At 38.4% G+C, this 144,179-nt stretch overlaps 5 protein-coding genes and 1 long non-coding RNA gene across 9 annotated transcripts in view; 1 reads left to right on the forward strand and 5 right to left on the reverse strand.

Moving 5' to 3' along the window:
- Window positions 1-4,434: 4,434 nt before the first annotated feature.
- Window positions 4,435-111,981, forward strand: LOC124178622. The gene is made up of 6 exons (XM_046562107.1): window positions 4,435-4,535; window positions 8,042-8,370; window positions 9,854-9,997; window positions 40,198-40,281; window positions 73,050-73,114; window positions 111,873-111,981. Exons 1-6 carry the CDS (start codon window positions 4,508-4,510, stop codon window positions 111,928-111,930), a joined length of 708 nt encoding a protein of 235 aa, XP_046418063.1. The 5' UTR covers window positions 4,435-4,507; the 3' UTR covers window positions 111,931-111,981.
- Window positions 9,991-12,471, reverse strand: LOC124178624. The gene is made up of 2 exons (XM_046562110.1): window positions 10,558-12,471; window positions 9,991-10,253 (listed from the first exon to the last, which is right to left on the reverse strand). The coding sequence occupies exons 1-2, from the start codon at window positions 11,027-11,029 to the stop codon at window positions 10,243-10,245; spliced, it is 483 nt and encodes a 160-aa protein (XP_046418066.1). The 5' UTR covers window positions 11,030-12,471; the 3' UTR covers window positions 9,991-10,242.
- Window positions 93,963-102,960, reverse strand: LOC124178627. Of its 4 annotated transcripts, XM_046562114.1 has the most exons (4): window positions 97,851-97,988; window positions 97,341-97,513; window positions 94,178-94,326; window positions 93,963-94,094 (listed from the first exon to the last, which is right to left on the reverse strand). In XM_046562114.1, exons 2-4 carry the CDS (start codon window positions 97,433-97,435, stop codon window positions 94,030-94,032), a joined length of 309 nt encoding a protein of 102 aa, XP_046418070.1. In that variant the 5' UTR covers window positions 97,436-97,513; window positions 97,851-97,988; the 3' UTR covers window positions 93,963-94,029. The 4 variants fall into 4 exon arrangements, 1 of the variants encoding a protein (XP_046418070.1); XR_006869857.1 differs by lacking the exons at window positions 97,341-97,513; window positions 97,851-97,988 and adding an exon at window positions 102,833-102,960; XR_006869859.1 differs by lacking the exons at window positions 97,341-97,513; window positions 97,851-97,988 and adding an exon at window positions 102,842-102,956.
- A 2,669-nt stretch (window positions 111,982-114,650) lies between the features above and the next one.
- On the reverse strand, window positions 114,651-119,131 carry LOC124178220. The gene is made up of 5 exons (XM_046561458.1): window positions 118,960-119,131; window positions 118,300-118,569; window positions 117,864-118,245; window positions 117,519-117,789; window positions 114,651-115,713 (listed from the first exon to the last, which is right to left on the reverse strand). The coding sequence occupies exons 1-5, from the start codon at window positions 119,129-119,131 to the stop codon at window positions 114,709-114,711; spliced, it is 2,100 nt and encodes a 699-aa protein (XP_046417414.1). The 3' UTR covers window positions 114,651-114,708.
- A 16,001-nt stretch (window positions 119,132-135,132) lies between these two features.
- LOC124178628 lies at window positions 135,133-136,501 on the reverse strand. The gene is made up of 2 exons (XR_006869860.1): window positions 135,929-136,501; window positions 135,133-135,456 (listed from the first exon to the last, which is right to left on the reverse strand). It is a non-coding gene; the product is annotated as an uncharacterized LOC124178628 (long non-coding RNA).
- Window positions 136,502-143,880: 7,379 nt separating this feature from the next.
- Window positions 143,881-144,179, reverse strand: part of LOC124178221 — a 4,233-nt gene continuing 3,934 nt past the window's right edge. Inside the window, exon 4 of the mRNA XM_046561459.1 lies at window positions 143,881-144,179. This exon is cut by the window's right edge and continues 727 nt beyond it. Coding sequence (XP_046417415.1) covers window positions 143,881-144,179 — 299 coding nt within the window.

Here is a 144,179-nt window from a genome sequence, read left to right on the forward strand (position 1 = left end):
AATTCACATAATTTCTGGGTCCCAAAACAAACATTTTGAGCCATAGTTTAGAGTGGAGAATTGATTTTTTGTATTTTTTAAATATTTTTTTAGAGGAATAATTTTTCTTATTTTGTATGTATACAAATTGTAAATTTGCTTAATTATTTTTTATATGATTCTACAACCTAAAAAAAGCACTCACCATTTTTTCAGATCTTTTGTCCCAACCATTCTTTTTTAATAAATGTTACAAACATAACATATGTTTTGTATACGTACAAACAAAGAAAACTTATTCCTCCAAAAAAATATTTACAAAATACAAAAGATCAATTCTCCACTCTCAATTATGGCTTCAAATGTTTGTTTTGGGACCTGGAAATTATGTTAATTTTTGTAAAAAAATAAAAAATGGCCTTTTTTTTTTTAGTACCATAAAAGGGTTTATAACATTTTTTTTAAATAATGGTTGGGACGAAAAATCTGAAAAAAATTGTGAGTGCATTTTTAGGTTGCAGAATCATATAAAAAATAATGAAGCAAATTGACGGGGGTCAGGGAAAATGTCCTCTCAGTTGGCATGGAATACTTCATATATAACTGATATAATGTAAAGATAGATGCACTGCTGTAATAATCCATAAAACCAGTGACAGCAAAACCTTCAAAACCGTAAATTTGACTGAAGATGTAAATACCAATTATATGTCATGAATTATGGAGTTTCCTCCGTAACGCCATATTGTAGTCAACGCGCATAAACGTTATGGAGGTAATGCAGATCTCCAATGTGGAGCCATACAGAACCCCATCTCGAAAACATACTAGTAAGCTTAATGACGAAACGATTGTGGGTAAATTAACTCGCAATAAACTCAAAGATGCATACGTGGAAACGCCCAGTAACAGGCAACCAACAAATATAAGAAAAACGTTCTAGAAGCTTCCAAGCCGATTTATATCAATATAAGAATTAATAATTACAGAAGAGAATTATATACAAAAGCACACATGTAAACCTGCTCTAAAACTACGAATTATCAAATTGTTAAATACCATAAATCTGTTAAGATAGTTACAACACAAACACCTAAGAATATTCGCAGCAGCGCGATCATAATAATGTTAAGCAAATAGCAACTATGTCTCATAAACAATCGCTATTGTACTCCAGGTGAATAACGACAGTAATCAATTATAATACATATGCAATTTTACATATCTACACGCTATAAAACTAACAAAACGACAAGTAACCGATATGACAATCTTGATATATGTATAGACTTTGTAACGAACAGGATAGTAAGAATATTTAAGAAGTAAACTACGACTAGAATTCAGCGCATCGTGACCCCGAAAATGTACACGGCACTAACGTACACCACGAAACATGGGTCATCTCTAGCGCATACGCACAGCGATTACCATATTAATCCACAGGGGGGAAGAAGCACGGTAGCCAAGGGGCCAAGGGGGGCTTGCTGCCCCAACACCAAAGCCCACGCAGAATGGAAAATTACAGAGCAACGACCCTGTACCTACACCACCGCACCAGCGCAGCGTTATACCATATGTAAAAGCTTGCAATATAGTAATTCGCTGTGAGCCGCCGCTTGGAGGGGAGCTGCGAATCGATCGCAGCGCGCGGGGTGGCGAGTAGTGAGTTGAGCCAGCGTGTGTTGTGATAGCATTTTGTATGAGAAACAATAGACGGTTTATGGAATTACACTTGTTGTGCTGTTAACTGCAAAAATAACGGTAAAACTAGTGATTGTATATTTTACAAGTTTCCAACTGCATCACATAAAATAGTTCAAAATAGGAAACAGCGTAGTTTCTGTGGTTTTCTATCTATTAAGACCGATGAAGATTTATTAGATATTGCTGGAGTGAACTTCCAGAACTTTAATTTTTTATCATCTAAAACTGTAAACCCACCGGAAAGATCTACAATAACAAGAGAACACAGGCTTTTAATTTTTTTAGTGAAAATAAAAACTGGCCTCACATTTTCAGCCATAGCAATTTTCTTTGGTTTACATCGGTCAACTATCTCCAAGATATTCTTTTCAACTTCACAATATTTGAGTTCGTCAACTGCAAATTCAGTGTTTTGGCCAAGTAGAGCTGCCGTACAGAAGACTATGCCGGAATATTTTAAACCTCAGTACTCTAATACTCGGGTTATCATAGACTGCAGTGAATTCAAGATAGGTGTTCCGTCAAGTGTTGACGACCGTATTTACTGTTACTCTCATTATAAGAAAGGTTTTACAGCAAAAGTACTGATTGGAATCACACCATCTGGGTTCATCTGTTTCAAATCGAAAGTTGCTGGCAGTAGAAAAGGTGATTCCCAATTAACTATTGAATCGAATTTCGTAGATTCATTGGAAGATGGTGATGTGGTTTTAGCAGATAAAGGTTTTTCTCAAATCAGATCTATCATTGATGCAAGTGGTAAACGAGTATTTTTTATTGTGCCACCATTTTTGGAAAAAAATCAGGATTTTCGAAAGAAGAAACAGATCTGACTTACAACATCGCAAGAGTTCGAATTCATGTAGAAAGAATTATGCAACGACTTAAAACATATCAAATTTTGTATAAAATTCCAAAAAATTTGTTCTTTTGCATCGATAATATTATTCATGTTATCTGCGTATTAGTAAATTTACAGCCACCAATCTTTTCTAATAAAACAACAACTATCAAGTAGAATAATAAAAACCTGTATTCGTAAAAGGTAGTGGTTTTCATTGTGTATTTATTAATATTATATTACTACATACTACTGGAGTTTCAACTCGTTATTATTTTCAACTTTTCACTTCACTGTTACAATGGAAATATCACTTATTTGATAATATTTTGCTGATTTCGATATTTATCAGTATGTCTCTAATGTAAATTAACACGCCGGCTGTTTAGCTTTTGAAACCGCTAGGTGGCGGCACGAGCGAGGCCCACAGCGATAAAGAACTAAGATCACAGGCGTGCATGCGGCGAAGATGTCGTGCCCTAATTCTAATTCCCAGAAAAAGGGGGAAGGTGCGCAAAAGTTGACAAAAGCTAAAGAAGGGGATCGTTCTGCGCAACGATCAACACCTATAAAAACGGCGACCGATCATCGGATCGTCCTCTTGGTTTCTACCACTAGATTCGTCATCTTGTTCCGGTACAGTCTCGCGGTAAAATCGTTTTGCCTTTTGCATTTAAACTTTTCGTACAACGTTACTCTGCCCAAAAGTCCAGCGAGCTTTCAGCTCCTTTTTGTCATATTAATTTAAGATCTTACATTAAGTAACTCCGTTATTGTGACTCGAAATATTTAACTTATAAAATAAATCCGAGTTAATCAAACTATTAAAAGATATCCAAATCAGTCATTTCATTAACCCCTCTCACCAATCTGCGCTGCAATTCATCATATCCAGATTATTCTCGAAAGGTAAGCCTATCTAAAATTTTTATCTAACAATTTACTCCTTCCTCGGTTCGTTTGATTAGAGCGATAGAATGGCCGTTGTCCGGTATATTTTAATACTTTATCGGTAATTGGTGATCCAATGACGCGAGTCTAACTGTCGCTGTGTGATCGATTCCAGTGTCTAGCAACCGGAAATTTCCATGAGCTACCGTACTGACGTCACAGTACGTCATATACTCCATGACCGAAGCTAGATGCAACCAATTCCAACCCCATGCCGCAACCACACCACCGGCAATACTTGTGGCCGGTACGGTGATGTGGACAGTTTTGTAAAATTTGTAATTATAATGCAATTGCAATATTTTCGGTTGTGTCTTCTTTATACACTGGTTGTCAAGAAAAAGAACTTTACGATTAGAGCAAAATCGATCTTTATTCCCACCGAGGCGTAATGTATAGCAATTGTGAAAAATGTGAGTTCACTTGAATGTTTACATTCTATACCTTATCAATGTAATATAGTATAATGCTATGAATTCGACATGTGTATTCCGGTACGTATTTCAGACACTTTTGAACGCTTACCGAACCTTACTTTTGCAGAGTTTCAGATGAATTTTTTGGTCTATAGCTGTGGATGCAAATATCGCTGGTAAGTTCTTTCAGATTTTTCTAACCTATGGTTGAGGAAGAAAGGAGTTTTTTTTTAATCAAATATCTCTGTTTTGAATAGTTTCCGTTCATGATTCACACTACATATGAGCATGAGAATTAGACAAAATATTATGTACATCACACAGTGTGAATTGATCATTTTTCCATGTATTTGATCAATGAGAACCTCAAATGCCTTCTGAAAGGTAGAACTGAATCGGATAAATGAGTTGCATCTTGAAGTTGGTAACATCAACAAAATGAAGTATTTTTTTGAATCTTAGATCTTAGCTGGAAAGTTGAGGAGTCTTCAGAATTTATTGATTTATGATTCATGGCTGAAATCTAGGAAAGTATATTCATCTTGCAATTATGAACCCTGTGATGTTTCGGTTACCTTTGGGTCTGTTCTCGTAGCTGCGCTCGAGTGAGAGAATGGAGGAAGGAGTTAGAACTGATATAAGTAAAGTTTATGATTGAATGTATAAATGCTTTATTGAAATAGTGATAAATTCAAATTTGTAGTTAAACAAAGTGGATTGTTTGAATATTGATATTGGAGTTGACTGTTTCTTATTGGAATGATGGAATGGATATTGACCTGTTGGATATAGATTCAAAATATTCTTGATGAGATATGGATTAGACATGTATTTGATGGAAAATAGAATAAAAGTCGCTTGGAAGAAAGAATACGAGTGCAGAAATCATGTGAGAAAGCAGAATAGTAGGGAATAGAATCAGCGGAGTAAGGGTGGTAACGAGTGTCGTAAGGCTGGATGGAAATAGGAGGACAGGATAAAGACTTTAACGGTACTCTATGGAACATAGAAGAGTTAGCAAGTAGAGGCATTTCATGGTCGGAAAAAATGGGAGGGACGTGTGGCGCTACGCCAGACGTAACAATCATAAAACTCATTTTATTTCTAAAATCAACTTTTTGAAACATAATTTTTATTTTATTCTTCATTTGTATTTTCGGTTTTCTTGGCTAGTTCGTATTGTCAGATTAAATTTTTAGGCTAGCTTAATCGATTTACTAGTTAATTAATCTACACATTGACCTCTAGCTAATCAACTAATCACAAAAAACTGTCTGCATCAGTTAAGTCAGTCAGAAAAATGATACGTATATTGTCACGTATCATCAATCTAATAGAATATCCAACTCTTAAATTATATGGAATTTACTGCCGTTTCAGCATATGTTTTACATATTATGTTTTCTGTAACTCCTTTGTCTATCCAATGTTCAGATCATGTAATAAATCTTTTTAAAATACCTGCAAGAAATTATAAAAGTGATAAAATGAATAATTATATTCAAGCTTAGGGGTAAAATGTGAAAAGTTGATCTAAAAATTAATAGAGTTCAGGATTAGTGAATGTTTTTCAAATTTTTGAATATCTCATAGGGATGAGTAAGTGATGGAAAACAGTAATAGTATTCCTCCAAACTGAATATTGTTTTATAAACGTCCAATTTCAAAGAATAATATGACGTGGATTTTATTAGGTGTCAATACGATTTTTCCATGCTGCCTTAGGTTTTTTTTCTACCTTGCAAATTAGTTTTTATAATGAATTGCATTACCTAATTGTAATGGCTGTATGCAATGTGCAATACCCAGATAACAACATGCGTGGGAATTTTGGAGCAAAAAGACAGCTCTGGTTGCAAAGTATTGCCAGCAATATTAGAACAAGGTGTGTCTTCAATTGCTATCAACAGCCAAGCAAATCATTCTGTGCAAAAGCTGTCAGCAAAATATCTGTTATATCAAAAGAACAAACAATTATTACTGTAAATTTGCTGCACAAAAATTATTCCGCGAAAATTTGCGGTAAAAACTCAACGACAATCCTAGCAAGCATAGCAGACTTTTTGCACAGACATGCTTCGTTATCCAGTGAAGTTTCCATTGATTAGTTTCTGTAAAGTAAACGAATTTTAGTTGGCAGTTTCACAGTAAGAAATGGTAAAATTGCAGTTGAATATTGCACTGATCTCTCCATTTGCTGTTGGAATTATTTTCAATTAAGTTGGGATAATCAAAATTTCAGAAATTATTTGCAGAGGAATGAACTGAGTAGAGTCGTAATACTCACAAAAAGAAGGTGCAAATACTGCAATTGGTACATGAACTGAAAGTTTTTTGTAGCCATCTAAATACCACAACACGCAAGGATCTACTAGCAATGCTGCTGATGTCAATGACCATTAGAGGGCTATTCTCACGGATATTCACTGACTTTGGTTGATCTCCGAAAAATCGCTCAGGTGCTTCCAAGTTATTTATTATTACTCTTGAATGCAAGTAACTAATATCCTTTCTCTTTGTTCAATAGTTTCAAGATGCATTCAGATGTGATTTCTAACCATGACTTCCAAGCGTGGCTTTAGTATTGTTCCATTTGAATCGTACGTGTGCAAATAGTTACAGTCTGTTCAAATCTCCTGCAATCATTATTTCGCATTCAGAAAAAACGATGAAGAAAACTTCTCTAATTTTATTTATCAAAATCGAAATAAACTTTAAGCCAAATTTTTGACCCCATGGACGAATTGATTTTTCGATTTCAATGTATTTATCTTACTTTAATATAATTTAGTTTACAGAAATACTACTGCTAAAAGAATGGCACAAGCGTTTTATTACAATATTTTCATCAGTACATTTTGATATTATTAACTCTTCAGAGTTCTGCTTACATATAAGGTTTGATCAAATATTAACCCTTCAATTACATTATTTTTGGTATTCTTAGGTGTACACGCAGATAAGAATTTACATCATGAAACTTTTACGGTTTATAACTTCACTTTCATTAGAACGATATCGACTTCTTTTTTTTTTTTAATTATTTGAATTCAAAAGGGTAAGAAATCTCGTGGAATGTTGCATAGCACTGATAAATATCATTTTATCGGTGAAAACTGCCTTAGAATTAATCCCTTCTTTAAAAAAATCAGTTTATTTTCAATTAGACTGGTATGAATTTGCACCTGTACGTGATTAAGGTTTAAAAATAGAAATGCACATGAGCAGTTATATTCATGATCATCCTTTGGTTCTCAGAGTCATTGGTGTGGTATGTGCCAACTTTATAATTTACAAATATTATACTCTATTTTGGGTATGAAGTCATCGTTATGTTTTGAAGGAAAAGACAATTTATTTATTGTTACACACAAAAAACACCCAGAGGATCCCTGGGGAATGATGGTTTTACTGATAATTTTCATGGAGTTAGTGCGTAATAATTTCACCAGAGATTAAGCTAGACAGTAATTTATTTTAATTGAAAATATATAGTTGGCACTTGGTAGAAAAATAACTCTCTCATTAGTTACACTCACAAAACATAACTTTGGTGACAAGTCATAACCAATAAACATGATGTATCAACAATCAGTCGTATTGACACTACGGATGAAGATGGTATTGTTCTGGAATACATAATCAGCCGATGTTACCTATTGCACCAGTACTGACTCATTTTCATGCATTTAGAAGAATAATACATAAGTCCGATGACAAGATACGGTTCTTATATTGTCAGGCATCAACAGCATTTTATTTTATTTTTTATGTTTCATAGGAAAGTCGTACATGACGTCGGTTCTAGAAAATGTTTCAGATTTTGATATTTGAAAATATGAAGTACTATTTTAGCATGTATAGCGTAGGGTGGTTTAATTATAACAGGCAAGAGGAATAAAATGCAGGCGTCAAGCAAAAACAAATGATTGTCAACAGGATTCGCAAAAATCTATTTTCTACGACCATTTCAAAATATTCTTCGTTAACGTATTCTAGAGAAAATACCTTAGAACTCACCTCAATTATTGACAAATAACCATATTACAGTCAAAATGATAGTTTCTGGAGGCTTAGTGACATAATTTATCATTATTCACTGTATAAGATAATTACTTACAACCAATTTGGAATTTTTTTTGTACAGGTAGAATGGAGATTGGTCACCTAGAAATGGTGACTAAATTTGAGGATCCAACAATAATAATTCAGAACGCGACTGATGTCGTAGGACACAACAGTAATCAAGGTGGCAAATACTTTGTTGTAACTGAGGTTTCAGAAAATCCTGAAAAACTAGCAGTGAGTGCTGGGATGGAGATACTTGACGCTACCGCTGTAATTGATCAACGTAAATCATGGGGTGAAATCTGTAGGATATGCGCTAATACCAATGATTATTTGATCCCAATTTTTGAAGGCGAAGGCCTTGAACAGGACCTTCACAATAAGATACACCGATATTTGCCAATTCAGGTAAATTGAACATCATCCACATTCCTTAATACTTCCTGTAATAATAATTGAGTAATGATCATGTAATATCATTTTCATGTTCGATGTTCGCTAATAGTACTAGAGCCCATGACGAACATTTCTGTCTCATTGCACCACACATAAAACCATGTAGAATCAATAGTTTAGATGAATCTGAGCCCAAAATTACCTTTTCTGAAATTTTGTGTTTTGCATCTGACTTGAGCGCATTTTAAAAAATGTCATGAATAAGTAAATTTGGTTCAATTGATACAAAATAATCAATTTTCCGATAAGACTATTTGCCATACATTTTGGGAGCATTTAAAAAATGTCATAAATTTTTACCAGTCGATATTATTGCAAAATGTGTGAAAACTATTCAACATAATAAAATAAGTTGCCCCGATGCAGAATAAACCGATATAAAACAATTTGAGTCTGGCCCTATTAGACAATTTTTCGATGGTAAAAAAAAAAAAAAATCGTATTTATCCATATTAACATCTCCGCAATAAGTTGCACCTCTCAAATTCTTAGATGTTGATTAAAGAAAAGGTTACCCGAAACCATCGAATTGAAATTGAAGGACTTTTGAAATAAATATTACAAAATAAAACAGGGATGAAGGGTGAGTAAAACATGTTTATTGAAAATAACAGTTTCGTGACTGCTTTTAGTCACTGTCAGACTCATTTTCATTGTTGCAGTCATCAATACGTCCCAAAATATTTTTATCGTTTTTAACATTATAGGCAAGATTCTAAATGATTGAAAACAGTACTTTGGAAATCTCGGCAGCTATACAAAAGATTTAAAGCAAATTTGAAGTTAATTGCAATGATATGAGTCGGCTAAATTTTCTGACATTTTTAGAAATGTGCTCAAGGCAGATGCAAAATGTTTGAAAACAGTATTTATAGTAATAAAATAACAAACCCTATGTACACTTGGGAACAATGAATCTGAGACGACTAATTTTTTATACTAGACATGTTGGCAACGCAGAGAAACCTACAGCGCCACAGTCGGCCGAGTGCGAAACAACCTCAATCTCAATAAACGTAACATAACCCATGACCGTAGGATCTAACCTCAGAATACCACGGGGATAAAGACGTGTTAGATTGACTCATATTCTATTCTAACATGGCCGACTGTGGCGCTGTAGGTTTCTCTGTGTTACCAACATAACTGTCCAGTGTAAAAAATGTGCCATCTCAGATTCATTGTCCCCAAGTGTACATCTTCAATGTCAGACATATCGTGATATGATCTGGCTTTTTTTTTTACATAGCAGAAATCGTCCCTGTGACCTTGCAGGATTTTTGAAGGTTATTACGCCTCAAGTGGGGTCTAGGGTCATCTAAACTATTGATTGTTTATGATTTTGTTCTCGGTGCAATGAGACATGGTTTTGGTCCTGGGCTCTTGCACTATAAAACTGTGTCACAGAACGGTACTATGAAATTATGGATTCTAGGTGTCTGAAGAAGACAATCTGCCTCTACGTCTATGTTACCATTGTGCCGGTATACTTCTGGCATGGCATGAATTAGTCGAGGATTGTTTGGAAGCTGAAAGGACTCTTCTGCAAATGGAAAGTGAATTGAAACAAAAAAATCAGGTTAGTAGGTTTTGTTAAGGCGTCTGGCCACCCTGGCGGACTAAAAAATGCACTTTTTTTTTTAATTCATAAATTCAAAACTATGGGCCGGAATATTTTTATCTTTCAACTTAATATCATAAAGGGTTTCAAGAATAACATTGTGAATTTTTATTTGCAAATATTAAAAAAATGGCGCCGTGATGTTGGTTGTCGCGGAGGTCCTCCACACGATACGCGTGGTCCTTGTCCCACCTGGTACTCGGTTATGGTACATCTGAGAAAAAAAACAAAAAATTTAAGTCATTCTTAAGTAGTGTGACTACAATGTAGCGTAGCCTTTTTTTTTTTTGACCATTAGCAAAATTATGGTGAGCCGAAAAAAAAAATTTTCAAAAAAAATCCTACGTAACATTGTAGATAATGTATCTAAGAATATTCAATTAAAATTTGAAAGCAATCGGACGGATAGTTTCCAAGATCTCGAAGGCACCAGGTCAAAAAATGTAGTTTCGAGATAATCACCAAAGAAAGTAACCGTGCAGTTATTCAGCTGACGGCGCGATTTTGGTGAGTCCTACCTTCAATCAGCGATCCCTGGACCATAGACGACTTCTTCGGTAGCTGATTAAGAGTCTGGACCCTTTTTTGACTATCCCTTCGTGCTATTCTTGCTTCCTTAGAACCATTTTGAGCGCCAGTGTCTGCTGTAGCGCAGCGCTCATCGTCTACTGTAGTGCAATAACTGTAGCTGCGATCTCGGACTGTTAAGTTTAAAACATTCATCATCGGAAGAATACTCTTATACCCATCGTTGAAAGTACTGGTAGCAATGTACGTGGCAATTTGGACGATATTTGCACCGCTGGAATTCGTTTTTGGAGCCATTGACCAGATGACGGAGTTGACGCTTTCATTATTATTCTGCGTGAAGCCTCCTTCGCACCATTCTAACAAATCATCTGCAGTGAGGTCCTCATAAATAGGTCGAATGGTATCTTGGACTATTTGAGCTAGTGCATTCTTATGCTCATATTCGTCTAAAGTACCCATCAATTCTCAGAGGACAATTATCATGCTGCAAATTTTCATTGGTCGAGATTTTATGCATGAATGTCGCCCGAATCGTATTCTTCATTTCATCTTTCAAATGGCAGAATCTTCGAATAGCCAGACCGTAATATACTGTTAGCTCGTTGATTAACTTGTCGGTTAGCTTTCCTTTACCTCCAAGACCGCTTTTTTCTTTTTTACTGTACGAAGTCGTGTGTCAATTCTTTTCTGCACATGACCTATGCATTCTTTTTTCATCACTTTTTCTTTGTATGGATTGGCATTAACGATTCGTTTACACGTTTTTGAATCTCTGTCTCTATTTCTCCATTGACCTTGAAAATATTTCCACTATGCTGGCGACTTCCATTTTTCCAGCCGACCCTTCATGATTGGCGGCACATTCTTCATTATGATCTTCTTTCCACAGCTCGAATTCAATGGTGCCAAGATTTTTACTCCAATACTCACAAGCTTTGCAGTTAGAAGATTGAATTATTACTTCCATCGCTTTTCCTGAGTAGTATCCAATAATCATCGATACGCCATAGTGCGAAGAGAAACCACGTTTGCGCCAAGTTCCATCGCCAGAAACAGTCAACCCTGGACCTTTTTCCATCTCTGCTGGTAATTTTTGTTTTTCTCTCACAGCATTTTCCATCGATATTTTAAACACATTTTCTGCAGCGGTGAGAATTTGTTTGACAACGGTGTCGCAAAACGAGTGATATACGGCTTTCGGTAAATCCATGATGCCACAAAATTTATTGATTCCTTTCTGACCAATTCTCAATAATCTAAACGCGAATACGATTCGTCAATTTATGTCGTACGCCCTGTCATTAATGAGAGGACTTGAATTGACTATGGTTGGTTCACACAAGTCACACGACACCACTAACTTGAAACCGAGTCCACGAATACTCATTTCCGAAAACGTTATGTCACCGTCGCACTTCTTGCACTTCACAATGTGAATAAGCGCAGAAAAAACGGTCACAAATTTGATGATACGGTATCAGAAATTCCCACTAACCAGTACGTCGGTTTCTTTACCGGACTTCAATTTTTTTTGCCGATCGACTCGTACTCGCCTTTTCCGGCTCGATTTCATATCGATTAGCCGGGCGGTGATGACTTTTAACACTGCTCGATCGACTTCTTCGACTCCTCGAACCCTTTTCGTCCACATAATGTCGAGACGCTTGGTTTTCTTCCATTTTTAGTTATATTTTCGTTAGAATATTTTCACGTGCTTCTGCGTTGCACGTCGAATACTAATTGACGCTAGTGAAACTAGAAATACTGGACCTAAATTCCGAAAAGTGTTCTTACACTACTTCAGGTAACACAATAAATCACAATAAACACAATGATTCATCACATAAAAGAACACGATACGACAGCTGCATGAGCTGTTTGACCGCCCGCAGTGGCTCACTCTTCTAACCTCAACCAATTAAAAAAAAAATTTGAGAGTGGCTAGACGCCTCAAGAGTGAACCACTGTGGCCGCCATCTTTGTACTCGACGGCAGAGTTGACTGATGGTCAACATAGGAACTTAGTCGGTCAGGAGCGTCCATATATGCAAATTTTTTCATTTATGGTGTCTGGGGTTCCAAATTGCTGAAATTTTTTTGACAAGAACATGTACAGAACATTAATTCTTTGGTATCAAAGACTGATTTATTTGTAACGATGTAGGTTTTTGATTTTATTTCTGTGTTGTATTCCGGAACAGAAACCTATTTCACGTCTAATCACAGCATGTAATAGTATGATCAATTCCAAATAATAAATCAATTACAAACTTGTTGATCATCCATAGTAATATTTGCTTACGCAGAGATGTCATTATTTGATATAATAACATAGCTTTAGAATGGTCTTTAAAAAGAATAGGATTACCAAATAGATCAGTCAATATTTTGAAATAAAACACAAGTACGCATTTATGTTACTATCGACGTATACAGGATAATTACTTGTCAACTTTTTTATTCCACTTACTATCAGTTACAAAAATTTGCAAAAAATGTTTTCAAAAATAGTTCAACAAAAAGATCATATATAATTAGAGTGGTCCTTAAAAAGTTTATCTGGAAATGATCCCCAGATTGGCTGCAAAAAAAATTAGAAAACTTTTTCGAATATTGGAGAACTAAAATACTCTGCGACGATGATCGATCGCTAACTTCAAGTAATGAATGATGAGTGCAGATTGGGAATAACGACTAATCGATTTGTAATTAAATTATAAATGATTCAACTTTTTTTTTTATCTTCAACATTCAAAGAATTTTTCTGCCAAAGTTTGAATTGTTTCAGGAGTGTCAACGTACAAAGCTATGATATTTTCCTCATTTCCCCACTATGATGGAAATACTGTTTAAACTGCTGATGTAAAGTTCATTATTTGCATAGATTTTTCATCATCAGTGATTATTAGCGGTTCCTGCTCAAATTCGAAACTCAAAATGAATTTATGCTCACAGGCATCTTTTCTAGTTCAACTAGCTTGCTGACATTTGAAAAAAAAAAATTTTTTATTATTTTCAACCGATCCAGGTGCAAACTGGTTCAGATACAAAATTGAACCTTTTAAGGATCACTCTAATGATTATATTAAACAATGTTACATGCGTTGCTTCGTGTACTGTCAAGCTGATGGCCCTCTCAAAGTCAAGCGTGTACCCGACGCATCAATCAACCTTTAGCGTCAGAGTTCCTGTGAAATAAGAGACGATTATTTCGAAAATTGCTTTCCAATATCTCGTATGAGTTGTAATTTGAGAAAATGAGATTTAGAAAATCATGTGCAAGTTACGTAGTATGTCGAGCTATGTCTACTTATCATCCAGAATGATCACGACGATCCGTATACTGACTCCATATCATCTTCGTCATATTTCCATACGTGCACAGTATCACCTTCGGGGTTTTAGTCTTTCCACATCACACCATTTTCGAGGTGTTACCGTACACATTCTGGACTTCTTCAAAATTGTCTTGCAGTATTTGCTTCGTACAATTTTGTACATTTTCAACTCAGTGCTTTCTTGGAGCCCTTGCTGAATTCATCTCATGCCTTTCGAACTTCCAGGCTGTGTTCAAGCTATCAAGCGAATAAGCTGCAGATCTCAATCATATTCGGTATATACCTGGCACAGCAGTCTTTTGAAGACCAAGGTACCTCATCTAAAAAATTAAAAACAAATCTTCATTTCGCTTCCGAGGAAGCAGGGCTGCTATGCGCTCAAGTGTAATATTACGTAGTGCATAAAATTTTTTAGTCAAAACATATAATGTATGCAAATAAACTGTAAGCTAAGCTTTTTTGGTTTTATAGTGTTACTTCAATTCTTATCGTAATTAGGATGGTTAAAAAAATTGCTTGTAGTTGAAATTCGGTAGTTGGATTCTTTTCCATCGCAGCACTCAACTTTGAGTACGACTATGGTGTGTTGAATTGTATAACAGCTCCAGCGCATTAAGCGTTGTAAGAATTTCCGCTTCGGCAATGAATACGCTTCTCTTCTTTGAACTATCTAACAATAACATTGTAGCTTTCGACAGTGTTACTGATGACATTGTACAGCAAACTCTCGGCATGTCATCTAAGTTGTGTAATCGCTTTAAAGATCTTGTCATACGATCCTAGCACAATCCCAACCAGCATAATTTTTTCTGGCTACTTTCGGAATACTACTTTACAATTAATGTTGAATAGATTATTTGTATTTCTAAAATCAAATGTTCTGATTAGATTTATAAACTGTTAAAGTTTCTTGTTTTCTTTATTTTCTTCTTTTTATTTCAGGATAAATATATATTTTACTATCACAATTTACGAAGATAAATAATAGACTGGTTAGTGACTATTCGACTCAGTGTTGCCAGTCCAAAATTTTATTTCGTATTGGACGGTGGCGAGAAAACGTACTAAAACGTAACGAACGAGAAAAGAGGGAAAGATGCACGAAATGTTTACGTATATATAGTTGTGAGTCGATAAGTTATCAGTAAACTTCAGTTTTATCCACTCCCCCGAAGTATTAAATTGTTTTTGTAGCGATTGGTCTTATTTTCTCTTGTTTATTTCTCTGACGGTGTTGCCAGACGGACACGGTCATCACCCCTTAAACCCTAAACGTCTCTCGGTCACCCCTGAAAATCCTTCAAATACCACCCATTCTGCAGATCAAATGAAAAATACTTAAATACAGTTTTTCACAACGCAGTGTTGATATATCAAACAGCCCTGATAAGTCAGTACCATTTTCTAGCATTGATCTTCCCAATGCGCTCGTGGCCGAATGGCGCAAGGCCTCACTCACAACGCGAAGGTTCAGTGTTCGAACCTCTCAATTAACTTTTTTTTTTTATCCATGGGTGAATATAAGTTGGTGATATGAGAAATGAGAACGGTTACAACTCTTTAATTGCTAAAAAAATAATAATTCATTTACATTCAGCATTGTATTTAAAAAAAGGGAAAAAGGGGAAAACTCGGAAGCGACCACTGATTACTGAACTTTCGTTTTTGGAACCAGAAAAAGCTATATCACGTACATATTTATGATCATGCGGTTTGGCGATAAATTTTTTGACAAATAAATAACGAATATTAACAAAACGTGGTTTTTATTACTTCATTTTTTCACATACTTTATTGTCAGTGTCTGTAATGGAAACGTAATGCTTGATGAGACAGAACAGAGCTGGAAAGTTGAAAAACAAGTATTAATATGAAAGAGCTAAAAACGTTTCACCCCAAGTGATAGAAATAGAAACGGGAACAATTATTTTAATTTTGATATCAGTGAGGATTGAGCTCCCACGTGTAACACAAATTATTGCTCAACGCCTCTTTAGCATGGAGAATGCTTTCGCACGTGCCGACATGAAGGCGATTTCGTATTTTACTCTTTATCAAGTTAAGTTGGGAAAAAACTCTTTCAGCTGCCGCCGAAGAATGTGGCAAACCGAGTATCCCCTTAAGGGAGCTTTCCAGTGTGACAGCCCCAAAAATCGCTGTTTTTCGCGATTTTTTTTTTTAAAGAAAAAATAGTCTAATCGGTCTGGTTTTTTTTTGTATATTAATTGGGTATTGAAGAATACAAAACAATTTTTTAAAGATCGATTTATTTATTAATTAATATCTATAAAAATGATGAAACAATTGTTGCAGAAAATGCACTTGGATGTGGTGTCCACGTTGGGGGTCACAATTTTGATCTGAAACAAAAAACACAAAAAGATTATTGATCGGTATATAATTGGCTTTCGTGCTATGGAGGCTTTTTTCTTTTTTTTTTTTTTTTTTTTTGCAAAAATAGCGCCGGTTTGAAAAAAAAGTATCGATTTTAGCATTTTTTTTGGCAGTTTTTTTTACAAAAAAATAGGAAGATGTCAAAAAAAAAAAAAAGCTTCCATAGCACGATAAACAATGACGTTAAGAATATTGTGTAAAAAATTCAACTCGATAGCTTTAAAACTCTGCCCTCCAAGTTGGACACCGTTTTGAAAAATGCTGTTTCGAGAAAAACGCGTTCAAAGATTCAAGTGAGGAAATTTTAGGTAAATCGTTTACTTACGGTCAATCAGCGATGCCAGGTCCATGCAATATCCCTTCTGCTTCTTCGAAAGATCGTGCTCAATGGATTGTTCAGTCCGACGAGCTGTCCTCGCCTCTTTGCTGTCCAGGGACGCCTGGCGGTTTGCTTGGATGATGCGCGCATTCTTGTACTTAGCGGCGAAATCTGCGGCGCTCGGCCCTATCGTGCATCCCATCGTCTCCAAAATTTTTAAAATTGGGTCATAACCTTCATTGAAGGTGCACACAGCACACTGCGTAGCGATTTCTACTATCTGCTTGCCGCAGAATACGTGCTTTGGGTCTAGTTGCGACACACAGTGATTGATTGATTTTCAAGAATTTAGCACTCCAACCGCTTTTTTTTTTGAAAATTGAGTGCGACAAAAAAATAAGTCGCGCGACTAATTCACGGCTAATTAACGCCAAATTATGCAATAGTCCGAATTCACATTTTCGACAATTGGCGAGCCAAGTTCATGTACGTGCAGGTAGGAACGAGACAATAGAAATAACGGTCGCACGGGCAGACGGCCGACGCGGCAGCTGTAGCGCTCCGTTGCCTTCTTCCAAGAAATGCTGTACAGTAACCGAAAAAATCTGAATTTCGGCATGAAAATTTCAGGGAATGTTCGGAAGAGTGTATACTATTCGATAAAGCAAAAAAAAAAATCGATTTTTTGAAAATTTCACACTGGAAAGCTCCCTTAACTAATTTTGTCAAGTTCGGGAACATTGGAATGTCCAATCGAGAGTTCAACTTGAAAATATTAGTCCAAAAATCTTCGATGGGAAGATTTTTTTGGGCTTCCATTTCTTCCAAATCCGACAAAAGTCGCCACTCACTATTCAATTTTTCTATGTCATCCACGAGGTGTGGGAAAAACTTGAGTGCTTGTGTGGCAATACTGCTAATCTCTCCAGATAACACTATGCGCGGATTGAAATAGCTTACAAAAGATAAAACCGGGTCATCGAAATTAAACCTTCGTTTGATCTGTTCCGCGAGCATCACATAAAACCCCAAAGCATGCACTCTGAAGTTGCGCAACTCGTTTTGATCGATATTTTCGTTTGACATTAATATTTCAGCTTTTGCTCCGAAATATATTTTCTCCAATGCAATGAAATTTCGTGGATCAGTGACTTCAATGTTTTTAATCGGAACACGATCCAGGTATTCCTTTTTCACGTAATTCCTCAAAATGTTTCGGAACAAATCGAAAACTCTTCAAAAGAAGATGTAGTTGCGGTTTCTCTGCTTGAAACTCTCGATTCAATCTATTTACACTTTCGAGAATGTAAGAGAGAAAAGTATAATATACTTTGAAAATGGGATTTTTTAATTGATTAAAAATCGCTTGCGTTGCAGGCAAGTCATCTTCGAAGCACTCGTGCGTGAAAAAAAGGATCAAAGCTTCCCATTTCTGTAACACCCGATCAACAGCAGCCTGGATTGAAGAAAAAAATGCCAAGTTTGAGGTTGAGAAAGTACAGAAGTAAACAAATAAGCAGTCGAGACAATGCAAAATTACATGCACACTCCTGAACACAACCGATGTAACGCACTTACTTGAAGAGACAACCACCGCGTTGCACTCGGGTGCAACAGTTTGCGAGGTTTCAGTTCTACGAATATCTAAAACTCTTGTAATCTCCCAGATCGATTGCTGCTGTGCGAGAAGTAAGAATAGACTGCTCGTATCAAATCTTCTCAACTTCTTGGCAAGTTTTTAGCTGCAGCTGAAGAGCACAGATGAAATGAATGACAAACGCATCCAAGGACGAACAGAAGCTTTGAAGCGGGCTTGTACTCCGTTGATATTTCCCATCATTACAGATGCGTTGTCAGCCGCCAAACCGATCATATTTGTCACCGGAATGTTCTTCTCTTTGAAAAAATTGCAGATTGCGGTAAAGATATCATTCGCAGTGCAGAATTGTACTTTTATCAGCCCCAAAAATCTATCCTTGCATTCGTCATTATCGTAAAATCTCACTATGATAGCAAGTGATTTTTCTGTGTTGATATCGGTAGTTTCGTCGATTATTATCGAAAAAACACAATTTTGTAACTTTTCCGAAATGACTGATATCTGTTCCTTGGCGATCACGTCTTTTGTTAAGTTCGTAGCTTTTGTTCGGCAGCATTTTATCGCTTTTGCTATTTTCGAATCCGGGCATACAGACGCAACCAGCTTCGGCAAATGATCCATTAAGAGGAACAGCAAATTGTGTTCGTGCAAAAAAATCGTGAGCTTCAATTCAGCCGATTTAACCAGTTTCTCCTGTTGTTTTTTTTCGTCGTTAAAATGCTCACTAATCTTGACCGTCCTCTCAGCTTTTCTCATATTTTCTATATGAAAATCAGTAACCTCATGTCGTGTTAAGTGAGTGAACCCACCATTAATCGTTTTGAGACACGCCGTGCAGCACGATTTGTCCGACTTTTTTTCCAACCATGGAAAACCGTGTTGCCAGCTATCCTTGAATCTTTGTTGGTACGATTTACGTCTTTTCTTGGAGTGTTCTTCGACATAATGATCTGATGCATAGGAATCTTCAGCTAGACTAGTTGTAGTGTCAGTATCAGTTGTCGTACTTTCTGAACAATCAGAATTCTTTTCGGCATCGGCATACCTGCTAAAATCATCATCCATAAGTTTTGGATCGAAACAGCAGTATTTTTGTAGGGCGAATAGGACACATTTTTGTAAGCGAATAGGACACACAAAACGGTCATAATGGATTGAGCAAAATTTTCATGATACTTTTTATTTTATGATGACAATATATTTCTATAGAAAAAAAATCAAGTCATACATACTTATTTACTGGCACAACAGACAGCTGATTAATTGACGATATCGGAGGATTCGAAGGACCAGCCTTCTCAATATCCGATGAATCAACATCGTCTATCTTTCGTCGAGGAACGAGGAATCTGGGAAAAATGTTGACGGGTATTTTTTTTATAAAAACGAGCAGAAAATCAAGTCAAATATTCTATATACTAATGAAAAATGTTACTTACCGTCTCATCTTTGGACATTCGTTTAATACCGACCCGGATGAGAGTTTGTTTCCGCACTCGCTACCCTCACAGTCACAGTCCTCACACTTTGACCAAAGTCATATCGAAGATCTCGATACTAGTTCTAGCATTCGCAAAAACACAACAAAGAATAAAAGTCAATTGTCACTTTGTCGTTCGTTTGTCGTTTGTCGTCGGCGGCTCGGCGGTAAAGCCCCGAGTTCACTCCTCACACTTTGACCAAAGTCATATCGAAGATCTCGATATTAGTTCTAGCATTCGCAAAAACACAACAAAGAATAAAAGTCAATTGTCACTTTGTCGTTCGTTTGTCGTCGGCGGCTCGGCGGTAAAGCCCCGAGTTCACTCCTCACACTTTGACCATCTCGAATAATCTCGATGCGCCGATCGCGAAAATCTCGACATTAGTTGATTAGTTTTAATTTTGAATTGGTTTTAATATCCAGGAAAACACACCGAAGAATAAGTCACTTGTGTCAATTCGTCGTTCGTTTGTCGTTTGTCGTCCGCGCCGTCGGCGGCTCGGCTCGGCGCACTCACTGTTTACGAGCGAGGATTGGTCAATCGTTGCTAAAGAAGCGCTCATGTGCCTGCAGGGCAGAAAAAGTAAGCTGAAGATGAATTTTCCCATCAGCGCCATCTACTGGCGCGATCTACTTTTTCAAACGTAAGAGATCGACTATCGGCGTACTAGCGTACTAAATCCTATTCAAAGGTAATAGGTCTGTTACAATTGTAATAGAGTGGCAACACTGATTCGACTACGCGACTCAATCGTCGCCTAACGACGGCCATTAACTACCGTACGCTTTACACTCTTCCGCCGCGGCCATTAACTGCCGTACGCATTTCACTCGACTACGTCTCTATTCTCTTCCGCTATCTGTTCGCAACTGCCCAACCGCTTCTCATCATGGCTGCGCCCGCTCCACACTTGCTTCCCTATCAACGTCGCATTCGCTCGACGCGCCATCTGTATATATATATATATATATATATATATTCTATATATATATATCTCACTTTTCCGGCAAGGCTCAATATGTCTCTAACAAAACTATAACTGCAGTAACCGTAACCAGTTTTCCTTCCACTAGGTAACATATTTCATGATTCAAACTTTGTTTTCGTAATATTGGAGTTAAAATATATATCCCCAACATTTAGCGGCAAGTCTTAAAATAACATTCTATCTAAAGTCAAAAGCAGAATAATGAATAATGTACTTCAGAAAAATTTGTCAATGGATCTCATTATCTCTTTTTAATTATTCGACGGTAGAGACATTTTCGTCACAAGTGAACAACGATAAGTTTTAGGTTATACACGCAAATTACGTACGGTTACCCTCACGAGTTATTCAAAATTGATAAGCATTTCATATGGACACTACGACGATCTAGCAAATTATAATAAATCTAAATAGTTTCATATGTTTTGTTCAAATACTTACCTATATATTTCAGCGTCAATTTATCATATCGGTTGAAATGCAGCGGACGGGGCCCACGGGATTTGGGTTCGGCCGTGGCCTGGCCTCGCCGGCTCAGCGTCGAGCCGAAAAATTAATGGTGGCGCTATCTTATATCAATGAATTTTCGCGTCGTAAAATATTGGTAAATAGAGTTTAATCAACAACGGAGTTGCGATTAACCTATTCGGGCTGCTGCTTTCTTGTGGGTAAAATATATTCCAGTGGTATGTACATCGACATATAGTATGTCAATGGGTATGTCAGTAAGTGCCGTGAATCGTTAAACAACCGAATGCTATATGCTACCAACGTATTTTTTTTTTTTTTATCAAGTTCTCTCAACTGAGAGATAAAAAAAAAATACATAAGGTTTGGGCACTAGCCCATACAACCATTTTTACACTTGATATTACAGTTTTCTATTATTTCACATTTTGATTGAATTACAATTATCTGAAAATTTTATATTACAAATTATTTGAACATTTTATAGATTATTTCAACATAAAATATGTCATTATATTAGAAATTAATTTTTAAAGATGCAATCTCTGGCGCGGGCGGCAGCGCCATCTCTCGGAATTTTATTTAAATGGTGGGGTTACAGAGACTAATATCCCGTAGAGAAATACATGTGATTATATGGGACAACTTGTTTTATTAAATAACGTTTTTAGCTTTAATATTCGTATGCAATCTACATATAATGGTCAGTAGTGTATATGGGCTATTCCGCGTCAACCGGATCAGTCATCTCTCAGATATTTTTTTAATTTGGGGAGTTAGATTTTTGTGCCAAAGCGCGAATCTCATAATGCAAAATTCGATTTTTTATTAACAATAACAAATTAGACTCCCATTTTTTTTCAAAAATTCATAACTTTGGCAAAAAATTAGATACAATAAATTTTTTTTTTTCAAATTACGCGGAAAGCTCCATAGAATTTAAAAAAAAATACGAAATGGTAAAAAAAAGTTGTTATCAATTGTTTATTTAACAATTAATTTTTCAAAAATTTTTAAAACAGTGACTGACACGATCAAAAAATTTTTTTAAAATTCTGACATGTTCCTTGAACTGTACTACAACCTGTGAATTAATTCCAGAGGGGTGTTTTTCTTCGTTTTCGAGCAAAAAATCATTAAAGGTGTCGATGCGCATGAAATTGCGGCGCGCCCAGTCTCTACGTAATGGCGGGCGGCCGGTTGCCGTCCACCGCTACCCCGCGGTGGCGTCGCAGCGTTATTTTAGAGTCATTTTCATGATGTAGGACATGATTGAAGAATCTGAAAAAAATACTGTACCTTCACAAGGCCTGCTCAAAGCGATAAGTAAAGTTTCAAAAATGTGTTTTTATTTTAAAATAAGTAGCAAGTTATGTAATTATTATCATTTATGTGTCCTCTCATGGTGTGTAACCGTTATTTTGAATCTCTGTAATAAAAAAACGGTGAAAAACACATTCCTGAAACTTCACTTATCGCTTTGAGCAGGCCTTGTGAAGGTACAGTATTTTTTTCAGATTCTTCAATCATGTCCTACATCGTGAAAATGACTCTAAAATAACGCTGCGACGCTACCGCGGGGTAGCGGTGGACGGCAACCGGCCGCCCGCCATTACGTAGAGACTCGGCGCGCCGCAATTTCATGCGCATCGACACCTTTAATGATTTTTTACTCAAAAACGAAGAAAAACACCCCTCTGGAATTAATTCACAGGTTGTAGTACAGTTCAAGGGACATGTCGGAATTTAAAAAAAATTTTTTGATCGTGTCAGTCACTGTTTTAAAAATCTTTGAAAAATTAATTGTTAAATAAACAATTGATAACAACTTTTTTTTACCATTTCGTATTTTTTTTTAAATTCTATGGAGCTTTCCGCGTAATTTGAAAAAAAAAATTTATTGTATCTAATTTTTTGCCAAAGTTATGAATTTTTGAAAAAAATGGGAGTCTAATTTGTTATTGTTAATAAAAAATCGAATTTTGCATTATGAGATTCGCGCTTTGGCACAAAAATCTAACTCCCCTTACACAATCCACATGCCAAATTAAAAAAATATCTGAGAGATGACTGATCCGGTTGACGCGGAATAGCCCATATACGAGAGTTCTAACTCAGAGATGGCGGCGTACCGACTCCTCCCTACCTTACCGACAGTCGGTATCTTACCACCGCGATGATGAGCCTTACCTACGATATTGTTACCGACTGTAGCGTTACCATAGATAGCGCCACCGGTATTTTTGTCCGATTTTACCGACAGACAGTTTGAAAATGAATTATTTGCTTATTCAGATGAGCAGCCATTTTGATTTTTGCTTTGTCAGATGAGCGTTATTTTGATTATTTGCTTAGTCGGATGAGCAGCCATTTTGATTTGTTTATCGTCGGATGAGTAAACATTTCAAATTTTTTATTTTTTCTTATTGTTAGATGGTAAACATACTACCGACGAAATTGTTATCCCCAATTTTACCGACAGTTGGTGTTACCGGGTGTTCCCGCAGGTTCGTGGTATGTCGCGCCCCCACTATCGCATCATCGATCAATCAATATTCCATCGATTGACTCTGCGCGATGTTTCCAATGCTTGCACCAAGATGGCAAATTTTTTATTCATTTATCGTATGGTTGGGGGTGAACGTTTCAAAAAATAACGGTCCGATGCTTTGAATATTTGTCTATTTTATTTATCAACAATTACATTCTGTTTTCAACTTATACATAATAATGGAAATAGATCATCATATTTCAAATTGAGCAAATAACCTTACACATATTTTCATTATTCGCACAATAATACTAATAATAATAATTAAACATCCTATCTCAAAATTGACTTATATCAATTTCTCAACCGTGCCGCTAATCGGGTTGTACTCGACAATACGATTGTGCAAGATCATGCAATAGGCTGCGGTGTTTGCGGGAAATTCCACGCTCGCGTCAAATTCCAATCGAAGATCCACCGGTCTGGTTTTCAATGATTCATTCTGTTTCGAGCAATCGATAACGATGAGGGGAGCTTGGTTTATGAATTCACGCTTCGATAACAAAGATTCGGCCTCTTTGTTGTAGTAGACGGTTTGAATTGAGAATGGCGTACTGATTGCTGCATATCTCGAGATTCAAATTTCTATAGGGATAACACTGCGAGTTGAGGAAGAGTTTCACATCGCTGATTCGACAATGACAAATTCACTGGCATTTTTCTAGGGATCGTTTCTTCTTGCAGTTTGGAATCCTAGAACGACATATCTCGGCTTCTCCAACTGCGTCGATGTCTTGACCGCCCACACATGTCGCGTCGTTGACGGGAGTACCGGATAAACTTACGTTCTCCAAGAACGAAAACTCATGGATATGGCCGAATTCTTGGCAATGTAGTTGAGTAACTGGATTTTCGGTTTATCGGCTAGTTTGATGTAGGGTAGCAACCACTCAAGTTTATTAAGGGTAATTTTAAGGTTTTCCGTGGGCGGGGTCTGAATCACCGCATTCAAATCGGTGTTGAAACGTGTGAGAATCAACTCGTGTTTGCCATTGACGATGACTCGACGATAATCTTCGGCGAAGCCCAGCATATAATTCAATGGTAGAACAACGTCAAATTTCCGGAAGCATTGGTTAGTTTGGTATCACCGCTCAACCAACCGGTATTCTCCAGACTATATTGCTGACCCGGGCTTAGGGATAAGTGCCCCTTCATGACGCTGGTGCTACCAATATTTTTATTCCGATCAATCTCCACACCGTTCAACATGTAGCGAACTTCCTCAAACAAATCAAATGGCAAACAGCCATATTGATCAATTTCGTAGTCGTCACCGCAATCATACCATCGTGCTTTGTAATTTTTCCGTGGATGTGGAGAAAGCTTTTACTGGGCAGTAGGCACAAGTTTTGATGTTGAACAACAATATGGATTTCACCGTTGTTCTGGGAAGTGGATGATGCAAATGACTGATGAGCATGAATCTCAGAGTGCCCAATCGGTTCGTCGAATACCACAGGTTTCTGTATTCTTATTATTTCTTCCATGGTAACACACAAAGGATGCAGCGAACACGAATTCTTATTTTCCAAAATTTCCACGTAGTCGAAGACCCAGGCTCTGGAGAAACCGAACGTTCAGAGGTGTCAGTCTCGTAGGCGGTGTAAACGTTGTCAGAGGTGTCGGGCGACTGATGATTTTTGGCCATGACGTTTGACTTTGATAACTTTTGCCCAACTTTCTCGTCTCAAACACGATTCCCATTATTTGAGTGATTTCACGTGTAAACGTACAGTTATCGTTTCGCCGCGAAAATTAATCAGCTCGTCGTCTTGATCGACTATTCTCAGCTGTAAATTATGTATCAACTGTACGGCGATTGGCAGGTAAATGACGTTGGTATGCACTTCGACAATCTTATATCCCGATGGAACGGTTGGGAAAAATTCGTGAATCGTGTGAGCTCGATGCTCGTTTATGTACGCCCCTGTGGTTATGTTACACTCAACGCGTAAAGTATTAACCTTCAGTGTGGCTACGGGTAATTCAGATTTATGAGCAACGTTTCGTGATAGCTCAACCGCCTTAAATCCCAATAATCGGCCGATGGAATCTTAGGACTTGAAGTCCACCACATGATTGCATGTGACTTTACTGTTCAGCTCGTTGTTGTTAGCTGTCAGACTAAGGGTGATGTCGGAGGGTAGCTCCTTATGCAGAAAATTTTCAATATCCTCAATTTCATAGCTTCCCGTGGGTATCACGATGCTTTCTCTGCTGTTGTCCGCTCGCATCAGGTAAAATTTATTACACCTCTCATGAATATTGGGTATTGAATTAAATGTCAGGAACCCGACGAGTCCGAGAACATAGTTCTTCTCTGGTGATGACTCGATTGGGGGGAAATATTGAGCCTCCAGCACGGAGGATGTGCCTGACAGTGTTAACGTCAACGATTCCGGCATGACTAATGCTTGCTCATGTAACACCTGTCTTTTTATAGTTGTTCGCTGAGAAATTTGAGACACAAGTGGCCGCAAATCACAGTATTATATTCTTGATACCTCTTATGACTGTATTCAACGCTACCAACACCGAGATACCTCATCAAGTCCTCAGGCGGTTTCAAATCACCGAAATTATCGAAATACACAACATGGTCACCATTTTTTTTGCACGCAACCCAATGTGTCCCCGGACCGTGTTTATCATCAAGATTAATAATTGCGGATTCTCGCATTTTTGGTCCTGATTTCGGCAGATTATTCCACATGAAAACGCCACGAAAATGTGAAATTTTCATATTTTTAGCATAGTTGCGTAAATCAATGTTGGTGAGAGCTTGGTGTGGTAGCTTTATTAGTTTTTTGTCGTACATAAGTACAGACCGATTCCGCTGCGGTAGGGTCGCAGGTATAATCTCTTGCCCAAAGCAATCGCCTCCATTGTTGTATTGTACCGTTTGGTCTCGTTCAACCGATATTTGTTGACACTGGCTTCGTTGAAAGCTTTAGCTATACCCGTAGCACCACCCGCAAAAGCCCCAGTAGGGATCGTGCGTCATGACTTCAGCGCTGCCTGGTGGCGATAAGCGAAGACCTAGTGATGCAAGTGATCGGGCTTATTTACGTCAGTGATCATTTTCGTGTTTTGATTAAACCAAAATAGACTTTTTTTTTGATAATGTCCACATCGCGAGTAACGCGCTGCATCCAAGGGTGTTCAAATACACCACGCTGAGGCCAAAGCAATGGAGTAAAAATTACATTTTATCGCATCCCGGAGAGTGCGATTAATTCTCCATGTGTGACAGCGAAGCGTGAGAAATGGTTAAGTGCTATAAAAAAACACGTGTGAGTATAAATTCAAACAAAAGTGAATTAATTAGTACATTGCAATATTCTGTGTTCGATATAAAATTATTTTGTGTTTATAAGAATTAAATTTAACTCAGGAATAATGTTTAAGAAACAATGTTGAATATACATTTATTTCACAACATAACCTCTCCATATTTTTCAAATAATTTTAGCAAAAAGCCCGTGGATTGGCAACCAACGAAGAATACGAGGATTTGTAGCTGTCATTTCATCCAGAACCAGAAATCGGAAAATCCTCAGCACCCTTCGTACATTCCGACCATCTTTCCTGGCAAAGAAAATTTGAGATAATGCACTCAATCACTGCAGCGATATAAGCGATTTCAACAACGTCAATCAAAGCCAACAGTGAAAGCGATGGCATCAACAAGCAGCACTGAAATAGAGCAAGACAATTACACTGAAGCAGAGACGCAGCATCGCATGGAGACCGATACTTCAAATATTACTCCTATAGTTGCGTGTCGCAGTATAACTTGCCAAACTGATGAAGTTAGTAGTAATATTCCGAATGAACCAACGTATTTTCTTTGTAATTTGAGGTGCGATAACGGTGTGTGTACTGCAGAATTACAAGTGCATATCCATGAGAAAAAATCCGTTGACAAGATCTGTGAAGTTGATTTACCAGTCTTAAAGAAAACTGTTAATGATTTCAGTTGTGATCCGATTGATCAAGAGGAAAGACATTTACTATGTCAGGGCTTTCATGGAATGACTTCGATTACAACTGATGAGTCTTTGAGCAGTTTAGCTGGTGTTTTTTTTTGCGACATATTCATATATTCTGGGCAAACTCCCAGATTATAAAACCACGAAAATGGATAAAGGAACAAGATTATTACTCACGTTGATGAAATTAAAAACGGGACTCACTTTCACTGCACTATCTGTATTGTTCAGTATACATCGTACTACCGCGCAACGAATTTTTATAGATATTTTACAGCAATTAAATATTTTGCTGGAAAAGTTTATATTTTGGCCTTCTAAAAATAGTGTAAGAGCAACTCTCCCGGAAGCGTTCGAAAAAAACTACCCTGAGACACGTGTCGTACTCGATTGTACTGAAATTAATACTGAATTACCGCCGGAGGTGACAGAAAGAGTCTTAATGTACTCAGAGTACGAGCATCACCACACAGTTAAGTTTGTGGTACGATGTACACCGAGTCGATTCATCAGCTTCATTTCGAAATGTTATGTCGGTTGAGCTGGTGACTGTTTTATTACAAATGACTGTGGGATTGTAGATTTATCAGAACCAGGCGATGTTGTTCTAGCGGATCAAGGTTTTCCACAGGTAAGAACTGAAGTAGAGAAAAAAAATGCAATCCTTGTTATGCCTCCATTTTCTCATGGCGATCAATTTAATCCTGAAGAAGTTGAAGAGACATATAATATTGCATCAGTAGGAATCCATATTGAGCGAGTAAATCAAAGGACTAAAAAATTTAATATTTTAAACAAAATACCGGTGGCATTATTTCCTCATATTGATGAAATTGTTTTCGTTATTTACGCTCTGGTCAATTTGGGTGAACCTATAATCAAATAATAATTGTATAATATTCTAAACAATTATTCTGTATGCTCTGAAATAAATAACATATGTCACGATTGTAATGTGAATTATGGGTTTGAATAAATCTTTAAATTTGATTCACCATGCTTTTATGATTGTTATTCTTTTGATTGGAAAATAATGCACTTCGAATGTGTTTCGAATCTGACATTTTTTAAAAACTTAAATAACAGTGAAGACCAATAGTACGATATTTTTCTTTAGCATATCACAATCTTACGAATGATACATAACTTTATATTAATCACTTTGTATTAAATCTAACGTTTTCATAAACTTTTGTAACGGTGATGAATAACAGTGCGATATATTTCTTTGGCAGATCACCATGTTACGAATGATGCATCACTCATGAATACGTTTCTAATAATCTTTGAATGTAATCGTTGAAATAGAATTTTTGTAATCGAGGGACTAGATTACTCAAAAGTACGTCGTTTCTCTTTACTTGGATGAGAAGACTTCCTTTTGGAGAATAAATGAATAAATCACAGAGCGCGATATTCATCACATACATTTGTATTTGTACTTGGATGTAAATCGAATGGCTTTTGCTGAGTTGTATGCCATTTTCACCCAACTTTAAGTACTTGACATTTAATTCAACTTTCTCTTGATCGAAGATCGGTTTATTCCGACACGTGAAGGGGCATTTTATCTCAATGGCTTTTTATCCCAAATATTCCGTCCGTAGGTCAGAATAGCATCTGGTGAACAGCACAACCATGGTTGCTGGATGCAAACGATGAGCCCAACTTTAACCACCTCGCATCCTGGACTTAATAACTTTTTGTACTCCTGGAGCGCACGATCTTCGTTTTTTTTTATCCGTACGATATCGATGCGGTCTCGACATTCCCAGGATTTAAGAAACTTCCAATTACTTTGGCCTTATCGAACTTGTTCCCTTTTAATCTGTGTGCACTGCTTGCCCTAATTCTCAATTTTCGTTCCTTGAACCATTTTGGGTTCTTCGATTGAGTGATCGTTTGGACGCTCATCGTCAATGCAGCATTAATGTCACAGCATACGTTCTTTGAATAAAAATCAAATAATTCCCTCGCGATAAGGATTTCAGGATTATATCGAATGTTTGCGTACTAAAGCATTAATATTTCTGAAGTTATTTGCTTTGCTCTTTCCTCACAGATACTCTTTTCGGTAGCTTGCATTATTTCTACCAACGACGCGGCTGTAAGTATTTTTGTTTCATTTTTTTCTTCAACCTTCAGCATGGTGAACAGTGGTGTTTTGGCTAAAGAATCTCCCACCTCAGACGTAGAAATTTCCAACGGTTCAAATTTTTTTTCTTGTTTCTGAAAATAAAGACGGTGTTGGAAACAAGCTGGACATCTTCGCATCTTTATCATAGCCCAGTAGCTGACGATGGGATGGTTTTCCCCATCCTTGCGGCTGGTTGGTTTTCGATGCTGAAGACTCTGGTGAATTTATAAAATGCACTAAAACGCATCCATGCTTACATTTTTTGGAAAGACCGGCTTTGCATGTGCATGTGGCATAGGTAACATGCCTATTGTGGTCAAGCTGAAAGATTATTTTCCTAACATTAACCATAATTTTTATTATAATTCATGTACATTATTCTTAAATACATACTATTAGTTTCACTGTGTAAACATTCGAAACTTTGGTCTGCGCTACAACCGTGCAGGTTATTGTACCCGGTTGATTTGAATCTACGGTTTCGACAACGTTTCTAACGTGTCCGGATCTGAATAATTTTTCGCCTTTTCTTTCATTCTGGCCTCGAATGAAATTATAAACGATGGGAACAAACCCAAATGTTATAATTTTTTTCATTTTTGATAACTGACAGGCTGCATCACAAAAGTTCGGTTACTTGACACAAGAGTGCGGTGGCGTCAGCGACGGTGCTGCCTCTACAGTTTATGCACGGTCCCTGTAGCGCTTAGACCGGCCAGAATTCGAATGAGAAATGGCAGGATGCCGCTAATTTTATCAGGCACAGGTATAACGCGAGGCATACGAACATTCTTCCCAGTCCCACGCGCAACTGCACGAGCACCCGCCAACGCCGACTCGACGGCTTTATAACTCAGTCGCATGGCGACCTTTATTGCTGTGATGACGGATTTAAGATTCACAGTTCTCTTCTGCTGTTCCGCTGTATCCCCTTTGTACGCACATGTGTCATACGCGTTACTATAAATACGATAATAACGACGACGACGACGACGACGACGACAATACACAATTTTTCCATACGATTAATGTACATATTGCACATTGTATATTTTGGAAAACTTTTTTTCATTTTCGAAAGAGTTTCGAATTTGTTTTTCTGTGCCCAGTTTATGTGTGAATAACAAGTTTCTTCACTTCAAGCACTTGTGTATATGGAGGACTATAATGTCTGGATGTTGTGTTTACCCTTTTGAATCCTTGCTTCCGATAAGAAGCCACGTAAGATATATATTTTGCCTTATTTATGGATAGCAGTGTAATTTTGCCGGAAAAAGTTGACGCGAGGGATTTTATTAAAAAGTGCGAATCGTAACCGGACAAATTGCGAAAAACTATTGGAATTGTATGCGTCTCTCTGAAATTCAAATTACACCGATTATGAGCAGGACCACGATATTTACCCGTGAAGTGACAGTGATCGTGACACTTTTTCTCGTCAGGGCTAAACGGCTTTTCGCAAATATAACAATTCTTTGCGCGCATGTGACGATCGCGTTGCACATGGGTAAGAGACTCCATCGGAATTATGTTTTTGATGCGTGACTCTACTTGAGTCGATAAATCTTTAAGCTGCTGCATGAACCAATCTATGCAATCGACACCTTGTTTACTGTGGAACTCCGATAAAGTCTCATCGTACGCGCAACGCACATAGTATGCTACACTGTGCGGGATATGCTTTTGAAATTCACATGTTTTACGGCTTGAAACGTGATTTTGGAATTGATCAACCGGTACAGACTCTAATATACATTCGAGATCGGCGTAAACGACAATCGGGACGGTGCCTTTGTTGTGAAAATTTGAAAATGTTAAATCTTTAAACTCGGGAAATTCCATGCGTACTTTATTTAGCATAATGCAATCTTGTCGGTGGTTGTCGCAGGCATGTTTCACACTAAAGTGACACAAACATCTGTCACATAAAAACAGTTGACCATTATGATCAGACAATTGTTTGCTCACCGATCGTGAAAGATCTTTAATCCAAGCAAAGTGGAATCTTGGTGTTAACTCGCGAGCCATATCATTTTCTGGGTTACTCTCAACCATCAAAAGATGAATCGTGTCAAAGTTCGCGGTACTCAAATGATCGCTCAAATAAATTGGCACGATGACGCTTTCATTCGATTTTGCATTTCGCGAAAAATTTTGAGATTCTATCCCATAAACGTTGATTCGCAAATTATTCAATCTCTCAAACTTTTTCACATCATGTAGAGTAGCAGGGAATTTGATACCCGTACAGTCCAACTCGGAAATATAGCGGCGATAATGGCTAGTCCTAGGGGTGTTGATGTTGACCGGGTGGAGGGCTGCTGTGACGGACCAGAGAAGGCATTTTTCATCTTTGTTTTTCACTTTCACCACCGCTCTCTTCCGCTGAATATCCTTGGGCAGCTCAACGAATGTCGAAAGCCCCGCGGCGAGCGGCTGGTACCGGTTGATGTTTACGACAGTATTGAAGATCTCGATCATGCTCCACCCAGAATCGCGTTGTTCAAAATCTTCAACCTTCACAAGTAGATCGTTCCTTGCGTGTGTGAACTAACCGTCTATATCGTTCGAGAGGAGGATCGCGGTGTTGGAGGTGTTGAAGCTTTTAACTTCTTCCGGAATCCCCTCGTGCTTTATGTTTTCAAATTTGCACGATAATGTGAGGTTAACCTTCACATTTCCCTCCTCGCGTAGTATCAGCCTCGATCGCTCAACAACGATTCGCTGCGCGTCGTCCAAAAAGGCTTCCAAATTCTTATGCCCGAGATTTGTAACAACTCCCGTTCGGATCCGGTCGGCAAAAGCACTATCGACGTCGTCCCACTGTACGCTTGCAGGACCGCCGATATTAGCACCCATCACCACGGCGTGCTGCTGCTGCCGCTGCTGCTGTCCCTGCCGCAGTTGTTGCCGAATCTTTGCTATCCAGGACTGTACGAGCGTGATTGTATGCTGGATTTGCAGTTCCGTCCCTATTCTCGTTCTCGGATGCTTGGAAACATCACGCAGCAATTGAAGATTTTCCATTCCAACGCCAATTCAGTGCTTGAAGATGTTGTCATTCTCCTGCTCGGGATGCATCTCGCTCAACAAATCGTGTGCGTTCTCCATCATTTTGACGAGATCTGAGTATGTTTCAGCGGCCATGACTTCAACGTTGATATAAGCAGAACTTTGTATAACTTTTGACTCGCACGTATCGTGTAAGACTGATAAGTCTGCATCGGACGCGTTGAGCTTATATATAGGCCGATAGATCGCAAGAATTGAAGTGTGATGGTGAGGGGTCCAAGCTTTGTACCATCCCCGCCATCAAAGAATCAAAAATTTTTATGATAAACAGGTCTGAGCCTGCACACCCCAACCCTAATCAGCGTGGGACATGTGATGGGAAAAATCGGTGAACGAAAAGCAGGTAGCGAGCAGGGTTATGGAGTGTGCAATAACTAGGAGGAGGAGGAGGAGGAGGAGGAGGAAGCGGAGGTGGAGGGTGTTTGGAATGGCGCTGATGGTGATGACGAGTGGGTGGAGGTGAATGTACGGGAAGTGGGCATTGAGTTTGATAATGATTTTGACGGTTGCGAAGACATACACATCAGATTCGGTTTGCTTCTGGATGAGATTGATCAAATCCATCAACTGCTGGGAGACCTCGACAGAGCTGACGATGATGGTTATTATTCGGACGAGGATTGGTGTGTAACACCACATTAAAATAAAATTCTAGTATCTTCCATACTTTCGTCGTATCACTCATTTTGAATATGTGGAAACTTTTTTGGGTTTGAGATTTATCATGCATATAAATGACGAGTGCAGCAGTATCAACTTTTCTATTTCGGTTTGCTCTTTTTACAGATTTTTCATCACGAATCAATTTTGAAAAAAATGACATCTCATCCCCATTGCGAGTATGATTCGAGTGATGATTATGATGAAGATTGGGCAATCGTTGATTGGGGTGGGGATGAGGAGGTTATGGACGAGATAATTATAGGCTTTTCCGGAGCAACTCCTGAGTTCTCGCTGGAGGAGCTTCGGGACCTCATTGAGGACGTGCGAGCTGCTCGATTGAGGCCAAACAGCTAACATTATACAGGGTGTCCCTAAATTGCCTCCCACGGACTAGCCAGCATGATACCTCGTTAAAATCCAATCGAGAATTTTTTTTCCGGAAGCTCGTCCGACGCATAGTTTTTGAATTATAAGCGATGGCGCTAGGCCAATCAGAGTGCACCATTTCATCTAGATTTGCCGCCACGGAAATTGCTGTTTTGTTCGTCTGGGTGAATTATTATTATTCGGTTACAAAGTAAATATCGGCACCTCCCCTCACTCGCTGTTGTACCCCTTCTCGAGCGCTGACCTCGGTATTGTTGCCGCGGCACACGCTGCCGGCCGCACATCCATGGGCGCACACTTGTGTGTGTAAACAGAAGCGCATCCTCAAGAATAAGGGATACAGCAGCGAGAGAGGGGAGGTGCCGATATTTAATTCGTAAACAAATAATAATAATTCACCCAGACGAACAAAACAGCAATTTCCGTGGCGGCAAATCTAGATGAAATGGTGCACTCTGATTGGCCTAGCGCTATCGCTTATAATTCAAAAACTATGCGTCGGACGATCTTCCGGAAAAGAAATTCTCGGTTGGATTTTAACGAGGTATTATGCTGGCTAGTCCGTGGGAGGCAATTTAGGGACACCCTGTATAAATTATGGTGATACACGTATGGACGTTATTATAGAAAAATGGGGAGAGGAAACTATAGCTATAATTATAGATGCCGAAAATACCGATGATGATGATGATGATGATGATGATGATGATGATGATGCTGATAATGTTAGCGAACAGGATAACGATAATGATCTTATGGATTATTTTGAAGAATAACCCACGCTAAATTCGCAATTATTGATTATATATTTTTCACAAGTAAAAATTCATAACATTTACATTTGTATGACAAGAATGGGTGAAAGTTATAAAGATATATATTTGTAATGTACCCTATTTCTAGATTATAATTTTATCGAATAGTAAATTTTTTTAATTCTATGCATAAGCTATAATATAATTGAGATTAATTCTATTGAATATTCTACATATAAACTCGAATATAATTGTATATATTGTAATAAATTCTATTGCTATTTTGGTAAATATTGTCCATATTATCTATACACACGATTGCAACCTAGACAGTCTTTAATTAGAGGATTCAGTCCATCCACTATATCGCCATTAGGTCCTGGTGTATAATGTGTGCTACATCTGCGAGAAACTTGCGATGACGTAGTCCATTTTCATATTCTCTGGCAGTTTATCCCACGCATCATTGATGGAGTTTGATGCGAACGTGTAGACGAATTCTTTTGGCAAACACGCCATATCCTCGGGTCTCATCGCTCTCAAGTCGCCCAATTCTTTGAAGAGGTAGAAAGATTTCTCGAGAGAAGCTGTACATTCCTTAGAATACAATTGCTGCAGACGTTGAACGTTTTCCAGCGCACAATCATATGTCGGGATGTATTTACAATTGAGATTTACCCCAGTCGAGCCTTCTTTCATATACTTCTGGAACTTTGCGTTTGGGCAGTTTCGATGATTGAACTCATGCCGGGGTACCGCCTCCATAAACTTCAGTTTTTCCAGTGTAGGGGGTACAACGTGCAAATCTTCCATATTAATAACTTGCGGCGTACCGTCGAGAATCTCCGACAGCCATGTTTTCTTCTCTACTCCTATGACGTACACGTAGCACGCATTTTCAAACATTTTTCTCACAATCTTAGTCACATCCTCGTGAGATATGTCGCCAGCATTCCATGATATTCCGTGGTGATTGTCAACCAGGCATTAGTAGCTCTACATTCAAGTGGAAAAAAATTATTTGTATATGAACCTATTAACCGTTTCTTTATGCGCACGTATTTCATTTATCTGAATTATTTTATTTGACATCAATAAATATGCACTTGCTGAACATTAAAGTTAAGCAACTGAATCAAAGAAGCATCAAATAAATCTTGCTATTTTTTTTTACAGAAAGAATTCGTTTCTTCAATCTAAATGTTTATTCTATCACTTTTAACAAAATAGTTACCAGAATAAGATAACTTTTTTAGTTGGACGGAATTTGTAGCTCGTTAGTTCAGATCAGACAGTTACTCAATTCAAATAAATTGTTTGATCAGTCGGAATACTTACTTTTTCAATTCGAAATAATCACTTGAATAAGATAAATATTTTAGTCGGACGGAATTTGTGGCTCCTTGTTCAGATAAAAGTTACTTAATTCAAATAAATTTTGTGATCAGTCGGAATATGTACTTCTTTAATTCGAACAAAATAATTACTTGAATGAGATAAATTTTTTAGTCGGATGGAATATGAACTCGTTGGTCCAAATAAAATAGTTACTTGGGTGAAATAAATTTTTCGATTCGGATCGAATATACAGCATTACCTGAAATAAAGTAACGAATTGTTTGAAATACACTTTTGATTCATATCAAATAAAAAAAGTGTTCTGTGCTAGCGCCTGATATACGTATGCACGATATGTGTGTAGAAAAGGGAAAATGCATGTGAAACTGTGGCCCTATGGACAAGGAAAACTTTGAGCGTAGGGCTACGGCGTCAATCCTCACAGTCTCCGGCCCCTCCTATTTGACTCCGCTGCGATACAAAACAAAGATTTTTTTTCGCTGTAGGCCTGTGGCAGCATCAGTCTTCGTATTCTCCTGTCAATGTGGTGTCGTCCACAGTGTTGCAGGAATTGGAAACTGTGACCGCCCTAATATTGAAAGAATCCAGAGAAAACTTTGTTTTTAATAATTTCACCACTTAAATGAATAAATCTTGTCTTCAAGTCACCTTAGTGGAACTTATTTCATTTAAAAAATTGATCTCTCAAAATGTTCAACTGATTAATAGTAAGCAGTAAAATAAAATGGAGAAGAAAAATTTCGTGCAGTCAAATAAGATTTAGTTATTTCGAATAAAGCTCGATAAAAATGTGTCAGTAGTTGAATAAAAAACTCAGTAATGAATATTATTTGGCTGAATTAAAATTTCATAATAATAACTATACATTCACTTCGCCATATCCTAGTATAAGTTTGTTAATAGAAAATACTCTTTTCTCAGTGTATATTCTCTGAATGCAGATACAAATGTAGTTTGCATGTTTCTATGTACTTTCAAGCTGCGTATAGAGGGGATTAACATGAAATGGCGGCAGCTTTGCACGTTTATTATACCTACATAAGAAGCTATTTTCATTCGATTAATAAATGCGTAGTTGTTTGAAGAAAAATATCTTTCTATTCATGCAAAATTTATTTAATGTGGTAGAAATTTCGGTAAAACGAATCAATATATCATTGCCCCAAATTAAATTCTATTTGGGTAGATTTTTAGTTGAATCTGTGTAAATTGAGCCGAAGTAAATTTGTGAAAACCTATTCCAAAAAAATCGTAAGACAATAGCGGTAATATCCAGTTTGTTTAATGAATCTACAGCCCTAGCTACGTTTCATATCCGCGTGCATCTGAATCGAATATACAAGCTGGAAGTGAGCATTATGAATACGATATATAAAATGTACTAACCTTGAAATATTGGGATATATTCTGTCAATCCTCGGCCGGTTAGCACTGTTCGGGTTTCTTCGTCCATTGTTCTCACGGAATTTTGTGTAGAAGACCGTGGCTTTTTCTATATTCTATTTGAGACACGTGTCCACAATTGGTTGATGCGTAGCTCGGTCTCCGACACGAACCTCATCCCGCCACGGACGAAACAGGAAAGAAAGACATTTCCGGATTACCGAGTCACGCGCGCTGCCGAGCATGCGCATTCGTTGCTAGGCGCCTTGCGTCGACACATCGCGCAGGGTTCGCTCACTGAACTCTATGTTATCCGCGGAAAATAAGGGTGGCGCTAGAGTAGCGAAGGATAAATTCTAAAGGAAGCGCCAATAGTCCGGTCGAGAAGTGAGTTTACTGAGAAAAATCGTTAGAATGGTCTTAAAAATATGGCGATTGGTGCGTTGGATTCAGAATTTAAAATGATGAAACCGGTATTTTTTAATTAATCCGCCATTAAAAATTTCAATAGTTATAAACAAAAAACGAAAAGAAAAAAAGGGAGTCTCCGTTTTATAGCTATAATTTCAAAAATATAAAAGATAAATGAATTTTGAAAAAAGATCCTAAAAGAGGAGGAAATTTCCGATGAAAAAGTCCGTACTCCCGGAATTCTAGCTTTATTATTTATAATTTTAATTTAACGTTGAAAATAGGGCTCCGCGCGGCCGTTTCGGTGCCTAGGCGTCACCGCCTAGCGAAGCATGCAACACGAAACAATTTTTTTATAACATTCAATATTAATTTAAAAAGTTGAATAAATTATAGTGTTATCTAGACACTTGAGGGAATGTAGTCTTACCAAAAAAAAAAATTTTTAACTCGATTTTCGATTAAGTTATTTTATTGTTAATTAACTCATTTTTCGTAGACTTGACTTTTCATAAAATCACTTGTAAAAGTTTAAAAAATGGGTCTATAAATTTTTTTTATTTTGTTGCCTCTTTTTAAATAGTTTCTCTTTAATTTTTATGTGGTTTTTGGAGTTTTTACTTTTTAGTTTCGAAATGTCTATCTTTATTGTAAATTTGCCTTCATTACATATTCGTCGACCTTTGGCATCTGATGTTCGATTACCAAGACGGGAACCTCCGTACTTCGGTCCTCCAAGAAAGTCTTTGACCAAGAGCCGCTTCTTATGAATATAGTCGAAATTGGTGAAGAAACACCACGTGTCCCACATCATGGATCAATCTCTCATCCGCTCTCGTTGTGTCCATTTAGCGGGTATATTCGAATCATTACAGCGTGTCTGGCGTGTTAAAAAGTAAACTAAATTTGAATGCTTCGGTCATCATGCTTCATCATGGGTCCAGTAATAGGTACTTCATCGTTGATGAAATACCTCGTTCTAACTCATTTTAATAAATACTGGGACCTCATTGTCTACTTTTTTTTGCAACTTATCTTTCAGTTTTTTTTCTACTCATCATCATACAATGTCACGCCATTATTAATAACAGTGAATTAAAGATTATTCATTAAAAGAAGTCCTATTCAACTACAGTAAACAAAACGCATTCAAGGTTATTTTCTATTTTTTACTGTTAAAACTCACTTTGTCGCGGTCTGCGCATACTCTACGCATTGCGCAGTAAAGTAGACGCATTGTCACGAAGTAAGGAGTAGAAAAAGCAATTTCTCCTCTAAAGAAAGGGAAGTTGAATTTAAGCGGTTCGAATATATAGGAGTTCTACTGTAGTAAAGCATACGCGTTATGTGTTTCAGGTAGAGTATATTTCAATGGTCAAGCCGTATGTCAATGCATCACAAAAAAGTATTACATATCATATGGCCGCTATCTTCAAACAATATATAACGTTCACATGTAGAAATGGAATTTAATAATTGAAAGACTAATTAAAGTGGTTCTTCCACTAACCAACTGTCTTACGGAGTGTCTCATTCTCTGATAACTCGATCACAAAATATAGTAGTCTATGTACATGAAGTTTCGGAGTCAATTATCGGGAACATAGGCGATATAAAACTATCTTAAAAAATGATAAAGTCTCATCTTCAGACACGGAAAATAAACGCGGTATATTTACTTCTGTATATCACAATTTTGTACATAACAAAAAATATATATAGGCCATCGCAACTTCTGAAGATATATCAAATAAAAAAGTGAATAAAAAGTAGACAAAACGCATTTGGTCGTGAGCGCTCTAAGGCCTGTAATCAATGTCGTGATAGATTTGAAATTCATTAGTGATGTAAATAGCACCTATATCTTCCTTCAATTTGTCATGTGTTACAACAGCAGATAACAGAAAATTAGTATACTACGTAGATAACGAACGGTCCGATGATGAGAAGGTGAAAGAAGGTGGCGATGCTGATACAATTGTCGTTTTCTAGGGTGATAAAAATTCGCAAGTCATGATAAAACTTGTTACAATTTTTGTAAATTCATTGGTAAACAGCACAATCTTTGTCGTATCAAATTTATGATTCATATCAATTTTGTTTGAGTGACAATTATATGTTCATTTGCAATTTTACATACGTTCTAAGTTGGAACCCACTTTATACGCTCCTCGGCGAAAGAACCACCCTCATAAATAATTTTAAATTCAATTAATTAATATGCGTTTGGTATTACCTTCCCGTGTTAGTAGCCCTCTGACCGAATACTGGTAATTAGAATTTGTAATCATCCTGTATCAATAATTCTACGTTCATTTTATAGCTTACCAGTTTGGAGAATTCACTGGATGAAGAATGTCCTGGATCGACAGTACTGGACACTCGTATATCATTCAAACGTCAATTGGTAAGTGAGTTAAATTCTACATCCATAGGAATTCGATTTTAAGACAGGAGACTGCATATTCTCGTTCCATAATTCGTCGTATAATCTACTCTTACGTGCATTAAAGCGTGCCTTCCAACTTTGTACACATAATATTGGTTGAAAAATCGGTCATCCATTCAGCGCCGGATTTACCTATAAGCCGCAGAGGCCTGGGCCTAGAGGGGCGTTATCTTCGCGGAAAAATTTGTTCTGTGAATGCATTTCTTTTTCGTTAATCAAAAAATAATTTGTTTGCATTGTTTGTGGAAAAAACTCTGTTTTTCGTCGGAATAGGTGTTTATTAGTCTGGCTCACTTAAATGAGACATTTTGTAAAAGTTATACATGAAATACAAATGTTATTGATTAATAATAATAATAACGACGACGACAATAGTAATTATATAATATTGGCGGTAATAATAGGTTTAATAAATTATTTAATCTAACAAACTATCATATCCAATTTTTCCTCTTCAACTCTGCGATAAAGAGGCAGAGGAATAGCCTTTTATTACCAATGAACGTGCAAACTAAACAAATTGATCAATGAATGACATCTGTGACGCCGGATTTTTCCTGTGATACGGTCACCTGGAGAAGTTACCGAGAACTTGTCGTATTCATAACAAAATTGGCACCCGCGATTAACTGTAACAAACTTTACAAAAGACATCGCAAAATTTTGTTGTGTGGCTGGCGTGGTTCACACGTCTCGCAATCTTTATTTTCGATAAGCGTCGGATAACATACTCGGTAGCTCAGTGCGGTGGAGAGGCAAGGGGTCATTTTGAAGAGAGAGATAGATAGATAAATATGTGTTCTTTATGCCTTAGCCTAACAAGGCCTTGAGGCAATACAAATTACAAAGAAGTAATAAATGGATACAAACATTTTACGTGCATAAGGTAGTAACAGTATGGTGTAGTTAAATTAGGTTACAATTAGGGTACAGTAAATGCGAATAGACTTGAACCCTAAATCATTGCAATGTATGATTTTCATACGGGCGTAGCCCACTGGGGAATGCATTTCAACATAGCAAGGGAATTTAACTGAAAATGACTCAATACATAACAAAGAATGCTATAAATGGATAGTACATGGTTCAATAATAAGATTCAGGACAATGTGAACAAAATAGGAACAGTTACATGATATTTGCAGTCATGACCTGGATCTGATTTCCGTGTGGGAGCTGGCCTCCACTGTTAAAAAATAATCATATATCTGAGACTTAAAATCATCAATAGGCGGGGCATTTTTTATAGATAACGGCAGACTGTTCCAGAAATGAATTGCGAACACGGCGAAGGAGTTTTGATACATGGTCGTTCCAGCAGGAGGAACGACTAACGACGGGCCCCGATCTGTAGCTGCCAGCCTATAAGACCGGCGGCTATCGGAGGTCACTTCAGGGAATAGTTCCCGCAGATATGAGGGCGAGGACGATGCAACGAGTTGATATAAGACTGAGCCGAGAAAGTATAGCCGACGATCAACAACTGATAGCCACCGTAATCTAGTTCCATAAAACATAATATGCACATCACTTCTCCGGTTGAAAACGAACATGACTCCGCAATTGACTAGGCGCTGAAGTTTGAGATTCAGATAATTTGTGGCATCATGGTATGCTAGGCTACAGCAGTCAACCTGGGGTAAAATTAATGCTCGGACAAGCATGGATTCTCATGAGAAGAAAGAACATCGCTGCGCTACTTGAGCCTGTGCAGTGTTGCATAAATTTTCTTAGCCACTTGCGCCACATGCCGATTCCACGTAAGATCAGATTTTATGTGCACCCCTAAGTTGCGAACTGAGTCTCAACATAGGGTACAGGCTGTTGATTATCAAGAATGGGTGGAAGGTTTTGCCGCTTTAATTGTTCAGTGTACAGAAAACTTCCCAGGATTATCGCTTTAGTCTTTCCAACATTTAATTTCAGGCCATTTCTCAGGGCCCAATCACCAACGACCTAAGCGTCGCAATTAATTTTAGCAATTGCCTGAAGGATACCACTGGGCAGGGCATGCCGATATATTTGCAAGTCATCTGCAAAAATGACATGCATGGTGTGCCTCAATCCCGAGCCAAAATCATTGAGAAATATGAGAAAAAGTAGGGGTTCGAGAACAGAGCCTTGAGGCACTCCAGACAAGTTGGTTAGGAAACTGGAGGGCTCGCCTGAAATACCCTGCAATGCCTGTGTTATATCAGTTAAGTACGAATGGAACCATGTGATCGCATCGTTTGAAAAGCCATAACCTTTGAGCTTAGACAGGAGTAACCTATGGTGTATACTATCGAACGCTTTACTGAAATCAAATAACAATAGAATAGTAATGCTCTTGTCAGCGATGACTTTTCTGCCATGCTCGAACACTTTAAGCACAGCTGTCTGCGTATTATGGTGCTTGCGGAAGCCAGCCTGAGCTGAATTCAGGATATTGGCATTCTCAAGGTAGTCGGTGAGCTGATTCGATACTAGCCTTTCAAAGACTTTGGCAAGATGATAGAGATTAGCTATTGGTCTAGAATCAGATTCAGTGGCAGGTGGATAGGACGTGCTGAGTGGGTCAACGTATGCAGTTTTCTACATAGTGGGAAAGGAGCTGGCTTGTAAAGAGGTGTTGAAAAGGGTAGTGATATGCAGTGACAATACAGGTAACAATTTCCTGATATAGACGAGTTTGATACTATCAGGGCTTTATTCACGCGACTTCGCCATTTGAGATAGAAGTACCTCGGAAACTTGATCATCAGAAACTTGAGAAAAGAGGAATTGAGAATCAACGTTAGACTGTTGAACTTCAAGAATGTGAGGCAGTTCAGCTAAAGAGCAGCTGGGATGAGTACTTGTCACTGAACAATAATACCGATTCAGCTGGTCAGCAGAGAAATGATGGAGGGGAGATGTGGATTTACTCTCGCCACCAACAAGGCCAAGACGTTTAAGTTCAGACCAGATACTAGAAGGGTCTGAAAGATTAGCTAAGCGGTCCTTAATGTACGCATTTTTTGCACCCTTTATCTCGGACTTTATAGCACTACGTAAGGCCTGATAGCAGGCAAAAAGTACACTGGAACTTAGGCGTTTTGCCGACGCATACAAGTTATTTCGAGCCCGAATACGGGATTTGATTTCAAGCGTAAACCAACCAGTGGTTGGCTTACCTACTTGCCTAGTGACTAATGGCGCCTGTGTGTCTAGTGCACATAAAATTGAGCGAGAGAGAGGGCGAGACAATGAATGAGTGATCTTTATTTATTTAGCTATTTGCTATTTTGCCCATTTACGCTACATTATTTCTCTTTATACTTCTATCCTTAACATTATTTTATTATATAATTAAACATACCATTCTTCCTTAAATTCTCTACTACCTTATACTATACTTTACTTCACATTCTCCCGCGTTTTATTTATTTATTTATTTATTCATTTATTTATTATTGATCATGGAGATTCCCCTTTCGATCACAAATCCCAAAAAAAACTGTTTTTATTACAAAAGTTGTTATATTTATAACATAATACAAGTAATAGTAATAATACAAATAATAATAATCATAAACATAATGCTAATTAAAATATAATAACTATAACTATGACTATAACTATAATTTCAAACATTAAGCAATCTCAGACATTTTTTTCTCGCAATTAATATCTTATCATAATCAAACACTTCAGATCGTACTGACTTTTTCTATTTCTAATAAATGCAAGTGACATTTACAACGAAAGTTATCTAAAGTCACAGCTGACGTAACAGTGACTGGCACGCCATTCCAAAAATTACAACCCGTAACGATGAATGATTTATATTAACCAGCTGTACGTGCAAAAGGCACTTGTAATGAATTTGTTTTACTTAAATCAAGACGTTCTGCAGCATTTGCTTGAAACAATAACTGATGACTAAAAAGACTTGGGCACATTAGACAAAGCGCCTTATAAAACTCACTAGCTATTAATTGCAATCTACTATTCTGCGGCTCAAGCCATCTAAGCGCCTGCCGATGCTCCGACATATGCTCCACTCGTCGAATTCGCAAAACAAAATGCACACAGTTGTTCAGAGAAACTAGTAGCAATCTTTCGAGATCAAATGATAAATTCGTTAGCACACAAGCACAATAATCATAAATTGGTAAAACCATTCCTGTAATAAGCTTTCTCTTAAGTGCCACACTCAGCTGTGCATTATTCATTCGTATTCTATATAACGCTCCTGCCGCTCGTTTCGAAATATTAGCAATATGCGCGTGCCAATTAAGAGCATTATCAAAAACTACGCCAAAATACTTGTAACTTATGACATATTCAATCAAATTATTATCTAAATTCAACCAGGACTCCGTAACAGCAATTATATCATATCTATTTCTGTGAAAAAAGTCTCTAAATTCATCAATATGAGTAGCAGACACCAGGGATTGAGCATTAAAACAGCGCAGATTAATAGCAGATAATCTAGATGACCCAATCGAATTTAATTCCTTTTCAAACGCTGACCCTGATGATGGCTATAAATTAATATTATCTAAATCCGTAGCCGGCAATATTTTAATTGCCTTCGACGCACGATCCTTACGCATAAAGACGGCACCATTCGCAATCCAAATAAACTTGCGATCAACATTCGGGAACTTCTTATAAACCACTTCTCGCAATCTTAGCAACTCTTGAGGAATCTGTACATTAATGCCTACTTTATTAGCTGAAAGAGTAGCATCAATATATGACGCCAGAAAATTTGGCAATTCTTTCCTCTCTTTTACCATTAAATTACATTTCGCCAGTATTCGCCACCGACGATAGCTCCAATAAAATTGAACGCGATCTGCTGGGACTTCCATCCGGCAAGTTATCAAGCCTACGGCCCATACGCTGTACTTGTATAACTTCTGATTCAACCAGAGGAACATCCAACACATTATCCAATGCTGGAACAAACTCTAACCGTAATCGCTGAGGATCAGTAGTACCCTTCGTCTCAGGTACTCCTGTCACAACAAGTTGATTTGCAGCGCTCAAACATGCCACGCGTAGCATAGCAGTACTATAAGCCACAGACGTTGAATCCAAAGATCTCCCTTTAATTTTGTGACGGGTTTTGAGTCCGCACGAATAATGTGGAAGGGGGGAACAATTAGAGACGGGGCGATAAAGTCGGGGCTGATAGTATAGGTAAAACTTTGTGTTTATATTTTGTGAGGGGGGTACAGGTATTGCGATCGGGGGGGGGGGGGGGGGGGGGGAGTCGACTTAAAACTAATGAATATACAGAGGGGTTGTAGACATTAACGGTGGCTGATCACGCCTCAGCCCTTAGCGTCACTTAATTCTAACTTACAGGTACGCGCGCGGGGGGGGGGGGGGGGGTAGGGTGACGGGAGTAGGGGGTACAAAGGGTCGGTAGTGCGGGGGGAGGTGGTGTAGGTTGAGGGGGAGTGGGAGGTAGAAAGGGGCGGAAGTGCGGGGGGGGAGGTAGTGTAGGTTGAAGGGGAGTGTGAGGTAGAAAGAGTCGGTATTGCGAGGGGAGGTGCAGATCGGCTGTAGATTGCAAGCTAACCTGGTGTCGTCGGCGTGTGCGTGTGGGTAACAGTGTGTAGCGGTGTGTATCGGTGTGTGGTTCTGGGTCTCTCTCTCGTTCTCCCTCCTGGAGTCGTCGGCGTGTGTGTATCGGGGTGTATCGGTGTGTGGTTCTGGGTCTCTCTCTCGTTCTTTCTCTCTCTCTCTCTCTTTCGCTCGTTCTCCTGGCTTCTCGAGGTTGCTGCTTGGAAGGCCGTGATCGTACTGCTCGCTGGCGCTCGGCTCAGCCGAGCGTCGGTGGGCTTCGGTTACCTTCGGGTGTTTCCCGATGGGACGGGACTCACCCGTTCGGCTCTTCCCCGCGGGTTTGGGGTTTGTTGTGACTTGCACTCTAGGTGCAACGTCACAATTTTCTCTTCCACAACTTTAATCCGTGAATCACACTCAGCAATTTTAGTGACATTTTGTTGCGCACCATCAGAAGCTGCAGCACCCTTGCCCTTACACTCCGTCAGATCATCACGCAACTTTGCCTGCTCAGTTTTGAGAATTGCAACATCCTTAAAAACACCATTAATAGTTTCTTTCATAACTCCCAACGTTTCAAGTCTCTTGTTGATCTTGTCGAACAAGTCACTCACACGTTTCTCAAAAGAACAGCAAGGCTACTTTCTTTTAACAATATCCACAACAAGACCGGGATCTGCCGCATACTTAACAGTTACACAATCCAAGTGCAAAGAATGTAAACAACTCAACTGAGTGGAAACCATATGCGACTCCCTAGTAAGATAACAAAGAGCACGCTTGGACTTTGACATGTTGCTAGAAATCTCTCCGCTGAGTAGTGTCAATTCACAGCACAATGGCGCAACGATCGCCCAAACCGAAGATAGTTTAGCAAACTATATTACCACAAGTCTATGCCACAATTCAGCAGCACATGGACCACAGTAGTCGTCATACATATAAATGTGAAACAGGCTTTATTTAACGACACATATATACCTTTCTTGAGCTCATTTCACTCTCTTGAAAGCCTTTCACCCGCGCGGCTTGGGCCAGAGCTGCCGGGGCTCAAGAATCGTTCAACAATAAATTTCATTAATTAAAACAATCCTCGGAATGTTTGGGCGCCAGTTGTTTCAACGTTTAACAACAACGATCAATTAAATCTTAGGGAGTGAAAGTGAGTTGGAAGACTCAGTGTAGAGAGGCAATGAAGATGGAAAACTCAATAGATAGGATCAAATAATTCTTACTTGCAGTTTCGTTGTACTTGTATGTTTCTCGTACTTTTGTTCTCAGTCCGGGATCTCGGGGATCGACTCTTTCAATATTTTTCGTTGTATAATATTAATAATCGATGTTACAATACCAATTGGACGCAGCACAAATGTTCTTAGACAGAACGTTATACAATTACAAATATCATTGTATAATATTAATAGTCGATGTTACGATGCTAATTGGACGCGGCACAAATGTTCTTAGACAGAACGTTATACAATTACAAATATCGGCTTATCTGCCATTAAAACTAAACCTCTTCCTTCGAGGGTTCGGCGCAGAATGCCCGAGCCTACCTCCACGCTTTCCGCATGGGCCACCGATACGCATATTCGATAGGTTTCCGATTGGTCTAATTATTCTCCCAACTCAAATTCGGGCGCGTAAGTTTGAATTTATGATCGATTCCTATTTCCTAAGATTCCCGAGGAGCCCCGGGTAATGTGCTTCGACGGTAAGGCCAATAATCGACATCTCTTGTCACAAATGTGAAACGTGAAAAATGCGAATGAATAAATTATCTTTATTTATTTCTATCCTTAACATTATTTTTACTACATTATACCATATTTTACTTCATACTCTCCCGCGTTTTACATATTCGGCAAGTTTTCGTTTGAGTTCTTGTGTCGTTTTTGCCTCTTTCATATTTTTGGGGAGCTCATTATACAGTTTCAGTCCGTCGTACATCACACTTCATTGTCCTATCAATATTTTCGTGAAATTGATATTCAAATTTTTGGCTTGTCTTGTTCGCATCCCTTCCCTTATCCCCACGTATCTTAATGTTCTCTGTTCTTGATCTTTTCGTTTTTCCTCCAACATCATTTTATGCACGAATACTAAAACATTCAATTCCATCCGCTCTTTTATGTTTAAAAAGCATAGTGCCTGTAGCTTATCTTTGATCCTTGCTTCTTTGTTATATTGTAGTATCACTCTCGTCGCTCGATTTTGTTGTTTTTGTATGGTCTCTATATCAGTTTTCGTCATACTTATCATTATGGTACTGCAGTACTCGAAGTACGGTGCTATTATTGACTTATATACGGTTACGGTTTCCCCCTTCGAATATGCATGTATTCATTTAATTAATCAGAATAAAGATCTGATGTTCCCGGACAACGATCGCCTCTTGATATCAATACGGTCTTTTCTGGATCATTCCTCAAACGGACTTTACACGACACACGTTTCCTTGTATTTTTGTCCTAAATAAATCGCCCCAGTCTCTTTGAATTCTCCTGATTATTTATTTCGCCTTCTTACGTAACATTGGTGTGAGAAGTAGAAAGGAAAAATAAGTGCTCAAAATTAAGGATTGAAAGTGACGTTCGTGCATATTTAAAAAAAAAAAATGTCTCTGAAAATGCATAGTAGTATAACAAGGCGGGTTCTGCGTAGAAACACCTTCGTTACCGACCAAGCCCACCAATCCGCCTATCCGTGCTTTCCAGACGCAAACCCTTGAAAAATACTGACACAACTGCCAACTCTTTTGGTGTAAAACCGGGATCCGGTCTTCTAATTCCTTGTACGTCGACTATGAACTCCACCGTGAAAAACACTGAATCGATTGTCATAACGTTCAAGGTTTTCATACCAATTTCCTCACCCCACCACTCAGCGGGTTATATTCAATTATACGATCATATAAAATCAAGAAGTAGGGAGATGTACCAGTAGGAAAGTAATTTTTAGCCTCAAATTCGATACGAATATTTACCGGTCCAGATTTCAGAGCCTCGTTTTGTTTCGAACAGTCGATGAAAATCAAAGGTTCGTACTGTAGAAATTCGCTCTTCGTCAACAGAGGCTCGGGTTCTTTGCCGTAATAGGTGGCTTGAAAGTTTGCGTACATCTCGTACAGTAATGCAAAGCGATTGTGACTCATGTCCAAGTTCAGGTTACCGTACGGAGAATACTCGGAATTCAAGAAGAACTTGACGTCAGTAATGTTACAGTGATCAAGATGACTGGCATTTTTGCCGGCATTGTTTTTTCGATTCGTTTGAGAACCGAGCATGACAAATCGCGGTTTTTCCAAATGGGTGGACGTTTTCACAGTCCAAACGTGTTTCGTAGTTGCTGGTAGCAAAGGATATTCGTACAACTCCCAACTGTGGAAGGTCATGAAGACTGGTGTATCTTTCTCAATGAAATTCAACAGTGCGATTTTTCGTTGATCCGAGAGCTTCACACAGGGTACTAACCATTCCACCTGATCGATCTTGGTTCTAAAGTCTTCCTCTTGATTTTGAACGATGGCATTTAAATAACTTTTTGATCTTGTGAGAATCAGCTCGTGTTTCGCGTTAACGATGATCTTGCGATAGTCTTTAGCGAAGCCCAATATCATGCTCAAGGGAATAACTACGTCAAAGTTGCCGTCGGCATCAGTCAATATTTTCGTTTCTTGAACATCGAGCCATCCAGCATTTTCCATAAGCCAACTTTGACCAGGGTTGAGCAAAGCGAAACCTTCCAGCAGGCTGGTCAGACCAACGTTTTTACATTTATCAATCTCTACAGCGTTTAGTTCGTACCGTACATCTTCGAACAAATGACAGATGGCGTTATTGACTAAAGTTATGATCGCTGCTGCAGTGCCATCCGATTTGAGCAATTTTTCAGAGATATGCAGCGAACTCTTGCTCGGTAGTACGCATAAATCCTGATGCCGAACGGTGATTCGAATCTCATCGCTGTTGTTGGAAGTTGACGATGCGTACGGTCTGTGTGCGTGTATTTCTTAGTGGGTGATTGATTCGTCAAAGACGACAGGTGTTTGAATGCTCAAGATTTCCTTCTCCATGGTACGTAGCATACAACGCAACAGCAGAATCGCAGTTTTATGTGTCGTAAATTCCTTTTCCAAAAGGTGTCAGCTTTAGACCCAAAGCTATCAGGAACTCCACGTTTCGACGTGTTAGCAGTTCGGGAATCGATCGATGACGGACATGATCGGGACGTGCTGACTGACTAATATAACACTCTTTGGACAATCTGTCATGTAGAATACCCATCTTTTATTGCGATTTGATGTGCAGTCTCACAGTTATAACTTCTCCGCGAAAATTAACCAGATCTCCGTCTTGATCGACTAACCGAAGCCGTACGTGATCTATGGTCTTGACGGTGATCGGAAGGTAAATAACGTGCGACGGCACTTCCACGATCTTATATCCCGGTGGAACGATAGGGAAAAATTCATAAATATTATGCACTTTATGTCCATTGACGTAAGCGCCTGTTGTAATGCTGCATTCGACTCACAACGCGTTGACCTTGAGAATAGTTACAGGCATATCCGAATGGTGAGTTTGGTTAGCTGCCAATACGCGTAGTGTGAATCTGAAAAGCTGACCAACAGAATCGTCCTGTTCTAAATTTATGATATGGTTACATTTGATTTCGCTGCATAACGTATTATTGTTAGGCTTTATGCTGATTTCAATGTTGGTATTTTTCAACACGTCTTAAACATACTTTTCAATGTCCTCAATTTCGTAGCTGCCAGTGGATACAGTGATTACCTTATCGTCTACGTATATTTTATTGTGACCGACATCAACGTTGGGAATGGATTTGAAGGTCAATAGTTCAACGAGACCGAGAACATAATTTTTGTTCAAAGCAAGTTCAATCGAAGTAAAATATTGCGCTTCGAGAATCGAAGTCGTTCCCGATATCGTTAATGTAAATGAATCATCCATGACTGCAAGTGCTGGACTAATGTTATTAAATTACGTGTCATGTTTATATAGCACATCGCTTAGAAATTTCAGACACAAGAACCCGTTTTCACGCTTTTTTGGCTAATATTTTATCCGCAACGTTTCTAGCTTCAAGGTTCTCACGATTTTTCGAATACGCTATATCGTGTTCCTTACACGCTGCATCGAGAGGATTGATACCGGAGTCGCCTCTCGCGAGTCTTTCCGTCAACTTCGTACCAGGACCGCAGTATTGGTAACCGGGAACATGCAACTCGATCGCGAGTTTGTCGATAATGCTATTTACCAAACCTTTTCCACTTGATTGCTTTTTGAGGATCGCTTATGATGACGTGTGTGCACAATCATGTCCGCTCTGCGACTGAGACAAAGTTGTTATAAACGATGCATTTATAGAAAATCCAGCCAGTCACGAATGTGCCAATTCCTTTAACTCATTTGCAAACCATTGGATGCAAGTTCCTGCGCGATTAATTTTGAATTTTGAAAGCGAACCGTCAAACGCACAATGCAGATAGTAAGCTATACTATACGGAAGATGCTTCTGATAAATTGTTCTATTTTTCCCAAAACTTTGATGTGTGGGCTGCAGTAAACATTCTAGATCTGCGTAAACGCAGAACGGAACGGTTTCTTTGTGTTGAAAATTCAAAAATTTGAGAATCTTGTCCTCTTCTGCTGGTAAAATAACTTTGGTTTTGTTCAAATTCATGCAATCTACATTGTGCTTGAACAAACACCTTTCAGATTGAAAGTGTGACAGACACCTATCGCACAACCAAGTACGACGTTTATGTTTAGAAATTTGAGAACTCGTCAACCGCGATAAATTCCGAATCTATGCAAAATGATGTGTTACATTCTTTTCAATATTTTCCGTATCATCGTCATCATCGTTTTCAGTCTCTATTATTGAAAGATGGATTGTAGGTTTATCAGACTTGTTTCGGCTTAAATAAATGGGTACAATTTCACTGCGCTTTTGTTTTTCCGTACTATCTATACCGTAAACGTTAATTGAAAGTTTGTGTAGTTTCTCATATTTTGGAATCTAGTCTGAAGACATTGGAAAATGCAAACCGTCGTACTGTAGCACTGAGCTGAAATGTGGATATGAAGTGATTTCGCTAGGATTGTTGTTGGCTGGAAAAAGGGCTGCGGTGACCGACCATAGAAAGCAATACGAGTCGCTGTTACGAATGTTGACGACAGTCTTCTTATCTTGAATATCTTTGGGTAGTGGTGTGTATGTGAACCCACCGCCTAGTAGTGGCACGTACTTGTTGAGATTCACGGTCAAATTGATTATTTCAGTCAGCAACCAACCAGAGTCTCTCTCTCGAAAATCTTTCACCTTGGTCAACAGTTTTTGCTTTACGTTCTCTTCGAACCGCCCGTGTATGTCAGCTGGCTGGAGGATGATCTGGTTTCTGGTGTTGAAATATTTCATCTCTTCAACAAGTTTGGCGTTTTTTGTTATATTGAATTTACAACACAAGACACAGTTTGCTTTGAAACTTCCCACTTTTCGTAGCATTTTCTTCAATCTTGCAACGACGAGGTGTTTCGCATCTTCCAAAAACCTGTTCAAATCTTTATGCCGCAGATTGATAATGGCTCCCGTTCGAATTCGGCTCTCAAAAGCTGTCTCCAAATCTTCCCACCGTACTCGATCGCTTTTTCGTCGGTTTCGTAATCCGTCACCCACTTTTTGAAATTGTTGAAATTTGACTGTCAATGATTTCAGAATTCCAATTGTAGTCAAATTTCTTGTCTTCTCCCCGATCGTTGAGGCGTTGTTGCGTAAGATTTTATTCAAAAGCCTGGTATTTTGGGTTCCGAATCGAATCTATTTTACAATCTCTGCCAGTGACGATTTTTCAGACAAAATCTTGAACGCCGTTTCCATGATTTGAATTAATTTCAAACACTTTTCGGAATCCATTTTTTTTCTTCTTTCGATCATGCACTTGACACAGATAGAATTGCAAAGCTTGCTCTAGAATGATCGCTCTAAGCTGACACGGTCCCTTTTATTGGCAAACAACGACATGACTCACACGTCGAGGCGGCTTCTTTACACGGCTCATGAACTCAACGTTGCACCGCAATCCGTTGTCCGGAGGCCGTTCGCCGCCAAGTTGAAACTCGTCGGACGATTCCGAGTATTGTTTTCGTCCAACGATTCCGAGAATCTTTCAGGGTCAAAGAAGCTCTTTCTCACGGTCCCGGACCGCTCGTCGTCAAGTCGAAACTTGTCGAACGCATTGCTTGTCAGCCTAGATTCGTTTAGGGTCGAAGCGGCCGCATACAAATTCCAGAAACTTCCAGAATTCGACGTTGCACCGAAATCTTCTGACCGCATGCCGCTCACCATCGAGTCGAAACACGTCGGACGATTCCGAGTATTGTTTGTCTGAAATTCGTTCAAGGCCAGAGCGGGTCTTTCAGAATTCAACGTCGCATCGAAATCCTTTGACCGCATGCCGTTCACCGTCGAGTCGAAACACGTCGGACGAATTGTTTGTCAGTCTAAATTCGTTCAAGGCTGTGTGAATCTTCTCGAACCGTCTGGAAGCTCTCAAAACCTGACACATGCCAGGATTTTCGGTCGAACGTTCGAGGATCCACGGGGTCCGCTCGAACGCCTGAGGATTCACGGAGTGCGCTCGGTAACGCAGTTATCGATCCCGCTCGATGGCATGATTTTCTTTACCGACAAAGAGCACAATTCATCCCACATGGAGTAATACCACGGCAATTTCAGGCATTTTTTGCCGACGATCATGGTCATTTGGAGGATTTTTTACCGACAATCATGGTCATTTGGAGGATTTTTCACCGACGATCATGGTCATTTGGGAGATTTTCTTACCGACGAGCGGTCGGCAGAGCACGTTTTATCTTACGAGAGTGGGGGTAACCTTCAAGGGTTCGCGTCCGGAAAGCACGGATAGGCGGATTGGTCGGCTTGGTCGGTAAAGAAAGTGTTTCTACGTAGAACCCGCCTTGCTATACTACTATGCATAGTTGCAAAGATTTTTCAAAAAAGAATCCTAATCCTCATCCTGGCCCTTTCGCCACCGGTTTTCGTCCTCATTCAGCTGCAACCAGTGATAATGGAACGAATACACTCCGTCAAGAAATATCGACGGAATTAGTCGAGATTAGGGTCAATCTTCGTAATTAAATTACAAACGATATCAGAGGCTCTTCGTGAGGACTTGGCAGGTCACTGGCGTACTACCAGGGACGAACTTCATGCACTGCTGAGACCTACACTTTGCCCGGAAGTTTCACCTGAGTTTCCCACTCCCTCTTCCAAAACCTAATAACAATTTCGATTCTACTGCAACTAACGCTTCTGCTGACACTTCGCTTCGCTTCCTCTGAACATTGCTCTTTCTAGCTAAGCTATCTGCCTTGGTCCTCTTATTATCATAAATTTCGTTCTTTTCGCGTTCCTTTTTAATATGTTTTTGCATAGCCTGGTTTCTATTTTTTTCAGCAGTTCGTTCAATTTAGTCTCTATATCCTCTGATCTTATTCCATTCGTATAAATTATCATGTCATCCGCAAATAAAGTTATATCACAGTCATTTGAGAGTTCTTTCACCATGCCATTAACATATAATGTTACAAAGGGTGAAATCACCCGTTTTGCCCCCTTTGAATGATCTAATAGTCATCATAGATAAAAGACGTTTATAAACCTCTTATGTCTTTCAAAAGAATAAGGTTGCTGCGTCAACCAACATTATTGTGAAAACAATATTGTTTCAGATTTGAAACGAGAAATACATATCTTGCAATTAAAGCGTTTTCACGACATTTTATTCACGCCTTTGATTTTGGCTTGATAATCAAACTCACGAATCCATATTTCTTTCCGTAGCGTCGAAGAACGTTACACTGGTGTCAGAAGTGGGATCTCGTGTTTCTTTTTAATTTAGTCAATTCAGTGCGTGAAATAAACTATGAGCAACAGTCGTCTGACACGTTCTCGTCGTCGGGAAAGTGGCGGATAAGAACCTTCCATCACGGAAAATCCGCGGGTTCCCGAGACAATTTGTGCACCTTCAGTGGACTCTTTACCTGTCCCTGCGAGGGTCTCAGTCTCACAAATCGACCTACTAAAGATTATGAGCCAACAACAAGAAGCCGCTGAACGACATCAACGACAGCTTCTGGATGCGGCTAGTCAACAACAACAACAACTTGTCCAGATGCTTCAAGAGCAACAAGAGCAGCGAAAAGAACTCGCCAATCAACAAGAACAGCGAGAAAGGGAACTTACCTCTCAGTTGAAGCAGCGGAGGCTAGATAGAGAAGCTCAAGAGCGTTCCGAGACCAGTCTACATGATGTATTCCGGACGACTGTGGCAGCTCTTCAGGCTGTCCATCAGGTGAACGGCTTAGGAGAACCGGCCGTCACCCCTCGAGGTTCCAGAGTCGTTACACCGCTTCCCTCTCCTGTTCCCGCTCCCGCTGTTCAGGAGGTCCAACATTCAGGACGATCTCAGAATGTTCGTGACTCAAGGTCTGTGCCTTTCATTAGGGGGGTAGATGAATCCCCAATTTGTAGAGCAAGAGTAGATAATGAGGTTGGTTTTTCCGAGCCTCTGTCTCAGGTTGAGCCTCGATATTCTCATTTAAGTAAATTAAATAATTCTAGATTTCCTGGGGTTGCTTCTCAGATCAACGAGAAACCCATTTGTCCTTTAAAACCGCCAATTTTTGATGTAAAAATTCCATGGGCAGAGTATGAGCGTCAATTTAGCACAATAGTAAAACATAATCAGTAGGACTCCGCTATGAGGGCCCACAGCCTTGCCTCTTGTCTTCGGACGCCGGCTTTGAATGGTTTAACAGCATTGTCTGAGGAAGAAATTTCCGATTACAAAAAACTTAGCTCCGCGCTTAAATTAAGGTACGGAAATGACCATCTGACAAAATTATATACAGCTCAATTACAGACCAGAAGACAAGGACGAGACGAAGACCTCGCGTCACTTAGCCAAGATATTGAACGGCTTTCTCGTGTAGCTTTGCCAGACCACGAGCCGTCTCGTAACTTATCAGCGACCCAAGCTCTCTTAAACGCAATTAGTGATCCGGAAATCAAAATGGCCGTTGGGACATCGGGTCTCACTTCTCTGCGAGAGGCAACGGCCAAAGCCCGTGTGGTGGAGGCTATGCGAAAGCAATATTTTGGGTCAAACAACCTTCGCCGAATTGAGATGTCCAAATACCTTTCAGAAAGACGGGATTTTGAGCACTCGGAAAAGACAAAGCCTCAAAATTACAGAAATAAAAATAATAACAAGTATTATAATCGTGAAAATCGTGGTTCTCTTCAGAATCAGAGTAACAAACACGAAATTTGAGGCGCAGTTACGACATATCAAACTGTAGTAACTTGTTTATTTTGTAATAAAATTGAACATGATGCCAATTATTGCTTTTTACTTAAAAGGAATAGTAGAGAAATGACACAAAACTCGCATTCAGATTCCTATAATTGGCGAAGAAGAGATATAGAGGTTGGGGAAGGAAATCCTCAATCCTCAATCCAACTCTTCGTCTGAGGCTGGTTTGAGGAACTAGTTTCAGACGTTTTCATATAAAATCAGCATTGGAGTTAACCTCCTTCTTTGAATTATTTTGGTTATGCGTGACAGGCATTCCCAACCTATTTTATTGCCTGTAAAGGTGATGGAAAGATCGATATTCAGTAGTAATTGTTTCGTAGAAGCCCGTCAAAGGTTAGGTAATTTTCGCGCCTTCGAATCTCATTTATTGATGAAAATTTCGATCTTCTCATTCGCTCGTCTGAGCTCAGAGTAGATTTGATTGTTTATTTGCGAGTATCCCCAGAAAATTCTTTTGCTCGAGTTAGTTCCTCTTCCCATGAGGAGGAATCGAGCATTTTTTCAGAGCTACTCAGAACTATTCATGAGGTTCACGAAGATTGGCTAGTAAAACAAACCTTTTCTTCTTTATCGGCTCCTGTTTTGGTTATCAATGCAGAATCCACAGCCGATCAAGTATATTCTAGTTTCTGTCTTGCAATGACACACGGACAAGGTTAAACCTGTAAATTTAATTTTTATTAAAAAAACAAAAAAATTAATAAATCAAATATTTACATTCTCATAAATATTTAAACAGTAAAAACTAAATAATTTCGAAATAATAGGCAGTTTTGATAATAGTTTTTAATTCAGTTTTTACGGCCTCGCATTCTGGACAGCCTTCGGTTGGTTTTTCAATGAAGATTAGACTTTCTTTAGTCTTCACAGGAGGTATTATTCTTGAGAAAGGTTGCATGAAAGTCTGCTTCACCACGCAGATGTTCGGGACTGGAATTTTCAAAGATTTTCAATCAATTAAAAAAATTAATTCATTAATAGGAAGGGGTTGTTTCTTGTGTTTATTTTTTCATTCACCTGTAGGTGAAGCATGACGAACAGAGGAAACCAAGTTTCCCTGTTTTGATTTTTCCCTCAAAAAAACTGCAGGAAAACTTTTTCCATGTGTCTTGAAATTTACTTTCCAATTCTTCTTCTGATAAGTTTTTGAAGTTCGTAAAATTGAAAGTTTGAGCCAGAATTCCGGCATTGATTAAATTATGGATTTGTGACATGTTTCTTTTAATACAGATAACTCGATAATGATTTGTTATTTCTGGGTTGCTAATCAACTCGAAATTTGTTTTCTTCCATTGTTTCTTTCTAGAAACTTCTTTTGAATCGGATTTTGTGTTGGATAGGCTTTGATTCCTTTTATGATGTGAATAGCGCCACGATTATTTTTCGAGGTCGATGAGCGATTGCTTGATTTTCACATTTTATTAACCTTAAGTGTCAGTTTTTGTGAGCACTTTTTCAGGTTACTTGACACAGCCTTTTTCCATCCAATCTTTCCCCGATTCCTGAGGATGACTGATGGCCTTATTTTGAAGAAGGACGCAGAAATGATTCAGATAAGATCGTTTCTTTTCTTTTGAATACATATTAATTTATGAAGATGAAGTTGGTCGAAATTCCGGTCAGGAGAAGACGTTTAATAATTTGCAAAGCGTAAACATAATAATCGACGTTTCGGCCGGGTCCTGCCGACCATCCTCAGGAAAAATTTCTATAATAATTAACAAAAAGGATGCTTCAAAACACAATTCTGGATTGAAAGCATGGAGATAAGTTCATACGAATACTTGTTGTTGCAAAAATAGGTGAAAAATTAAACAGTTACAAAAACATGTTTGAGTGACAGTTTTAGGTTAGGCGTCAAAGTTTTAACGGATGGTTAAAGAGAGGAAAAATACGTTAATAAGAAATGAATTATGGCGGAAAGAGTACTTAATAAGAGTGTGGAATTTAAATTGAAAAAGAGATCAGTTAAATATGGACAGATTACTCACAAAAATTGACGACCAGTACATGCTTAGGTGTTGCTTTAGTTCAGCATTTCGGACGGAAGTGAAGGTTAGCGGGAATCGATCCGTAAATCTATGGTAATGCAGTGTGATATTGATCTATGTTTGAATGTCATAGATTTCAAAGGCAGATGACCAATCGGAGCAAAGGGCGCCAAAATTTGAAAACTAAATTATGAAAACTAGAGAATGTTTGAGTATAAGTGGCTAAGATGTTCAATATCAATACGTTTGTTAACAGAGTTCCTTTTGTTCTTAAAGATATGAATCATTTCTTTAATGATACGTTTATACCAGTTCGGTTCTGCAGCTAGGGTTATAGAGTTGTTGAAATCGAAATTGTGTCCCAGACTTAAGGAATGTTCTGCTAAAGCGCATCTATCAGTGACATGGCATTTAATATTAGAGCGATGGCCAGAAATTCTATTTTTTAGATGTTGTGACGTTTGTCCAATATAACTCTTGCTACAGTCTCGACATGGTATTTTGTTTACACAGTTAATTTTCTCTAAATTAGGAGTTACAGATTTAAGATGAGAAAACAAAGAAAGTTTGGTAGTATTAGATATTCTAAAAGTAATTTCAATTCCCTCGTCATTCAGAATTCTTTTGATTTGGCTAGACAGATTTTCAATGTACGGTATAGAGATAGAGTTTTTAAATTTGTCCTTAACATTAGTTTGATTGTTGGAGTCTAAATTCCAATCAATCGAGTTGTACATTTTATCCACTCTATACTTTTTGATATCATTAATGAATTTTAAAGGGTAGTCATTAGATATGAGAGTTGTTTCGACAAGTTTTAAATTTTTTTTAAGAAATTGAGGGTTTGAAATTCTAAGGCAGCGATCGAATACGGATATGGCGACAGATTTTTTATGTTTTATGGGATGATATGAATTAAAGTGAATGTATCTCTGAATGTAACTTTGACGCCTAACCTAAAACTGTCACTCAAACATGTTTTTGTGACTGTTTAATTTTTCACCTATCTTTGCAACAACAAGTATTCGTATGAACTTATCTCCATGCTTTCAATCCAGAATTGTGTTTTGAAGCATCCTTTTTGTTAATTATTATAGAAATTTTTCCTGAGGATGGTCGGCAGGGCCCGGCCGAAACGTCGATTATTATGTTTACGCTTTGCAAATTATTAAACGTCTTCTCCTGACCGGAATTTCGACTAACTTCATCTTCAATCTACCTCCTGGTCACGAACTTCTTTCATACATATTAATTTATTTTATTCGTGTATTCTCCCAAATTCACTTAGTGAATTTGAATTGTTATACCATCACTCACATTTGTCCTTCCAAAACTCTAGGGTGAGCTGTTTCTTAAGAAGATTAGGATCAGTCACCCATCTATTTCCCTATTTCCTGTGAAAAGGAGTCTGTTTCTATCCTGTTTGGTCCTCGAATTTTCGGTTGCCGCCTCGATGTTTTCACCCGAACCTGTTTCGTTTGGTCAATCCTTCATGAAGAGGATTGGATTTCTTTTCGAGATCGATCTGGACCGATACTGATAACTTCGAATTCATGAAACCACACAACTTTCAATAACATTTACCTTTATAAAACAAGGCACATAAATTTTTGAAATTATTCAACGCTCAACTATCTGCTCAAGGTTTTCCTTGAGACTGTGGGCAAATGCCAGATAGTAAAAAAGGGAGTCTTTAAATTTTTAGAGCCACACCTCCAACTCACCTTTGAGCACTGACTGCTAGATCACTTTTATAATTGTTTTATCTTTCCCGAGTCGTGACGACTCTATTCCTCGGGGGGGAGTAGTGTTACAAAGGGTGAAATCACCCGTTTTGCCCCCTCTTTAATGGTCTAGTAGTCATAGATAAAAGACGTTTATAAACCTCTTATGTCTTTCAAAAGAATAATGTTGCTGCGTCAACCAACATTATTGTAAAATCAGTCTTGTTTCAGACTTTAAACGAGAAACACATATTACGCAATTAAAGCTCTTTTACAACATTTCATTCACGCTCTTGATTTTGACGTGATAATCAAACTCGCGAACCCATATTTCATTTCCGTAACGTCAAAGAACGTTACAATATTAATAAACGTTTCCCGGAATCAACGAGAAGAGATATCAAAAATTGAACAAACATATAACGTATTATCAAGTGGATTATTCGAAACACGATAAAACAGTTAGGTGTCAGGCTTTGAAAGCTGAAAAGACGATATCCGGTAAACAAATCATCTCGACTCGATAAAAAGAAAAAAGAAGGCGAATAGCTGCTCTCAGCTGTTAACTTTGACCTTTCGATCTGCTCAGCTGTCAGGTTTGCAGAGGGGAACGTGGCGGCGATGAGTGAAACATAACATATGCATACGATAGAAGAGGTTAGAGGTAAAACAGAAATTTTATTGGAGAAGGGTACCTTTTATATGCACTTCATCTGGTCGACAATAGAAAAAATATAGTATAGTCCCCGGGACGCGTCGCGGAAGGCCAAGATGGGGGGGGGGGGGGGGGGGGGCAAGCTCAGCACATGCACAGATATATAAAATTTCACAAATATACTATGAACATAAAAATAACACTTTTCGTTTAACAATAACTGTTATTTACGGTATGTTATACCATAAACGGCATGCTTTGATTATCTCGAAAGAGGCAAAATAAACAAACCAGCCCGAACTGAATTAAGTTTAATTAAGCAATATTCAAGAAAACTGTAATACATAAAACGATAAGGAATGCATTCGCTGATATTAGGCGAATAATAACACGTTAAAGAATTAGCGGATAATAATGTACATCATTAAATTACGAATGATTTATAATAGAACAATCTTATTTGTAGTCGGGCCTCGTTAGAATATAGTACAGTGGTATCCGTGGGTTTCGGATATGGGTGAAATGCGGAAATACGTTACTCACACCAACACACATTACGCACACACGTGCGCACACAAAGGGAGTGATGTAGGCGATATACAAGAAGACGGAATGATTATCATGGAATTACAAAAAGAAGTAGAGTCACACACCAGAATAATGACGAGAGGAAAGGATATTTTTAATTGAAGGTAATAATACACGAAAACCTGAGCGAAGATGCAACAGGTCGAGAGACCAACAATGGCGGCTTTGACTGGTTGCATCGTATTTTAACGAAATAATTTCAATAGATAGAATTGAAGACAATAACTCGGGAAGTCGTCCGGGAATGAAAGCTTATGACAAAATATAGATTCAATATCCGTGCAGAGATAAGAAACGGAAGAAAAAACTCAAAAAAACAATAGTTTTTAGCACAAGAGAAATACAAACAAGAAACACCAGGAAAAAATTTGCGTATGCGTTAAGTCAAGACGAGAGCAGCACGAGAAGTGACGCTATCATTGCGTTCTTCCACTCTTTCGAAAAAGAGTTCCGAAGAAGCTTCGTCAAAAGACGAACAGAAGACAGTCGGGAGATGGCATTGTTGCGTGGATTTTAGGAAAGCTCGTCGATAGATGTCTAGGTAGGGTTCGCGGCACTCAGTTTTTTCTCCGGGTCTCCGGCGTGAGTCGAGAGGCCGCGAACCGTCAGGTTTAGTGAGATCAGAAAAAGGTAGTTACGGGCACTGCCGGTAGTTGGGGCTGTTCCCAGTCCTCCGTAGAAGGGTTTGTGCCCACTCACGGTAGATGGGATTGCAATGCGAGAGTACGGGAGTTCGTAGTTTGATGCTTCGACGATAGGTTCCGCCCGAGGTAGCCATCTCGGTCCAGGTATGACCCGACTTTACGGCGTTTTGACCCAGTTTGATACGTCCCATCAGCTAGTCGACACAGTCTCGGTGATTGACGGTATGGACGATAGTTTTGCTGATATTTCGGTACTTATGTAACCTGTGACCCAGGTATTCTGGCTGAGGCGTTGAATCGCCCGTGAGGGGTGATGATAGGAAGGTAGTCCAGCGTATTTCTAGTAGTGTCGGCCTTCTCCTGGTGAGTGTATTATCTCGGGCCGCTTGCCCGTGGGAAGGGATGGGAGGTGCGGGACATAGGAACAGATATTTACAAACAAAAGGGATACGGATATATTCTAAATAATTATAATCTCGCCCCTGTGGTGTGCCAAGACTTCTCGTCGCTACCGATCTTTAGGATAAATTGAGGTGAAGGTGGCGGTTCATAACATGCAATATAACAATTGCAATGCATGTATATATATTCTGTGAAACAGCGATATAAAAAAAAAAAGAAACAAAATAATCTGAAATCTGCTCTTCGCAATTCATGATCAAAATAACAGACATTCATCGTAAATAAACTATACTCAACTTAATTCGTCGAGCTCTACCGCTCGCTAACTAAAATCAATCTCGAATCAAATTTCTCATAAGCTCAGATCTCAATTCTGAATTTAACAGTACTCAAAGAGCGACAATCACTTTAAAACCAGAATTATCCTAAATTCTCGATGGCATGCCGACCCGGCTAGCGAACAGACGGCATTCACCTTTATTATCCGACTCGGAGCTTTGGTATAACCGTAAGATAGCTTGAAACTAAACTCAATCTTCTGAATTCTCACAACACGACTACATTCTAAATTCTAAACCTGAGTTCAACCGAAAAGCGATAGTCGCTATCACACAGAAACTATCCTATTTCTCGCGGCATGCCGACCGGGATACGGTACAAACTAAACTCAACTTTCGACATCCTGAAGACGCAACCAAATTCTAAAGTTTAAATCTAATCTTAATTAAAAAGCGATCATTGCTGCAATATAAAACTGTAACTAATTTCTCGACGGCGCCACAGTGGTCCGAAAACCCGAATTCTTGGCCAAAACCCCCAAAACCGAAAGTTATCATCCGAGGTAAAGCTTCACATTATTGTCAATAGATAGCATTAGAGCTTTGAAATCCAAAAGAGCAGATGTTCATATTCATTCCATGGCCTGTGGTAAGCCCTCGAAAGTGACCATTGTCGACCGTTAGCTCTAAGCGTTCCTGAAGCTATGAAGTGAACCACAATATTCTTTTCATCGCAGTATTTCTTAAACCGTGCATTTGTGAATCCTGAACCTTGGTCACAAATGATTCGTCTCGGAACTTCAAAAATAAACGAGTGTTTTGCCAACTGATTGATTGCTGTTTCTGTATCCAAAAAACTTATCAAATTTAGCGTTACGAATTTCGTCAATCCATTTATAATTACAATAACATACTTTTTCTTGTCAGAAGGACCTGATAATTTTCCGGATATATCTATGTGGATCGTATACCACGGAATATCTTGTTTTTCTATAGAATGCAGCTGAGCTTGTGTCAGTCTTGACACCGATTTACAAGTTTGGCACAAAATACAATTTTCAACGAATCTTTTAACACGCTTTGGCATTTGAGGAAACCAATACAGCTCGTACAACTTATCTAAAGTCTTTTCCCAGCCCAAATGGCAGATATTCTCATGTACGCGATGTATCAGTGACCATACATACCATCAGTCTCGGCACTACAGGTAACGTTATCTGTTTATCGTCCGCATTTTGTCTCTAATTGAATATGTTTTTGCTCTCTCTGGTCCTTCTATTACCTCACGGTACAAAGTTTTTATTTCGTCATCTCTCTGCTGAGCTACCATCAACCAGTCATCAGCTAATTCAATTATTTTATTCAAATCTTTCCTAACTATTTTGAATACACTTTCTTCTGTAACTGGATTTCTTGACAAAAAGTCCATATGCTTCATTCGTTCACCCGCGCGATATTCTATTTCAAATTCAAATTACTGCAAATATGCCCACCAACGATAAACTCGTGGAGTGAGATCTTTTTCAAGGCTTGCGGCTTTAAGCGAATTACAGTCAGTCACAACTGAAAATTTACGTCCTACTAAATATTTTCTAAAATGTTTTATTGCGGTAACAACTGCAAGAGTCTCAAGTTCGTAAGAATGGTAACGAGTTTCAGCGTCTATAGTACGTTTGCTATAAGAAGCGACGGGATGTTTTTCTTTTTCAACACATTGTAACAATACGGCACAATACCCGAGTGCACTAGCATCGGTATGTAGTTCGATTGAAAGATTAGGGTAAAAAATTCTCAGTAACGGTTCTGACGTTAAATAACTGACAAGCTTGGCCCTGGCGTCAGTGTGTTCGTCTGTCCATGTAATCGTTTTGGTACTACCTGCAGTAAGTTTGTATAAAGGAGCAGCCACTTGTGAAAATCTCGGTATAAATCTACGAAAATAAGATGTTAGCCCTAACTATTGCCTTACCTGGGTCCGTGTCCGAGGAATAGGTGATTGCACCAGGGCTTCGATTTTTCGAAGGTTGGACCTCAATTCTCCGTGTGACACAGCATACTCCAGATGATCAATTGTTGTTTTCAAAAATTTACATTTTTTTAAATTGAATGAAAATCATTTCTCCGCAAATTTTGCCATCACGACTGCCAACCTATCCAAAGCTTCCTGTGCAGTTCTACCGGGTATAAGAACATCATCCAAATAAACAATCACAAAAGAATATCTCAATTCACCCAAAGCGTTATTGATTGCTCTCTGATATACGGCAGTTGCATTTATTAGCCCGAATGGCATTGTTAAATATTCAAACTGTCCGTCCGGTGTAATCAAAGCAAGCTTTTCTATTGAATTCTCTTTTACAGATATCTGATGAAAGCCTGCCGTCATATCTAATGACGAGAAATAGTACGCACCGCACAATCGATTTAATTCATCTTGAATCAACGGTAGCGGATAACGATCTGCTACTGTGTTGGCGTTTAACTCCCGAAAATCCCCACACAATCTATCTGATCCATCCTTTTTCTTAACTAAGATAATTGGACTAGAAAACGGACTCCTGCTTTCTCGAACGATTCTTGCCTCGAGCATTTTATTTACCATATGTTTAACACTCTCGCGCTCTAAAATTCCTAGCTTATAAGGTCTTCGCTGTACAGTTTTATTTTCATCTTTCAGTCTAATCTCAAAACTGCCAGATGTTACACGAACCTTAGGAGTATCAACACTCATATGTCCCGCGTACAGTTTCAACAATTTTATAAGTGATTCTCTCATCTCATCCACATCGCAATCTGCAGTGTCAAAATTAGTTGTTACAACACACGCACCAACAAATTTGTCTAATTTTGCAAATTTAACTATGGTTCTATCTGACGTGACTGAGATACCATTAGCTAGCAATTCTTTACCCAGAATTATTTTTGTGGACAAACTTTCGTCCGGTACTACATATAAATCAATTTCAAAATTGATGCTATTCAATTCTGCACACACTGAGATCATCTCACGGCAATCCACATACCCATTTCCTAAGCCCCTCAAACGCATACAAACGACTTGTCTTTTACCAGGCAACCTCTCTGCTAAACTCTCTGTTACAAGAGAACAGTCCAAACCAGAGTCAAAAATGAACGTCAACACCTTACCGTCAGCAAGCTTCAGAGTATTCTCAGTGGAGGTAGAATTACAAAGCCTCACTACCTTCTCGTTCTTCTCAGGACAACTCGGGGCAATGTGTGCCTCTTCCTTACAGTTGTAGCATGTTATTGGCTTCTTTGACCCCAAACCTCTACTGTCCAGTTCCTTGGTGACCCGTGAGTAGCTGCCACGCTGTGTCTGCAGATCTGATCGACATTCGGCCTTCCGATGTCCTTTTCTTCCACAATTGTCGCACTCGATGTCAAAACGGTGCAACTTACCATCTCGCGGTGCCAAAGTCTTAGTATGTGGACCAGGAGCTCTGGAGGATGCACGCAGTTGATGGAAGTCGTTCGTTTGTCCATCAAGTTACGCCATCGCTTCTTGCAGACTTTTAGGTGATTCACGCACAAAGATGTTGCGAACGAATCTATTTTGCGCCGAATAGGATAATCCCGTAAGTTGAGCTGCAGTCTCGTCCACCGTTTTTCTCTCGTTGAGCCACGCTTTTAATTTTCTTCCTTTCTTCATAAAATTTTCAAGTGTAAACTCTGCGTCTTCCATCCAAATCGTGTGCAGCTCCGACGCAACGTTCTTATTTTTTGCATACGCACTTAAAAACTCAGATCGTATTTCTACCCAGCTTTTTCCTGAGAGAACCATACCTGTGAACCACTGTGCCGCTTCGTCCTTAAATGCTTTAGCCAAGTGCTGGACAATTTCATATTCATCAGGATTATAACGGCGAATCCACTCGTCAACCATTTTCACCTAACCAGTTGCGTCAGTCGTTTTCGGATCAAATTTGATGAGATCCATCGGAACACGTTCTCGTCTGGAAAGCAGTGCAAGCAGTCGCAGATTTTCCTCCTCCAATCTTGCCTGACGTTTACTGTGCCTACGTCTTCCGTGCTTCCTTCTTCGCAAATCATCAAAATGTTCAAATACCGATGTCGTCGGGGATCGGTGATTTCTTTTTCGTTTTCGAGAAGTTTCTATTCTGCCTGTGCCACTCTTTGCACTTCTCCTCACACTTTCTTCTACATCTTCTGCCACACTAAAATCTTCCTCGTTTCGTCCCATCTCTATCTCGAAAATTTACTCAGTTTTCACTTCTACACGCTTAAACGTTCTTCATCCCACTTCTGATGTGAGATATACGAAGATTAATAAAAAGAATTACTCCGTTTATTTCATTGAAAACCGCAGTGACACGGAAAAATACAACTTTATTCAAATCGTCTCGAAATAATTCTAAAAAGAAGTAACTAAGTTAAACAAGAACAAGACAAATCAAACCAAAACAAGTTCCATCAACGTGATACAACCGGTGATCAAAATGTAACAATGACACAATATGGTGATACGACATATATGTATATGTAAAATGGGTAAACAACGAGAAAATATAAGTCATCCAACGCTAAAGACTGACCTGTCACATATGGTGACTAAAAAGTGTCGTCCGCTATATAGGGTGGCGTCAAAGACTGACCTGTCACATAGGGTGACAAAAAAGCGTCGTCCGCCATATAGGGTGGCGGCAAAGTCTGGCCTGTCACATAGGGTGACCAAAAAGGGTCGTCCGCCATATAGGGTGGCGGCAATTTGATCTGTTACATAAGGTGGTAAAAAAGAGTAAGAGACCATACAGATGATGATAACATGGGCCCGCGGCATGAGGCGGCTGTGTGAAGAGGTTCAACGTGTCGAGACATCGGCTGGTTGTAAAGGCAGAAAGTTGAGCGCCTACGCCGACGTTAGTCGAACGCTTCTAGAACTAAAGGAGATGGGAGAAGATTCTGAGGCCAGCCGCGGCAGACTTTTGCATGGAGAGTTAATCGCAAATCGAATGTATTACGAAGCACTCTTGAAAATAAAATCTCTGGCCTAGAAGTATTCGCCTCGTTGCTTTCTCCTTCCCGCGCTTTCTCCCGCGATTCCGACTGGGCGGGTCGGGAAAATAACAATACTATTGGTATAATTTTGCTTGAAATTACAATTTTTTTGCAGACACTTCTTTCGTTACAGCTTCCACAGGCTTTACAACATTTACAAGATCTTAAACAGCATCTAGTTGACTTGCTGTCAACATAGATGGAGCTTTCGGGTGGTTGAGTAAAATTGCAGCAATTAGCTCCGATAATTTTACAAACCATAGTAGTTGATAGTAAATCGAGTTCCATCTCGTACAGGCTTACTGAATCAGCTCGAATGGTACTGCTGTATTATTTTGCACGTTACGAATAGCTTGAGCAGCATTTACGTTCTGTTTCCAGTATCTAGTTATATCCTTCACAATATTTAGCAGTTGTTTGGCACCTTCAATATCATTTTTTTCTTTAAAAGGTTTTTGAGCAACTAAAGGGTCTAGCCGGATAAGAATGGTGAATCTGCCCCCACCGAATTTTGTGGTACCGATTTTTTCTCAAGTTCCCAACCCAAAAAAAAAAATTTGTGCAAAATTACAGCTTTCTACATCGATTCCGAGGGGTTTTTTCGATTTTTGCAGTTATTAAATACTAAGAGGCGACCGAAAAATTTGAAAAAATTCTGAAAAATCAGACATGTTAAAATTTATGGAAAAAATATTTGCAACTTTTTTTTATGTTAAAGCCTATTATTAATCATCGAATCTTCCTTTAAAAAATATTCGACTACCTCGACTGTTTGAGATTCTAACCTGAAAAATTCGTATGAACTACATCGCCGCCAGAAACAGAGTTTGGCAGCTGAAACTCGGAGTGGCCAGTCTGCCCGAGCAGCCGACAAAACTCGCGCATGCGCATGGTATGTATAGTTTCAAGAGATTATCCCAGTATATATTTAGTAAGAAAAGGGTTCATAGATTAGATACACACTCCAGTTTAGTTTTCAGTAGACAATGCTTGTCTACACATATTTATTTTAAAATTTTTCTTTTAAATGACTATAACCTTAAAATTTACTCAACACAGTGTTTTTTTTTTTTTTTAATTTCTATTTAGTTTCAGTACCGCTATTGTAACGCCCGCCATCTCGCATCGCTCTCTGTGTACCATGTTTGGGTGCGCTCAATTTCAATATCAAAATCAAAACTATCCTCAGTAATTAACAATTAGAGGATATTAAAAAATCTGGAAAAATAAATTGTATTTTGTACTTACTATTTTTAAAAAGAAACGCGTTTTGTGATTATTTAAATACTTGTCATACATAACTTAAATGAGTCATATTGTCAATTACTACTTTTTTATGTGAATCGGACAGATTCCAGAGGTTCATGAATCGATTCACCGAATCGATTCAGTGCTTCTGATGGATCCAAAAAATCGATTTTAAATCAACTTGCCTACTCGGAACTCGGCGGTCAGCCGTTGGCGGGCAACAAGGAAGAGGCTGTGACGCGCCGGCCATCGGCGGGAATCGCGTTCACTTTGGATTCCCGCGATATATCTATCTTCATCGGCTCTCTATCCGCAGCCTCGACATCCTTCTCTCAAAGTACTCGGTATTCCGCAATTCAGCAATTTCCTCAAAATTGTTACTGACTGCATGCTTGATGCCGTTGAAACTCGAAAAATAGAAAAAACAAAAAGCCTGAAACGTCGTATTCGCTATTCTTTATAGTAATCCCCCTTGAAATCCAGGATGTGTAACTCCAGTTCTGGCGCTCTTTTTCAAATATTTCGCTACTTGGCACTGTAAAATCTATAATTTTGGTCCCTCTTAGAGTTCAGGGAGTCTTTTGTAACGGTTATCAAAAATGCTAGGTTACAGATTTTAATAACTTTACAGAAGGTCTCACCTGAGTCAGTCAGACTAATAATAGTATCGTATTCTACGTTTTGCAATACCTATTCTCTGCGTGCACGACCTTGAACCAGCGAGCCGCATGACTACCAGCGCGCGCAGTGGCGAAATTGTGCATCTTTCAGTAGAAGGTTTAGCAGTTGTGTACTGCAGTCGTGCAGTCAAATCCAGCCAAATGTGTGATGGTGTGTTAGTTTGACGTGTATCTTGTTGAAAGTAGTAACGAAAAAGTGAAAATAATTGTGGGAATATTTTGTGGAATGCATTCGGAGACGTGTGTACAAATGTCGTCATCAGGAAAATCACGTAAGGGTAATACACACTGCTGTGTTGTAAACTATCATAATACCTTTCGTAATACACCTCCTGGGACTCATTTTTACACGTTGCCTGTCTCTAAGTACAAACTGAAACGTCGTAAGCGATGAATAATTGCCGCAAAAAGATACAAGTAAGTATCTGGGGATATTACAGCTTTATAACCTAACCTGGATCTTATTGCGATCTCTGTGCATATTGATTTGCATATAATTCAATCATTTCTAGTCCAGACAAATCATTGTAGAAGCCAAACATACATTCCCGTAAATGCTGTCACCACTTTGTTGAAAATGCAAAATTAGAAGATCCTCGAAGCCCTTCATACAATGCAACCATTTTTCCTGAAGTTTGTCACAAACAGGCTGCACATACGGACTCTGCTGTAAAAAGGCGAGAACATTGGTTCCATCAGTTACACATTAACTTTTCTTCAATAGCACAGAAGCTGCAGTTATTAAAATTATATGAATAATTCAATCATTGTTACATTTACAGGTATATCAAAGTTGTAATACCACCATTCTTGCATAACTACCTATTCTTTGCAGAAGAAGTAGAAGGAATTCATAACGTTGCCAGTATTAGAATACACATTGAGCGAAGCAGCGATTAAAAACATATCGCATACTTACCAAATTCACTTTGAACAAGATACCTTTTGAAGATGACATAATATTTACGCGCGGTGTATTAGTAAATTTACAACCGCCAATTATTATGGATAGCGACTCTGATTAATTTGAAAATACATAGTGCGGTAGATCCGATTGTATGGTTGAAATGAAATGTATTTATTCTGTTGAAAAAAAGAAAGTGGCACAATTCACCTCATTATATCTTCATATAATTCTATTTGTGCATTATTATGGCTTTGTATCATTTTTGACAGTTTCCTTTAAAGGATCTGTTTGGTGATAAAGACAAATCTGTACAAAACTTATCAATGTTCTATTATAATAAAATATTATGAGGATAAAGTTAGTAACATTACTATAACGATGCATAGTTAAGAAGAATCATTACTTCAAACCTTTAGGCATATCTGAAATTTAGTAAACCATGATAAACAGAACATACACTTATTTTGAAAAACCGACTTCTTGAGAATCATTCTAAAATTGTGCAATGATTACACCGGCCCACAAAAAAAAAGTGGTCTATACTATTGAACAGACCCATCTATCTTCATCTATTTTAACACGCTGAATCCGAATCTGAGGTTCGTTTGGTCCGTACACCCTCAAAATTTTGAGAAAGTGCCAAAAACCGTAAAAAATGGAAAAAACTGCAGTGTTGGTGATAAAAAACATGTCTAAATTAAATCATATAAGTTTTACATGTGATTCGATCCGCTGAGTATAAATCTGAAGTTTATTTTGCCTGCAGGTCCTTAAAAATATTAGTAAATTGCAAAAAAAATCCCTAAAAAGTGCTATAAATTGTATTTACATTAATAAAAAAATTGATTTTACACGATTAAATTTATTTCTCACATATTGTGATGCACTAAATCCAAATAAAAAATCTGTTCATGTGAATCAGTCAGAAATTTACCAAAAATTTCAAAAAATAACTTTCTAGGCTTGATGTGATAACGTTATTAAGAACGGCACGTAAGATGTACCTTACAATGGACTCTCCTTCTGCCTTAGTAAATTCTCTAAGATACGTGCGTAAAGCACATGGCTCAGAGAGTTTAGACAATTGAAGGCGGTATGGAAGAACTTGTGGTTCTTGTTGTTTAACTTTAGTTTTGAAAACGTCAGTAAATAGGATACCTTTTGCATATAAGTCTTTTGCTATTTGTGCATCAGAAGGCCTTTTCCATTCTTGTGTGATACTTGTTTTGCTTGAACTTCTATCCGTGTGCTTACACTTTTCTCCTGCCTGTGCGACACATGTGCATGAGACTGAAGTTATGTGGCGATTTGAATCAAGCTGTAACGATTTGAAGGAATCATAAGTCATTTAGAAACATAATAGCAATGTATATACTCCGGGAGGTTTTCCATTCACTTGGGAGTGTAGATTTTTGAAATGTACCTCTAACACGACTTTATAAGGAGTTGATGTTACTGCTGTTTACCGAATTACGCTGCATCTAATACATTCAGGTTTTCCACCACTTCAAAGTTTTTCAACTCTGACTATATGACTAACTGTGAAAGCTTTGCCCTTTTCTTATCGCGTCCAGGTTGAACCTAATGGAATGCGTGACTGCTTCAAATCCAGTTTTAATGATGAGATCCATTTTTCATGTATAAAGACTGTTATTCTCATGTACGTAGTTATTTTTAAAAGTGACCAAAACCTATCACAAATCAAATTCATAAGATTATTCATTCCAAACCTGAGATCTACGTTTATACGTATTTGTATATCAGTATGACAACGTATTATATTTATGAATAATTATGAATTACTGTATTAAAGAATATAGGGGCATTCATTTAGACAGGTATAACTGTCACCGGATTACAGCGGTTACACGCTGTCAAATTGTGAGAAATTGATACTTACAACGAGTTAAAGACAATTTTCCAGGAATTTCTGCATGATTCACGCAAATTATTTATCGAAATGCCACAGTCTGTTGAAAATAAAACAGCAAAAAGAATACTTTAGCACGTATTTACACTAGAAAGTTCACATCGCGTCCATTGATAACTTCAGCTGGTCGTCGCACGTGGCGCTAGTTGTTTTGGCGCATCGAGAGAATAATGAGAAGATCGACACCGCGCATCAAAATCAAAGAGGGTGCGCGTGGCGGCCAGTTCCCCAACAATTCCCAAACTGTTGGGTTATGTCGTAAAACTGTAAGCTAATGTCGAAAACAGTTAGGCAATGAGCATTACCTAACAGAAACTTGTATCGTAATAAACATTACCTAACAGTTTTCAATATTATCGAACAGTTTGCGCAGTTTAGACGAATCGAACGTCTCGCATGTACTTTTTAGTGCGCGAAGTTCAACTTCCCATGCAGGTGTTACAAAAACACCTATTTCTACTAAAAACAAAATTTATATCACAAAAATTGAGTATCATTTTTTGATTTAGGAAAAAAAGATGTATTCACAGACTAAATTTCGTACCGTCTCTAGATAATGTTGTCAGTTTGCCGGGCCTCTCGGGCCCATAGGTAAATCTGGTGCTGTATCCATTAAATTTTAGTTTTGTAACTATTCTACTAATATTTCGTGTATATTTCTAGCCAGAAGAGCAGCTTGCGGTCAGAGGAGATTGCAATGACGCGGTGACTACAATTGATGCCAGGAGGTAATTAACTTAGAAATTATTTTGAAATCAACTTATGGAATTAGTATTACGGCGGGAATAGTTGTGATCACGGCGATTGGCTGTCGATGACCGCATCCACGCCCAGCCATGATGTTATTGCGGCATATTTTGTGTTCACGACCCGTCGACTATGCGTATGTACGAAGGATAAGGGGAAATGAGAGGAACTTATATTGAGGAGTTGAATAATTGAGTACACAATTGTTTTATTGTAAAAGATGAAGATAGTACAATGAGAAGATGTGGAGAACAAAAAAAGGAAGAGAGATAAATTTGGACGTTGCCCGAATGAAAGATGACTCGAGAGTGAATATATGGGAGGAAGGATGTACGGGACTGGCTAGTTATAGTTTAGGAATTGAGAGAGCATTTTGCTGATGCGGTATGGGAAGCAAGGTAGCGAGGTGATGACAGCAAGAGTATTCAAAGTATAAGATAGTTGTAAGAGTGTGGGAAAAGAATCTAAGGTCTGGAGGACATAACATTAACATCAAAATATGTCGGACTAATTGTATTGGACTCGAATTTTGCAAATTTAATGACTGAGTAGTGTCGTAAAACAAAAATAGTACACACGACTATTTATATAATAAAACCACGTTTCCGAACTTATAGTGTTCGGACAAATGATATTGTTATTTGGCAAACCGAGGGGGCGTCCAGGGGGGCGCAGCCCCCCGGCGGGGTGAAGGGGCCCTTCTGGGGGTGGAGGGGGCGAAGTCCCCCCTGGGGGGTTGGGGGGGCGAAGCCCCCCCGGAAAGCGATAGTAGTTTTTAAAAGTTGTTGAAATAATAAGAACACGATACATTTACACGAGTCAAGTTTTTTTTATTTAAATATTTACTTGTCATGGATTACGAAAGTGCAATTTGTGCAATTGTTGAATACAAATTTTTTTTTCGATGGCGAATTTTCGTCATCGACCACGGTCGTTTGCGTTTTTAAATTTTCTTTCTCGGACGTAATCGTCTCAATTTTTTCACGCTTTGACGGTGGATCATCGTTATTCCGTTCCGAAGGTCCAGCTGAGGCAAAATTGACCGCCGTTTATATAATGTGCCCGATTTTGGATTTATTTTTAACGGACTCCTCGATATAGCCTTCTGCAACGTTGCTCGATTTCCATCCACCGTGGCGCTTCAACGTGGTGATGTTGGCCTCGCTGTCTGCAAGCAATGTTGCAGAGGTTCGGCGGAACGCATGTCCGGTGAAACTCGCCGAGTCCTCTAACTTCAAATACCCGGCAATTTCTTTCGGCATTTTCGAAAATTTATGTATCCCGATAACTTGACAAGTACATTTTCCCTTTTGATAATTGACAAAAAAACGATCGGTCATTGCATTTTGAGGACGCAAATCCGTGTACTGTTGTACGATTTTGACGAATTCTTCTGAAATTACGAAATTCCGAAAATTAGAGCAACCTGTTTGGGACGTATCATATTTAGTTATATGAAAATAATTGCAACCTTGTAGTAAAAATATTTTGTCTGATTGTTAACTTACTTTTGTTGCCAAATATTCACGGTCGGGAGCTTCTGTTAAAAATTTTTCAACATTTTCCGACGAAAGCACTTTCGATTTTTTACTCACGAATCCCGATGACGTTTTCTTCATGAAAGCCTTGAGGGAATGATATTGATCGATGTCTGTATTTTCTTTAATTTTTAAGGTGGCTTTCAGCATCGAAAACATTGACCATAGAGTCGATGATTTATATTTTCCACTGAGTTCTTTGAAGTATGCCATCACAATCGATTCCGACGTTACTTTTGTTTTGTGTGCCCGCTTCCATTTCACGAATGCGTCGTACGTGGATTCGTACATTTTTTGAGATTTTGTCGGCAATAATTCGTCCCTCGTATTCTCCGCAGCTTCTCTCAGTTCTGGTGGCGTGCATTGCAGCCACTCGTCACTGCTGTGTTTTTCTTGATCACTCATTTTCGTGAAATCACTTTTCTCGATTTGTCGACACGATCTTTGAATTGTTTGCGTAAAAAAGTGAGGTTATGTCCCCGTCTTCCCTGAAAACATTTCCCATACGCGAATGGTTCTCTGAATAGGCAACCGATGGCAGCAGCTCTGCTTCACAGCGCCGTGATCGGGAACGAAATAATCGGACCGTGTAAGAAAAGCGCATGCGCAGAGTACAAAAAAGTTACTCCTAGGAGCTAAAAATGGTGCTCCTCATACCCCCCACCACTAATTCGCTTCGAGAGTCGCCGAAACGCCTACTTTAGGTACCGCAGACACGCTCGAAAAAGCGAGGAAAACGTGGTTGCGTTACATAAAAAAGATGTTTACGTTGCGTTCAAGAATTCATATTTACGTCACTTCATATCACTTCATTTTAATAATATTGTGCGTAAGGCATTGGATAAGATTTCACGGTGTGAAGTTGAACAAAGTAAAATTAATTAATAACAACTTTCCGCACATGTACGCCGAGAAAGTTACAAAATCACGGCTAGAAGACGTCGAGCACTCTTGATCACGCACGCACTCGACTCAAGTTCTCGCTCATCTACTCCCACCAAGGATGGTGTGGTGTGCTAATGCTGTCGCACAGCCTGGAGTTTTACCTTTTGCTTACTTGACTATCCTACTACTTATGCGCCCAATTCTGAATCCTTAACACATTTCAACCAGAATTTGTTTACAGCTTATATATTTTCTTCAGAATTATCTAATCAATACAAAGATACCTGAATTATTCATATGCTTGGATAATAAAGGATACTGAGCGAGACATGTATCAGATTGAATCTTAGATCTAAACCAACGATTCTCTATATCTGGCAACGATCTCATATTTTTTAAATAATGGTTTTCACATTCGTTATTGTTGGTTGTTATACAGTAGGGCGGCCTGGGCGAGAGAGCCTCCAAATCAAGAGGGCGTACGCAGACGCGAGTTCGGGAGACTCTCCCCAGCGCCTCTTTGGGCCATGTCGCTCCAACTAGGAGAGGGATCTCATTTTCCAACACTCCCACTTTGGATCGACATGTTTACAATTTTTGGTCTTTCAATCACATTGAGTTTATCTCGTAGATACAAGAATTTTGGTTTCGCGAGCGGTTTGGTAAATAAATCAGCTAATTGCTCGTCTGTATGGATGTACTCCAAGTCAAAAACCTTGTTTGCGTAATTTTCGCGCACAAAATGAAAACGCACGTCGATGTGCCTTGAAAACTTTGTAATTTGCGGATTTTTAATGAATTTTATGGCGCTCTGATTGTCCACGTACATCGTGGGAGCTTCTCTTTTGTGTTTAATGACTAGCTCGTTGAGTAGTCTGTCTAGCCAGGCTATTTCTTTGGCCGTTTGACTCGCCGCGTAATATTCCGACTCCATCGTTGACAACGATGTCGACTTTTGTTTTTGCGAGCCCCATATCACAGGTGTTTTTTCAATTTGCACAAAAAACCCGGTTGTGGATTTTCTGTCGCCCTTGTCTCCGCCAAAATCTGCGTCGCTATAGGCGTTTATCTTAAAATTGTTAGGTTCGTTCGGAAACAAAATTCCGTGGGCGACACTACCTTTAATATATTTTAATATTCTTTTTACCGCGTTCCAATGCACTTTTCTTGGCGATTGGGAATACTGACTCACCACGCTCACGGAATAAGCTATGTCGGGCCTTGTCACGGTGGCCAGGAACAGCAGACTGCCAACTGCTTCCTGATATGGCACGTTGATGACCTCGTCTCCGTAGCTCGGTTCTCGTAAGCTTAGGTCGGTGTGTTGATCCGCTCGGATAGACACGCTATTCGCATTCTCCATGCGAAAACGATCGAGTACCTTTTGCGCGTATTTTTGTTGATTTGCGAAGATCGATCCGTCCGGGAGGCGTTGTATCTCCATCCCCAGAAACATTCCCAATGGGACGACTGTGATCTCCAGAGCCGATGCCAAGTGCTGTAACAGATTCTCAATTTTTGCTTTACATGTTGAAGCGATTAATCCATCATCGATGTAAATTGCAAGAATTAAGGTGTTGTCGTCATGGTACGAGACGAAAACGCACGGATCGGCCGAAGTCGCCTTGAGATTGTGTTTTTTCAAGAAATCTACAAATTTCATGTTCCAGCATCTCGCTGCTTGCTTGAGACCGTAGAGTGCCTTTTTGAGTTTGCAGATTTTTCCGGAGTCGTCTTCGAAACCTTGCGGCTGTTTCATATAGATATCCTCTTCGAGCTCTCCGTGGAGGAATGCCGTTTTAACGTCGAACTGTGCAAGATGCATGTCTGTTGATGCTGCGATGGCCAGTATGGACCGAATCGACGGAAACCTCACCACGGGACTAAAAGTTTCTTCGTAGTCGATTCCCGGACGTTGCGAAAAACCTTTGACGACTAATCTCGCCTTGAATCGTTCGTGGTTTTTGTCTATCCCTGTTTTTCGTTTGTATATCCAACGATTTGGGAGTACCTTTGCTCCTGGCGGCGGCACCACGAGTTCCCAAGTTTTGTTTTGTCGCAACGATTCCATTTCGTCCATCATCGCATCACGCCAGGCTTCGCTTTGCGGGCTCTGCGTGGCTTCCTCGAAGGTCGTTGGCTCTGCGGTTTCGGTGAGGAAAAGGTTTTCCATGTCCAATTCGTAGTCTCTGTATCTCTGGGGCTGACGCAGAGTCTCTCTGCTCCGCAACCGTCGTGCCTCTTCCTCAGGCTGTGGACCTGCGTTATCCAATGCTGCTCCTGCGTCTTGGAAATCTTCGTCACCCGATTCACTCGAGGTCGTTTCTTGTTGTTCCGTTTCTTCGTCTTCGCTGGAGAGGATCGGCACGTTGATTGTCGCGTGTTTGCTCTCCTCTCTTCGCTCGAATGTGCCCTTTGTTTCAGACATGAATTTGACGTCGCGAAGCGTGTTCACCTTGGCCTCAGCCGGATACCACACCCGGAAGCCCTTGGTGCAATCGTCGTAGCCTACGAAGTAGCCCTTTTTGGCCTTTGGGTCCCATTTCTTTCTTTTTTGCTTCGGAATGTGCGTCCACACTTTAGTTCCGAAAATTTTGAAGTTGATGTCTTTGGGTGGTTTCCCAAACCACAATTCGTACGGCGTTTTTCCCGGGATGCTGCTCGTTCCAGTACGATTGAGGATGAAAGTTGCCGTGTTGACCGCTTCTGCCCAGAGTCTCAACTCCAAGCCTCTTGCATGGATCATGCTTCGCGCTGCCTCCACGATTGTCCGGTTTTCGCGCTCAATTGCCCCGTTTTGTTCCGGCGTGTAGGCAACACTGGTTTCGTGTTTTATTCCGTTCCTGAGCATGAGGGATTTCATCTCTTTATTTGTGAATTCGAGGCCATTGTCAGTTTTTAAAACCTTTATTTTTCTCCCAAGTTGAGTTTCAACGTTTTTTAGAAGGTTTTCGAAAAATGTTTTGACTTCGTCCTTTTGGCTCAGAAAATACACGAATTTATAATGCGAAAAATCGTCTTTGAACAATAAAAAATACCTGGATCTTCCGATGGACGGATTTTCCATTGGTCCACACAAATCTGCATGAAGCAGCTCACCTGGTTCGTTCGACTGGGATTGACTCTTCGGGAAGGGTTTCCTGTTCATTTTTCCTTGCGCGCAACCGTCGCAAGACCAATCGCTGACCGGTTTCGTTTTTATGTTCCATTTTTGTAGGACGCTGCGGACGTGCTGAATGTTTTGATGCGCCAATCTTTCGTGCCACGTTTTTAGCGAAGCGTCTTCACTGATGTTGGCTCGCTGCGGAATCAACTTGCTGTCCTCAGTGTCCGGAGCGCACACCCTGAATTTCATTTTGTACAGGTCTTCGAAGCGTTCTCCCACTGCGACTGTAACCTTATCCTTTTTTAGGTTACAAAATTGCTTATCTGAGGTCATTTCCAATCCTTTATCGAGGGCTGAGGACATAGAGAGTAAATTATACTTGAGTTGCGGAACCCAAAGTACTGGCGCCAAGTGGTGTTTCTCCCACTTTGACCCGTTGAACGAGAGGATGTCTATTTCTCCCACGCCTTCTCCCCATATTATGTTTCCATTTCCAACTCTGATTGGAATTCGCTCGATAAGTTTTTCAAGTTTGACAAACCATTGTCGATACGGAGACATGTGTTTGCTCGCAGCGGAGTCTAAATACCAGTCCGTAGAAGCTTTTTCGGACGATAAGACATTTGCACTAAGCATACCTGTTACGAAGGCGCTGCCTCTGCTTTCTGATCCACCGCTCTGCTGATTTTTGCTCGTTGTGGCTTTTAGGCTGCGACATTGATTTCTCCAGTGCCCGGCTTTTCCGCAGTGGTTGCAGCGGCCGGGTCTCTTTCCTTTTGCTTGGCGTTTGTCGCTTGCCTTCGCTGAAAACGCTGTGTTTCCTTGGCCCTCCGCTGTGCCGAGTCGCAGTTCCTGCATGGTGAGACGTGCAGTAAGATTTGACAGCGTTTGTTCTTGTTGACTTGTCGAGTCCCACGCTGTTGCAAAATGCTGGTAGGAAGGCGGCAAAGTCATTAATATTTTGGTAATGATCATGCTATCCGATACTGGCTCTCCAAGGATTTTCAACCTGCACGCTAAGTCGTTTATCTTTGCAATGTGCATGGATATGTCATCCGACGGATCTTTTCCCAGCGAGTACCAATTTTGTTGCAGGAGGTGCTTCGATGCCTCGCTTTTGTTTTCAAATATCGCATGCAACTTGTCCCACATATCTTTTGCTGATTCGCAATTTATTATGTGAAGCATGCACTGTCGACTTACCGTCTGCACAATTATTTTTTGAGCCGCACTGTCGAGCTTTGTCCATCTTTCTAACCTTTTCTCGAAGGCAGCGGCGGCCTCAGCTGTCGTCTCGGTTGCCGAATGTACCGGCTTTGTCAGATTTCCATTTATTATTTCGATCGCTCCGCTCGCGAGAATGAGAACTCGAATTTCGAATTTCCATAAATTCCAGTTATCGATTCCTGAGAGTTTTTCAATTTTTGTGAGTTCGTTGTCCGGCATGGCTGTTTTGCACTTTGCACGAGGCTGGCTAACCTATGAGGACTACTCGCGATTTTGAACACGCGATCGCGGAAGTTACTTTTCTTATATCTCACAAAATATTGTTCACTTCACTTCCCTGGGCCCATAACCTGTTGGTTGTTATACAGTAGGGCGGCCTGGGCGAGAGAGCCTCCAAATCAAGAGGGCGTACGCAGACGCGAGTTCGGGAGACTCTCCCCAGCGCCTCTTTGGGCCATGTCGCTCCAACTAGGAGAGGGATCTCATTTTCCAACAGTTATGCACAAATATTTTTCATTGATACTATTGTTTGTTTTCTTTTCTTCAAATGTCACCTTGACTTTGAAATTACTACGGACACCGTATCTTTTGAAGATCATTAAAAATGCAGCTAAAACTCAAATACAATTATCTTACTCATAAATTATCGTATCAAATGATTTCCTTCATGCGACTCGTATAAATTCGAATTATCTGTACTTTTTTATTTTACAGTCTTGATATTTTTAAAAGTATAATTTGTGCTTGATTTGCGTATAACTTATTCTTATATGACGGATTATCAAACTCGAACCAGAAATAAAATTGAAAACGTATCAGTCATAATATGCCTAATTCAAGAATTTGGACTTTAGGCATAGAAATTTGCTCATTTCAGCAACACTTCTCTGGGTTTATTTTATTAAACTTTCGTAATTATCTCCTGCTGTTGAAAGTATGTATAAGATAGAGTTTTCGAACCAACACCATTCTTATTCGTTCATAGTTCAAAGGCTTGGCTTTTTCATGATCTTCATGATTCTAATCGCTCAAATGGTATGCTCTAAGTCATGTTACATTGGCAAGCGATTTAATATATGTAAGCGACAGACAAGGAACTTTGATGGAGTGGATTTGAGGTTATTAATCAACACTTGTATGATGTAGTAAACAACTGAAATATCAAATATTTACAAGAGTTAACAAAACGATAAGTTATTTACATTAATCGCACACACTTACAAACTAACCTGAATCAATACAATTGCCAATAGCAAACCTTTGTTATGACTTTTGTATTGTCATTAGTGCTCGTAGCTCGGAGTCATCTTTCATACTGACTCTTTGCGCATGAGCCAACGCGCGGCGCTACGTAGCTTGGTAACGTACCCAAGCTTACATATATTCACAGCTGTGAACCGTAAAGGAGAGGTGAGCGCGTCACAATGAAAATTAATACGTCTGGAGATCAGTATGACGTGCGCTTAATGTCGTATTTACGTGAATCAGTGTAAGGACTGGATGCTAAAGGAAAATTTCTAACTTGGGTTAGGCAGGGTCGGATTACGGTCTGGGGCGCCCCTAAGCGAATCTCATTTTTTGCCGCCCCCTCCGCAATTACTCGTCATCCAATCCAAGCATAGTAATCACAGTGAAGTACAAGTTTGAAAATATAATATAATGTCGTATAAAATTATGTTATTTATATATTATATTACACATATATTTATATATATTACATTGGGGTGTTTCAAATAAATGGACTTTTCTAATTTTCTTCAAATGGTCAGCGAATTCTTTCAGAGAATGCCAAAATAAAGACCTCGTCAAAATATGAGTTCTTAATTTGAAGATTTAGAAGTCGCGGATCGTAATTTTCTATTTCCCATTTAAATAACATAGGAAAAAAAATTTTTTTACTTTAGAATTTTATATCTCTGTATTGAATCAACTTATGGTAATGATCATCACGGTTTCTTATACAAAACTTAACGCTCTAAAAAAAAGGTCTCTTATCATTTTTCCATAAATTGTTTCCTTCCCGAGTTATTCGAAGTCAAAATTTGATTTCCATCAAATTTTCGGGTTTTTTTTTGAGGTTTTTCATTATACAAGTAAAAAAAAATCATACATTTATATCTGAGACATAGGAAGTGTTGTAAAAAAAACTAAAACAAATACTTCGCCAACAAATTATATATTATATACTAAAAAGCTGTAAAAATTGAACGTTATTTATTACTTTACTATTATAGTAAAGCTGTTTTATTACAATTAGGATACATCTCTCTATATTTTTTTATAACTTGTAACAAATACTGAAAATCTTCTTCATTTCAGTCAGAGTTTGATTATACTTAGTTATTAAAGATACACCACGTTCTGCTGTATCATTCGTTACTCGGATTTCACTTGAAAATAAGACAGCTTTCTGGTAATTCTCATTAGCTGGCCATAATGAACCATCATTATTGAGAAAATTATACAGTAAATTAAATGTTGTTAACAAAAACAGAGATCGTTCTGAGACAAAGTCACAGAAATCACTTGTTGATAGTGACTTTACATTTTCTTTTATTACAAGTCGCTTAAAATTTGTTGGATTACCTTCCGAAGTTTTAATATTTACAACCATTTTTTTTTCATATTGTTTCGGCAGAGTATCGAATAGTTAAACGTGTGTCTCGCGACACTCAAAATCGTCCTCGCACATGTACGCACACTCGCGTGCAATGTTTACTTGCCGTCTCTGCGTCAAATCTCGCCGCTTGCCCGTGTCGCGACTCAAAACCTATCAGCTGTATCTCATGTATTGTCTACTGTCTCGAAATCATGTATGTGTGTAAGTCTATGTGTTCTCTCGCTCTGTAAAATCATCACTCTCTGTAACGTTCTCTTGCGATACGGTCTGTATCGCCTCATCGAAACCAATAAAAGTCTCGTTTATCGGTATTCATTATCTCTCTCCTTCTCAACATCATTTTCGTTTCATTTACACTCTTTCTCATCACTAATTCGCGGATCCCACGTCGATGATCCATATCCTTTTGCCATCTCTCTAAACACATATCCACTGAAACATTCACATCGAATAAAGCTAAAACAACTAATTCCTCAGACAGATACCATAAGTGATCGGACATTTTGTCAGCAGCAATTTCAGCGAAAGAAGGATTGTTTTGGCTGTATAGTAATAAGTCTTTCATTAAAGTTAAATCACTATGCGTTGTCGATATGCCAGATGAAGCCTGAAACCACGCTGGTATATAAAATCTTAGAACAAAAATGCAAATTTGTCGTATTCCTGTTATTTCTCTAAAGTCAAGGTTAAATTGGTTGAGGAACATAAATATTTTTAAAGAATAGATCGCTTTTGCCATTCATTGTTCGTGATGCATAGCACCAGGTCGCTTAAAAGAAATTTGTGTAGTTGAAGTAGTATTTAAGAATAGTAATGATAGCTCCAGAAGTTCACAGTAATCATCTCTTGGTTGCGATACCTAGAAAATTAGTTAATAAAATGATCAATTGACATGATAAGTGATCCGCATATTTTATTTTATATATTACTGGAAATTATTTAAAATATAAACTTTTACACGAGTGGATACATTTTCTGGATTTTTAAACTCAAAAAATAAAATGTAAGACATACGCCTAAGGACGGTGTATGCAAAACACCCTTTTCGACAGATTTTGTTAAAATTTTGCTCGAGTTTTAATTGTAATATTTCCAAATTTCTTGCCAAATTTCAATACGATTGACCACGTCGTTTGAGAATAAATCGAATTTAAAATCCGAAAATTAACACAGGGCTTATGGGAAAATCAGCAAAATACCTGACAAAATTCACGTTTGCATATGTAATTGGAAAACGGGTCGATAGAAATGCTTGAAAAACTAGTATCATCTTATTCAATAAATTTTGGATCCATTAGAATTTTTTAATCTTTTTCCACCACGTCGTTATCTCGTAATTAATTCCGAAAGTAGGGAAAGTTCGTGAAGATTGCACGAGGAGAATAATCCCGAGCAGTCAGCTGTTCCAAACTGGCAACGCCGTCTGAGTTGTCCGTTGTGCAACATAACCTCATTTCCCCGTCTCACAACATTCGGAAGTCCCAATTGGAATCTTGACGATGATCGAAAAACGACATCGCTGCAGTTTGCGGATTGAGATACCACAAGTGCTTTATGAGTTTTTGGATTGTAACTCGAGAAACATCAGGATCAATTGACTTGTAATTGTCAAGTTTTTTCAAAAGCTGCAAGTCGTGGTTCGGTGCTTGAGGTGGAAATGAAGCTGTAAACCATGCTCTTACGTATATTACAACAATAAAAATACACACCCCGGAAATTGCTTTCTGTTCATTTGAAGTTAACTTGAAACTTTCGCGAAACAAATATATTTTTAAGCAATAGATCGCCTTCGCTATCCAACGAGCATGATGATACGCTCCGGGGAACCGAAATCTAATACCACGGGGCGGAGTAATTCCGATAAAGGTTTGAGTTAATTCCAGTAACTCTTGATAATCTTCCCTCGGCTGACTATTCAACGATGTTTTTTCCACGAATGTTTGGATACTTTCGATATGCTCGATTAATATTTCTTTTACATCCGCATCTTCGATTCCACTTTTCCATGAGGTCTTATCTATCTTAGTCCACGATTCTTGAAACCTCTTGAAAATAGCGACGTTAGGACCGCTCGATGCAGGCATTTTTTGTTCGAAAACGCTTCTTAGAATAATCTCGAATATATGGTGTCGGCAAGGTAAGAATAAAATATCTCGTTTTAAAATTTGTTCTAAAACGACCGCTGCGCCGTTTATGTGACCGAGATTAGAAGCTGTCGTATCACAGCATAGTGCCTTGACTGCGTGAGAGAGACCCCAATCTCCCCAATCCGTCCTCTAACTCTGGCACTCCCAAAAGTTTTTCGACATTCCCATTCGTTATGACAATAGGTAGTCTGTCATTTACCTCACGTTTCAATATATTGGGCAGCATTTTTCCACCCCAGTGGAAGACGACTGCATTGAGTTCCGTTTCGTTAAATACTCGTTTGATATTCATTGCTCTTGCAGTACGCAATTTTTCTCTGTAGCGTCGAATTGATGTTCTATTGAGAACCAACGAGTTAATATCGTATTGTAGAGATTGAGCAACGGCAGCAATGACGTGAACAGCATCTCTGTCGCTTAATTTGCATTTATCTAAAACGGCGACCAATTTCTCGTTAATTATATTGACGCTCCCACGTGATCTTTTGGGCTGCGGCGGTCCGGCTTCGGACTCATCGATGAAGAGAACTGACGAATCCAGATCTTCTATAGAAACGTTAGAATAAGTGCCAACGCTCTTTTGACTGAGTGTGTTCAAAGAGGTTTCATCACTTGATGCCAATTCTACGAATTGTCCTACAAAAAATTATAATCATTCTGAGTCGTATTAAATCCAAATGAAAAATATTACGTAGAAATGAAATGTTCCGTCCAATAATAAACAAAAATAAAAACTTACTGGCTAAGTTTTTCTCCATTTCGTTTTTCCGTAGTCTTTGCAGAAATATCTCGTCTTTATGTCGTTGGAGTTCTTCATCATTCTCGTACATTGTTTCGATGTCTCCGATGTAACCAACTCGTCCATCTTTTCTTTGGTTCAGTAAAAATTCTTTTCCCTTTTCGTCGACCATGTCCATCACATTTCCATGGCCGATGTCAAATAAGTTCAAAAGTCCACGAGAGAAAGCTTCCTCTTTCTCTTTGTTGAATAAGTTCCCGGCATTTTTTTGCAATTTTCGCCACTTCTCATATAAATCTGTCAATTTTTTTACGGCGCGATGGACTTGTTGTGTCGGCACACGGGCTTTTTCCCAAAATATGATGACTTCTTTTATTGCTAATGTTGCACTTTCTGGCAGCGTTAATTTTAATTCGCGAAGGTTGAAAAAAAGCACTTTTAATACCTGTTTTTGAGATGGTAACTTGTTTCCATAAATTTGTGTGTCAATGTCACTGATCAAAAAAATGTTGAACCGTGTTCTACGTGACGAAGACATTATACATTTCGCAGTGGTAGACGAACGTACGGAAATTAAATAACACCACGAAACTATCGAAAGTACAATGACCACCTACGGCTTTTGGCGTTATCTGAATTAAACTGGTTAAATTCGTACATGTGTCGGAACGGGAAAAAAAAAATCACGTAGCAGCCAACCACAAAAACAGCAAAAAACTGTAGGAATTTTTTTCCATAACACCAAAGCAAACAATAAAACCAGAGATAAACAATTTTTTCCATCAATCACTGAAAGATGATAGTTATAAGAATAGACTCGCGCATGCACGCTCGGGACAGAAAACGCTGTGCTTCGGCAAGCTCTCGTTGTAAGCGCAGGCGGTTACGCGCGTCCTTTCTTATCCACGGACTGACCGGCCGGTCAGTTGCTTACTTTTGTTTTCTGGACGTTCCATTACGTTTCATTGCCACGTAGCGAATAATAATTAGACTCTACATACCGAGAGACCAAGGATTTATTCAAATGGAATAAATTGAATAAAGAACATTTTCATGATATTGAACATATTTCTTACTAATATTTATACTCTGACTTGATAAACTTCTTGATTATACACAATTGAAACTGAATGACCATAGTTTGAATGCAACTCTAATCGACTTTCGAATATTAAATATCAAATATCAAATTTATCATGAAATACGATACATGTGAGGTTTTGAAAAAGAATGTGCGCGTAGTCATGCCTATTAACAATAGATTTATGTGGATAAATAATTTTTAACATACTTAGGGATGACTGGAAAAAATAGTGACTGAATTGGTCTAAAAATGCCATGTTATCTAAATGGGAAACAAAACGAGCTTACAGGCACGTGGTCTCATGGGACTACAGCGCTGGGGTTTTGCACACATTTTTTTTTATTTATTTCAAACGTGTCTAGGGGGCGCACTTGTCCGAATTCGTTAACACCCCAAATAAGGACCACCCTAATGATCACGTGTAAACGCCAAATAATTTCAGCTGTCGTGACTTTTTCATTCATAACAAATGGCTGAAGTCCTTGCGGTTTTTGTTGTCTACAATTTGTTTGTGACGCCGATCGATGTCCACTGTCTTCGATTGGTGTAATGACTGGAGCTGGTTCTGAAGAATTTCTTGATGACGGTCCAGCCGCATTAAGTGGATATTTCGAACTGTTTGATCCACTATTATTTCCTGTTGCGTCATTACTTCGAAAAAACAAGTTTAAACTCGCAGATTTTGTTGTGATCGAAACAGCAGACGTATGTTTCCGCCCACGCATGTGACTCGTTACTGACTGTTTTCCCATATTGCTGAGAGAAAATGATGGACGGCATGTTGAACAATAGGCGGAATAAGGGTCTTTTTCGACTCGTCGCAACCAGGAAGAAAGTGCAGGATCCAAAAGCCACATTTCATTGAAAGAAGTTTTTCTCGCTTTGGAAGACATTGTATCTGAAAAGAAGTCTATGCATTGCATGGTATACACGCTGTGAAACGTACCACAGCATTGTACTCAGTAGAGAATTTTGTTCCAGAAAATCAATTCGTATTCTCGCGTTGGATATGCACTTATTCTACATTTCTTTCATAATACAATATACAAATCAATTATTCTGAGATAAAAACATGTTAAAATGAAAAAAAAATTATAAGTGGATATTCTGGAACAAAAAATGTGTTAATATGTAACAATACGGTATACGTAGAATGGTTGTGAGCTGCTCTCTTTACACTTTGATTAGTTCGAAGAAATTATGGTGAAAAGCATTTCAGAATAAAAAATGAAAAAATGAAAAATCAGAAAAACTCGCCTCGTGTCCCAGGACCAAATTTGCACAGCACTGAGAGAATACAAATATCTATATGCCTGTGAATTATTTCAGATTGAAGAAAAACCTTTGCTAAAACCTCGAAATGTTTTAGAAAGTTGAGAATATTTTATATTTAGGCCAAAAAGATCGAGTAGACTATTTTTTCTTGCGATTTCCTTCTTTGCGAAGAAAATGAGCCCGAGCCAGTTCCCGTACGAAAATAGTAGCCGGAGTTATGAATTTTTGAAAAAACGAATGCGCCACAACCAAGAATGTGAATAATTTCGGGAATATTGAAAATTTTATTAACTCTGTTATCCGAACCTCAACTTTTTCATATTGTTATGTACGCGTTTTTCGTATTTCATTCGGGCATAGTATGTTTGAAGTACGGTGCGACGGATCACCACGCGCAATTACAATATTGCAAGCAAGGGTTTGGTCAAACGTTCAGATATTAAATGACATATACATTCGCATGTTTCATTATTTGTTATTTAGGCATTTCATACATGAAAAAAATTTCAAACCACATGTTAAATGAATGTTATTAAATAATATGTATGTATATTATTTAATAACATTTATAAATATTACATATATACTTGAATAATCGGTAAAATAGCGTGGGATTACCCAACTTACTTCGATAGTGACACCGTAGCGCTCACTTTTTGAATTCACGAGTTTACGGAAACTAATCAAATGCATAGCGAGAATTAATAATGAGGGTAATTCTCGTAGTCATTATTATTGGTAATGGGTATTGATTTTTAAGCAGTAAACGTTATTTAACGTTCGTTTATATTATTAAACGAACGCATGCATTTGTGAATGGGTTTTCGGTTTCCGTAACCCCGCCATTTAAATTAGAGCTGTACAGTAACTTCGATAACAAATGCAATAAAATGTAGATAAAAGTAGTGTAGTATAATGATAATAATAGGTTTGATGCTATTAATTTTACTAAAGAAAGATTTGCAGTGTGACGGCAGGTTTGAATTTTATAGAAGTATTTCTTTATTATGACAAAGTGACAAGTACATCTTTACAGTAGTCCCGATGGTCTTAGACTGACTTTTGCTTAGCTATTAGGTACATGCAGGGCCTCTTGGCCTTTTCTCACCCCCACCCTCATACCCTTACTTATACTTTGTACTCCATACTTCATACCTGGCTCTCTCTCTCTCGCTCTCACACGACTCGTATCCATCTCAATTATACAATACTTTAGTGACCGAGACTCACCAACTAGCCACGTTTCCTCATCTGGCAACAGCATGTTGGATAGCCTTTGTCACAACATAATCCTTAAATTTACGACACTTAAAAATAAACACAACCTTATCTTTACTTCAAAATATAAACTTAACATAGAGAATATTCTTTACTCCTATATTCGGCCATCCTGCAGTGACATCTGCCCTCAGATGTCGTCAATGGACTCCAACTCGTCGTCGCTATTGTTTTCTTCAGGTTCATGGCCCAATACTTCATGTGATCGGCAGAAGTGGATGTATTCTGCGGTCCTTCGTGCTCTCCGACTTTCTCCACCACATCACGATCGTTCCTCAGGACCTTGGTTATGCGATATGGGCCTAAGAATTTACTCTTCAGCTTTAATCCTGGACCAGATTGGGTTCGCTGGATACTACCAAGTCCCCAATTTGATAACTTCTTGCTGCTTTCCGGTTCTTGTTGAACCTCGGCGATTTTCCTCTTGAGCCTTCGCAATTTGTTGTTTTGCTTCTCGACGTAATTCTTCACGGTCTTCCACAAACTGAGTGGTCCATTCTTCTTCTAATAGTTCAGGTAAACGCATATCATCTTTGAGTCTTATATTGACACCGAACATCAGCTGACTCGGTGTTTTACCTGTACTTAGACTCGGGGTAGCATTCAGGTAGTGTTGTACTGTGTCGACATGTCGATACCATTTTTCGGGTGTCGGAGACGTCAGCTTTGTCAACAAAGGTACAATAGTTCGATTGATTCTCTCGACTTGACCGTTACCTCGTGGCACTCCAGTTACTATCAATGAATGTTGGATTCCTTCTTCTTCACAATACCGCTTGAAATCATTGGATGTAAACGCCGTTCCTCTGTCCGAAATAATTCTTCTTGGATTCCCAAAAATAGCTGATTGGCTTCGAAGTCGGTCAAGTACATCCGCTGTATCAGTCGACTTCGTTGGATATAACCACACAAATTTTGTAAATGCATCTACTACAACCAAAATGTGTTTGTAGTTTTTACCTGTATTCGTCATCGGACCCACGTGGTTTATGTGGTAGGTATCCATAGGGACGTCACCTTTGCTAATGGGATTTAACAGTCCCTTTTGCTTACCGTGTTTTTTCTCAGCTAAGATACAGGGAACACAACTTTCGACTACCTGCTCAACTTTTGGCCTCATCCCTATAAACCAGAAGTCCTTTTTGAGAACTTCTTCTGTCTTATTTACACCAAAATGTCCCTTTTCATGCACTCGTCTTATCGCTTGATATTGCATACTTTTTGGCACCACAATTAACAATTGATTGTTTACATCTTTATAAACTAACTTATTGCGCACAACATACCCGTTCGTAACGTCATCCTTAAATCATCATCCTTCGCTTGCGCAGTTCTCACACGCGCCAAAATTCCATCATCATTCTCGCGTACAATTAAAACTATCGGTAATGGATTTCTACTTAAGGCATCCACATGAATCATACTTTTACCAGGCCTATGTTGAATGTCGTAATTGAAATGTTCCAATAGTAAAGCCCATCTGGCTACTCGTAAACACAACTTTTCTTTTTTCATTGTGGCCGTAAAGGCCTGACAATCCGTGATAATCTTAAAAGGTATAGCCCATAAATAAACCCTAAACTTTTCCAAGGCCTTTACTATTGCCAACACTTCAAGTTCGTAACTACAATATTTAGACTCGGCCTCGGTAGTTTTACTGCTCGCATAATATACTGGATGGAATTTCCCATCGTTACAATCCTTTTGCATCAGAATCATGCCATACTCTAAGCGTGACGCATCAGTGTGCAACTCCGTCTCAGCCCCTATTCTACATAAATTCAAAACAGGCCCGCATACTAATGCGGCCTTTAATGCGTTAAATGCTTCTATCCCTCTTGCACCAAAGTGAAATGGAACGTCCTTCTTTAACAAATCAGTCAGGGGCCTAGCAATAAAGGAGTACCTGGGTATGAATTTTCTAAAATGCCCTGTTAAACCCAAAAACTCTGTACTTTCTTAATCGTATTTGGAACCGGAAAATTGCTTACAGCTAAAGTTTTATGCTCTGAGGGTCTTACTGTACCTCCGGATACAATATGCCCCAGAAACTCAACTGTAGTCCTTACAAACTGACATTTTGACCATTTTATTTTCAACCCATGCTTAGCTGCAACTTTAAAAACTATCTTCATTCTTTCTAAAGCCTCTTCCAAGGTCTTCGCAATGATAATTAAGTCGTCTAGGTAAACGACCAATATTCCCGCACATATTAAATCTCTAAAAATAGCATTTATGTATTGTTGAAAATACGTAGGAGAGAGAGACATTCCAAATGGAAGTACTCGAAACTCATATTGCCCATCGGGCGTTACAAAAGCTGTGAATTTTTGACATTCTTCCGCGATCTCGACATGAAAAAATCCATTCTCTAAATCAGCAATCGTAAAATATATCCCTCCTGCTAGCCTATCTATTTGATCTTCAATCAACGGCAAAGACGAAAGCGGTCTCAAAATAAGTCTATTTAATTTTCTGTAATCTACGCAAAGACGGGCTGATCCGTCTTTTTTCCGTACCAAAACAATCGGACTCGCATACTCTGAATTTGAAGGACGGATGATGCCTTTCTCTAACCACATGTTTATAATATCGTCAACTTCCCGACGTTCAGACGGAGACAGTCTTCGCGGTCTAGAAACAACCGGCTCATCAGATTTTTAAATTATCCTGGCTTTTATTCCAACATCTTCTGTTTTAACTGGCTTATGATTTGTTATAATCTTACGAATCTCTTCCCGATAACGTTCGTCCGTCGTATGAGATAAATCTACATCGTCAGCTTTACTAATAACATTAATCCGGTGAATATAAGATTCGTCAGATTCATTTAATTCAACATGATCGTCTTTATTAATCTTTAAAAATGTAACGTCACCGTGACGAACTCGGAGTTCAACTTGGTCTAGAAAATCAGTACCCAGGAGGATAGGATGTTTTAACATAGTATCAGGTACAACATGATAATTAACAGTATAGACATCATTCTCTACAGTCATGTTAGCAGAAAACTCACCCAAAGTTACATTCATTCCAGACGCGAAGCCTTCATAACATACCTGTGTTTCTTTAAGGGTCGGTGCCCCCAACCTCTCGTACTCAGTCTTACAAATAAGCGTCAAATCGCTACCTGTGTCAACTAAAGCTAAGGTCTTACAGTCATTAACAGAAACAATCTTTTGATACTTTTCTTTCTTGGGTCTTGAAATGACGTCGACATCCTTGGGCTTATCTTTATGTGGACACTCTGCAGCGATATGCCCAAACCCATTACACTTAAAACACTTCTTGCCCTTTTGCGCATCAGGACACGCGGAATTCATATGTTTATCACTTCCACAATTAAAACAACGTTTCACTGCTACTGTGTTCGTTTTCGCGTCACCGTTCTTCTTTTTATTCCTATCACCGGGTTTTCCAGATTTATCGTTCCGTTCCGTTGTTTTTGGCTTCGTTTTCTTGGCTTCATGCTTCATACTCTCGTATTGGCTGAATCGATTTTTCAGTTTCTTAATTGTTTGAGCTCCATACAAAATAGATTTGTTTACCGCTTCATCCGGTATACCCTCAATGATGTACTTAATAACTACACTTACTTCAAGGTTAACTTGAGCAGCGATCTCAAGCATCTTGTAGGCGTAAGTCTGTAATGTTTCATCTGGTTTCTTCTTTCGTTTTACAAGTTCTCGATGCACTTGTAAACTATCAACGGTTTTCTCGAACTCTTCCTTCAGTGCCTTCTTCAGCTTCGCCCATGTTTTACAGCAGCCCTCGTACTCCACGAACAATTCCGCGGAACCGTGTAGAAGTCGTTTGGCGTACGCGACCTTGTAACGGTCTTTTCGTTCTCGCGGTTTGTGTAGACTGTGATTCACTCCAATTGCGGAGCCCCTCGCAATCAACGAAAAAGCTTCCGTTAACAATTTTCTTTTATGATTTTTTATTATCTTTATTTTAAACGAAATTTCGGACGTTGGTATAATTCAAGGACATGTATGGATAAAATTAGAATCGAAGAAGAGACGCGAATAAATATCAACAAAAAGAATAAATAAATGTATAAATAAAATGGGGACGGCGGACATCTAGGACGACAACAATTTCATAAAAGTCATACTCATAAAAATTACGAATAAACTAGGACAGGTCAGAACGTAGATAAAACTTATCATCAGCGTTATTATGGATATTCTTCAGATCCCTAATTCCGTGCGCGGCCAATTCGTATTCCCTCGTCCGTCATTCTTGGTGGGCTTTCCTCCATCGGGAATCCGAATGCGTTTACTGTTTCGTCGGTTGTCTTTCTTCTTTCTTGATAATTCTTTATTGCGAGCGCACGCTGCTGACGATCTCCTCATCCGTCGTCTCCCGCTTCCCGCTCGATCGATTCGAAACCGTCCTCTCTCTTCCACTTCTCGATCGATTGTCTAACCGTCCTCTCTCTTCCACTTCTCGATCGATTCTCCTGTCGTCTCTCGCTGACACTTCTCGATCACCGCTTAGGTGAAAGCCCCCCTCCCTACGGACCTACCTATCACTGAGTTCCGTAGTCTCTCTGGCGGCTAAATTCAACTGTTACAACCTTTTGAACGTCGTTCCATTCACACAGCTCGGCTACTATTTTAAGCCAATATTAAAAATGGCTGACATTTTTTCCGGTTGTAACTATCCGGCTTACAGCGAAACATTACCTGTAGTCCGTGCATATGTATGTTCACAGTTGTAATTTTCACATTCGTCAAGTTTATATAACATTAAAATTATATTAGGCAATGTTAAAAATTTTATAAATACACAATGGAACGAACGATCTACTACTTTAAATGTGTATAATAAAGAAAAAAAGGTTCATTATAAGGCTTTAACAAATATAAAATTATTATAAAGATGGAAAAAAAAAATCAAACATTAATTAGATATATTCATTATTCATATCAGAATATATTTATTTTTGTAAATAATTTATAACAATGAAATAATCATGAAATATTTTATAATTAATTTTCATCTTCGGAATCGTCTTCAGAAAGTGACAAGTCATCTTCATACTGCAAGTCAGATTCTGTAAAAATAAAATACAAATTTTTAAATAAGCTTATGATAATTAAAATGCTGTTACAATAAATGTTACAATGCTGTCATTACCTTCAGGATTTAGAATCAAGTCGCTGACAAAGCAAGGAAGTTGGTCTCCTTCGAACCACTTAAATACGTAACGGTTTTCCATCTCCATCCAGCCGTATTCAAGGGGATTCAGTGATGTGGGCTCATTCGCATGAGCATTTTTCCAAATGCTGGAAATATAATGCGTCCTCAAAACTTGTTAGTACAGTTCAGATTTACACGGAGGGATCAAACTTGCATCAAAGCTCCGGACTTTTTTATTAAAATTTTCGTTCATATCTACAGCCTTGTAGGAATTAACGAACAGCTGAAATCTCCCATCATCAACATCGATGGATTTTTTAGCATTGTACATACTGCAAGTGTACTTCTGGATAACATTAAACAGTTCACGTATGGTATCCTTAGTCAGGCCAATGTCACCGAAAGCAGCGAATGCTTTTTGAAATTCAACGTTATTTTTTAGTAACGTAAAAGGTTTTTTTTTTGCCCCGATTATAAAAAGCTGGATTGAAATCACAACCAGTGAAAGCGTGGAAGCCAATTAAGCTTTTAGCTAAAAGTGGACCAAGTTCTGTATATATTTTGCTGACATCAATAAACCTTTCGTTGTTTCCTGTCCCGGTTAGCATCCAAATGTGAGAAGAAGGATTTTTCAAGTTAACCATGTTGCCCAGCATGATTATTAAAATATCAGTATCTGAACCTCTAATAACAATATTAGACTGATCAATAATGCTACAAGCATGGAAAATAATTTTACTGTCTGCTTTTTCATGAGATTTACAACACAAATCTTCAACGATACTTGACTCGACTTTGCCGTCATTGGATCTATATGAATAACAATTTTTGAAATTCAAATGGATCAATTTATTTCCAATAAACGGCGCAACATCATCCGTTACCCAATGTATAGTGAAAAATTCAATAAGAGCTTCCTTGAATTTGGTATTTCGCATTTCTTTCGTAAAGTCACTTGATCTGATTTGGTCTGGTCCATAAATCGAGTAATCATTTAGTGGTGCTTCATGTCGAAGACTCCGTTCGTTGTCTTTGATGGAAGGGTACCAATATTGATCAAAGATAACATCTATTCTGGATGCTGAAAATTTAGTAATCATTTGCAAAAATTTCTTTGAAATATTACCAAAAGTCCTGGGTACTTCTTTCATAGCATGTAGAATAAAGAAACCGTCAATCAAATATACATCAGCGTGACTTGGTGGATCATGGTCAATTTTTGCCTCAAGAGATTTAGCAAGCGCTGACTTATCTGTTTTGTGAATTCCTCCGTCCAAATGGCATAGAGAAAGAGGCACAGGAGTTATCGGATATGATAAAATTCTGAGGACATCGATCTTATAGTCCATTGATAACCCCAACATGCGTCCAAATAAATCCCGCTGTATTTTGATTTCTTGATTTTTTCCTCCAACTTTCACGGTTTTTTTTTTTTTATCTGACTTGAAAAATTGTGAATTGGTATTTTCTTGATTGCTTTATCAAACCGGTTAATATCTGATGAACATTCAGAAATGAATGCTTTGCGAAGATCATCACCAATCTTTTCAACTTTCAGAAGAAAGTCTTCTACTTGAGTTGAAGCAGCTTTACCAGATGATATGTTAAACAATTGATTCGGAGGTAACTGGGCACTAAATGGATTGATGTATTGATCAAAAGATTTTACAAACTCTTCCAGTTGCTCGCAATTTTTTTTGATGTTCGATGGCTGTAACTCTGCTGAAATATCTTGTTTTTTATTAATGCCTATCTCTTCCAAAACGTGGGTGATAATAGTTGATCGAATATCATGACTACGAGCCCAACGTTGACGAGCTGCGATGGAATCTGTCAAATGAGTGATTCCAGTTAGTCGCCTAGCAGCATCCGCATTGATCGTTTGCTCTAGAGTTAAGTCAATCGGCTGCCTCGAAAATGGTTTTCCCGTACGTTTAATTCCAAAGAACCCTTTTTTTAAATCTTCTTCTAGCCCTAGATGAGTTGAAGCAACTTTCATAAGGTTGTAATGATACGTAACCGTCCATCTTGCATAATTTTGTTGATTAAATAAAAAAAATAAGTTTGTAATTTTAGGTAAAATATTTTTGAATAACTCAAAATCTCCCAAACGAATACTTCTGCTAAGAGTTAAATAATAATGTACAAGCTTTACGTACACCATATAAAACTGAGCAGTTTTACCAAAATCACCATGGAGAGTTTGTTCCTCAAATTTAGCATAATTTGCACACAATTCTTTGAGTTTTTCGTCGTGAATAAAAAATATTGGTGTTTGGCAAGATTTTAATCTTTGCAATTCTTGAAATATATCATCAGTTATTTAAATTTTTTCCTGTTCCAAGAAAGATCGGAAATGAAGAATTTGCAATCCTAAGGCCATCATAGGATGTAACCTCTTACACCGGTTAAAATGTTTGCCATCTAAAAAACTTGCTACAGACCCACTCGCAAGCAACTCACTCTCAACCATAATTGTTGACAGCCCACAACCATCAATGAATTTCCCAATAACTTTAAAATAAGTTTGCATGATGTGAAAAGAACCCAAATGTATAAATAACTTGGAAAATTTTGGACTTGTTTCAGTGGCTTTAATTTGAAAAGCGATTTTTGCTATAGCCAAGTCGTATGTTACTTGCATGTAAGGTTGGTTGATTTCTTCTAAAATTTTCATACATTGCTCCATTGTTTCTAAAACTACTGGGTGAGCTGTTGGAGATGCATTAATTGGAGTGAGATAAGAAATTAATTGCTGAGGACTGTCATCTTTTGTTACAGCACTGTTAAAACCTGCCCACATTGGGATATCTGGTAAATGTACAGCATGGCTAAGCATCCAAACAGTATCGATACGATTGTACAGATCTTCATGGATGACAATATTTTCTTCTTCTCTTTCAGAAACTTCAGGTTGAAAACCACTGCTCATTTTACTTTTTTTAGGAAAGAACGGTAATTCCGGATCAATTGCTTCAAAAGATCGTCTTCGACGTCTTTTAGAATGGATTACTCGCAAATCATCTACATCTTCGATTTCTTCAATATTTTCAAGGGTAGGATCGATGTTTTGATATATTATCCCTACTGTATCATGAAGAGTATCTTTGCCGGTTTTCGTATCAACAAATCTATCAAAATTATCATATGCAATACCCACCGACAAATTATCAGTTCTATTGATGATTTCTGGACACAGTCCAGCTCGAGAAGTCGATGTATATGTTGCTTCAGTCTCAAGTTCTTCAATTGCATTGTAGCTAATGCAATGTCCGTAGCGGTTGATGATATCAACTACCTTACGGCTGCTAGTGAGACTTTTCAAAGTCATACCTAAACATATATGTTTGGGAGTTTTAAGATTTCCATTGTGAGTCATATAAATCAAGTCTTGGCTCACAGAATTGACATGACGTTTGAAACTCTCACTTTGTTGTCGTTTGCGAAAATAACTTCCAATAACTGAAGCCACAAAATCTGATAAGTTTGATGGGACTGAACATTCACCTTGGATCAATTTTTGACTATTTAAATTATCTGGGAGTTTCGATTTTTCAATGTTCATTATTTCTTTATGTAAAATCGAGGCTGCTGCTTGTAAAATGTCTCTTTCTTTTAAATGAGCAAATAAAGATTCATCTATAGAAGTGATGCCTTTCGGTGCAATTACTTTTTTATGACCTGATTGTAGTATTTGAATATTCCCAGCAAATTGAACACGAATTTTTTCTTCTAAATATTGTGATGAAATTACTGAACTTAAGGTATGTCCCATATCATTACTTAACTCGCTGAAATAATCGATATATTGCCTATGCAGAAATGAAAGAAAATAACAACGTCCTTTTTTAATTACATTTTCTTCGATCAAAGTGCATATTTCCTGAAAAACAGTTTGGTGATATTCACGGGAAATATGCCACGATGTTTTAACAGGACTTTTTTGTAATTTTTTTTTGTTTCTGGCGTCTGTTCGGCACTTTTCATGGTAATATATTTTATTACTCGTAATATTCTGCAGCTTATCCAACATTTCATTGTAATAGTCTGAATTAATTTTAAGATTCTTCATAATACTTTCTTCAAACTGGTGTTTATTACAACTGCGCAAATTTTCTATTTTACCATGAAATTTTTTATTTTTTTTCTCACAAAAAAAACAAATATAACCTTTTAAGACTGGACTTTCATTTTCTGCCGTTAAAATATCCGTTGGTGAATTTAATAAATCAGAATCTTTAACGAAGCCTGCTTCCAACGATGTATCCAGTTGAGAATCATTACCCTCTATTACAACTTCGTCTAGTACAGAGGAATCTATAGATGAATCAACATTTTGAGTCACAGTTTCAGCAATCATAGAATTGTCTGTTGACGTTGACGGCTGCTGAGCAGATAGTGATTCCGTTGATAACGTATTAGATTGAGATGTTGAAGGCGCAACATCTTTTATTTTTGTATCTTTCTTTTCATAAAACTTCGTCTTTAAAGCTGTGAAAATCCGATAACAACTGCGATGATATCCACAGTCATAAAGATCTGAAGGTAAAATTACATCTTTGTATTTTAGGTTATGATGTTTTCGTAAGTCTAGAATACGCTGACATCTTTTTAAAGTTTCTTCAGAAAATAAAAGCACTTTTTCGTCTTTTACCGAGGCACAAATCACACACTTTAAATTATCAGCCATATTGAAAAAGTAATGGAAAATAAATTAACAATCAATAAATGCAATAAAAACTATTGATTAAAGTTATTCTTGGATATGAAGGTCACAACTCAAAACACTTTTTATCGTGTTAACGTTTCGGCCCTGGTGGGGGCCCTCCTCAGAACAATTTTATTTAAAATATCTGTCACGGACAAAAAATAAAAATGATATACAAATAGGTTTGACAAAGTAAGACATATTGATGTAACTTTTATGCAAAGGTGTTGAAGAAGTATAAAAGAGAGATTACCTCATATGTGATAACACTTCCAATTAATTAATGCGTGTTGATAATTAAAAATAAATAGAACAAATAGGCAAAAACGAACGAAAACGAAACACACTACGTTGGCGACACGTAACTCCCACGAATTCATATTTATAGTTTGTTTGTTAAAAGAATTAAAATGCACAGCCGTTATGGTTGAGTCAGAGCACTTAAGAACGGTGGAACGTCTAGTGTGTAGTGGGAAGAGGTCGATCTCATAGTTATCAGAGCAACGCAGAGTCAACGGGTTAGACAGAAAAACAAAAAATTTTTTTGTGTTAAGAAGGTAAAATCGAGAGCAAGCTCAGTCGGTAATGGACAAAATTACGATGGTCGTATCACAGAGGTGTAAATATTGCTTAGGTGTTCTATGTCTTGTTTACGGTTGACAGAATTAGGATGTGCTACAATATTGCACATTTCCAACAGAAGCCTATTATAATACAAAGGTTCGACATCAATAATGCTAGCTTGAGAATAATTAAAAGAGTGGTCGAAATCGATGACATGTCTCGTCAATGCAGTATAATTATCCTCGTGTTCGTGGATGTTGCGTCTATGTTCGGTTATCCTGGTGTGTAGTTGTCTACTAGTTTGACCTATGTAAGCCTTGTTGCAATGATTACAAGGTATTTTGTAAACTACACCCGAGCGATTGACCAGGGGTAAGGGGTCTGTACCCGAATCGAACATCGAGGATAGATCATGTGCACATTTGCCCACAAATTGAATTTTGTATTTGGAGAATGTTCTATTAAGAGACTCAAACAGACCCGCTACATAAGCTACAGACCTAAGATATTCATCGATGGGCGATGGGACTGGATGAGTTGTTCCTTTAATGTAGTCTAACAACTTATCTTCATCCAATGTTGATAGTCCCCTTGCCTTCTTGAGTGTTATCTTTCGCGCGTACAGATGTTGTACGCAATACCAGACGAACATAGACTTCGATACAAATTTGGCGAAGTTTTTGTCCACTGTATGACTGAGATCATACTCACGTTCTACTAGTGGTATAAAACCTTCGTATGTGTCGGCGAAGTCGTTATGTGCTGAGTATGCGGTTAAGCCTTCAAAGCCCTCCGCTTCGAAATCAATCCACATGGGATCATTCTTAGGCGTCGTTTCCGTGACGGATAAACTTTTAGGTTTTGGCTTAGCTGTTGCGTCCAATGTAGGAGCTGTAGCTATAGGACCGGGTTGTGGTTTCGGTTTGAATCCACTACCTCTTCCTCTCCCATTCCGGGACGAGGTTCCTCTGCCTCTACCTCTACTACTTCCTCTTCCGGAAGCAGTTGTTTGTTCTGGATTTGCAGATGTAGTTATATCCATTGTTTGCTGCTGGTTGGTTTGCTGATTCATCATAAAATGATTAGATCGCAAAATTGCTGCCGAGCTCCGCTCAATAACCTCAAATAGATTTCTTAAAGAAAATTTGGTAATGAACTCTTAAAAGCATTACAAATATGTTTTAAGGCTGCCATATTTAAATTTAACCATAACATATATGCCCAAACGTTTGGCTTACCTATGGGCTCACCGCTCTCTCCAATTTTGTCTGATTTGGTTTTGGATGACCTTGAACAACACTGTCTTAATAAACTAGACTTCAAGCCTTCATTCTTTTTCAGATACGTAGATGACATGATTACAGCTGTCCCTTCGCATAAAGTCGCCGATATGCTTTCAGTTTTTAATAGTTTCCATCCGAGACTACAATTTACATCCGAATTAGAGTCTAATCGCCAAATCAGCTTTTTAGATGTACTGATTATCAATGACAATCAGCTCATTAAAACTGATTGGTTCCATAAGGCTACTTGGTCACAAAGGTATTTGAATTACCATTCTCACCATCCCAAATCATACAAAATTGGAACGATCAATTGTTTAGTTGACAGAGCGATCCGACTCTCAAGCATGGAATTTCACAATAAAAATTTGTCCTTGATTCAGCAGGTACTATGTAAGAACGACTATCCTTCTCGCCTGCTTAACAAACATATAAAGTTCAAATATGATTCCATCTTGGCATCTACCAGCCCTAACAACAATCTCGATGCAACTACTACACAGACCATTCAAAAAAACTATATTTCCATCCCTTATGTAGCGGGTCTGTTTGAGTCTCTTAATAGAACATTCTCCAAATACAAAATTCAATTTGTGGGCAAATGTGCACATGATCTATCCTCGATGTTCGATTCGGGTACAGACCCCTTACCCCTGGTCAATCGCTCGGGTGTAGTTTACAAAATACCTTGTAATCATTGCAACAAGGCTTACATAGGTCAAACTAGTAGACAACTACACACCAGGATAACCGAACATAGACGCAACATCCACGAACACGAGGATAATTATACTGCATTGACGAGACATGCCATCGATTTCGACCACTCTTTTAATTATTCTCAAGCTAGCATTATTGATGTCGAACCTTTGTATTATAATAGGCTTCTGTTGGAAATGTGCAATATTGTAGCACATCCTAATTCTGTCAACCGTAAACAAGACATAGAACACCTAAGCAATATTTACACCTCTGTGATACGACCATCGTAATTTTGTCCATTACCGACTGAGCTTGCTCTCGATTTTACCTTCTTAACACAAAAAAATTTTTTGTTTTTCTGTCTAACCCGTTGACTCTGCGTTGCTCTGATAACTATGAGATCGACCTCTTCCCACTACACACTAGACGTTCCACCGTTCTTAAGTGCTCTGACTCAACCATAACGGCTGTGCATTTTAATTCTTTTAACAAACAAACTATAAATATGAATTCGTGGGAGTTACGTGTCGCCAACGTAGTGTGTTTCGTTTTCGTTCGTTTTTGCCTATTTGTTCTATTTATTTTTAATTATCAACACGCATTAATTAATTGGAAGTGTTATCACATATGAGGTAATCTCTCTTTTATACTTCTTCAACACCTTTGCATAAAAGTTACATCAATATGTCTTACTTTGTCAAACCTATTTGTATATCATTTTTATTTTTTGTCCGTGACAGATATTTTAAATAAAATTGTTCTGAGGAGGGCCCCCACCAGGGCCGAAACGTTAACACGATAAAAAGTGTTTTGAGTTGTGACCTTCATATCCAAGAATAACTTTAATCAACAAATCTCCAAGGTCAAGATAAATCTTCTTCATAATAAAAACTATTCACAGTATTATATCTCTATACTTTCAACATGCAACTGACTAAAATATATTTGTCCGTAAACCGTTGGGCCTGGTGTGCCTTTGTGTTCGTAAAAGGAACTAAATCCCCACCACTCAGCCCTAACATAAAAGGAGAAAATGTTTGACTAAAGAGATAGAGAGAGAGAGCATAAACTACTACTCTTACTGTACCACATGTTTTCTAAGCATAGACTGCAGGTAATGTTTCGCTGTAAACCGGATAGTTACAACCGGAAAAAATGTCAGCCATTTTTAATATTGGCTTAAAATAGTTCAATAAATAATATATTAAAATGGCTGACGCCGTAAAATACTTTAAAAATTTTTTTTTTTCCGAATTTTGAAAAGTGGCTGCCAGGATGTTGCAACCTTCAAAATCAGCAGCCATATTTATTTTTCAATTTTTCTAGAGGTATATTATGACATATTAAAACGGCAGACGCCGTAAAATACTTTAAAAATTTACTTAATTTTCATACCTGACTCACCTGAGGCACCCCAAACCTACCGCGGCCGGGCTTAGCTAGTACCCATTGCTTGTTTACTGGGTATAGAAGTCTCACTGGACGAAATTTCAGATACCGTAAAGAATGTGTTGTCAGATTTAAGCTGGCTCTTAGACTAATATTTCGGCCTCGGCGGTCGTAGTCGGAATACGCCTCTGAAGAAACGTCGTAGCGATTCGTTTTTGGGAGTTTCTTGCTGGATAATTAACGAAATCGCCGATCTATGTGAATTTAATGTTCTATAGGAATCTCCCTTGTGAAATTTTTCCGTTAAATATTCCATAATTTCTTCTACGGATGGTTGAAACAACTTCACATTCGTTTTTTCGCAGTATTTTATCCACTTTGATATAGATCCGCTGTATTGTTTGAGCATAGATTCGGCTAGGGATGCGATCATAATTTCCGTTGTCTTTTCCGGTGTCCCTTTCAGTCTCAAAGCCTCCCTGATAATACGCTTACAATTAGCGACAGTTTGCGCGCCAGTGGACGCTGCATCGACCTACAAGGAGAAAGTAACATTTGTGCATGTGGTCCAATGATGAGTGAATCTCCGATTTGCATTGATTTAACCCTTTTAGTGCCGGGCGAAATGGAGGTGCCTATGCGAGAAAAACCGGCCGAATTTCACAGTTTTACAAGGGTTCGGGAAAATGCTTATAAAAACCAAACGAGAAACGATATTTACATGATTCAAAAAGCTGCGTATTATAGATGAAATACAGAACGAAACAATGACACTAGTTTTTTTGTACTCATTTGAGAATTATAGAAAAAACAAAGGTATATATGTTTATAAATGAAGTAAAAGTTGAGTTCTCTCGTACAAAACGTGTTTGCACATACAAACAGCCATCTTTTCACCACAATTTTATATGGGTCAATTATAATGAAGCATATACTTTGTATTTCCAATATATTTTGTAACAAGATAAACAATATTACATAACAAAAATAAAACATAACTTGAAGGTACACGGTAGGCGCCAGGCGGATTATCTCTTTCGAAATATGTAATTGTTATCGGTAATATAACATTGCTGAAACAAAATTATGTTGTCATAAATATTTATATATATATTGCAAATGTGTAAAATTTTGTTATTGCAACTCACACAAATAATTTATTTAGCATTCGTGGCTACTAATGCACACTCCATGCAATCCTTTGTTGCACTTATTGCAAACTGTGCGTGATTTTCTCTTTGGGCCACCATCCTTTCTGCTGCACACCACGCAAACCCTTTCCAGTTTTTCAGGCAGTTTCCGTACACCTATGCGGGGCACATTTGTTGAAGTTTCCGCTAATGGTGTGTCGTGTGCTATCCTCTTTAGTGCCAACCATTCAGTGGTTATCGACTGGATAACATCAGTAATGAATTCCAGTCTTGTTTTGGTTTTGCCGTCTGTATTGTGCCGATATAATATGTAGGCATTCAACACCATTCGGGAGAAAATGGAGAAAACTACTTTTTTCCAATATTTGATGGCTCTTCTTTCATCTAAGTATGAATATAGCATCATGTCTGACGTGTCTACGCCTCCCATGTGTTTGTTATATTCAGCTACGATTGCTGGTTTTTCGACCTGTATTTGTGCATTCCTTTTCCTGATTGTAGTCGTTTTGTTCTGAGCCTTCTCAAATGTGGACATCAGTAAAACATTTTTCTTCTGCGACTTTTTTTCCCGGTACGCTAATAGTAAGACTTCATTATTTCGGGCGTACTTAGATGCGCCCTCTTGCAATTTAGTCTTCATAAATGATGGAATATATTTCCTGTTGCTGCGGATTGTGCCAGTCAGATATGTCCCTTTTTCAAACAGTGCTCTTGCTAAGGGAATGCTTGTAAAAAAGTTGTCTGCTACCATGTGATAGCCTTTCATAAAATAATTGCCCATATTCAATAATTTATGAATCACGACGTGGCCAAGACCATTCTTCTTTATTTCTTCTTTATCGGTTTGATCCCTAGCTCCTCTATAGCAGAAGAACGATAAGCAGTAATGGGTAACTGCATCAGTCAACATCCAAAACTTGATACCCCACCTGTGATGCTTTTTATTTGGCAGATATTGAATCAACGACGTTCTACACTTCGAGCCGACTAATGATTCGTCAATACTCAGATGTTGGTTAGGCGAATAATGAAATTTGAACTTATTGTTTGCATGGATAACGACTGGTTGAAATTTCGCTGTAGGGTCATATTCTGGATTATCACGTGCTGGTAATTTTTCATTGTCTACTACGTGGAAAAACCTACAAACTAATTGAAATCTGTTGCGACTAAACATTTGGCCAAACCATGGGATTTGTCTGTGGTTTGTTGACCAATAACTGAAAAGTGTCGGTCTACGTGTTATACCCATTTCCAAGAGCACAGCAATAAAAGCCCTTACTTCTGAAACTGTGGTTGCCTTCCACTCTGTTGTTCTGGATCCTGAGGGAACATTGATTCTATTGAGGAACTGCCTGGCATATCGATTCGTCTCATTTCTCAATAAGCTCAAAAATTCTTCCGTAAAAAAAAGATCAAAATACGCTCTCGGCATGGAATTTCTTGCTGGCATATGTTTAGGCCCAGCAATCTCCATAAATTGTGGGCGAGGATTATATTCGCTGTCGTTGGCCACGGTAACTTCACGGAAATCTCTCAGCTCTTCCTCGGTATCGTTTCCCTCTAATTCTGATTCGCTATCATCGCTCGCTTCACTATCACTGTAGATCTTACGTGGATGCCGACTTCTTGGTACCACGATTTCTTCCTCGTCACTATGTGCTAGATTCAACTGGTCAATCATTCGGACTATTTCCGCGTCATCCATGACGGGTTTTTTTATAAAACGGTTGATGGTAAAATTTTCCTCAAAAGCAACAATGTTTGACACAAGCGAAAAACAACGGTAATAACACAAAACACGCTTTCAAACTGTAAATGGGATGAAATATACTGTTCACATCAACGATCGTGGAGAAACTAACTGATCCTACGTTTCGCTGCGGGAATGCGATGTTATTTTGTTATACAAAACACTGTCGACAAGTACCGATAAGGGTCCAAATCCACAGCGATTTACGCCGCAGATCGAATATCACCTGAGTGGCGACCATCGGTGTTTATGTTAGACTTCGGTACCTCCAAGCGATAGAAAAAGGTCTTCGTCCACAAAGAGTTAAAACGAAAAACTATTTTTCTTAATTCTCTCATAGTGAAATTAGATCATTTATAACGTATTACAAATTTATTTTGAGATAGAGTTCTCCCGCAATGCGAATAGTAAAGCGCTACGAGGCGCGGGCCGATATATCGGCTCTGGCACTTCTCGCGAGTGTAGCAGGAGCCGATATATCGGCTCCCGGCACTCAAAGGGTTAAATATGGGGTACCATGGCTGGGTTGGCCAATACGGCGCAACTACAATACCCGTTGCTTTATCTACCCGAATTTTTTGTAAAACTCATAAAATGAGTGTAAACGGAGGGAACGCGTAAAACCGTAGATTTTTCCACGATAGGGTGAAAGCGTCGATAGCGTACGCTTCAGGGTCGGCATGCCAGGAAACGTAAAGCTTACATTTTGAGTTTAATTTTGACGCGAAAAGATCTATGGAGGGACACCCGAATTTGCACGTAACGGAAGCGTATACGTTTTGAGATAATTCCCATTGTATCAATATTTGTTATTCTGGAGAGTTTATCAGCCTCGCTGTTTTCTTGCGATGGTATATACGACGCAAATAGCCACAATTTTCTGTTTTCGCTTCATTTTGTTTATATATGAAACTGCTGTTGAATTGTCGATTCTCAGTAGAATTTCACAGTTGCGACATTCTGTTGCAAAACATTTCAGTCCAAAAAACATGGCAAGGAGCTCTAGATAATCTATATGGTATTTTCGTTCAGTATCGGACCAAAAACCCTGAGCTTTACGTCCGTTGCAAACCGCACCCCAACCTGTCCTTGAGGCATCTGTGAAAATTTCTTTTTCGAATCGAAATTTTCTTATTGGGTTATATCCATCAGGTAATTTTTTGATCCACCATTCTAAATCCTCTTTTAGATAAGTTGGAATATTCACATAACAATCGTCATCCCCTCTTGATCTTAGCAATGCTTGATATTTTTCTTTTTCTAATTTTTTCGTGTGCATCCACCCATACTCTATTGCCGGGCATGCGGCCACTAAGGAGCCGATTACTTGTGCAAAGTCTCGAATTCTTATTTGTGATTTTTGTTGAGCGTTGAAGCTAATTCAATGAGTTTTTCTGCCTTTTCGTTTGGTATTTCCAATTGAAATTTGCTCGAATTTAAGATGAAACCGAGATATTTGCAGGCAGTTTTCGGTTCGTAGCTGCATTTATCTTTATTTATTATGAAACCAAGCGAAACTAATAATTGCGAGGTTGTGCGAGCGTTATTTCTACACAGTTCTCTAGACGTTCCGAAAATTAGGAAATCGTCCAAGTATGCGGTGGATACATAATCCTTTTCCCTGAGCGTACCAATAATTGGTTTAATTATCTTTGTGAACACATAGGGGCACGAGGAAAGTCCGAAAGGCATACAAGTAAATTGGAAAAATTTTTCCTCAAAGCAAAATCTCAGGTATTTTCTACTTTCGTAGTGGATAGGTATGAGAAAATATGCGTCCTGTAGATCTATGCTACACATAAAACATTGAGGAGTTAATAATTTGACCGCAGTTCTTATATTCTCGATTTTGAAATGGCTCGTTTCCACGAATTCATTGAACTTCTTCAAGTTCAGGATAAAACGCTCTTTCCCATTAGGTTTATCGACTGGAAAATACTTTGAAATAAATTGTCCTTCTACTGGTTTGCATGGCTCCATAGCCCCTTTCGAAATTAGCTCTTCAACGGCAATTTCCATCTCCATTTTTTCCCTTGGCGATCTATTGGTCTCCGATGGCATTACTGTTCGATAAACCGCTGATTTTTAGGGAATTTTATATCCTCTTACTGCCTGGAGGATAAACTCATCTTTCGTGATAGTTTTCCAGTTTGTTATGAATTTTGGTAACCTTCCTGCTATTTTCTGTACCTCTAACGACGGTGACGGTACGGCTGAGATGAAGAACTCCGATTCCTCGTTGGACTTAGGTTCCTCCTGGGGTATGTCGGCGTTTTGTAGCTGAACGACGAAGTCCTTGCCTGGTGGGGGTATCGTGTTTGATACTTTCGAGGCCCACTCTGCACCGTTTGGTTTGTCACTTTCGCAGGTGGGCCATTTCGGTTTAAAGAAATTATGCTTCGGATGGAAGGTTTTTTCACATTCTCTTGCGGTCTTATATTTTGTCCAATTTTTTCGATGGATTGGCTTTCTTTTATGCGTTCAGACAGTTTTTCTCCGTAAAGGAGAGAATCTGTCTTAACGTTTTCTAGAACGTCTCTTATTTGCTTTGGCAATCCTGGCGAAATGAAGGATTTTCTCGCGAGGGTGATTGCATGGAAAAAATCGGTGAGGATTTTTCCGGTGTCAGAATAATACTCTAATATTTTTATTTTCTCATTGAAACCTTCTTTTTGCATGATCATGCGAGTTGTGCCGGCGCCTAAGGCCGCAATCGCGGATCCAAGCATATTTTGCAGGGTCAAGAAATGTTTATCGCGTTTTATCGCGGACTCGTTCATAGAAGCGGCGACCTCCGGATTCAACCCTGGCGCTTCCAGTTTGCAAGAACCATTGCGAGAATATTTAGACAGGACGTCGGCCTTTTCCTCTCTCAGCAGTCCATCCGTTAGCCATTTGTTTCACCGTGCCGCAAGCTGCGAATGAATCGGGTGTTCTCTGGCTTGTTCCGCCGCGGGATCTTTTCCCAGGATTTCCAGAATCTCGTGTTCTATTTCCGGCTCAACAACCTCATTCTGCGTGTTTCCATTTGCATTCGAAGCAGGTTCGTTTGTCGCAGCCTGATTTTCTTTGTTTTCACCTGGAAAAAACATGAGAACCCAAATCTTGGTTCTCATCCATGTTAAATGTAATAAATACTAAATTTTCTTGGGAACTTGGACAAAATTGATCAGATTCAACTTATCAAAATTCGCAACGTTTCGTTAGTTTCATTTATTTTCCAACTTCATCAGGCAAGATGAAACATGAGAACGTTGTCACGGGCCATAATCGCAGTTAGGTTATGTTTCTCCCGTGCGCCAGTATTTGCTTGACGCAATAATGCTCTGGGCAAAGCTAGACTCTTGTTTCGCCTCAATGGACGAACTCGGTCTGCACGCTGTTTCCTTATTATATGCGATTATCTTATTTTGTCTCGTCGCGACACGTCGCGGATGTGGGCGTGGCCGACCGCGTGCTAGGTTATGTTTGCTAGGTTATGTTTCGCCTCGTGTGCGAACTCGAACCAAGACTTTTCATCGACTATGTCTAACCTCGCTTGTTAGCTCAGTCGTGTTTTGTATATTTTACTCACCCTGAGGTTCAATTTCAGCAACAATTTCTTGTATTTCCTCGTTTTTCGACGGCGAAAAGCTGTCGGGGGATCGCTGTCGCATCTTTTTTTCGTGTATTTTTTGAAGTTTCCTGAGTAGCCTCTCTTCTTCTTCTTCGCAACTGCGTGCTCTCTTTCTTTTTGAAGATTTTCTCATCTTGCTGTAATTATTTATACGATATAATGTGAATTTACTGTTTTTATATGAGAGGTTTTATAGAAACCAGTGGCGTTCTACGCACTAGAAAATGCTATGAAGCATCGAGATAGAAGGCATAAGAGTGGAGACAAAAAGTATCTCTCTCTCTAAAGACTAGTGGCGACAACGTACAGACTTGCGTACTACTTAGTAATCACGAAGAACGAGGCACGAAATATAACTATGATTTTCTTTTACTATAAGCCATACGTCGGCTCTCAGACTTACGCTGATTGTCGATCCATGTTTTTAATTGCTGTGGACCCCGTCTTTGGAGCACTTTGTATTTTTTAATCGCATCTTTACATTGTTGTAGTGTTGGCAAACGCTTCAGGTTTTTTAATTTTCCAAAGTGTTTCGTAACTACTCGTTTTTCTTCGTCAGTCCACCTGACGCGTTTCGTCTTTCCAAAAGGTGAAGCTGTAATTGAATATTTTTCTTTGTAAAGAAATTTTTTTATAACATCCCTACTACCATGAGAGTATCGGCATTCTTGATCATGGATATGGGACTGTTTCAAATGATTTTTCGCTCGAAACTCAAAGTCCGAGGTTGATCGGACTTCCAGTCTCAATCCGAAAAATCACCTGCAATACTCCTCTTCAAGTCTGTGACCCAGAAGCTTGATACTTTTTTTTTGCGAAATAACGTGGAATACGTACTGCTACGAGACTTTCGTTTAGTTGGATTGTTGACTGAAAGTGATAGATCGGAATCAGAGTCTTTTTCAGGACTTGCTGCATTTCGAGAACAAGACTGAATCGGAGATAAATTGCTATTATTGTTCTGATCATCAACATCAATATCCACGCTGCTGTCACTATTTTCAGCCTCACTTTCATCTTCGTAACGTTCGTCCCCATCCATTGCTGCGACTAAAAGTCGGGATACGTCAGTCATTTCTGCCACGGGCACTGGCATTCTGTATATATTCCTATGGATATCTTTATGATGGCCCATGAAATTTGCAAGTCGATCGACTTGTGTATCTTACACGTCTAACGTAGCTGTGAATGTAGCGATATGTTTGCGAAGCGTCATACCGCGAAGTGCGCTAGGAATATCTGCACCACATTCGTTCGAAAATCGTTTCATCAATGGACAAGCTCATATATTTTTTTTTTTAGGTGATTCGTATTCGGCACAGCAAAAACGTAATTATTATCAGCTTTAATTTCAGCATTCTTGCGATAGTCGATAAGAGTTTCTATATAGTTCATTATAAAAGGACTCAAGAGTACAGAAACGGTTCGATCCAACTTACCACGTAAAGTAAGACGGACATATTGCTGGGCACATTTTCTAGTTTCCTCAGACAAACTTTTTACAGAGGTCCTCATTTAGATTGTCATGCAGTTTTTGTTTATTCTCATAATCTGACAATTTCAATCGTTCTATTTCACCAGCTCTTCGTCGATTGAAAATTTGTATCAATATTAACGTGCACTCGTTTAGTAATTTCCACGCATCTAAACGGAAAGCTTCTTGAAGAATTTGATATGCAATGTTAGCTTCCTTTTTGAGATACTCATACAGTAATTTGATGTCATGTTTCGATGGAAGCGTAACTTTTTTTTGTCTCTTTTGTAAAATCTGATCCTTTTGAGCCTTCTTATTAATTAGAGCAGGGACTTCTTCATTCCATAATAAGAGAAAATCCTCCGCATCAGTTTTCTGAGAGTAGTTTTGAACTTTAATGCATTCAGATATCAACTTTTGGCCTAATTTTTTGATCAAAGTTTTCACGTTATTGGCCACTGCCGGTGTTTTGAACCACATAGCCTGGGGATCCCAATGAGCAACATGGCGTAAAGCTGGTACTGCAGCATCGAAGCGTTGAGGTTTAAATATCGAGGCGAAATCCGAAATTTCTTTATTAATTTCAATTATGGCCAATTTGTAACGTCCCAATAATCTTAAATAAGCCCGAATCATATCATGTTGATGCTCCAATGTATACTTATCACAAAGTTTGTTGCCGTATAGAATGATTAACCTATCATATTTAATGCACCTTGTTATATTGTCATCTCTGAGTACTGGAAAAACGATTCGTCGAAGGACTTCATTGGCTTCGTTATGAATGTAACCGGTTAATCTTCTACCAGCGGCAGTAATTTCACGGACCCCTTTTTTATGATTTTTGTCACATTTAGAATAATGAATGCGAAGAGTTGCCTTGGAGAAAAATCCTTTACATTTCTTGCAACAAATATAGTCCTCAGCACACTTTTTGAATTTTACCTGACGTTGTCTACATAAGATGAGGATTCCTGTATTTAGCTCAGAGTTCGTATTGTGAAGATAATCACCTCGTCTCCTGATTGCTTCGATTATTTTTTTCCTTTCAGGACATTGCGGAGGAAGATGGACGAATGTCTATACGTCTGCCTGGTCTTTATGCTTTAACGTCAGATGACGAGCAATCTTTGTTTGCAATGTATTACAGTATAAACAAAAATGTTTTTTCGTACCTATTTTTTTATGCTTTCTTGATGAAGGAATTTTCAACTCACGTACGTCAACAGCGGGTGCTTCGTCCAATAACGACGATTTTTCCAGTTCAGAAATGTTTGTTGAAGTTTGAGGTGTTTCATTAATAAAAGTAGTAGACTGATCGGGCCGGCACTCAGAATCTTCGTTGAGATCATCATTTACAAAATCATTATCGTTGCTGCTCAATGATTCACGGGTATTTTTTTCTTCGGCATGTTCCCTCGTGGCGACATGCTCATTTTGACCTTCATCGGACTGCTCAGAAACACCCAACCAACTATCGCCGATTGCATTTTCAATTTCAGTAATGCCAGTTGGTGCATCACTAGACATGGAGGCATGTATCGATGAATTATCCAGGATATTCAACAATTCCATCTCTTTAAAAAAGCAATTTGACTTTGACTGTATAACATTTTCCGGTGTTGATGAATTGTTCGAAAATGACTGTTCATTAGATACGAATATCGAATTCATAATATTCAAATCAACAATGGATGACAATGGCGATGTTGATTTTTGATTCTTATCGTACTGAATATTATTCGGTGATGTTGATTCTCGATTGTTATTATTGTGTTGAATATTTTTTTGTGACATGGCCTCAAGATTATTATGATTCTGCTGAATAGTGTCCGGTAAGTTTGACTCGCGATTCTTATTATTCGGCTGAATATTTTCCGGTAATATCAGATATTCATAATGACCATCGTCCTGCTCAATATTTTTTGGTGATATCAATTGTCGATTATCGTCATTCCGCTGAATTTTCACCAAAAATTCGATTAACTGCTCTTCAGTCTCTGCAACAAGACCAGCATTTACGACGATCAACTAAAATTATCAAGAATCAAAATAAGAGCGCACGACGAACCGGCGCACGCCTCTAAAAAATTTGTCGGTTCAATTTTTTATTTTTTTTCGTGGTATCGTGTTCAGAAGGAGCTGAATATAAAAATTCCTGCTGAAAACCTGATGAGTTATTTTTTAGATTCAATAAATTAAGAAACAAGTTTAGGAGTTAAAAAAAATATGTCGATTTGTTTATGTAGATGTTATTACCTGAAGTTCACAGAAGATATGAAAAATTTTAATAATCGAAAAACCTCCTCTTTCAGTTCACTCTCCAGGGGTTAAAGACAGGCTGATTTATGTTTTTTGAAATTTTTAAAAATTCAACTTTTGACTTTACAAAAAATCTCATGATAATTCTTTTTGGAAATTGAATGAGTATTATGGAATAAACAAAGTAATTTGATATGAAAACAATTTTTTCCAATCATTCACGAAATTTTAATAAAAAAATACCCAACCACGTTATCGGCCGGCAATATGAGCTTTCATATTATCATTTTCTTCTAAACAAGGTCAAGAAAAAGAAAATTCGCCTTGCACTACAAAAAGAGCACAAAAAAATTACGTGATTAAAGAAATAAGACGATTGAAAAAATGATTATCTTCTGCTTTTTGTTATAAGTTCATTACTTTACTGTCGGAAAAAAAATATAACACCTGCTGTGTCCAGGAGAGATGCGTGGTATTTCGCTCCATTATTATATTTAACTATGCATTCCGCGTCCTGTACAACTTTGACACGCTTGGAGGAGATGACTTCATACTGTTCGTCGTCAAATTTGACAAGAGAAAACATATTTCCTGGAACAAACATATTGCATTAAATATTGCTTAATATTTATGTTATGTACTGAAATCTGAATTTCAATTGTACTGAAACAATGTAAGATTATGATTAAGTGCATGCTATAGTCAGTCTGTACCAACCAACGTATACTCTTCTGGCATCCGGGATTCCGCGAACGTCTCCGAAACTGCGATACTGAGGCAGCGCATCAGTTAAATCGAGAAGGGGCAGCTTCACGCCTGTAATATGAGTCCTATTGAATTTGCCTTTCACATGTTGACGGGTCTTATGGAAACAGACGTAATTCGGTGGACCTTCTAGAACGCACGTATTTAGGCGAGAAATTTAGAACGGACGTATTTCATTGAGCGGCTAGAACGGACGTATCACACAATTAGTCGACTCTACTAGATGTGTGTAGAACTTTGTATATATTAACTATAGCGTCCGTTCTAAATTTCTCGCCTAAATACGTCTGTTTCCATCGGCCCCGTTGATATGTATTCGTTTGATGTTGAAATGAGTGGAATGTATTCGTTTCAGAAATGGTAAGAGTCGGCGAAGAATTGAACCATCAAGCGAGGCCGCCGAAGGCGGCCGAAGCTCGATGATAATTATACGAATGTCTCGCCCGAGAGATTACAATGTAGTATAGCTACTTGTTGCCTTCAAACCACACGTTCAGAGTCTAAAAGAAATTTTAAATTCCCGCCTGGTTGCTCCTGGCGCCACCAGGTGTTCGCTTTCGTCATTACGTTTAGAGTGTTATCCTCTTGTGGAAAAAATAAAAAATTTTTAATACTTTACCGAGAGATTGGGTTGGGAAAAATAAGCTCGATTTGTACATTTCTGATTTTATTGTCTTTTAATGACCTCAAATGGTTCACGACCTTTATTGGGTGGGTAATCTCTCGGGCGAGACATTCGTATAATTATCATCGAGCTTCGGCCGCCTTCGGCGGCCTCGCTTGATGGTTCAATTATACTTCATGTCTCGCCCTTTGAGATTACAATGTGGACTTTTAGAGTCTATTAAAAATTTTTTGTTTTTATGTCAACATGACCCTCTTCGCGAAGTCGTCGTCTTGGATCTTGATCGGGAGGTTGTAGAAATCCGCGAAGACCTTCGATTTCTGGGACCATCCCGCGATTCTTTTTATTTCGTCTATGTTGACACCTTTCTCGGCCGCCTTCGACGTCGCAGCATGTCGTGTACTGTGGGCAGTATATCGCTCGTCTACTCCGAGTTCTTTAAGCGTACTTTTTATCCATCGCCCAATGGTGTCTCTTGAGACTTTTGCATGTGGTTTTTGGAAAGATATCAGCAAGTAGTCTTCTTTTCCTCTTAAGTCTTTAGTTATTGTTAAGTAATGTAGCAAAGTTCTTGCGATGCATAGTCCAGGTTTGTGTTCGAAGAACGGTAGTTTTAGCAGGGGCTGAACGGCTCCTGCCCTGGATGTTTTTATGTGTTCCGGAATCTTTATTTCCAGACCTTTTTGAGTCTCTATTATGTTACTTATTTTTATAGCGGCTAGCGTCTGAATACGATGTGCTGTTCCTAGTGCTAAGAGTAGTACTAGTTTTTTGGTGACCTTTTTTAGTTTGAGAGGTTCGAGGGGATACCACTCCGCAAGTTTATCCAGCACTGGGTCTACATCCCAGATTGTGTCGTACCTAGGTCGGCCAGGTCTCTTCTTGTATACGCCTCGCATAAACCTGTTGATGAGATCGGAGTTAGCGATTTCCTCTCTCGCTATCAGTGCTAGCGCCGCTTTTCCAGAGTTGATGGTTCCGTAGCTGGCACCATCTTGGAATCTTTTCGTCAAGAAAGATAGCACTTTTTTGGCTGTGATGCTGAAAGGGTCAGACTGGGTCTCTTGATTAAATTCCCACCAAAGTTTATACGAAGATTCATATTGCTTGAGAGTTGAGTTTTCCACTGACGCGATCATGATTTCAGCGGATTCCTCCGATGTGTTCTTATTTAACAGCGCCTGCCGGATAATTTCGCGGCCACCAGGGTAAGGTTTTTGTTCAGTGGATGTGCCGTGCCGCTGGAAGAAAATAATAGTTTATTGTTAGGTTTAAATGTCATCCAATCGCCTACTACCATCTTTTTGAAGGCTGGGAACCAGTTCTGGCTGGGCCAAAAAGGCACTATGAGGATTCCTACTGCCTTGTCGGCTATAATTTTTTGAATTGCTTTGGCGATTGTCGCGAACGGTGGGAACGCGTAAAAGAACCATGGGTTCCAGTTAACTGTAAAGGCGTCTATCGCGAGAGCTTTTGGATCTCTGTCCCATGAACAGTAGATAGCACACTTTTTATTTTCGTTGGATGCGAATAAGTCGATTTCAGGGACACCGAATTTTCGAGTTACGCTTTTGAATGCGTAATTTGCTAGTTGCCATTCCGTATCTCGGTTTGATAGTCGTGATAACGAGTCTGCTTCAACATTGTCTTTTGATGCGATGTAGGATGCGTGTACCCAGAGGTCCCTCTGTTCGCACCAGTCCCATAATTTTCTCGCTAAGTCATGCAGATCTTCGGACCTTGTCCCGCCTAATTTATTTATGTATGCTATTGCAGTCGTGTTATCTATTCTCAGTAGGATCTCCGCGGAAACCAGGTCTTTCGCGAATAGTTTTAGAGCTAAAAAGGCTGCTTTGATCTCTAAGTGATTGATATGCAAAGCTTTTTCGGCTTGAGACCATATTCCATGGGCTCCCTCGCCGCCGCAGAAAGCGCCCCAACCCGACAAACTCGCGTCCGAAAAAATTTCCATTTGGAATTGGAAATTTCTGATTTTTCTGACTGCTGTCGGTAATTTGTTATGCCACCATTTTAAGTCGTCTGCTATATAGCCTGGAATGTCCATACGCGCATCATAATTCATCCTACTATGTTCAAGAGCTTCTAGTTTTGCTTTTTCTAGCAGCTTACAGTGTAACATCCCATAATCAACCCCTGGGCAGCTAGCTACCAGCGTACCTATTATTTGTGCAAATTTTCTTATTTTGCACGTCTTTTTATTTCTTAGCGATCCGACCTGTGCAATAAGAGAGTTTCTTTTTTCCCTCGGCAGTTCTACTAGCATATCTCTAGAGTTTAATATGAACCCGAGATATTTACAGTGTTGACTAGGCGAAAGGTTTGATTTTTTCCTGTTAGCTATGAAACCAAGTTTTTCAAGTAAGCTAATAGTACTTTGTAGGGATTTTTCACATTCCTTTATCGAGTTTTCTAGGCATAGAATGTCATCCAGGTAAATTACTGATAAAAAACCCTTCTGCCTGAGATATGACATCACTGGTTTCATGAGTTTCGTAAATACGTACGGGCTCTCACAGAGACCGAAAGGTAAGCACGTAAACTCATATACTTGGCCCTGAAATTTGAATCTCAGATATTTCCTTCTGCTTTTATGAATCGGTATTGCAAAGTACGCGTCTTTAATATCTACTGACCCCATGTACATGTATCGATCTAGTAACCTGCACGCGGATCTGAGATCCTCTAATTTGAAATGCTCGGTATTAATGAAAAGATTTAGCTCTTGTAGATTTAGGATAAATCTTTTTGAGCCATCTGGTTTCTCTCTCAGAAAATAACTGGATAGAAACTGATCAGCCGTGTCCCAGCACTTCTCAATCGCTCCGATTGACAGGAGTCTGTCTATTTCCTTTTGGATGTCTGAGGTTTCTTGGGAAGACCAGATTTTTTCTCCCGGAGGGGATACCTGATGTGGTGTTTCTTTAAAATTAATTTTATAGCCCGTCACGCATTGCTTAATAAATTTATCAGGTGTAATCTGTTCCCATGCCTTCAGAAATTTACTTAACCTGCCTGCTAACTTTACCTGTATTTGCTGGTCACTCAATGAGTCCTCGATCTGCTGCTGGTGCTGCTGCTGTTGTACGAGTGCCGACGACGATAAGCCTGATTCTGGATCTGGCTCGTTTTGCTCTGGTTGGACTGTCTCGATGGTATCCTCTGGGCTATTGCCGACTTCTGAAATTTGAATCTCTGGCCCGTCAAGGTGGTCGGTCTTCGAATTGCTGACGGGCCGCTCCAGTTTCCCGAACTGGCTGGGACAGGTTTCTTCGCACTTTGGATTTTTAAGTCTCGTCCTAGTTTGTCCATACTCTTTATCTCTTTAATCTTGTCTCCCAGTTTTTCCCCAAACAAATATGTGTCGACTTGCCTTTCCTCTAGCGAGGACGCTACCTGTTTTGTGAGACTTGGTAAAATATACGCTCGGCGAGCTACGGATTGTGAATGATGAAGCTCTGCCAGAATTTTTGCTGCATCCCAGATGTTAGTCAGAATTGTCTTCGAGTCAACTGTTTCATTCTCCAAGGGCAGGGTAATAGCCGGCGCCAGGGCTGAAAGGCTGGATCCTGCTAGTTTCTGGGTAGCACAGAAATACTTGTCTCGCTTCGGCGCCGATTCGTTTAAGGTGGATGCTATTTCCGGGTTCAGGATTGGCGCTTCTAAGAGACAGGATCCTCCTCGAGGATAATTTTTCAACAGTTCGTCCTTTTCTTCTTTCTTTAGTCCGGATTTCAGCCACGCATCCCACCGGACTGAGACGTCCGGATGAATTTTTTAACAAGCTTCCTCCGTTTCCGGCGGTTTGCCAATTATTTTTATAACTTCTTCATTTAGGCTTGGGGCTCCTTCGGGCTCTTTATTCTTCTGACTAACGGATTCCGTGGGAGTTTTGGTCCCAGTTGTTGTATCCTCCTGCTGAGCCGGTGCAGCCTGAGAAGTTGTTTCTGGCGCGCTGCCTGTGTCTCCAGGCCGGTCTGGTGATCCTTTTTTAGCCCCTGTCTCAGGGGTCTGTGGCGCTTCTGGGTCCCTTACATCTCCTCGTATATCCTGACTGTCCACATCGCTTGGGGGATCTTCTGTAATAAAATAGATTCCGAAAAATTTTAAGGTTAGCTCACTTGGTAGAAATTTTTTAAAACGATCATGTGTCACCTCTCGTGTGATTTTTCATGATCTCCCACTTTCCAGTATTACTGATAGGGATTATTATTCTTGTATTTTTAAATCACCTCTCGTGTGATTATTATTTATTTAATTTTTTTTTTTTTTTTTTTTTTTTAATCACCTCTCGTGTGATCTTGTGTTATTACCAAAATTTTTGTGCTTTGTATTTTTTAATTTTTAGGTCTTAATCCTGCCTCTCGTGCAGGCTTGACCCGAGACTTAGGATATGACTCGTCTCCCGTACGAGCTCTCCTAGTTTTTAAGTGTTAATTCTCGCCCGATAATATTTAATTGGTTTTTACCTTCGCTGATACTGTCATCACTGTCGTAGGCGTCCCTGTTGGACGCATCATCTCTGGATTTCGCTGCCAGACACTGCATCACCAAATCTTTCAGGTCTCTCAATTCACGCCGTAATTTCTTCGTTTCCTCCTTCCTGTCTTCGCTGCGTGTACGTTTTTTATGTTTTCCCATTTTTCTGCAATTTCTTCTCTCTCAAAATAATGAAGAATAACGAGTAGATTTTCTCTGACGTGTTGTCTGTTTGGCACACAAATAACTAATGGCGAAAGCGAACACCTGGTGGCGCCAGGAGCAACCAGGCGGGAATTTAAAATTTCTTTCAGACTCTGAACGTGTGGTTTGAAGGCAACAAGTAGCTATACTACATTGTAATCTCAAAGGGCGAGACATGAAGTATAATGACTTTATTTCGACACTTTATTTACGCATAAAGCCGGTGTCGGCACGCTGAACAAGAGTCAGGCGACAGTGTATTCTTTATTATATCATGTGGCCGCTCAACGCATCAGCGGCGTCGGTTGTGTATTTAAACAAAAAACGTGAGTTACGCTAGTCATGCTAATCACAACTACACAGAAAAATAACAACAACCATTGGTGAAGCATCGATGCATTTATATTTCTTTACTAAGGTGAATCTGATCAAATTCGAACCTCCCTAATCCAAAAACATTAAAAATTTGAAACTGTTAGAATGGTTGGGAAAAAACGAGACTCCAATAATTCTATTGGTATATTTATTATATAGAAATACGTTAAGTTAATATTCGAATATTCGGGACAACACCTGACATTCGTGGCGCTTTGTCTGCGATCTTGTTTTCGACTCTCTTCGACTCTGTGTACAGAAAAACAACACTCTTGCTTCTCATACACTCACTCGGTATTAGAATACATACGTGTAGGTCAGATTCGGTTTCCTCAATGTCAGTATACATTACAGAGTGTAGATATATGTGTGTACAATATAAATGTATAGTACATACATCAACAGAAACTAAACTCATTCACCTTCAGAAAACTGCTAAAATAATTCGAAAATAAATATAACGGTAATTCAAAATCAGCCAAGAATATTGTTGATCTCTACAATTCAAAGTTGCAAAAACCTCACCTCGATAATACAAGAAAACTGTTTGGGTTTTGAAATATGTCACAATGAGCATAATAAAGTGAGTTAATAGTGGTCTTGACCGAAAAACGACAATTGTAGTACACTACGATATTCCATAAAGTACTTTGTCGATAACTTCAAAGTGAAATTGAACCTGATCATCTTTAGAGCCTTGAAGGAAAATTAGTAAATCTCAGTAATTCTATTAGTCTTGACCTACACAATTCGAAAACATCTAAGATACGATGTATGAGTAACACCCAAGCACGTTACAAGTGTGAGTCATGGGTGCATGTATTATACGCTCCGTGGCGCCATCTATTTGGGGTTTCGAAATCCTACTGAGGTGGAATTACGTTCATGTATACAAAGATACAAGCACGGTCAAACGTGTGCTGCATATTACGCAGATCGTCATACGTTAATCATAAACTACAACGGAGTGACAATTAAACGGATTTATCAATCGTGTATCTATTTTTATAGGATAAAAGAATGTGTACTTACCAGTTCAAAGACATTCAGAAGACGATAATTCTAGGAAATTCAAGGTGTTCACTCTCCGTCGCTTCAAATCGAACTGAAGCAGGAGTAAACTGTTCAGCTCATCAACTCCCACTCTACCGCGTGAGCAGCGCATGTGAGCTCTACCGAATGCATACATGCAGCGTAGAGAAAGGGTCCCAGAGTATGCGTGAGTTTCATACGCAACTTTTTTGCGCATGAAAGTCATGAGTCGGTTCAAACAGAAATTTGAAATAAAATAATTTCTGACCGAAGCCGAGACCCGTGTAGAAATTTTATCTGGGCGCTAATAGGGGCCAAGTTAATTTTCCTCGTTATTATGTAGCCCCAAGTTTGGGCGTTTGTATTGGGCCAATGTCGATTTGTCCCGCTTTCTCCATTTGGCCCCATACGTGCCTTTAAACTTGGGCCAATAGTGGCTCCAACATTGGCCCAAGCTTGACAGCGTATATGGGATCAAAAGAAGAATCCGGGACAAATCGACATTGGTCCAATACGGGCAACCAGACTTGGCCCTACATATTAAAACCAATATTGGCCCAAGTTTAACAGCATGTATCAGGCCAAAAGTAATAAACAGTAATCGACATTGGCCTAATACAGGCGATCAGATTTGGGCCTACATAATATAATATGGGCTGTCCAACTTGGATATTAAGATTGGGCCGATATAGGCTGCCAGCCTTGGGCCAAATTATAAGCCAATTTCAAGCCTAATTTAGCCCTAGAATACCCCCGCCAGGCCCACAAATGCCCTGATATTCATGCTGAAATAAATCTGAATAGTAATGTTCATTTAATAATATTTTATTGGGTATTGCACACACACAATGCACAGTTTTGTACTACAGTATATACGATAGTACAATACTTTGAACTTAAGTTTTATTACGTTTGTACTTTAATGCAGTATATCACAAATAATAAACAATATACATCTTTGATGTAGGTAGTAACAGTAATATACATATAAAATGTAATATATAATATAAAAATTTTTTTTTGGTACTTAGAATAATACTTAATAATAACTTTTTGTTTAAAAATACCGTATTGGACCAAATATGAGTCAAAATTGTTGGTTTTCGATATTGATCATATTTAGGAATTTATATCATCCTGGGCCTTCAAAACTATGTTAGAAATTTGAAAATAGGTTATATGACAACTCTATTATTTTCACTTGTTTTCAAGTACAGTTACATGGTGTATTAATGATGTAAAAAGGAGTCATTAGAAAATATTAATTATTTTCTGTGCCAGGTTTCATCCCGAGGTGTATTTTCGATCAGTGTGAACGTTATACATGATTTCGGATAAATGTCTTATGTGGAACAAATGATCAATATGTTTTCTACTTGTGAGTTATTTTTATATCACATACGGAAATTTGAAGAGTTCAAATTTTGAAATAATGACGATGAATTATTAAAAAGTAGTAGCAGTTTGCGTGATTATTTTTGACTCATCACCATTACCTCAATTGTACAAATTTTCAAATTATCGTACATTATTGAAAAATACTTAATAAGAAGTAGAAAGCATATTGTTTGCTGATTTTAAATAACTCGTTTGCCCGGAATCATACTGCTCATCGAAAATGAAGAAAATAACAGGATGGAACTTGCCACAGTTAATTATTAATATTTTTGATTCGATATTTTTCTTGAATCATTAATATTGAATAACCAAATTTAAATGAATTTTTTTTTCGAAGCATCAATTCATTCGAGGTGAAAATTTCTAAATAAGGATCATTTTTTCAAACCCCAAAGTGGCCAAACCTATTGATGAGTATGTACATCGGAACGGGCTAGGTAGTTATACATGGAGAGAATTTTATGAGAAGCGCTGTCATACTGGTATAGGTTGGTTGACTTATCACAGACTTCTGAGACCTGGTACTATAAGTATGGTAACCGGTGTCACAATTGAGGTAATTGTTACCAAACTACGAGGCCATAATACGAGGCCTCAGAAGTCTGAGGTTAGTCGACTTATATCAGTAAGACAACGCTTCCTATAAAATTCTCTCCATGTAGTATTGCAGGAAATGATTCTATATTTATGCAGTATCCACCGTATAATGCGCATAAAGTTTTGTAACATAATTATCTGTATATTGACGTATGTTCGACGCAACACGGTATTCTACTACTTACGAACTTTTGATTTCAGTACGTTCAATGAGATTAGTTTATATTTTTTGGAGTATATATTTTGTGAGTAACTTGAGTCTTGATTCAAGTGGTTCGTATACCTATTTACCGAGATATTTACGTTCATTTCGGAGTCAATACTTTACTGTTTGGGAACTGCTGCAGCCGGAGGTTGTAGCGGGCGTCGTTTTCGATTGCCATCCCAATCCTTGGAATTGGTAAAGCAAGATGATAGTGTGTGATAGAACTCCTTTTCAGTCACAACCCGGCCAGATGGTCCCTTGTGAAATCGAGTCACAAAGTCTAAAAGTTAGTAACAAATTGTGTATTTTTTCGGGAAAAGAAAAATTATTTGTGAGTGAGAAAATATGCATTCATACCAAAAAGCAAGTCATAGAACAGAGTGCCTTTAAGTAGAAATTTGTCTTTCGACTTTCGAAAAGCAGTAGGGGAGCCCGGGGCTAAAAGTTCCGATTTTGGGTAAACATAAAAAATGACTGGCAAAAGTGTTTGCAATTCTTTTGACTGTTGACTTACTTATCGTTAAATGTATTGTATTTTGTGGTTTTAAGCTTATATATGATATATTATCATAGGTTTTTCATATAAAGTTATTTATTTATGGTGAGTTGGAAAGGAACTTCTAACCCCTTCGTGGGGCTAGTTGTTACTGCATTGGGGTAAGTTGTTACTAGGAAGTAATAATTCACTTTCGAATGAATGTTTCAATTTTTGATGATTTAAACACATGAATTTTATTTATAAGTTGTACTTGTTCAGGTAGTGATACTTACAAATATATTAAAAAAAAAAAAAAAAAAAACAGTACAGTTCAATGGGTAGATAATTGTCTTTGTTTATTACTAAGTCAACAGTCATAAAAACTCTGTATTACGAACCAGAACAACAAAAATAAGCTATATTTATCAGCCTTATTTTCCACATGCTCATATTAATGAGATGAGTGACAAATCTTTATCAATTCTTAACTTATTTTAAATAATCAGCCTTTGACAAACATACAAAATTACAAAAAATCATCACACGACTCATCAGAATCACAGTTTGGGCAAACATATGATGCCTTGCTCATGTTTTTAATACATTTTGAATGAGCCCAGTTTTTGCACAGCAGACACTGGATCCACGTTTCTCCGGACTGTGATTTGGAATATGCATCACAACAAACAATACAATAATATTCCAAGCTGTCTTCCTCATTATCACTCTCAGTATTTTTTTGAAGAACCTTTCGCTTAGCTTGGGCCTTACCCTTTCCTTGAACCTTACGTTTTTCTAAACCTTCACCCTTTCCTTTTCCTTTTCCGTTGATTTTATTCTGTGAATTTTCATTCTCTTTTTTTCTTTTTTTCGACTGCTCTTCGGCTAAAGCATTTTTCTCCGGCGTGTCAGTCAAAACAGCTGATTTTCTAATACGACGCTTGGAATTCCCCTGTCTTGGTGGTGCCTTTGGCAGTGGTCGGACTGCTTCAGGTGAAAAGATTACTGTATTATCAACCGTTTTCTTTCCGTGAAGGTCAACAATGGGATGTTCAACGACTTCAGTTAGAGACGATTGTCCTGCGTTATGAACGTTGGAGGGCCCTGGCTGAGGTTCGTTTTCCTCGACGGTCCGATGCGTTGAATTAGGTAGTTCTCGACTTTCAATTAAAGGGCGATCAGTTACGTAACATTGCGCAAAGTCTTTTTTTCATTTTTTTCAAATTTTCTATGGTTTGCTCTGAAATCAGGAAACGGAGGGATATCGTAGGTTCACAAATCTTCAGCTTGAAGTAGGCACTGGCCGCCGCATTGTATTCATGTTTCTATTTGATGCAGTAGCAGTCGAAAGTGTAGTTTCGTCGCCTGAGTAGGAGAAAGGAAGGGGAGGGAGAGAAGTAGACGCGGCACGTCGTGTATCCAACATGGCGGCGTCCATGGACAGTGAGGTGTGCAAACTCAGAATGACGCGGCTGTAAAATTCTTACACAAAATGATGGATTATCGTTGCGATATTGAACGAACAACCATTTACGGTTCACTTTGCCAGGCATTGGACGCCTTTGTCAAACCTTGTCACGTTTTCAGCACCTCGAGCTAGATAGCATTGACAGCTATAAAGCGAGCGTCGATCTCGAACTCATGCATGAGCGAGAGGGAGAGAGAGATATAGATAGACAGCACTTCGTGTTACATTCTTTTGTTTTAGTTGCCTTTAGCTTTATTGCAGTTTAAGTAGGTCCCTTTACCAATTCATAGTGTTCAGCGTACACGTATTCGATCTCGAACTAGTACAATATAGAGAGTACATTAGTGAGAGAAACAAGCATGGCGTTTGCTCCGTTTTTTTTTTTTTTGCTCTAAATTCGATATGAAGGCCAGTGCTACCGTATAAATGCCTTTGTCTTTCTTTTCACATATGAGTTATGCTTACGTGGATGGGATTTCTATCTGAGGGTGTTTATTCAGCAATTATCCGGCTCGAAGGACCATGAATAAACTACGATGTCGGCTAGGTGAATAAATGAAACTCGTGAGTTGCTCCAAATTAGTTCAGGTTTATTTTAATAGAAAATTGAATCACTCTGATTGACATATACAAGAGAGAACTTAGATATCAAAATGTTTAAAGAATATAATATTAAGGAGGCGCTATCGAAGGCAGCGTACGTAGCTCAAGCTCAGCGTGACGGAGCGAGGACTGACGCCGCAGCGAAGCCAGGCGGCCGTACGACTCCAGAGAGGAGCTGCGCGCGCAGCGGCGGCCCGTGCTCACAGCTCAGTAACAGCAGCAGAAAATCCAACAAATATATTATGCAAAACGCGGTTATAATGATGATTTTCTGTATATATCCATAAGTAGTGCGAGTATTTATACAGTTGTTATCATTGGGTCCTTTTCTGACATAAAAAACACAATCAGAATAAGAAAATAGCTGAAACATACACAGCCCATAAATATTTCAACGAAAGGTAGTCTTCTGCAACGCTTACCATAATGATTACCTAAATAAGCACACTACGCACATATATTCTCCTTCATGGGCAAGTGAATTGCTAGAGGTGGGATAAGTCTACACCAAAAATCAAGATTGCTTAAACAATGTTGAATAACAGTTTTTATCTTCCTCGTCTCTTAGCATATTGCTAGCAAAAGTTTTCTTTCTGAAACGAAATTTTTGGTGAATATTTTTTTGAAGTAAAGTTCTAGTGTGAAACTGAAGCACTGGTGCTTCCAATATGTACTCATTTTGATGCGAATGGAATTTGTTGTCAAATAGAGATTATATTTGGAGTCGTATTGCACATTAAATATTGCACAATTATACGTATTAATGTAGTACGTTTGGGTATGATAATTTCTCTACATATCTTTCAGCGTGTTTCTATTTTCCTAATATTGTGATTCTTTAATTAACTTTGATTATAATAAATTTACAGAATTTTAACCAATAGAAAAATATGAAAGAAATATAGGTGAATGTAAAACGAAAAGAAGATGAAGGAAAAATTGAATAATTAACTGAGATGAAGGATAGTGTAACTATATCGTTGTATCATATGTTAATGTTATAATTGACTGTGACGAAAAAGTATTAAAAAATAGTTACAAATATAATAAACGGTTTTGTTTTCCATGGTTAATTTTCCGGAAGCCTAAATAAAATTACCTGTATATATACAGAAGTAGAGGACAATTCGTGGGTGTAAATACATACATACATATATATATATATGTATGTATTTATCCATTACCGATTACCGGGGACGCGTTTCATCGGGAAAAAAATTGAAAAAAATTTTCGTTAGGATTTTCGAAAAAGTAAATGTCCCCGAAAACCGCAATCGCAAAATCACGGATCGCACATTTCGCCGACTCGGGGTCCAGGTGCCTGCCATGTCGACCTACTACACATTTCTCTCTAAGCTTCTTTGTCGACTCGTCAACGTCCCAGACTCGAAATTGCGTTATTTCAAAAAAAATTTTATATATATTAATATATATGTAAAATTATATACATGATGTCACTAAAATGTATAAATGATATGAAGAAATTTATATGAACAGTGTCATTGAAGTGTACATTTTACATAAAATCGTTCGTCAAATTTACACGATTTGTCAAAATCCGATTTGGCTTGCGGGACAATAAAATTTAGGTCATTTCTCAGTATTTCCAGTAAAAAAGGAAAAAAAAATTGGTGTCACCAAAGTGTATAAATAACATACATGTATATTAGGGTGGGTCAAAAAAATCAAGTATTTTTTTTTTTGGATTCGACACACGAAAACTAGTTCCTAGCTACCTCTAGAAAGTACTTACCAAATCTAAGCTCTTAATATTAACGGGAAGATTATGCTCATCATAGTTTTCCATTTTCAATTTAGTCTTATATAAAAATGGCCATATCTTATCACCAATAGATTGTTAAATTAGTTACATCGTCAATATTTATAGGAAATTGAACGCTCTACAAAAATGGTCTCTTATACTTTTTTCATTAATCTAACCATTTAAAAGATATTCAAGGTGAAAGGTTGAAGTATTTTAAGGAAAATAACTTTTTGTTTTGAATTTTGTAACTTACTAAAAAATAATTATTGTCAAATGAGTTTCAGATATTTTCATAGGAAATTGAACGCTCTACAAAAAAGGTTTTTTGTGGTTAATCGATTACTGTAACCATTTAGAAGATATTCGCAGTAGAATCCCAATGCCTGTTGATTTTAATAGTTTTTAAATAATTATTTCCAATTTATCCATTTATTTGATGGATTTTGAGATAATTTATGATCTATTCCAGAAAGAGAAGGTTTTTATTTAAGAAATATCATCAAATATATCAGCAGAAAAAAAAAATTCTATTTTACCATATGAAATTTTATAATTCAATACAGTATTGATACAAAAATATATTTTTTCTTTTTGTTTAAGTTATAAAAATTGACTTTTATTGCAATTCGGAAATTTTGCTCGATGTTCCTTGACAACTTGCAATAAATATTGAAACTGGTCTTCGTTTTTTGTCAAGCATTGGTTGTATTCAGATACCAGCGCTACTCCACGTTCTGCTGCGTCATTTACAACTTTTAATTGCCTAAAATAGTCTTCATTTTCTTTATAACTGTCATCGGAAGTCCACAATTCAATGTCAAGATCAAGAAAATCATATGGTAGGTCGAATATTTTAAATAAATTCAATGATCTCTGAGAAATAAAGTCACTCAAATCCTTTTGAATGATTGAATTTATGTTCTTTCGATCGATTTCAAATCTTTTAACTTTAGATTTAATACCATCTCGAGTTTTTACAGCTTCGACTATTTTCTTTTTCATATCAAGTGGAACAGTATTATCAAACAGTGATAAAATGGCGAGTTCATCATTTAAATACCACAAATGTGAAGTCATTTTGTCAATAGTTGCTGATGAAATTGAAGCATCAATCTTTTTGTATTCAATCAGTTGTTTTAAAAATTCTAAATCGTTATTAGCAGCTGCAATCGCAGAAGTTGATGAAAACCAAGCCTTCAAATATACCATTACTGTAAAAATGCAAATCTGCCGTAGACTATTCAATTCTCTGGTAGTGAGATCAAACTCATCTCTAAAAATAAATATTTTTAGGCTATAGATGGCCTTCGCCATCCATCTTGCATGATGGATTGCACCAGGGTATTTAAAAAAAACTTTATCTCGAGGCACCACTCCAAGAAAAATTAGTGACAATTCTAAAAACTCCCTGTAATCATCTCGTGGTTGTTTCAACTAGCAAACAAAAAAGTTAAATTCACATGAAAAATTACAAATTTCATTTTATATTCATTATCTACAACTATTTTCAACCATACCTGCAAACATTGTGTAATGAAAGAAGATATTTCATATTGTTTATCCAAAACAATCTTAGCGACTTTTAGATCTTCAATACCGGTTTTATAATTGGCCTTATCAATTTTGCCCCACATTTTTTTAAATCGTCCGATTATTGGTACGTTTGGTCCTGATGTTGCTGGCCAATAGACTTCAAATGCACTTCTTAAAATGAGCTCATAAATATGATGGCGACACGGCAAGTAAATTAATTCTCTTCCTAGAGCTTTTTCAACTTCAACGCATGTTCCACGGTGAATTCCTGTAAAGTGATAGTAAGAATTTGATAAAAAGAAATTGAAAAACTCTATTTCTTATTTAGAAAGAAACAATTAATGAATAAGTCTAAACAACTTGTTGCTGAATTCGAAAACATAGCTTGGGAAAAAAAATTGAATCAAGAAAAAATCTCAATACAATTTTGCTAATGATCAAACATTACTGATTAATTACCTGTGTTCACAGCAGTTGTGTCAAAGCACATCGCCTTAACGTAGCGACTAAGACCCCATTCATCCAAAGTCCTCACAATGGCTGATGTTTGATTCTCTGCTGATCCAGAGCCCATTTTTGGGACTCCTAGTAACTGTTCAACGCCAAATGCCGTGAGGAGAACTGAAAGCCGATCCACGGTTGTTGATCCAACAATATCCTGCAGTAATTTGCCATCCCAGTGTACGACGTATTTATCATGTGGTTTAAAATCATTTTTCAATCCTACAGCAGTGTCTTTTCGTCCCACCATGCGAGCTCGTTGAATTGTTCTATAACTCAGAGTTGTATCATCTACACTTATGCCAACACTTGACAGAATAGGAGGTATGATAAACATCGCATTTCTACTACTGACATTAGCTCTGTCTAGTGCAGAAATGACCTCTGAAGTTAAAACATTGATTTTCGGTTGTTTTATCGGCATTGGAGGTTCATAAGATAAATCGGAACCAAAATTTGTAGCTAGGCTTAATGATTGCACCGATAATGATTCCGATTTTTCACTGGCAATAATCGTGGGGCAGGATGATAAAGCATGACTTGGACCTAGAATAAAACATTGTTATTTTTTTAATAAAGGTAAACGAAAAAATTAAAAGTTTCGAGATTTTAGAAGTACGTCAATCATTAGGCCCACTCAATTTGTAACAGAAAATATTTTCCGTTCTTTTTGATTTGATCAAGAATAGTTAGCAATTATAATTACGAATCATCTACTTTATAATAAATTTGCAATAAATACTTACCGCTTTCTTCTACTTCCATCAAATCTTCACTTATGTTAGGAGCATGCACGTTATGATGAATAAATTCTTTCCGGCTGCCGCTTTTTTGATTCGAATATAAGTCTTTAATTCGGTCATCAAGCACTTTTAAAGACTTCTGATCAACAATATCGAATAACATTTTGAGTTCATTCTTAAATGTTGATTCTTTCGTTTTTTGTGCTGGCGATTTTTTACGCTTGTAGTTTTTTTTTATTCTTAACCATTTGTTATGACATCGAAGAATTCTTTTCACTACATTATCATTACCAGAAGTCGGAATATCATTTTTTTTCCACAGCTCTATAACCTGATCTGCTACATTTTTAGCACTTTGTTTCACAGAATATTTAAGAATATTAAGTTGATGAAAAAATACACACATAACCTCTTTCACTGTTGGTAATTTAAGTTCAAGAATTTTTGACATCGGTATGCCAATGAAAGGGATTTCTTTATTCATATTAGATGATTAGCAGATGAATTGAAATAATCAAAAATATATTAAAACTCAGCTGTTAATTAATTGGCTTTAGATATACACAAGACGATAACTCAGAGCTCCAAAAACTATGTATGCAATGCAGAAATATAAGACGAAACATAGAAATGACATAAAACCACAGATGGCGCTAGTTCAACAAGTAATGAGTAACAGAACTACCAACATTCGAAATTAAATCTTCAAATTCCCCAAACAAAAAATATTCAATTATAACTTTTTTGGAAAAAAGAAATTTGAATGACATTTTAAATAAACCCGTTGAAAAATATCAAATTACGATCCTCAATTGTGATAAAAGTTATAAAAAGAAAATATCGTTAAAAAATTGATTCGAAAGAAATATATTCTCAAACAAAAGATAAGACATAACTTGCAAACTGTCATTCTTTCGAAATAAACTCAGATTCTCATGAATATTGTAAAAATTCATAAATTGAATGGATAAATTGGAAATAATTATTTAAAAACTATTAAAATCAACAGGCATTGGGATTCTACTGCGAATATCTTCTAAATGGTTACAGTAATCGATTAACCACAAGAAACCTTTTTTGTAGAGCGTTCAATTTCCTATGAAAATATCTGAAACTCATTTGACAATAATTATTTTTTAGTAAGTTACAAAATTCAAAACAAAAAGTTATTTTCCTTAAAATACTTCAACCTTTCACCATGAATATCTTTTAAATGGTTAGATTAATGAAAAAAGTATAAGAGACCATTTTTGTAGAACGTTCAATTTCCTATAAATATTGACGATGCAACTAATTTAACAATCTATTGGTGATAAGATATGGCCATTTTTATATAAGACTAAATTGAAAATGGAAAACTATGATGAGCATAATCTTCCCGTTAATATTAAGAGCTTAGATTTGGTAAGTACTTTCTAGAGGTAGCTAGGAACTAATTTTCGTGTGTCGAATCCAAAAAAAAAAATACTTGATTTTTTTGACCCACCCTAATGTATATATATTTATATATGTGAAGGTGCCAGGGGAAAAACCATTTTAGTCCATTTTTGATCGAAAACGAGTTAGCGATACCATAGCTGTTGTGGCATTAGAGTACTTTCAGAAAATATACCACTGTCAAATTGGAAAACCAGCATCAGTCATCAGCCATCAGCATGGGGCATCAATAAGCCCCAAGTAGGTCTCGGTTTGGCAGAAGTTAGGCAAACCAAGATAAATTTGGCCAACATGCACAAGTAAACCCCGAATAGGCCTTACATAGGCAGAAGTTGGGCAAACCAAGACAAATTTGGCCAGGCCAGACCAGTAAACCCCAAATAGGCCCTACTCAGTAGGATTTGGGCAAACCAAGACAAATTCGGCCAGGATCGACAAGTAACCCCCAAATAGGGCCTACTTAGGCAGAAGTTGGGTGAACCTAGATAAATTTGGCCAGGATCGACAAGTAACCCCCAAGTAGGGCCTAATTAGGCAGAAGTTGGGCAAACCGAAACAAATTTGGCCAGGATCGACAAGTAATCCCCAAGTAGGACCTACTTAGGCAGAAGTTGGGCAAACCGAAACAAATTTGGCCAGGATCGACAAGTAAGCCCCAAGTAGGCCCCAGTTTGGCAATGGTTAGGCAACCCTAAATAAAGATTTATTTGGATGGCCAATTTAACCCAACATAGGCCCAAGTTGGGCAATAATTAGGAATCCCCTGTTATGGAAGCCCGGACCAGGCCCGACTTGCGCCTATAGTTAATCTTGGATGCCCAACTAATTTTCTACACGGGTCGCGCGTTAAAACCTCGGCCCCCTTAGGATAATTCGCGCTCTCATCGCTTGCAAGTTTTTGTACGGTTCGTATCGCAAGAAACGGAGCCGACGACACGCCGAACGTTACGGTGTTTAGTTCGAATACGCGAATTCTTTCCTGTTGGAGTCAAAAAACTCATTGGTAATGACGATTGCTGGGGGCAATCCAGATTTGTCGGTACATTTTCGCGATGTCCGCGGTAATCACGAATTTATAACTGCGAAATCGTAAAAGATGCTCGATTAGTTTCAATTGAATAGTCGGGCCGACCATCAGCGTATCGTTAAGCGACATTCCCATGCTTGTTTTGGCGGACGCATCGAAGACAACTCGGGTCTTCGTCGTAGTGCTTGTCACCTTTATGACCGCGTGGTGTGGGAGATAATAACCGGGTAGTGATTCGTCGACAACGAGTGACATATAGCCTCGTTCTATGAACTTATTCATAACGCGATGATATTCCGCTTTAAGGACCGGGTCCGCGTTAAGCTTTTTTTGCAAGCCAGCAAATCGTCGCAAGGCCATAGATCGTGAATTACCGAGGTCTCGATCGGCGCTGCGGAACGGCAGACGAACGACGTACCGTCCCGACGGTTCGCGAGTGACGTTTCGATTGAAATGAGTTTCGCAGCTTGTATTTTCCGATAATTTTATTTGACTAGCGTTTGCATCATCGAGCAACCAGAATTTTTCGATTGTTTCCTTTAATTCGGTCAGTTGGCACGACGTTCGTTTCCCGATCGTGGTGTTTGATTTTCCGCCGGCAACGGCCCAGCCGAGCTGAGTTTTCTGTAAGACGAGATCGCAGCCGTCGCGGGACAAATCACATTGTCCGATCGATAATAATGACAACGTTGTCCCTGACCCGATGAGGATGTCGATCCTTCCAGGCAAATGGAATTGCGGATCGGCCAATTTTACATTCCGCGGTAAGTCGATTGATTCGCGAGGAAAGATTTCATTCGGTACTTTATCAGCTATTTTCGGGATGACCAGAAACGTGAGAGTTTTGTTGAAATTATAGTGTATCGAATAAAATGTACATTCGACCGCGCCTTTAGAAATTGTATTTGCGTCGTCGATCATTCCTACCGCGATCGTACACGCGCGTATCGGTAGTTTCAATTCTCTTACAAGATCCTCCGTGATAAAATGCGCTGTCGCACAAGTGTCTAATAAAGCGCGACGTTTTACGTATTGACCGCGTGAGTCTTTGACGCGTATTTGAGCGCTCAGCATTAACTGCGACTGTAACGCTCTTGACGTGAAGCTGTGTGTAATCATTTCGCTACATGTTAAATTTGCCTTTGTTGTCGACTTAGGTGTATCCGACTGTATCGTTTCTTGGGTCGCGTAGGTGGATGCAGCAGGAGATTCGTTGTGCAAAAGAGTGTGGTGAAACCTGGAGCAGTTTTTGCAATGCGTCGAAGTGCATTTGCCGCGGTGCAAGCGCAGGCAATTTTTACACAGCGGTGAACCCTTGACGAAATTCCACCGTTGGTGAACCGTCATTTTTTGAAATTCGCGACACTGGTATGTGGGATGACTCTCCCGTTTGCACACTACGCACTTTGCTGACGTGCCTATCGCTAACGTACGCGCGCCATTTTCTCCGCGTCGTGTCTTGACTCCGCTTTGATCTTTATTATTCGGAAGCGGTCGTTTGTGATTGGTCTCTGGTTTGGAACGCGATACATCTTGTTCGAGCGTACACTGTAAAAAATTTGGTGTCAAAATCAACACCATTTTAACACCACGCGTATTCCCGAAAAGTCCACTCCGTTGGTGCGCATGCTTGGTATTAACAGACGGTGTTAAAAGTTTGGTATTCCGAAGTAACACCGATTGCAGTAACACCCGAAACCTGACACCTTCATAATAACACCAGAGTATTGACGCCCAGACAATTATGACACCATAAAAATCAGCACCAAGGAATTTGAACCCTGCGAAATAACAACATCGAAATGGGCACTATAAGAATCCACACCACTGAATAAGCACCTTGCGAATGAACACCAGTGGATTAACACCCCGGCAATAACACCAAAAAACTGACACCCAGTTGATAACACCAGAAAATTGACATCCGCAATATAGCACTATAGAACTTACACCCTGAGAATAACTCCAAAAAATTGACACCATGGTAATAACACCAGAGAATTGGCAAACCGACTATTTTTTCTTATATGAATATAGGTATATGCATATATGACACATGAGGTAGGGTTTAAAAATAAAATACAGTGATTCATAAGATAATCCAAGTCAATATATAATTTCTGTTACATAGGTAAACACCGTACATGTGCTTTCAAATATATACATATGTATAAACTTATTTTTGCTTATACATGTTTATATATATATATATAACCACATGAACCTTAGAATAATCTTACATATTATATATTTGATATCAAAAGTACAAAACTTATTTTCTCTTTAACAACAAATTGGCTAAATAATAATTAATCATTATTGTTTGTACTTTCCGTTCTGCGGGATAGGAACTTTTCAATACCGTATGCATTTATATGAACATATGAATTGAGTGACACGAAACGGCGTAAAAACTAATCGTACAATATACATATAGATTATAATTATGATAATGATGAAAATAGTAGCATATAGGTACGTTTAAAAAATATGACATTTCGGCACTACGAACGTAGTAGTTTTGTGATAACTTTGATGAAATTCATAGGCATACTTATGATCCAACAGATTGAGATCGATTAAACTATAGGTCTTTATAATTTTGGGTTCGACTACAAAAGCATGGTACTCGTCACTAAAATATTTTGTTTTACATTTGGTACAAATAACGAATGGTACATTGCGATGTACAAAGATATGAGTGATGACCTGAAATACGGGTAGATCCGTCTGTTCATCAATATGGGCTGCAATTGAAAATCCGACTTTATAAAGAAATCCAGAAACTACTTTTTTCACCACGAATATTCTATCGGATGGATTAAATTGAAAATCGCTTCTCACTAACAAAAATTCAGATATAAAATTGTCATACCTATCAAATTTGCCTCCGCCTGTGCCAATAAAATTTCTTTCTTTTGTGTCTTAGGACAGGCATTGCGGAGGAAGATCAACTGTCCTTGCGCACTTTCCTCATTGTGAGGGTACACATTTTTGGGGGTCGAACGTTTTCTTTCTGCTCAATTTTAACTTCTTTACTTGGCACCTGACGACGTCTATTGAGGGTGCGCAGTCTCCAGGAGATGTAACCTGACCGGCCTTTAGGGTCATAGAATATTTCCTGAAATTTAAATCAGTAAATGCTAGATAGTTTTATTAACACATAAACAATTCGCTACTGTATATGATCCTGTAAAAAATATCGGGCTAAAGTTTCACTTATATATAGATAAAATATGTTAATTCAAAATTTTTTTCAAAGCCAATGCCGACTAGAATGTGGCAGTATTTTATTCCAATTTAATAATTTATTTCCAATAAATTCACCAAATGGAGATAGGTTTAACAATAGTGTACATTAACAATAACATTAACAATAGTGTACACCGAGCGTTTTGGTAATTCAGTACGCGGAATGAAATGATAATGCTTGGTTGGTACTCAATTATACAAGTCAGCACCAAATGGTTTAAAATAACACCATATAGCGTTGAAAGAACCCTAAATACTGTTCAAAGAACACCAAATAGTGTTAGATGAACAGAAAATAGCATTTAACGATTTATTGGAAAATATTATTTATTAACACTTACCTGCAATAATAAAATCATTCTATTCCAAGGGCTTGCCATTGGGAGTGAGCACTTTTATCCATTTAGTCTCCCCGTTGTATCATCCCTTTCGCAACTGGAAAGATGTCCCGGTAACAATGTCACCACTATCCGGTGCATCCTGCACATTTGCTGCTTGCTGCGCACTATCAATCAACACATTTTCCATTTCAGGGCCACCCATATTAAGCAAAGTCACGGTAAAAACATTAACAAAATCTGATTCCGACATAATTAGAACCATACACGAGGCAGGCAACACGTTTTACCTGAAATGCGAAGCGACTGCTTGTAAGCGCGCGTGGAGGAAACTGAGCTTCTCTGACTGCGGGCTAAGGACTTGCGGCATGTTAAAACTTGTACGCGTAAGAGCTTTCGACATCAGATTGACACCATCGGTGTCAATTCAACATTACATCGGTGTCAATGCAACACTGTGTCGGTGTACACGCAATTCTGTGACAGACTTGGATTTTGAGGTTGACACCATCGCCGTCAAACCAACACATTGTAAACAATCGACGGTGTGAACTTCTATAAAACTTCTATAGACTGCATTTCGGTTCGGAAGCAACACTATTTGGTGCTTTTTAACTTCCCGTTTCTCCATTTTCGGAGAAAAAAGGAAATTATTGTCATCACCCCGAAAATGAAAAGTTAGGTGTTCACTAAATCTTGACGTTTCAAGATCTAGAGAATCATCTCCGACCGCTTTCGGACGGACGACTGTGTGTGTGTATGTGTGTATGTATATACGTATCTGATCAATTTTTTTGTCCGACGATATCTCAAAAACGAGGCACCGCATTTCAATGATTTTGGTCCCAATCGACGCGGCTTTTCAAAACTTAGAACTGATTAGATTTTTGCTTTGATCGGTTCAGTACTTTTTGAATTATTCGAACAACAAATCTCCGAAAAATAAAATAAAAATATCCTGAGAATGGATCAACGGATTTGAATGAAAATTGGTACCATGAGATTTCTGGGGTCGTTGATCACGAATATGGGATCAGATTTGCAAAATCTAAAATGGCGAATCCAATATGATGGAATAAAATCTAAAAATATTCGGATTTTGGTAGAAATTAGTAGTCGGAGGTTTTTTGGGTCACCGATAACAAATCCAAGGTCAGAATTCCCAAATTCATAATGGTGGATCCATTATAGTGGTTCAAAATAAAAGAAAATCATATTATCTTCATGTAATATGGTATCCAAGGACTTTCGACACATCAATCACGAATCTGAATTTGTAGTTCGAAATTCGAATTGGATATTAATATTTTTTTATTCCGTCAACTTGGAACCTGCAGTGTGATAACGGGAAGATCGAGGGCTGGCTCACGGTCCGCTTGTTAAACACACGCAACTCGTCATTTTCGACACCATATAGTGCTAAATTTTGAATTAGCGAATAAATGTTGCCCTTATAATATATAATAATTTATACATACATGCGTATAATCTGATATAATCTTATTGGATCAAATTCGAATTGTAATTTGTTTGTTTTTATTTAATTTTATCGTGTTAGGGCGGACTATTTTTTTCCCGAGTAATCTCGCGCACGGTGAGATATAATCACTGAATACAATTCTCAAGTTATGTACGAAGATTTCCGACATCTAGACAGTGAGTATACCTCGTACCACAGACGAGGCTCATTGTGGCTATGGGAATTTTTATTTTGAAGATATACTAACTTCTGAAGAGGGTAAATCAACACCTTGATCATTCAAATTGCACCGAAATGTGTCTGTTTGAGTAAAAAACTGCAGATGGTGTTGATTCACGTAAGATGACATCATTTTTAATCCCAACAACATTCCCGGAGTATTTCATAAACTTTATTGGTGTTATTCGTGACACTGAAATTCCCAGCCAATAGCACCGAGCTTGCTTACTAACTTCTGAAGAGGCTCAATCAACACCTTAGTCATTCAAATTGCACCAAAAGGTGTCAGTATGGGTTAAACACTGCAGATGGTGTTGATTTAGTTAAGATAACACCATTCTTAATTACAACAACATCGCCGGAGTCTTTCATACACTTTATTGGTGTTGTTTGTGACACCGATATTCCTAAACAACAACTCCGAGCTTGTTTACACCGCAAATTTTTTACAGTGTATATAAACGAAACGCGGTCTCGGAGACGAATTTGTAAATTTGCTCGAACGTTGGCGAGGTGTCGAGATTGAGCGTCTCTTCCCACTTGACCCGAATATTGTTGGGTAACGCGCGTTCGATTATCCGGACTAACAAGTGTTCATCTGGTATCACGTCCAATGACGCGAGCATGTTCACGTGTTGGCGCATGTCGTCGACGAGTCGCGCTAAATCTTTATGCGTCGCCTTTTTTACCGCGGGCAACTCGAGGATCGCGTCGAGATGTTTTACGATCAAAATTCGAATCTCGTCATACGAATCTAGAAGTAACTTCCACGCCGTCCCGTAATTTTCTTCGCTCACGTTATAAATGAGAATTTTATTTAATGCGTCACCCTCTAGGCAATTTTTTAGATATAAGAATTTTTGTAATTTCGTTATGTCTTCGCGAGAATCGATCATTGTCAGAAATGTATTTTTAGACGATAGTCACATTTCGATGTTCCCGTCGAACCTTGGGAGGTCGGCGACCGGCAATTTAAGTCGACGCGTGCCGTCGATCGGCAGCGACGTTACGTTTGCTATACCGGGATGTTGTGGCGTTGTCGATAATAAATCTGTCTCGATTTTAGTTATGATCCCGTAGAATCGATCCTGCAACTCGTCGAACTCATCGACGTTGTCACCGTCTCCGTCGGTTAATAATGCGAGTTCATCGTGTAATTCCTCGTATGTCCGAAATTGTTCTTTTACACGATCCGCCCGCATTTTTATGTTCGCGGGTTCAAAATCCGCGTCCTCCGTGAATCGCTCGAGTTTTATAATGTTCGCCTTTAAAGACGCACGCTTTTGATTAATAAACTTTACGCGGGCAGCCATTTTACTGAGCTTGTGCGGACAAAATATTGACGAGATCTTCGAGAAAAACAGGCGAATCGACGCCTCGAGATACGACGTCTATGCGTTCGATGTCGAAGCTCGACTGATTCTCAAGGGTCGGCTCTAAGCCTCTCCCCGTACAGCGCGTATCTTTTCGAAAACGCGCACGAACTCGTCCGTCCACCGACAAAGATCAAGAGACCGAGCGCGGCCCGCGTCAAGTGTAAACAAACCCCCCCGTGCGGCGGTTACGATTCAACGCCTATATATCGAAACTCTCATAACAAAACGAGACCTATGTTTTATACACGTGATTGTCGTATATATGCATGCTACTTTCTTCACACAAAGCGTGCGTTGGACCGAAATGTGTTTTCGACTACGTCGAACGTTATGAACTATAGAAAGACGTATAACGCCAAAGAAAGTATATAATACGATATTAACAATCGTAAACCGTTTGTATACTTATATTTTTGTAGATGAAAATCGTTTTCCACCGATGGCGAACTGGGGGGTGACGAGTTTGGAGACGATGGCTAGCTAGTCGAAGAGTGTCACGATTTATTGAATACGATGCACGTTGGCACCTTTTTCTTCTTGTCCTCTATGTGGGCGTGGGTTTGTATCCCGCTTCTGACACCATTTTGTATAGTCGAAGTTCCTTCATTTTCAAAGTTGCCTCGTGATTCTGTATATTTAATTTTTTTTGAATTTTTTCTTTTGAATGATAAAGGTTGAAGGTTTTGGTTTCGAAATAAAGTACACTCGCGATTTGAGCCATCGGATATTTGTCGTTGATTGGCTCTAGTGGGAAAAGCCTTGCGGCATAAAAACCCACGACGTTTTATGTTGTTTACGTTTTTTCCTTTGTCAAGAAGCCAGTTTGGTCCGTGCCATTGCAATCCTCGGTTTGCGTTTGATTTTTTGATCGGAGAATCGAGGATCGTATGGCTGTTCACCCGCGTTCGGAGAATCTGGAACCATACGACCGTTCACCCGATCGTTTCGATTATCGAATTATCTCCCTTCTTTTGGGAAGTCGTATGTGAGAGAGCACAGGACTCTCTCGCCTTGGTGTCGTTACGCGACGGACGACCGCGTCTTACTGACTATTTTTACGTGTATTGCACGCTCGCCTCCTCGCTCATTGGAGATTTGGCATCCCTGTTGACGCGAGTTGGTCGAACGCGCTAACAACCGAAAATCGTCATAGCCCCGGACGCAAAAGACTCGTGGGCACTGAACACCATCTTCATCGCCTTGTCTACTGCTTGAAACTCCTCCTTTCTCCATTGTCATCGTAAATCCTGGCTGTCCTTTTGACTGTTTGGTGATATATTTAGATTTACTATTATTTGATTGTTACTTTTCATACTTATTACTCACTATCTGAATTTTATTTTGGTTCTGCAAGACATCAAAGTGTCTCTGTCTCCGACAGTGTCACTGTCTCCCTCGCCGGTGAAGAGTGGCGAGAATTGTGTTTCATTTTGTGATCCGATCCGGTGTGGATGAATTTGTTCTTCGCGATACACGATTAAACATATCTTGAAAATGTCCGCAGCTGCATATATTGCATTTTTATTCATATGTGATTTGTAATCACCAGGTGACCTAATTACAGCACCGTTTGACTCATTACCTGTAATAAAACCCGCAAATGTAGACCAATCATCCACTATATTTGAAACGATACTCAGTCTCACCTCTGCGTGTCGATCTTGAGTGCCGTATACACAATACGCCAATGCGCGAAAAAGACAATTCCCGTCGGGAATCATCTTGATAATTTTCGTTTGCATGTTCATTTTTTGCGCGTCAGAAACAGATACCTATAAAGATATTTGTCAAAGACTGTCATAAACAGCCGATGACAGCTGTCAAAGGGTTTGCTAGATGCTTTTTGTTTTGTTTTCGCGATCTCACCCCACCGCCAACTTCATGCGTATACTATTGTTATTATAATCTTTTTTATACTATTATTATTATGGTCTTTTTTACTATTGTTATTATAATCTTTTACTACCTGTTCATTTGTTTGAAACTTTTTTATTAGATAGAGAGATAAAACTCGTGACTCCTAAGTACAGATAATTTATTTGTACCATTACTCAACCGAAATAACCTCTACGAGACTTCGCACGCGCGAATTCTGTAACAAGGTTGTCAAATTGGGTATTCTTTGTAATTTCTGATTCGATACACAAGATGGCAAGAGCATTAAGACGCTCTTGTGGTATGGTCGATCTTAAATAGTTTTTAACTTGGCGTAATACCGAAAATGAGCGGTCAGCCGAACAGTTAGGTGCTGGCATACTCAATAATATTCGAAGAGCAATGTTGACGTTTGGATATACTGGACCCAAGTTTCTCTCGAGCAGCATTGTGCACAATTAACTTGCTGAAATTGATTGAATTTTTAAGGTTTTCAAATGTGCACCAAGATGTTGAAATTCAATTTCAATCGACTCTTCTAAATCTCCGGAATAGAGGGATTACAGATCACGTGTTCTCGATCTGATTTCATTGTGGTCCATCTCTCCAAGTCGTGTAAAAAAATTGAGTTTTTTTCACAACGTCACGTACGATTTTGAGCGAGAAGTTAACTCACTGATAAGTTTGTCTATCATCAAGTAGAAGGTGTCGGCCTTGAGATTCTCTCTGCCGGAAAAATATTCTCGTTCTCGTGATTTTCTTGAAACCTCGTTGCACACCTCCGCGGTCGCGACGTATCTTCTACATACTCGTTGATACCACACTTCTCTTGAGCTTTGCGTTCGTAGACATCGAATTGATCTCGAAACACTTTTATAAACTCGATGAGAGAGTTGTATAACTCTACGACAATGGGTAACTCGATATCCATAGCTTCGCGGAGAGAAATCCCGGGTTCAGAATACCGCAATAGGCCTTTTCATCAAAATTTTTTTTTGTGCGCATGCGTCAAGATCAGCCATGTTTTTGGTACTGTTTTTTGTAAACAAGCATGTTAAAGTGCCCGCGTCTAGAATATAAAAGCAAATAAATATTAATTAAGGTATATTCATATAAAAACAGGAAAAAAAATTAAAGTAATAAGTGTCACTATTGAGAAATAAATTTTTGCAACTGATTGTAATCATGTTATCTGTACGAAAAGGAACAACAAAACGGTGTTGTTATGGAGTATGTAAAAGTGACACACGGTATAAATCATTCAAAGGCAATACATATTATTTTATAAATTTTCCAAAGCCTTGTCTAGAGTATCGCAAAAAAATTATCAAATCCTCAAGCAAATTACATATTAAAGCATGTGCAAAATGTGCAAAATGTGAATTGTGGGTAAAAAAATGTGGCCGAAGTGACAGAGGTTTTAGATCAATCGATGATGTGACTAAGGATACTTACATTTGTTCACTACATTTTCATGGAGAAAGTGGTCCAACTGAGAAGAATCCTGATCCTTTAAGCTACCAAGAATTTCAACAAATTGATAAATCAATCGATAAGGTAATGCATGATTATTTATACAACAATATGATTTTCGGAGTTATAACCTCAAAATAATTCATAGGTAGTCAAAGTTAGAACCAGCCTATTTGAAAATATAAAAGAGCTGATATGGAAGGAGAGAATGAATCAGAAAAAACGAAAATAAACAACATTTCGACGGTTGCGCAGGTTGAGTATAAATATTATAATAATAAAATCGTATAGATTTGAATAAAAAAACTTTTTTCTTTTATTGTAGAAATCTACGGCCCATGAAGAGATTTTCAATGTTCCTGATGATACTGCTTGTTTTATTCAACAAATATTACCAGATCAATCAGCAGAGATGAGAATACTGGAGGAAGAAACTAACTGTGAGGGAACTAAGAAATTTACAACGATAGAAATTCAAACCGACAGTACAAAGATGCGTAATAAAAGTGTTCAGGTGAAGTTGCAAAAAAATTCAGCTGTGGAAAAGTTTGTAAATGCTATACGCATTGATGAAAAAAAATGTATATTTTATACAAGTCTGAATTTTGAGCAAATTCTAGCTTTGCATAGATTTTTGAGTCCAGCTTGTGACAACTTAGAATATTGGGGTAATCGAGAGACAAAAAATAAATCTTCCGAAAATAGTAATAAATACAAGTTGACATCAATGCAACAGTTAATTCTGGTGTTATTAAGATTACGCATTGGATATTTAATAGAAGATTTAGCTTACAAGTTCGATATTTCTACAGGGTTTGTCTCAAAAATATGTACAACTTGGATTTATTTTTTGCATAATGAATTTACTACTCAATTAAAGCCATTTATGGTTCCATCTAGAAAAACGATAGCTGAAACATTACCAAAAATGTTTAGGTCTATGAAAAACATTCGAGTTATTGTTGATTGTGCCGAGTTTTTTTGTCAATCGCCAACGAATTTTGAACACTAAGGTGATTTATTAAACGATCAAACGAACTTACCTGTACGTGAAGTTCGATCGTTATTATACGATAGTCTCGCCCTCCTGATTACATGTATACAATTTGTAGTGCCATCTCTCCTAGCTATTCTAACCACGTCTTTTAGAGTTTAAAGATTTAAATTGACCGCGTATGGTGCCTCCAGTGGAGGTGGCGGCGCCACACGGTCACTTTCGTCATATCGTTGAAAGCAAAAAAGAAAATTTTTGATTCTTACATGGGAGAAGGATATTCTTTAAATATCCTAGGGTGCATTGGAACTCGGGTGGGACTGTAATCAGTTCGGGCGAGACTATCGTATAATAACGATCGAACTTCACGTACAGGTAAGTTCGTTTGATCGTTTAATTATACTTCCAGTCTCGACCTCCTGATTACATGTATACAATTTGTAGATGTTTAGAGACAAAAATTTTTTTTTTTTTTTTGTTTATTAAGTTTTCAAGAAAAACCAAGAGACAGGAAACACTTATTCATACATATAGTTGTTTACTTATCTTTAGTGCGATTAAGCAGAACCACCTCAGCAAAATTATTATTATTTTGACTGTTTATTGGTCTATTATAAAATTTTGCAAAGACTTGTGATTTCTCTGACCAACCAGCTGTCTTTCTTATCAGATCTAGGCTTACTCCTGCCTCTGCTGCTTTTGAAGTCGATGCATGTCGAGTGCTATGGGCAGTAAATTTTTCGTCTACTCCACACTCGCTGAGAAACTTTTTGATCCATCGACTAAGCGTTTGCGATGAAACCGCTTTGTGTGGTTTGCGAAAAGAAATCAACAAAC

This window comes from Neodiprion fabricii, chromosome 3, assembly GCF_021155785.1.
Source record: "Neodiprion fabricii isolate iyNeoFabr1 chromosome 3, iyNeoFabr1.1, whole genome shotgun sequence".
Lineage (NCBI taxonomy): Eukaryota > Metazoa > Arthropoda > Insecta > Hymenoptera > Diprionidae > Neodiprion > Neodiprion fabricii.

Coding starts and splice junctions, on each gene's coding strand:
- LOC124178220 (XM_046561458.1), bottom strand. CDS start 119,131: ATGGGAAAACATAAAAAACGTACACGCAGCGAAGACAGGAAGGAGGAA. Junction 118,246..118,299: donor AGAAGTTATAAAAATAATTG/GCAAACCGCCGG, acceptor CGGACGTCTCAG/TCCGGTGGGATGCGTGGCTG. Junction 117,790..117,863: donor GCGTCCTCGCTAGAGGAAAG/GCAAGTCGACAC, acceptor TGGACAAACTAG/GACGAGACTTAAAAATCCAA.
- LOC124178622 (XM_046562107.1), top strand. CDS start 4,508: ATGGAGGAAGGAGTTAGAACTGATATAA. Junction 4,536..8,041: donor AGGAGTTAGAACTGATATAA/GTAAAGTTTATG, acceptor TTTTTTGTACAG/GTAGAATGGAGATTGGTCAC. Junction 8,371..9,853: donor ACCGATATTTGCCAATTCAG/GTAAATTGAACA, acceptor TATGGATTCTAG/GTGTCTGAAGAAGACAATCT.
- LOC124178624 (XM_046562110.1), bottom strand. CDS start 11,029: ATGGGTACTTTAGACGAATATGAGCATAAGAATGCACTAGCTCAAATA.
- LOC124178627 (XM_046562114.1), bottom strand. CDS start 97,435: ATGCAATTGAAGAACTTGAGACTGAAGCAACATATACATCGACTTCTC. Junction 94,327..97,340: donor ATAGAACTGATAATTTGTCG/GTGGGTATTGCA, acceptor TTATATTTCCAG/CATTTGGAAAAATGCTCATG. Junction 94,095..94,177: donor CTTGATTCTAAATCCTGAAG/GTAATGACAGCA, acceptor TTATTTTTACAG/AATCTGACTTGCAGTATGAA.